This window comes from Dromiciops gliroides, chromosome 1, assembly GCF_019393635.1.
Source record: "Dromiciops gliroides isolate mDroGli1 chromosome 1, mDroGli1.pri, whole genome shotgun sequence".
NCBI classification, from domain to species: domain Eukaryota; kingdom Metazoa; phylum Chordata; class Mammalia; order Microbiotheria; family Microbiotheriidae; genus Dromiciops; species Dromiciops gliroides.
In genome coordinates this window covers 400,997,109-401,141,287 of record NC_057861.1, presented here as the reverse complement: position 1 = coordinate 401,141,287, position 144,179 = coordinate 400,997,109, and the positions used below count along the sequence as shown (strand labels likewise).

General features: G+C 40.1%; 3 protein-coding genes across 4 annotated transcripts; 2 read left to right on the top strand and 1 right to left on the bottom strand.

The window, feature by feature from the left end:
• The first annotated feature begins 59,353 nt into the window (after positions 1-59,353).
• Positions 59,354-72,261, top strand: GZMA (granzyme A). Its single transcript, XM_043976281.1, has 5 exons — positions 59,354-59,459; positions 62,480-62,621; positions 65,763-65,904; positions 68,082-68,354; positions 70,646-72,261. The coding sequence occupies exons 1-5, from the start codon at positions 59,372-59,374 to the stop codon at positions 70,826-70,828; spliced, it is 828 nt and encodes a 275-aa protein (XP_043832216.1). The 5' UTR covers positions 59,354-59,371; the 3' UTR covers positions 70,829-72,261.
• A 3,663-nt stretch (positions 72,262-75,924) lies between these two features.
• CDC20B (cell division cycle 20B) lies at positions 75,925-142,733 on the bottom strand. Its single transcript, XM_043976048.1, is given in 16 exon segments — positions 75,925-76,025; positions 79,645-79,762; positions 80,274-80,398; position 82,011; positions 86,202-86,349; positions 86,351-86,416; positions 88,210-88,229; positions 88,231-88,305; positions 89,107-89,303; positions 92,788-92,907; positions 98,093-98,192; positions 105,037-105,170; positions 111,791-111,965; positions 112,038-112,091; positions 142,327-142,398; positions 142,671-142,733. Coding segments are annotated over 16 exon segments (1,569 nt in total).
• On the top strand, positions 124,293-131,302 carry GPX8 (glutathione peroxidase 8 (putative)). 2 transcript variants are annotated; one of them, XM_043976049.1, is made up of 3 exons: positions 124,293-124,774; positions 125,443-125,704; positions 131,028-131,302. In XM_043976049.1, the coding sequence occupies exons 1-3, from the start codon at positions 124,571-124,573 to the stop codon at positions 131,189-131,191; spliced, it is 630 nt and encodes a 209-aa protein (XP_043831984.1). In that variant the 5' UTR covers positions 124,293-124,570; the 3' UTR covers positions 131,192-131,302. The 2 variants fall into 2 exon arrangements, with proteins under 2 accessions (XP_043831984.1, XP_043831985.1); XM_043976050.1 differs by lacking the exon at positions 125,443-125,704.
• Positions 142,734-144,179: the final 1,446 nt, after the last annotated feature.

Here is a 144,179-nt window from a genome sequence, read left to right as displayed (position 1 = left end):
TTCACTCACTTCCATTTTGGAAAATTGGGACAGCAGTCATTGACAGTGGCTCAGTATTCATTGACCAGTTTTTTTTCAGTACCCTGGATTGTAGTTCATCTAAGCCTGGTGACTTGAAATCATCAAGGGCAGCAACATGCTGTCTTATTTTCTTTTTAGTTATCCTGAGTCTCACCTCCACATTAGCTATTTTCTGTCCTTTTCTGTCCAGAGATGGGTTTCTTTGGATTCATCAGTTTCAGGTGTAGGTTCTACCTCTTCTTTTGATCCTCTTTTTAAAAAGCAATATAGTTCTCTTTCAATCTGTCTTTGTTGATGTTCTCATTTAGCTTGTGTCATCAGATTCACATTCGGTGCCCATCTGCCCCCCACCCCCACCCCAGCCCCCTGATCTGTTAGCTACTTACCCTTAGGATAGTTGAACTCACTGTTGCATTTGGCCAGATCGAAAGGCAAAACAATTGATCTGTGAAAGACTAGTTGAGTCAAGTCCCTTGAGGAGGGAATTCTATCAGTCAAGGAATCTAAAAACCAAAAATAAAATTATAAGGAGGAGGTCTCCTCTGTCATTGGAGGTAGTCCTGTAAATATGGGAATAATCCTGGCTGAAATCAAACCTATGAAAGGCTTGGACCTGCAGATGCTTTGAGAGTCTGCAAAAACTAGGTTAAGAGCCCCTGCCACAGAACCTTTTGCCAGGTAGAGTAAAAATAACCTGTGTTCATTCAACCTACATTTTTAAGGTCTCAATTTTCCTTTATTTAAGTCTCTCAAAAGACCATGTGCTTCAATGTTTTAGGTCCTCGCTAGCTTAAAGAATGATATCTCTAAGCAAACTTTTGAGATTAAAAAATGAATACCTAGTTGAATTGCATTATGCTTATTGAGTTCTCATTTCCCAATGGGCACCTAATTCTGGTCTTAATTTGTTAACCCATTTTATTTATACCTTTCCTTTGCTTGAGATGATTATTGGCCATGCCATAAGGGTCAATTTCACCCAACTTTCTGCCTAGGAAAAAATAAAAATGGATGTTGATAGAAATAGGGGAGAAAAATCTTCCAGCAGGACAAAGTATAATTTAGTAGAATCCCATTTGCTGAATTCTATCCCTATATAATTCAAATGTGCTAAAGAAAAAATAATTGTGGGTGTCTAAAATAACAGAGCCAAACAAGTAAATTTAGGGGGCCAAGAGTGAGTTACAGCCTAGTCTAGACCATCCCCAAGGGACCCATCCAACAGGAAGGAGCCCAGCCCTTGAAGGCTATGACCTGTGGAAGCTATTCACAGAAAGTCATCCAATCCAGGGAACAGTCCAATCTGCCAAGCCTGGGCAGAAATCCCTCCTCTAGTGAGCTTTAGCCTCTGGAATGGGGAAACTACATTGGGAAGGGAGAAGGGAGAGCCCGGGCAAAGTGTCAGCTGTAAGCTACCACCAAAGTAGAATGATGGAGAGGCAGGCAACCTTAGGACTGAGGGACCACACATACAACATGGATTCAATAGAAGCATATTGCCCCGGGATGAATAGTCTCTTGTTCTCTTTCTCATCCATTAGTTTCATGTGACTGGAACATGTCACTAGACAAGTGTATCCAGCCACATTTTAAGGAACCAAGTACCAGGTTATTGGCTGGCGAATCAGGGGAATTGTATCAATCCCCTTGACAGATTACAAGAAGTCACTGTCAATGTCAGTTGAAAACATTCAATCATAAAAATTATTATGGCGGTGATCCTACAACAAAAATCACAGTGTGTGCAGGAGATGTGAAAGATCATACAGACTCCTGCAAGATGAGGCATTAAAGGCACTATGGAAAATGTTGCCCTCTCCCACCGCACCTCTACCTATTAAATTTCTACTCATATTTAAAAATTCTTCAGAGTTCAACTCAAATGCTATTCCCTGGTCCCCATCATTAATTAATTTTCTCACTTTTAGACATTAAAAATTCTTCTTTAATGAATTTATTTGCATTATTTTCTTGCTCTATTTGTGCACATTCCCTATCACTCTCATTAGATTGTGAGCTCCTTGAGGGCAGAGACTAACTATCCTTTGTCTTATTCCTCAGGACTAAGCACGGTGCCCAGTACATGGTCAGCACTTAAATGCTTATTGACCAATTGACTGCTACTCTGTCAGGAACCATGTATGATCTACCTTTCATATCTCTCCTCAGCAGGAGTACACCCAGCAGGTCCTCAATGAATGTCTGTTGAATTGAAAATGAATTGAATTAAAATCATTATTGGCATGATTAGAGAAGGTGGTCCGAGAACATTTTCAAATGTTTCATTATTATATGTGCTGTTCACAAATTAGATTCTTCCAAGAATTAGACTACAGTAAGATGCCTTCCACATAAAACAAACCAAACATGATTTCGATGATTCCAAAACTGCTTCAGATATCATAGGATCATAGGGTCATCATTCTGAACATTAATTAATTCAAACATAAAGCATTTATGTGATACCTAGGGCCCCCTCACATGTGGGTCCCAGATTAAAGACTCTCATGTGGGAGTCTATGAGTCACAGTTCTGAGTGGATGCTGGCTGACCCATAGAGTGTGTACTTTTACTCAGCAAACTAGAAAGGACACATTAGTTTAAAAAAATATATATATCATTCGAACAGCACAGCAAAATTTTTGACAGGAAAAGAATCCCTTAGCCACAGAAGGGTATGCATTCACTGAGGATACCACACCACGACTGGACACAGCAAACACATGCAAGACACATGTGGTCAGACAGACATCTGTATCAGGAACATATGCCAAGACAAGCACACAGAAGAACACACAATTGTCCATAGCAACTCACAGTTCTGTGGCTACAGAAGAACCAATGTCCTTTGCTAGTGTGACTGTGATTCTTTCTACTAAGCTTTGGTCCTTCATGATCCATCCATTGGGCGTCTTCTTTGGTTCTGTGTTCTGTACAGTACAAAAATTCTGGTCTCACTATGCTTATTAAATACCTAATATGTGCAGAGCACACAGAGGGAAGGCTTAGTTAAGGCACGCTCTCATGAAGCCTAAAGTCAAATGAGGGGATGAAGTGAAAAGTCGGATGGTGATGATGAAGAGGGACAACACTTCAAAGATCTATGATTTTGGAGGGAGGTTATTTCCGTCACCGACGTAGGTCACGACCACTTTGTGACTTTCTACATGATCTCTAAGAGTTTATATGATGGGAAAAAAATGCATCTCCCTATGAAAAACTTAGCTGAGTTGGTCCATGGATGACAGGCATGGTCCATTCATGAGCCCCTATTCAAAGTTTTACAACTAAGCAGAATTTTACATAGTTTATTTACTTCTGATATAGCCATCAAAAAACCTCTGGTCTCCTCTGTATCTCAAAGAGACAACAGAGAAAACTTTAGTGGAGAGCAGCACACACTTTTTTTTTTTTTTTTTTTGCAGGGCAATGGGGTTTAAGTGACTTGCCCAGGGTCACACAGCTAGTAAGTGTCTGAGGCTGGGTTTGAACTCAGGTCCTCCTGAATCCAAGGCTAGTGCCTTATCCATTGCGCCACCTAGCTGCCCCCCAGCACACACTTTTAAATGACAAGTGAATTAGGGAGGGGGCAGCTAGGTGGCTCAGTGGACAAAGCACCGGCCTTGGGTTTAGGAGGACCTGAGTTCAAATCCAGCCTCCGACACTTGACACTAGCTGTGTGACCCTGGGCAAGTCACTTAACCCTCATTGCCCTGCAAAAACAAAACAAAAAAAAATAAAACAAGTGGATTAGGGATCTTTAAAACAAAGCCATGTATAAGGTCTGAGGAGGGCAGCTAGGTGGCACAGTGGATAAAGTGCTAGACCTGGAGTCAGGAAGACTCATATTCCCCGAGTTCAAATATGTCCTCAAAGACTTACTAGCTGTGTGACCCTGGGCAAATCACTTAAACCTGTTTGCCTCAGTTTCTTCATCTGTAAAATGAGCTGGCAAAAATGGCAAACCCCTCCAGTATCTTTGCCAAGAAAACCCCAAATTGGGTCACAAAGAGTCAGACCTGACTGAACAACAAGAAAAGAAAGTCATGCATAAGGTCTGAGATGGGGAAAAGTCATCAACAAAGAAGCTAGACTAGACAATCTCCCAGGTCCCTTCCAGATCTAGATATATGATCCTCATGAAGTTCCAAGCAAAAGGTACTCTATCACTTTATTTTAAAATGTATTGGACCATTCTGATTCACTGAAGATATACTCACCATAAAACAAAACAAATTTTAAAAGCCTGTATTCAGAAAGAGCTCCAAGAAAGGAGAAGAGGAGAAAACAAGCATTTATTAAATACTACTGCATGCCAGACAATGGCTTTACAGATATTATTTCATTTGATTCTCACAACAACCCTGGGAGGTAGGTGCTATTAAAAGGAGGAAGCGCCAGAGTCACTCTGGCCTCCTGGGGTAGGGGTTAGGAAGGTACCAGATCTGAATCCAAAGATCTTCAATTACCATAAGCCCACCTAAATTTTTACATATTTTTACCATGCCAGAAGGGGCTTTTCCAGTTTTCCACAGACTCTGGTTAACTCACATCTTGGCAAAATGTCCCCAGAAGCTGATGGCTGAATTTTCGTTTTAGGCCTCCCTCTGTTAGCAGATTTTAGTGGTAGCAGATCTAGTTACCAAAAAGGAAGCTTCTTTCAGCAGCTGTTGCAGACCCAGCAACTCTGAGAAAGAGTTTACTTTAACAAACAGTTGATGATGGAGTCCCTAATGGAAATGCCTCAGCCCCAGGAGTTGGCATCTTGGGCCTGTTCTCAGGAGCTCACCAGTGATGGTCTCCAAGTGCTTAGAAACCAAGCTCACAAGAAATGAGCCTTCCGACTCTGTCTATAGATGCCAAGAGAAGTTTCCAATTCATTTTTGATAGTCTTAATTATCTTGATATTTATAAGCAAAATTGATTTTAAAGGGGGAGTCTGAATTATCCAAACAGCTATCTTCATTCCCCACACATCAACATTGAACTCTTGCTTGCATTACAAAGATGGAGGAATTCCTGCTTCCTTTCATCTCTCTAGATGGGATGGACATGTGAAACAGCAAGCCCAAATATGCAACTGTGTGATAAATGAATTGGGTGGAGGAATGTGGAGGAGTTTTCTGCTTGTCTTGGAATCCAAAGCACATTAAATTTTGAACTCCTTGATAACAGAGATCAAGTCTGCTCTATCTTTGTATTCTCCCTGGCGTCCAACACAGTACATTTTGAACATATTGGGCACTTCACAAATAGTTGCTGACTGAATGAATTAATGAATGAACTTGAAAAAGGTTAAAAAAACTTCTGAGGGGATAGTTTGGTTAAGGGAAAACAGTCAATAATACAAACCATTGAAAACCAGGTAGCAGAAATTACTAATCTGTCCCCCTTCTCATTAAGATCCTGTGAATGTTATAATAGTTTGAATGGAGCAAATAACAAATAATTCAAATAAGAACAGGAGCTGAGGAATAGATGTATAGCCCATGATAGAATGTAAGCTTCTTGGAGACAGACACTGCTTGTCTTTTTTTTTTTAATACTCACAATTTTTGTCTTTTTATACTCACACTTAGCACAATGCTTGCTACATGGTAAATGCTTAATAAATGTTTATTGTATCTATATCTATATCTATATGTATAGAGATATATAGATATAACCTATATCAGATTACCTGCTGTCTAGGGGAGGGGGAGGGAGGGGAGGGAGGGAGAAAAATCTGAAATTGTAAAGCTTAAACAAAAGTTGAGAACTATCTTTACATGTAACGGAAAAAATAAAATACCTTATACATTAAAAAAAATGTTTATTGGTTGATCATAGTTCTAGAATTGAAAGGGGGCAGCTAAGTGGCTCAGTGGATAGAGCACCATCCCTGGAGTCAGGAGGACCTGAGTTCAAATCCAACCTCAGACACTTGACACTTACTAGCTGTGTGACCCTGGGCAAGTCACTTAACCCCAATTGCCTCACCCAGAAAAAAAAAAAAGAATTGAAAGGGATTGTAGAGGTCATCTAATCCAACCCCCTCATTTTACAGAGGAAGAAGCCCTGATGAGATAAGTGACTTGCCCAATGTCACACAAATAGTAAGTGGCAGAACCAGAATTTGAACTCAAGTCTGACCCCATATCTAGAACTTTTCTCATCATACCACAATGGCCTTTGGTAGCACAGCATTGTGGGAAATCACTGGATTTAGAGAATCAGAAGACCTGGAGTCAAGCCCAGGCTCTGCTGCCACTTAGCTACATGGCAAAAGGTCCATTGCTTACATCTTTTCCCAACCTCGGTTCTTTTTCTGTAAAATAGAGGTTAGCCCAGGCGACTGCTCAAGTTCCTCCTCCCTGCTCTAAATCCCGTGATCTGTAAAAAAATCGGCATAATAATACTTTCACTACCTCCTTCGTGGGGTTGTTGTAATTGTCCCCTCCTGTCTGCCCTCTTCTGCACTTCTCTATCATAGCCCCAGGAACCTCATGACCCTATGTGATCACACCTGGTACTCACATCTCATCAGGGTTCTCTGCCCCTGGGGCTCCTCCAACCAAAGACAGAACCTCCATTTACGGAGGGCACCCAGGCCATCCATCTCTTATTTCCAATTCAGCTTCCCTCCTTTGAACTTCTCTGCCATGTCTATGTGGCAAGTACCTCCCCCGCTCCCCCTCCCCACTCCCTTTCAGGTTCCTTTGGTGTATTGTCTTTCCCCATCAGATTATAAACTCCGTAAGGACAGAGATCATTTCTTATTTGTATTTCCAGCTCTTAGCACAGTGCCTGGTAACTAGTATCTGCTTAAAATAAATGTTTATTGGGATCCAAGACAGCTCCAAAGGACTCATGATGGAAAATGTTCTCCACATCCAGAAAAAAGATCGGTGGAATCTAGATGCAGATTGAACCATACTGTTTCTACTTTTTCTGTGTGTGTGGTTTTTTTGAAGTTTTTCCCTTTTGTTCTGATTCTTCTCTCACAACATGACTAATACAGAAATATGTTTAATGTGATTGTACATATATAACTTATATCAGATTGCTTTCTGTCTTGGGGAGAGGGGAGAGAAGGGAGGGAGGAAAATTTGGAACTCAAAATCTTATGAAAATAAATGTTGAAAACTATCTTAACATGTAACTGGAAAATAATAAAAATACTTTTATGACTAAAAATCCAAAATAAGTGAGTGAGTGGATTAATGAACGAATAAATAGATATGAATGAATGAATGAATAAATAAATAGATGGATAAATAAATAAACAAATAAATAAATGTTTGTTGGTTGACTGACAAAGTACTTTGTAAAGCACTATATAAATGTAAGCCTATGCATCCCATCACCTCTGAATCCTCAGAGGCTTGAGTTTAAATCAAAAGTAATTTTAATGGTAATTTACCTATCTCTGGCTCACTTGTTCCCACCCCAGTTCAAAATCTAGGAACTTCTGAAGTTGTTAGGCCTAATAATCCAGTTTTTGTTTTTGTTTTGTTTTATTGCCATCCTAATAGATTCAGCTAAGCAACACCATTGCAACAGTAAGATATTTAATTAGAACACAGATTATTTTTAAAAAACCCATTCTTGGCTACATTCTTCAATGAGCTAATTCCCTATTGCCTCAAAGTAGTTTGGTAAAGAGCTCCTCTAAAAGATTCTCTCTCTCTCTCTCTCTCTCTCTCTCTCTCTCTCTCTCTCTCTCTCTCTCTCTCTCTCTCTCTCTCTCTCTCTCTATCCTTCTCTCTCTCCCTCACTCTCTCTGTCTCCTTCTCTCACTCTGTCTCTCTATCTGGCTCTGGCTCCCTGTCTCTGTCTCTCCCTCTGTCTGTCTCTGTGCCTCTGTGTCTGTCTGTCTCTCTGTCTCTGTCCCTTTCTGTCTCTGTCTCTGGCTCTCTCTGTTTCTGTCTCTGGCTCTCTCTGTCTCTGGCTCTCTGGCTCTGACTCTGGCTCTGTCTCTCTGTCTCTCTGTCTGGCTCTCTCTGGCTCTGGCTCTCTCTCTGGCTCTGGCTCTCTGACTCTGACTCTGTCTCTCTGTCTCTCTCTCCATCTCTGTCTCTGTGGGGTGATGGGACATTGAATATTTCAGTGTGGACAGCTTTGGAGTTACTTTTGGAAACTGCTACTGCCATTCGTCGTGTGTTGTCCATGAGCTGTTGTTTCCCGGGACACTTCTATTTTCCTATGAAGCAACTGCTTTCCTTGGGCAATAGTCATTGCTTCTAGTCAAAGTCTTTTCCATAATTTGTCCAAGCTCTTCTCTTCCTCTATATAGTTACAAATTCTGGCTGAGGCAACCATTAAACCTCCAAATGGAAAATCTTCCCACAAGTTATATTAAAGGTACGGGTCCTCATGGGAAATGGAATTTTTATTCTTATCCACTGAGAATCTGTGCTCTGGGCTCTTGCATACTATAGGAAAGCCATGCCCATCTGACCATTTCTTTTTTTACCTATTATTATTACTTCTGCATCCCATACAAAAGATACTTAAAGAGCAACATTGTGCTTTTTTTTTTTTTTTTGGTTTTTTGTTTTTTGTTTTTGCAGGCAATGGGGGTTAAGTGACTTGCCCAGGGTCACACAGCTAGTAAGTGTCAAGTGTCTGAGGCCAGATTTGAACTCAGGTACTCCTGAATTCAGGGCCGGTGCTTTAACCACTGCGCCATCTAGCTGCCCCAACATTGTGCTTTAATGGAAAGACTATAGGCTTTAATATCAGGAGACAGGAGTTCCAGGACCAGCTTGGCCCCTGACAGCTGGGTGACCTCAGGCAGATACAACCCCGCTCTAGAGCTCAGTTTTCTCATCCTTAAAATAATGTTACTGGACCACATGATTTCTAAAAACCCATCTAACTCTAACATTTTATGGGATTGTGACCAGTACAAAACCTAAATTGATTAACAAAGTTTTTATTGGGCACCTAATATATGCTAAGTACTGTGAGAAATACAGAGAAATAGAAGAGATGGTCCCTGCCCTTGGGAAGCTTTACATTCTCATAACTATACATATATGAAAAATTCCAAGTAACAATAGCAGATTGTGTATGATTCAGTGTCCAATATAGAAATCAGAAATGTGTTAACAAGTATCTTGTGAATGAGCTAGTCCAGTGGGAAAGTTGATTCATCTATACTTTGGCTAGTTCAGTCCTGCCTCTCAATTTTCACAACCCTTTGTTGTCATTGTTTAATCATTTCAGTTGTGTCCTACTCCTTGTGACCCCATTTGGGGTTTTCTTGGCAGAGTTACTGGAGCGGTTTACCATTTCCTTCTCCAGCTCACTTTACAGATGAGGCAACTAAGGCAAACAGAGTTAAGTGACTTGCCCAGGGTCGCACAGCTAGTGTCTGAGGCTGGATTTAAACTCAGGAGGATGAGTCTTCCTGACTCCAGGTCCGGTACTCCATCCAGTGCACCACCTAGCTGCCCCTTTCACAACCCTCCTTCTGTTCTATTCTATTGGAGTGTGTCCAGTTTACACAGGTTCACTTTTCTGACTTTTAGCAGGAGCAGTCAACTCTGTACTCTACCCACTCTCCTTTTCACCCCTTATACTACACCAAGGACAGCTTCCTTATTAGCTTTCTGTCTTCAACCATAAAGATCAAGAGTCACAGTCTAGGTCTCTCCACTGTTCAACACAACTAGGATCACACAGCCATTCTAAGGAGCAGCAAATAGTCTTTCAAATGCCTCATTTTTCTCATTCAAGACTCCATGATAGCAGGTTCTGTTGCATGCATCAAATATATATCTCCTTAGGCCTGAGGCCCTTCCAAATCCCAAAAGATTTTTTGCTTCCTCTCCTTGTATTAGGTTTTTAAATTTTTTTTTAATTTAAAGCTATGAGCAAAAAGTAACTTCTCCTCCATTCAATAAGAATTTAAATGCTTATTCTACTTCCTTCCTTCCAGAGGTTAGCACAGTGCCTGGCACATCAGTAGGTATTTAATACATTTTGATTGATTAGTTGATTGGTTGTGCTAGGCAGTATATAAGACACTGGTGATGCAAAGACTAAAACAAAACAGTCCCTGACCTCAAAAGAGTTAGCATTGTACCAGGGGAAATAACACATACCCAGATAAGTAAATAATAATGACAACAAAAATAGCCAATATTTATCTAAGAACTGGGATGGGGAAAGCCTAGTCTAGGAGGTGCTGCTTAACCTGAGCCTTGAAAGGTAGAGATTGAAGTGAGGCAGAGCTGCACAAAGTCATCAGTCTCACTCTCTCTCCCTGAGTCATCAAAATCCAGTGGCAGGAAAAAAGACCAGATGACTGGCAATGGTCTGGGATGTAGTAGATGACCTTGGTATCTTCGGTATCTGACCAAGCTCTAAACGTTCCACAGCACCTGCTTCAGCTGCCATCATGGACGTTGGAACAAATTGTTCTCATCTGCCCATTCCTCCAGGGGAAGTCTTCACATGCTTGAAGTAGCCATCCCCTTAACTCATTGACAGGGTTGAGGCCTGTTGGCTACCCTCAACCTGCTTTAGTCCATTTGTGGGACAGTTTAAGCAGGGTATAGCTACAGAGCCTGCCACAGATTCTTGGAGTTACAGGTGAGAATTGGATAAGAAGTGAACACCAAATGTGGATGAGCAGCCCAGAAAAGGATCTGGCAAGCCTTCACACCAGAGGTAGTGGTCCTCCCTAGACACCTCATACACTCCAAGTGCTAGGTGGCACAGGGGATAAAGTGACAGGCCTGGGGTCAGGATAGACCTAAGTGCAAATCTGACTTCAGACACTTACTAGCTGTGTGACCCTGGACTAGTTACTTCACCCTGTTTGCCTCAGTTTCCTCATCTGTAAAATGAACTGGAGAAGGAAATGGTAAACCACTCCAATATTTTTGCCAAGAAAACCCTATATGGAAGCACAAAGAGTCAAACACGACTGAAACAAATGAATAATAAGTATTAGAACATAGGAAAATACAATCATTATAAACTTAAATATACTTATATGTATGTATGTAGATAGATGATAGAGAAATATAGATGATAGATAGATAGATAGATAGATAGATAGATAGATAGATAGATAGATAGATAGATAGATAGATAGATGATAGAGTTGCCTCTACCCACACAGAAGGCCTTCCCTGTAGAGGCCTAAGCAGCATTATTATTATAGGAAGAAATCATGTCATACAACTCTTTTATTTTATTTTACCAACAATGAGTTAATTTAGGGCAGCTAGGTGGCGCAGTGGATAGAGCACTGGCTCTGGAGTCAGGAGGACCTGAGTTCAAATCTGACCTCAGACACTTAACACTTACTAGCTGTGTGACCCTGGGCAAGTCACTTAACCCCAGTTGCCTCACCAAAAAAAAAAATTAATAATAATGAGTTAATTTTTTCCCATAAAGAACCATAATGTGTCTTTCCTTTAGGGTAAATTGGGGTCTTCACTGGTCTTCAGTGCTGTATAGATCTTTCCTTGCAAAGATGGGTTCTGTCACTATCTTGACATCCTAGCTTGCTTATAAGCTCTTAGCCAGCAGGCGCTATTGTCTTTGTATCTCTAGGTCACTTCCTTGGGTAAGAACCCAAGTCTTTGAACCAAGTGAGAACTTTCAGAGACTAGGAAAGAGGTTGGCATGGCACCTATGGACTTCTTGTAAGAACTTAGACCTGCTAGATAAATCCTCCCCAGAGTTTGTCTCTTCAGTGACCTCTTTTCCCTTAGGCCCCCAAAACAAATAAGAGAATAGGTGAAGCATAGATGAAGATCTGACTCCCTAGAGGCATCTTCTTGTCCTGTGTGTTCTGAAACTGGCATTTCTTTTCTTTTTTTAAAAATTTTTATTAATTTAGTATTTTATTTTTTGTACAATTACATGTAAAAAACGAGCCTATAATTTCTAAGCCTCCTGGACACTCTTTGGGTAGTTGAACCACAGTAAATTGAATAGAGCTCATCCTTTGGTCCAGTATGAATCAGTTGTATTTATATATAGCCATGGTCTCGGTTTCCTTGTGGAAGGGAGAATGGAAAGAACACTGGATTTAGATCAGAGGACCAGGTATAGATAGACCTTATTTATCTATTCCAGTTGTTACCTAATTGACCACGGCCAAATCACTCCATCACCCAAGGCCTTCATCTCCTCATCTGTAAATTGAAAAGAATGAAGGGGTTTGGACTTCAAATTCCCCTCCAGTCCTAAATCTTACCTCCTCAGTTTTCTTAATTTCAAGATAGTAGGGACAAAACAAACATACCATTTGCTGGATCAGAGGGGTAGGAGACAAAACTAGTAAAAAAAATAAAAATAAAGTTTTCAGATGTAATAACAACAACGATAGAGGATAACTGGGCTTCATACTGTGGCATCTCCTCCTCTGGGGGCCTTTAAGAATAGGACAACACTCATCTGTCTGGGATGGATTTACTATAGTTCTCATAGGTAGGTGGGCAGGCTAATTCAGCTCTTAAGGATCCTTCCAATCCAACGATTATGGTCACTGTGCCTTGGAGGAAAAACATTATATAAACACTAAGTAGAATTATTTATTTGAAAGTCACAATGAATCTTCATTCAAACGCTGGACTTGCTTTGTAATGAAAAAAAAAAAGGTTATGAAAATAATTAGTATGCCTGGCCTGAAGGAGATAACTTTCAAAGTTACTTTTTTTGGCCACATCACTGTTTTCTAAATACCAAAGTGGCTTCATCAACTTTAGCAATAATGGGCTGTAAAACTGTAAATCATTTAATTAATTTTTAAGCAAGCTTTTATTCTTCCACAGAGATGAAAAACCGAGGGTATTTAGCCAATGCTAAATATTGGTCATCAATGCTATATAGAACTTTCCTTGCAAGGACAAGTTCCATCATTATCTCGGCATCCTAGCATGGAAGTTCTCTGCAGGTCTTTTTTTTTTTTGGTGGGAGGGGGGCAATGAGGGTTAAGTGACTTGCCCAGGGCCACACAGCTAGTAAGTATCAAGTGTCTGAAGCCAGATTTGAACTCAGGTATTCCTGAATCCAGGGCCGGTGCTTTATCCACTGTGCCACCTAGCTGCCCTCTGCAGGTCATCTTTGTATCTCTAGTGCACTTCCTGGCATACAGGAGGTACTTAATAAATTCTTGTTCTTTATATTATTTAGGTAGGAGACAGATACCAGTCCCTCCTATAAATTCCTAAATAGGGGCACAGGGAAGGAAAATTGTTGCCAATAACCACACATCTAATCAGCATATTTGAGACCCTCAGAAAAACAAGAGGGAGAGAAGATATAATCACTGAGGTGTGGGTTTGTCAGTCTATGCTCAGTGTGAATTACGGTTGCTTCCTGAGCCTCTGAAAATACAGATGGTCTAGTTGTGGTTCAGAATGTTTGCATCCAAATGCATGTTTCAGAAAATTGTTTGCATCCAAACAAGCTGCACAAAAAGCTCATTCGTATCATCTTTTTAAGAAAAATTCTTTGGGAAGGTGAGGAGACAGAGACTCCAGGGCATGGCCCCCAGGACCATAACCCACCATAGACTAGAAAGAAGCTATCCTAGAGTATAGCAGCCCAGGAAAAGAAACTAAAAAACGTTTGGCTGGAACATAGCATTCATAACAGGAAAAAACATGAAATAAGGCTGGAAAGCTTCATGGAATTCAGATTATGGAAATCCTTAAATGTCAGGCTAAGGAGTTTGCATTTTATCCTAAAGGTAATGTGGAGCCATGAAAGGTTTTTATTTTTTTTTTTAATTTTCAGTTCCAAATTATCTTCCTCCTTCCACCCCCTTATCCCCATTGAGAAGGCAAGAAATATGATACCCATTACACACATGAAATTATAAATAACATATTTCCACATTAGTGATATTGGAAAGAAAGAAAGAAAAGAAAGAAAGGGAAGGAAGGAAAGAAGGAAAAGACAGAGAAAAAGAAAGGAAAAACATGCTTCAATCTATACTCAGAATTCATTAGTTCTCTCTAAAGGTGTATAGAATTTTTTATCATAAGTTCTTTGGAATTTTTGTGGATCATTGTATTGATCAGAGTAGTTAAGTCTTTCATGGTTAATCATCATTACATTGTTGTTCAATGTTTTCCTAGTTCTACTCACTTCACTTTGCATCAGTTCATATAAGTCTTCCCAGATTTTACTAAATTTATCCCCTTTGTCATTTCTTACAACACAATAGTATTCCATCACAATCACATATCACTCGTTCCTCAACTGATGGGCATCCCCTCAATTTCCAATTCTCTGCTACCACAAAAGGATCATCTATAAATATTTTGTACCTTTGGGTGCTCTTCCTTATGCTTTGATCTCTTCAGAGCACAGACCTAGTAGCAGTATTGCTGGGTCAAAGGGTATGCCCAGTTTTATAGCACTTTGGGCCTAGTTCCAAATAGTTCATCAGAATGGTTGGAGCATTTCATCTTTCTACCAATAGTACATTAGTGTGGCTATTTTTCCACATTCCCTTCCGCCTTTATCATTTTCCTTTTCTGTCATATTATCCAATCTCATGACTATTAGTTGCTATGTCAGCATTGTTTTAATTTGCATTTCTTTAATTATTTGTGATTTAGCACACTTTTCATATGACTTGATGGCTTTGATCTCTTTTTCTGAAAACTGCCTGTTCATATCCTTTGATCACCTATCAGTTGGGGAATGGCTCTTATTTTTACAAATTTGGTTCAGTTCCTTATATATTTGAAAAATAAAAAATAGTATATTTGAGAAATATCAGAAAAACTAGATATAAAAATTTTCCCAGTTTCCTGCTTTCCTTCTGATTTTGGCTGCATTGGTTTTGTTTGTGCAAAAATATTTTACTTTAATGTAATCAAAATTATCCATTTTATCTCCTGTGACCCTCTCTATCTCTGATTTTGTCATGAAATCTTTCCCTATCCATTGATTTGACAGGTAATTTTTCCCCATGCTCCTCTAATTTGCTTATGATATCACCCTTTATGTCTAAATCATGTACCCTATTTGAACTTATCTTAGTATACAATGTGAGATGTTGGTCTATGCCTAATTTCTGCAATACTGCTTTTATGAAAGGCTTTTAAGCAGGAGCAAAATTTGATCAAACTTTGACCTTAGAATATTATTTTAAAAGCTTTGGGAGGATAGATGAGAAAATGAAGAGATTAGCTGCAAAGAGAAAAGCTAGTAGGCTTTTATAATAATACAGGTGAGAGATGATAAAAGTATGTGTGGGGCATTGGTTATATGAATGAAAAGGGGGCACAGGTGCAATAGATATGATAGAGATTAAATCTACAAGAATTGGAAACTAAAATTGTAATTTGGGGGTGAGGAAGAAATAAGAGTGAAAGATGACTGTGAAGCTACAAAATTGGGTGACTGGGAGAATGGTAGTACCCTCAAACAGGAAAGTTTTCAAGAGGGACAGGTTTAGGGAAGAAGATAAAGGGTTCCGGTTTGGGACACATTAAGTGTGAGATGCCAGTGGAACATACAAGAATAGATACGTAGCAGATAATGGGTTATAAATGCCTAGGGTTTAGGAGAGGGATTGGGATTGAATACAAGGATGTGTTAGTAAATATTTAATAACCAGCTCTCTCTCTCTCCAAAAAAAATGACATGACTTTAAGCTTTATCTGCATCATTAACATTTTTTCCATAACTGTCTTAGGTCTAGGCGTCAAGAGTAAATCAAGCCCTGATTTGTAGCAATTGGCCAATTTCCAAGGTATAAATGTTCACACTGAAAATCTAAGTATCAGCTTTCACAAGCTGGTTTGAGCTGGCTACAGCATACCCCTCTATGTATAGGTACATGTATATATACATTATATGTTGTATGATGGCTTAAAAGTCTTAGTTTAAAATATTAAGTCTTAAAATGTAATTTAAACTTTTAAGACAACCTATGTATATGTATAATTGTATGCACACATATATACATGTATTTGCTTGTGTTACAAATGTCTCTCTGTGTTTTCACACTCTATGTATATATACCTGTTTGTGTGTGTTCCTAGAGAATCACTTTTACCTCAGGTTTGGTGTACTTCCCATTAAAAGTCAACTATTAGATGCAATTACCTCTTAGCAAAGACATCTACTAAGATGTCATAGTAAAAAATTGGGGGGGGGGAGCAGCTAGATGGCACAGTGGATAAAGCACCAGCCCTGGATTCAGGAAGACCTGAGTTCAAATCTGACCTCAGACACTTGACACTTACTAGCTGTGTGACCCTGGGCAAGTAGCTTAACCCTCGTTGCCCCGTAAACAAACAAGTAAACAAAAAGATATCATAGTAAGGACAGCAGCTACAAATTGTTCTGCTTTACAAACCTGGGGCACACATATACATTGTGTTTGTGGTAAGAGTGAACACAAACTTAGAGAGCAATGGGAGTGAGGCATACATGTAGAGAATATCTTTTGTCAAAGAACCTTAGAACTCTGGTATTGCAAGGTTTCAAAATCTTTACTCATTCATTCCCCTATATAGTCTGATTCTCAATTACCAGAGCTCTATCTTGAGTCCATATCTGGCTCACTTCTCTACTGCCAGAGGTCAGGATCCTCCTTAAAGCTACTTCCAGCCTTGGGTGATGGTGTCTCTGTATGTATGTCTGGGTTTCTGCTCAACTTCTGCCTGACAGAGTATCTACTTCTGCATAAATATCTCTGCTACTGGACACCATGATGAATGGAGGAGAGGGGAAGGAGGGGCAAGAATTGCTTTCTCCCTCCATAAAAAATGAAAAATGAAGTCCTTCCCCAACTTCTGGCTCCTCTCAGAATGGCTTCAAATTAACTGAACTGTGTCTTTTTGAAGCTACTCAGGAGGCCCATTATTGTTTATACAATTAAGTTATTCCTTTTTGATTCACTTTAAGGGCTTGTGCATGTGTTTATGAATATATGCACACATATACATATATGCATGTTGGTGTTACAAACGTCTGGGTATATTCACATACATGTATGTTATATGTATATAGCTGCTGTCCTTACTAGATCTTTGTGTGTATATACACACATATATATATATGTATATGTGTATATGTAAACACAGAAGGAGATGTATATATCTATATTAATAGACATATATACATACATGTATACCCCCAGAAGGTTGCTGCTACCTCAAGTTGAGTATACTTCCCATTAATGGTGAGTCATTAAACACAATACCTCTTAGCAAAGACATCTACTGAGAAGCCATAGTTAGTACATATGTACATATTTCATAAAGAAATCACCCGGTATAGCTACATTTTTAACATTTAGTTTAATACCTCATTTATTTTCCCTTTTTCTGTAATTTTTTGGCCTTTCAATGATCAACTCCATATACATTACATATGTGTATATGCATGTGTGTGTATATATACATATATATGCATATATATATGTTTGGAAATCAATTAATTAGAGAGGAAACTTGAGCCTTAAAAATTAATGAGATCTATTAGAAAATGTATGGAGAAGAGAGGAGGGGGTCCAAAACAGAAACCTGGATCAAGCCCCCAAGAAGAGGGCAAGATATGAATGATAATCCAAACAAGGATCCTGAAAGGAAGTGGTAAGTCATCCAGGGAAGAAGAAAACTAGAGAGAGCAGTAGCATAGAAACACCAAAGAAGGTCCAGAAGGAGGTATTGATCTAAAATCAAATAAGCTCCAATGATGTCAAGGGAGATGAGGTCTAAGAAAAACCTATCAAATTTAGACATTGAGAAAGTCTTGGCATAGTGGCTAGAGTACCACCAGTCTTGGAGTCAGGAAGGCCTGTGGTCAAGTTCTATCTCTGACACATATTGCCTATGTGACACTGGACAAATCATCTAACTTCCCAGTGATCCCAGACCCTTCTTTAAGACTCAAAGAGCAGGTGGACCTCTGCTTTGGTAGAGGGAGTTTCCTCATCAGAAGTTTCTTACACCAATAACATCCCAGGTCCAGCTGAAAAAAATAGCAAGAGACAGAGTATTATTCATCTAGAGAAGGGCTGTTTGAGTGTAATGCTGAGGTCAGACCTAAGGTTCCAAGAGACTGAGAAATGAATGGGTGGTGAGGGAGTAGAGATGTTAGTTCCAGGAATTTGGCTGTGAAAAAGAGAGGTTTAGGGAATGGCAGCATCAAGTGAATGTTTTCTCAAAATTAAGTAGACTCTAAAAAAATTTTTTTTAATTTAAAAAATTTAAAAATTTAAAATGAAGTAGACCTGAACATGGCTTGTAGGAAGAGATGGAAGATTAGAATGCTAGAAGGGATGATTGGCAAGACAAGTTATTGGCGAAGTAGGAAAAGGATATGATGAGGGTTAGCTTCAACAATATCTCAACAAGGTTCCATTTTAACAGCCTAGAAGGAATATCAAAATTGCAACATTATGTTCAGAACTTGTTAAAATAGAAATAAAATACACTATTGCTATTGTAAAGTAATACATTTTAAAATTTAAAACAAATTGTTTACTAGCTGTGTGACCCTGGGCAAGTCGCTTAACCCTCATTGCCCTGAAAAAAAAAATTCAGTATGTAGAATGTGGGCAAATTAACAGTAACAACGTGGGTTGAGAAAGCTTGTACAAAAGGGAGGGATGTGTCCATTTCAAGCAGTGCCCGTGTTTATCCCTCTGCTCTGCTTGAGAGTAGAGTGTGGCATCCTTCTTAAAACATTATGTTTTTCAAAGTGTACTGATAACTCTTTGAAGTTTAATAACTTTGGAGAGGGAGCAAAGAGAAGTTCCTGGTTATTTACTGGTAGTTTAGTTGGAGGGCTGCAAAATAACAGGAAACCGGTAAGCTGCTCTATTCATTTTCAAAATCAGTAAATCATAAGGACAAACAATTACTTTGTGAAGCAAAATCTTACAGGTTTAATGTTAGCTATGTAATTCACAAATCTACCCATAACATTCACAAGTTAACTTCACACTTAAGCTGATAGAGACTTTACCATCTTGTGTGCTCAGCACAAGCAACCAAGAAGCATTTGTGCATGTGTGTGTGAGTGTGTGTGTGTGAGAAAGACAGACAGACAGACAGACCAACAGAGAGACACAGAGACAGAGACAGACAAAGACAGAAAGACAGTGAGAGAGACAGAAACATACATAGAGATGGAGACACAGAGAGAGAGAAAGAGGGAGGAAATGAAGGAGGGAGACAGACAGTGACAGAGAGAAGGAGAGAGAGAGAGAGACAGAACGAAAATGAGAGACAGGGAGAGATAGAAATAGAGACAGAGACAAAGAGAAGGAAAGAAACAGTGAAAGAGGGGGAAGAAAGACAGATAGGGACAAAAAGAAAGAAGTAGAGGGAGAGAGAGGGAGAGGGAGAGAGGGAGAGGGGAGAGAGAGAGAGAGAGAGAGAGAGAGAGAGAGAGAGAGAGAGAGAGAGAGAGAGAGAGAGGAGAGTTTGAACATCCAAAGTTAATTGATTTTTTTAAAGAACACATTTTCTTATTAAAATAAGTTACCTTGATACAACACTTTAAGGTTAACAAAGTACTCCTCATAACCCTACGTGATAAATGACATAAGTATTATTATCCTAGTGATTTTCCTAAAACACAGGACTGACCACATTTCTCCTCTGCTCCATAAGCTCCAGTGGTTTCCGATTGCATTTAGGATCAAACACAAACTCCTGTCTGGCATTAAAAACCCTTTATAACCCGGCCCCAATATACCTTTGTACTTACTATGCATTACCGCCCTCCCTGCTCTCTGAAGTCCAGCCATACTGGCTTTCTTGTGCCTCATCCAAAGCATTCCACCTCCTGTCTCCATGGCTTAACGCAGTCTAACCATATAATGATGTCCACCTCACAGGGCTGGTGTGAAGACCAAATGAGATAATATATATAAAGTACTTTGCCAGATATAAAATGCTATAGGAATGCTAGTTATCAGCATCATTATTATGCCTGGAATTCACAACTTCCTTACCTCTGCCTCTTCTTCTCCAGGTTTCTCCAAAGCTCAGTCCAGGTACCATCTTCTACATGAGACTTTGCCTGATCCCCTCCAACTGATAATACCTACCTTCTCCCCAGGCTACCTTGCATTTATGGCACCTTGTAAGATAAAAGGAAGTAATACTTATAAAGTGCTTTGTAAGCATCAAAATACTACGTAAATACTTGTTGCTGAGTCATTTTCAGTCGTGTCTGACTCTTCATGACCCCATTTAGGGTTTTCTTGGCAAAGATACTGGAGTGGTTTGCCTTTTCATTCTCTAGTTCATTTTACAGATGAGACTGAGGCAAACAATGTTAAGTGACTTGTCCAAGGTCACACAGCTATTATGTGTTGGAGGTCGGATTTGAACTCAGGTTGTCCTGACTCCAGGGCAGGCACTCTATCCACTGTGCCACCTATCTGCCCTTATATAAATACTAGCTATTATTGTTGTTGTTCATTTTGTATGTATTTATCTGTATGCATGTTATTTAATCCATTAGACTGTAAGCTCTTTGAGAACAGGAACTGTTTCATTTTTGTCTTTGTGTCCCCAGTGTCTAGCACAGCATCTGGTGGTCAGTCAGTCAATAAGCATTTATTAATCACCTACTATGCTCCAGGCACTATGCTAAGCAAACATGCTAGACACTTAAATGCTTGTTGATTGATCGATCTTTATTTTATACATAAGGACTTGAGATGGAGAAGTTAAGTGAATTGCCTGTGATCACACACAATGAGTGACTTAGGGAGCATTTGACCTAAAGCCTCCTAACTCTAAGTTCAGGGTTCTATCTCATCTACCACACTGCCTCTCAGAGGACTAATAACTTATATGCACTTACTACAAGTACTGAATTTCATATTCAAATGGAACTTTTTGTAATTGTATTAACAAAAATGATGTCATTTGCATCATTATGTAGAACTGAATGTTGTAAGGATGAAGATGGGTTTCATTGTGTGTGGCCTCACACAAAATCTCCATGGTTTGGGGCTACAATTTTATTTCTCTCCACACACATCATTCTCATCTTCTGTTTTTTTAACCCTAGTTGGTTTTCTTTCTATGAGCCTTCACAGGGGGTCACCCATGTAAGTTGCCATAGAAGCCTTTCAATTGTGGCCAAGAGCCATTCGTCTGCTGGGCAACAAATTGCTCCAGTAGCTACCTCCAGAAACTAAGCACCCATGCCTTGGGGCTGGACCAAGATCCAGAGAAAACAAGGGGGATGAGCAGGCAACGGGACTTACAGAAAGCCCATGAGTAAACACCTGGGAACATCTATTACTGAGAAGAATATTCACCCACAAAAAAATAGTAATAGGCAGGCTTGACTTGGCTTTGTTGACCATTTGGTGACCGTGTGCCTATTTTCAACTTCTTTCTCGACCCACACAGCTGTTGGTTATCACTTTGGACACACAGCTACAGTACCTGTTTAAAGCTGACAGTCATCCCTTGTATAAAAGATCAGAGTGAAACCAGAACAGAGTTTTCTGTGTTCTTCCATTCTCCAACTCATCCTGTTGCCCCATTGAGCCCTCCTTGCTCCCTTTAAGTGATCTCCCATTTCCCATGTTCCTAAAATACTCATACCCCACAGAATAAAGACCATACAGGCATGAAGACATACCCTGAACTAGCAATGTTAGGACAAAACCCTACCTTGAACCAAAAAGGGCCTAAAAGAGAGGCAATGTGGCAGTGTCACCCTAAGGAAGTCATTTAACCTTTCAATATACCAGCCAATCCTCCAAGATTACAGATGGCAGAAGAGTTGTGGGTCTGAAATTGTAGATTTTCCTCACTGGAGATTACCTAGACCCAAACATGTGCTGGCAAATATTTAACAACCCAAAAAAATGTACCTGAGACTCACTTTGAAGTTTAACCTGCATTATTCACACCTTCTCCATTACTTTTTTTTTTTGGTGAGGCAATTGGGGTTAAGTGCCTTGCCATGGGGCACACAGCTAGTAAGTGTTAAGTATCTGAGGTTGGATTTGAACTCAGGTCTTCCTGACTCCAGGGCCGGTGCTCTATCCACTGCACCACCTAACTGCCCCTCTCCATTACTTCTTAAGTCTAGTCAATCAACTAAACTATAAATCAAGCCTTCATTTGCAGCCATTGCCCATTTCCAAGGTCTAAAGGTACATATTGAAAATTTAACAATCAGCTATGGCTGATGACTTTATGTGAATCTGCCTTACTTAAATCCAATTCACACACGTGTGAAGACAGCACCCCATAATGCCATTGGTCCCCTTCAAAAACGAAGGATAAGCAACAACAACACCAACACTGGAGATGGCTCAACAAACTCTTTTTTAGACCAGTAAAATCATAGCTCTGGACAAAAGAGGAGAGAGTTCACACCCGGCAACACTACACAGGGTCAGCTTGTACTTTATAGTCTAGAATCTGGCAAGATCTAGTCCATAGTAAATCTTGGGCCTTAGATAAAAATACGACAGCTCTATACAGTCCTTCAAATGATTGATAATTTGTTTATGGAGATGTACAAAGGAAACAAAGTTGAGAGGCTGCAGTATACCAGGCAGCCAAATGAATGAATAGTTCGGAGAGCTGTGAATCAGACTTCGTGTAATTAACAGAGATGTGGGAATGTTTGAAAGGCCAAGTGGAAAGGCGAGAGGAAAGGTAGAACAAAGAACATTGAGGACAGCCCTGGCAGGGGAGCAAAAGTGTCTGTTTTTTATGAAAATGCACATTGCTGTTTTTCAAAAGTATATAAGGACCCTTGAACCTTTGCTCACTCATGGATACATCTGAGCTTACAATTACAATTACAATACAGAACCCTGGCTAATAAAAAAGACTGCAGTACAACCGTGTCTCAACTCAACAAGCAACTCAATTCAAAAAGCAAATGTCAAGTACCCAAGAATGCGCTAGGTACTTTTGATACAAAAACAAACAAACAAAAAGAAATAATCCCTGACCCTCAAAGCTTATGTGCTATCTGGGGAAAGGAAAGGAATAAAAATTTATATAGCACCTACTATGTGCCAAGTATTGTGCTATGCCCCTTTTTACAAATATCTCATTTGATCCTCATAATAACCCTGTGAGACTGATGCTATTTTTGTCCCCATTTTACCATTGAGGAAACTGAGGCAAACAGAGGTTGTGACTTACCATGAGCCATACAGCTAGGAAGTATCTGAAGTTGGATTTGAACTCATGTCTTCCTGACTCCAGGCCCAGAACTCTATCCACTGAACCACTAACTAGAAGACAGTGTGCAGAGAGATGAGTCAATAGAAAAATATATGCAAAATATATGTAAATACCAAGTACTTTGCAGAGAGACCACTAAAAACTGGAAACCTTTTAGGCCTCCTCAACTTAATTAGTACCCCTTTCTGTCATATAAGACCATTCTGAATTTTGGTGCCTTCCATTTTAAACTAAAAAAAGTACCCTTGTAAAGCCCCTTTCAAGATTGCCAATAACTACTTGTAGCCCACGATTTCCCACTCCTTTGCTCAGAGTTTCTTCCCACATTCTAACTGGTGACCACAAACTCATGGTCTATAGTATTTAATCTCCTTCTCTCCTGGATTCTTGTCATGGCTCTCCTAAGGCATTTCCTTCAGAGCTGCCATTAAGTTGTCATCAGGGAATTACCCATAACAATTAAATGTCACACCAACCATTTTTCCCCCTCCTCCCACATCTTACTATCACACGCTCGCGTGCACACACACACGCACACACCCTTACTGGAAGGACTGAAAGTTCCACATTATACTCACAAGTGGTATTCAGCCGGTTGGTGAAGTGGGTTATAGAACACTCATCCTGGGACCTCAGTGCCCTTAAAATTTCCAAAGAGAAAAAAATCATCAGAAGAGTTCAAAGGGCCATGGTTTCCATATGGCAGATACCAGCTTCCTCCACGCTCACCAACTAAATAAGGGGGCTATACTACATGATTTCTAGGGTCTCTTTCAGCTCTAACACTGTATAATCTATGATTCTATGGTTTACACAACAGTTTGGGAAGAAATTAAATCTCAAAATTAAATGTCCTGAGAAGTTACCACTGGCTATGTTGCTCTCATTTGAGTTGTATATCTAAGTTAGATTTTATCAAGGTAGGAAAGTGAGACCGGTCATGGGATCTGCTTTTTTTTTTAATTATTTTAATCTTAACTTAATAATAACTCTGTGGGGGGCAGCTAGGTGGTGCAGTGGATGGGGCACTGGCTCTGGATTCAGGAGTACCTGAGTTCAAATCTGGCCTCAGACATTTGACACTTACTGGCTGTGTGACCCTTGGCAAGTCACTTAACCCCAATTGCCTCACAAAAAAGAATAACTCTGTGACTCCAGAGTAACTCAGCTACAATAGGCATTCTCTGTCCTCATGGAAATGATGATGATTGGGAGGGTAGCATTCTTTGTATCTAAAGATTTGACCTACAATGAAATATGATTTTAACCCAAAGAATTGAGCAAACTGCTTTGCCTTTGGAAAATTGCAAAGTTCTTTCAACGACCACAAACTTCACCCTGAAACAAAAGCTCATCTTTTTAATACCCATATTGTAACATGTTGTAACGATGTGAGTCATGCAATACTACAGCCTCTGATGAACTGAAAATGAATATCACCCAGAGGGCAATGGAAATGCAGATAGTAGATTTAAGCAGGTTGACTGCAATACATAACAAACAAGGAAGCATGGTACAACTGAAAAAGCAATGACTTTAAAGTCAGAGAACCTGGGTTCATGATCTGCCTTTTACACTTACTACCTTGAGCAACTATGTGGTGTTGTGGATAGAACACTGGACTTGAAATCAGAAAGATTCATCTTCGTGAGTTCAAATCTGTCCTCAGACATTTATTAGCTCTGTGACCTTGCACAAGTCACTTAATGCTTTTTGCCTCAGTTTCCTCATATGTAAAATGAGCTAGAGAAGGAAATGGCAAACCACTCCAGTATCTTTGCCAAAAAAAGAAACCCAAATGGGGATCACAAAGAGTCACAACCAAAATCATTGAACAACAACAACAACAACAACCAGTGACCTGGACCAATCCTCTGACTTTCTGTGCCTCAGTTTCTTCATCTGTAAAATGGTGGGTGATAATGGTGGGCCATATAGCTTTTAAGGTCTTTTCTAATGAGAGATCTATGATCATATGGATTTATGGAGGAACATCAAAATTAAACAATACCATCAAAGGAATGTAACAACAACAAAAAATGAGTTGATCACATGGTGAGAGGGGTAGAGAGTCTATGTTCTCCACAGGTATCCTCTTGTCAAGAGAAAGGAAGGTAAGCATTCACCACAACAGAACTCTTTGTGGGGAACCCATTAAAGGATGCCCCTGGTAGTCACACAGTAAAAGCAGGCACGGATGGGTTGTAATCTACATCACTAGAAGGATCATAGGCCCACATGACTTGACTATTGGGTTTAAGTCAGTGTCACATTTTCTCTAAGAGTACTGGTGAATTTGTACTCAGCTGGATGTAGAAGCACGACTTAGACAGGGTTTCAGATATGGAGATGCATTGGAGTGTAGAGAGCCAGACAAGAAAAATTCATTCTGAATTAGAGAATTTGGACACTACAAGGGGCCACAGAGGTCATTTAAACCGCCTCTCTACCCATGAGGTAGCTCAGACCCAGACAAGGGAAGAGGCTTGTCCAAGGTCACATAATTTACTAGACATGTACAAGAACCTAAAGTAAAGAACCCAAGTCTCCTGGCTCCTACTCTAGGGTTCCTTCTACAATAGAAACATTGTAGCACATAATAAATACTCTATATATCCATTGCCATATCTATCGATCTGTAATCAGGAAGCGTAAAAGTTGGTGGTGGTGACATCAATATATCCTCTTGCCTAGATCAAACCATTATTTGCCTGGTACATGTTGGACACTCTGGATAACACCAAACCAACTCATCCATGTTTTTTGTTGTTGGAGTGTTTTATTTTTTGACAAAGATCATTAATAACATGGTAAGATTTTTGTTGTTGTTCAGTTATTCAGTTGTGTCCAATTCTTCATGACCACATGGACTATAACACACCATGCCCTTCTATCCTCCATCTCTCAAGGTCCATTCAAGTTCACGTTCATTGTTTCCATGATGCCATCTATCCATCTCATCTTCTGCCATGCCCTCTTCCTTTTGCCTTCATACTTTTCCAACATCGGGGCTTTTTCCAATGAGTCCTATCTTCTTATTATGTGGCCAAAGTATTTAAGCTTCAGTATTTGACCTTCCAGTGAACAACCTAAATGAATTTCTTTAAGTATTGACTGACTTAATGTCCTTCTTATCTGAGACACTCTCAAAAGTTTTCTCCCGCACCATAATTCAAAAGTGTCAATTTTGCAGCATTCAGCTTTCTTTATAGTCCAACTCTCACAGCCATGCATTGCTACTGGAAAACCCATAGCTTTGACTATATGGACCTTTGTTGGCAAGGCAATGACCATGCTTTTTAGTATGCTGTCCACATTTGCCATCGCTTTCCTTCCAAGGAGCAAGCCTCTTTTAATTTCATGGCTGCAGTCACCATCTGCAGTTCTCTTTGAGCCCAAGACCATAAAATCTGAGTCTGACTCTTCATCTCCCTCTATTTGTCAGGAAGTGATGGGAACAGTTGCCAAGATCTTGGGGTTTTTTTTACATTAAGCTTCAAGCTAGCCTTTACAGTCTCTTCCTTCATCCTTATCAAGAGGCTTCTTAATTTTAGGCTCTACCTAAAAGTTAAATTGAAAGAGAAAATCTAAACCATTAAGGATATAATTTGGGTAAGGGGGCAGGAAGCTTATCTGCTATTGAGAGGGGAAAAAAGGAATGTTCTTGGCCTGGATATCTATACTCTCTGTCTACACTGATGTGACTCACTTGACTACAACTCACTGTAGGAATTTCACATTGCCTATGTGGACACAGCCCAGGGCACTGTTCAGTACAAGAAGTCAGAATAATTCCCTTCCTGGGAAAATGAAAAGGCCTTCTTGCTTCAGATGTCAGAATATATGATTTCTAATATTCATTATTCTTTCGAGCATACATGTACGTGCACAGATAAAGCTCAACCTGACCTTTGTCCCTGCCAAGTTACCTTAGCAAGATTTGGAGATATTTCTCCTCTGTGACCAAGAGTTTTAAAAGCACACATCATCTTTCCCAGCTTCCAAGCTGTTGGCATGGCACTGTCATGCCAATCTCCCCACTTTTCAATTTCCCTTTGGGCCTTCACTTTCCCAATTCCATGGCCACTAATGGCTGCTGGGTAGCACTGTCCCAGACAGAGTGAAAGAAGCAGAGGCATAGAAAGCCAGGCAGCAACCACAAGATGCTGCTCCCTGCTGGTCTCATTTTCTCCAGTTTGGCAGGCACAGCTCAGTCCTACATTAGACAAGCATACAGAAAAAAAGCATCGCAGCAAACCATCTTTCTTCCTTTAATAATATTTAATGGCATCCATGGAGATGGGAAACAACTAATAGGATCTAAACAAAATAAGGCCAGGCCAAAATACAATCAGCCAGTGGATGTGAAGGAAATTGAACCTATCGCCTCTTCTTTCTGCTGTGTTGTGTGTGTGTGTGTGTGTGTGTGTGTGTGTGTGTGTGTGTATGTGAATGAAGTTTTCATATAGAGTTTGAAAGGAATGCTGCTAAATGTATTAACCTTTTAGTATACCAGGTGGTTGGGAGGTGGGATGAAAATTCAGAAAGAATGCTGGAATCAATTCAAATTTTGTGGTCTAGTAAAAATTTTGGAAGCACAAGGATTTCTAGTAAGGATCCTTACCATATAGTGAATCAAGAAAATTGTTCCCAATCAATGTTCTTGACCCTTTGGTATATCACAAAACCATCCTTGATTAATTGAATTGACTAGCATTTATTAAGCATCTACTGCATGTGAGACGCTGTTCTAGGCACTGGGGATACAGAGACAAAAATAAGTTAGTCTTTGTCTGAAAGGGTGAAACAAAGGGGGGAAAGAAAGAGGAAAAGAAGGGAGGGAGGGAAGAAGGAAGGAAGAGAGGAAGGGAGGGAGGAAGAAAAAGAGAAAACAAAAGAGAAAAGGAAAGAAAAGAAGAGAAAAGAGAAGAGAAAAGTCAACGTATATCTGTATATAATTGAACCTAGAATCCAAACTTATGCCAATACTGCTTGGCACTATATTTTTGTAAACACTTTTATAATTACACTATAAGGCAAAGTTATATAGTAGTAATGACGATAATTCACATTTTTATAGCATTTTAAAGTTTACTAAGCCCTCATGACAACCTTACCAAATAGGTACAAGTATGAAATAGTTATCCTGAATCTTCTAACCCAGTCCTGATTTAAATAAAATAAAATATATGCAAATGAGTCTTTGAAAAGAAATTTTCTTTTGATACTGGGGGGGTGGCATTTCTTTTGATTGTCCATTGTTTTTTCGTTTGGTTCTAATTAAATGATAATGGTTTCATATAAAATTTTACTCATTTTTTCTGTTGACAACAGAGGCAGTATGACTGATAGAAATCCAGCCTTTAGTCAGGGAAATCTGGGTTCTAGTCCAGCATCTGACATAATTCTGCATAAGTCTGAGCAACCCCTTAACCTCTCCATCAGTACCTTTAAGAAACTCTCCAAGCTAATAAATGATGGATTAACTGTCAATCCATATTTGTTGAGGCAATTTCCTCATAGGCAATGAAATCAAAGGTTTGTACCCTGAAATAAAATATAATAAGCTTATAATAAAGAGACATCATTTCATAGGGAATATTGCAGGAATTAGGAAGTCCAGGGGCAGCTAGGTGGTGCAGTGGATAGAGCACCGGCCCTGGAGTCAGGAGTACCTGAGTTCAAATCCGACCTCAGACACTTAACACTTGCTAGCTGTGTGACCCTGGGCAAGTCACTTAACCCCAATTGCCTCACTAAAACAAAACAAAACAAAACAAAAATTGACATGGTTTTAGGGGCAGCTAGATGGCGCAGTGGATAGAGCACCAGCCCTGGAGTCAGGAGTACCTGAGTTCAAATCTGGCCTCAGACACTTAACACTTACTAGCTGTGTGACCCTGGGCAAGTCACTTAACCCCAATTGCCTCACTAAAAAACAAAAAAAACCCAAGAATTAGGAAGTCCTGGGTTTTATTCATGCCACTGATGTTTACTACTTGTGTGACATTTGGCAAGCCATAGCCTCTCTGTTCATCAAATTCCTCATCTGAAAAACTGCGGAGAGGGCTCTAGGATAAATTTTCTCTAAGATCTTTTTCAGCTGTAAATCGCAGGATCCTAATAAAGAGGCTTCATAATGTAAGTGAAGAGAGTGCTGATCTGGAGTCAGGAAGACACCACAACCTCTCTGTGGCCGAGGCAGCTCCCTAGGTCTCATCTACTAAGAAAAGGATTGAAATCTTGTGGAAGGAATCTCCACACCAGGAGTTCCCCACTCTGAGAAAACCACAGGTCCCTTGGCATTTTTTTAAAGTAATATCCTTTCTCACATAATATCCTGTCTTTCAGAGAGGAAGCTCAGTGTACAATGGATAGAGAGCCAGTCTCAAACAAAGGAAGACATTCTTTTCAAGTCCCACCTCTGGAAAAAAAAATGGCCATGAGACCCTAGGCAAGTCACTTAACCTCTAAGTACTCCAGGACACTTTCTAAAACTATTGTGGTTGTTCAGTTGTATCTAATTCTTCATGATCCCATTTGGGGTTTTCTTTCTTTTTTTTTTTTTTTAGTGAGGTAATTGGGGTTAAGTGACTTGCCCAGGGTCACACAGCTAGTAAATGCTAAGTGTCTGAGGCCGGATTTGAACTCGTACTCCTGACTCTATCCACTGTGCCATCCAGCTGCCCCTGGGGTTTTCTTGACAAAGATAATGGAATGGTTTGCCATTTCCTTCTTCAGTTCATTTTACAGATGAGGAAACTGAGGCAAATGGGGTTAAGTGACTTGCCCAGGTTCACACAGCTAATAAGTTTCTGAGGCTGGATTTGGATACAGATCTCTCTGACTCCTGGCACAGTGCTCTATCTACTGTGCCACCTAGCTGTTCCTGAAAAAAAAGGGAGGGGGACTTTTTTGTAGATTAGTCATATCTGAATTTTCATGACCCCATTTGGGGCTTTCTTAGCAGAGATACTTGAGTGGTTTGCCATTTCCTTCTCCAGCTCATTTTACAGACAGGGAAACTGAGACAAACAGGCTAAGTTACTTTCCCAGGATTTCACCACTAGTATCTGACGTCAGATTTGAACTGTTTCTCCTGACTCTAGGGCCAACACTCTATCTACTGGACTACCTAGCTGCCTTCTCTAAAGTTATAAATTGCAGAAAAAAGCATGACTTTCAATTGAGGATGTTCCCTCACCCAGTAGTCTCCACATCTATGAAATCACAGGTGCATTCCCATCCCTATTCTTTCTCACACACAGTATAACCCAGTTTGGAATTTGGAACATACAGTAACTGTAGATACTGAGCAGCCTCCCTGGGAATAGCACAGAGCTGATGAACATATTTATTTTTTTGTAATGAACATTTTTATTTATAGTTTGGGGTTCCAATTTTCATCTCTCCTTCCCTCCTTCCTCTTCCCCCAACCTGAGCTGGTAAGCAATCAGATATGGGTTGTACATGTACGATTATGTAAAACGTTATCATATTTGTCATTTTGTACAAAAAACTTGAATAAAAGAAAAAATGAAAGAAAGTGAAAAATAGCATGCTTCAGTCTGTGTTCCATCAATATCAGTTCTTTCTTTAGAGGTGGTTAGTATGTTTCATCAATAGTCCTGTGGGATTGTCTTAGATCATTGTATCGTTGAGAATAGTTGTCATTCACAGTTCTTCATCAAATAATATTGCTGTCTCTGTGCACAATTGATGAACATATTTATTAAGGAAAACTCTGATTGGCTTCCAGGTAGGAATTACAGAACAGTGTGTTTTACTCCTTACAAAGTAGGATGGGCCAAAATGACTTACCATAGCTGAGTTTTTCTCCATTCTAGATGTTGTCGCCATATTCATCTGACCAACAGAATTCCTAGTCAGTCAATCATTAACTCCAAGTTCCCTTGAGATAATTCCACTGTCTTCCTCAGATGGCATCTAGGTCATGCAGTGAGTTGAATACTAGACTTGGAGTTAAGATGACCTCAGTTTAAATCCTACCAGAGACTTGCTAGCTATGTGATCCTGAGCAAATCGGCTTCAGTTCCCCATCTGCAAAATGGGAGAAATAATAGCACCCCCCTCAAAGAGTTGTTGTGAGGATGAAATAAAATAATATATGTAAATCCCTTTGCAAACCTCACTGTTTTATATAAATGCTTACTATCATCATCATCACCACCACCACCATCATTATTAAAGAGAAAAAATGGCAACTTCATTTCTCTGACCAGAGATATCTCCCTAAAAAAACAGTTGAGCAAAAAAATTAAAACAAAACAAAACAAAAAAAAACAGTCGAGCAATGTTTAAGACCTGGTGATACTATAAGATAGCAAAGTGTAGTAGCCAGATCACTGGTTTGTGAGTACAAGGACCTAGGTCCAAATTGTGGTTCTGCTACTTACTGTGTATAACCTTCAGAGACTTTTTCCACTCTCTGAAGCCTTTCTTTCTTCAGCTGGACTTTCGTGATGTCAAAGATTCTGTTCATTTAACAAGAATTTATTAAGGTCTACCTTTTGGGCAGTTAGGTGGCACAGTAGATAGAGTGTCAGGCCTGGAGCTCAGTTCAAATTTGACCCCAGATACTTACTAGGTGTGGGACCCTGGGCAAGTCACTTAACCCTGCTTGCCTTCATTTTCTCATCTGTAAAATGAGAAGAAGATTGCAAACTACTCTGATATCTCTGCCAAGAAAATTCCCAAATGTGCTCACAAAGAGTTGGACATGACTAAACAACATCATCTTTTGTAACGTATCATGATGGGTGCTTGTGGATACATAGAACAAAACAGCAGTCCCGGCCCTCAAGATTCATTCATTCTGTTGCAGGGAAGTACTAGATACACAGATGAGTCAGTACAAGGTATATACATAGAAGGCAGCTTCACAAGAAAGCTTACTAACAGCTGGGGGATTTAGGAAGGTCTCAGTGTAGGAGTTGAAACTGGAGTGGATCTTTGAAGGAAGGGCGAGATTCTGAGAGGCTGGTGAGAAGACCGTGCATTCCAGGCCTGGAGGACAGCCAGGACAGAGGTCCTGTGGGAGGTGGAATTAAGTCGACAGGGAGCAGCAAACAGGCCAGTTTGCCTGGAACATAGAGTACGTGAGGGGGAGGATGTGCAATCAGTCTGAACAGGCTGGATCCAGATCGTACTTTGTACTTTTTCATAGAAGCAAAGGGGGAGCCCTGCAGCTTCTTCTTTTTTTTTTTTTTAAGTGAGACAATTGGGGTTAAGTGACTTGCCCAGGGTCACATAGCTAGTAAGTGTTAAGTATCTGAGGCCGGATTTGAACTCAGGTCCTCCTGACTCCACAGCTGGTGCTCTATCCACTGCGCCACCTAGCTGCCCCAGCCATGCAGCTTCTTAAATAGGGCAGGAGGGGTGAATGGGATCAAGGACACCCACCACTAGAGAGACTGGCTGTCCTTAGGGAGAGGTGTCACTTCTTTGTCAGAGACTGCAGCCAAGGAGAAGAGGACATGAGATCAAGAGATTCTGAGCAGCAGAAGAAGGAGAACACTGGAAAATGGTCTCTGGTACCTCAGCAAAGTATGTCAAGTTCCTTTGCCAAGAGGAAGGGGGAAGGTCAGTACAAGAGGGTTGAGGAACGAAGAGAAGCTTTGCAACAGACTGCAGGGAGCCTGATAGTCAATTAGGGAGGAGTAAAAGTAACTTTAGACTCTAGAGGCTGCCTAAAGAGGCCATAAAGATTAAAGTAGGGGATAGAGAGGTAGTGAGAAGGAGGGAGGGCAGCTAGGTGGCACAGTGGATAAAGCACTGGCCCTGGATTCAGGAGGACCTGAGTTCAAATCCAGCCTCAGCCACTTGACACTTACTGGCTGTGTGACTCTGGGCAAGTCATTTAACCTTCATTTCCCTGCAAAAAAAAAAAAGAAAGAAAAAAAGAAAAAGAAAAAAAAGAGGAGGGAAAAATGGTTAACTCAGTTGCAAAGCAACTTACAGTGTGTCTGAATTTATGGTTTTTGGCTTGAGCAGCATGTGAGAGACTTCAGAGACAGAAAATATAATTTAGGGATGCAGTCGGCCTTCACACACTCACCAGCACTGCTGTAGGCAAATATATAGGGATATTCGGAGATGATTGGTCCCCCAGTGTGCGGTTTGTGAGGGCAGCTTGGCCCCCTCTGTCAGCACCACAGACTCCAGTTTTATTAGGTTCCAATGCCTCCCCCTCCCCCGCTTCTCACAGGGACGAGAAGCCTCAAGGTTTTCTCAGAGTCTCTGGCTGGTCTTCTGCTTGATAGTGAATGAGTCATGTTTCTAGGGGTGCAGTCATGATGCACCATGTTCAAAGTGCTAGAATTTAGGCTCTTACTTTGTGCCTGACGTCTTTCTAATGCTGCAGATACAAAGAAAGGTAAGAGGCAATCCCTACTCTCAAAGAGCTCACAGTCCTGAGAGGGAGACAACATACAAATAACTGGCCCAACAAGGTATACACAGGAGAAAGTGGAGATGATGACACTGGGAAGGTACAATCAGTAAGGGGAATAGGGAAAGTCTACTTCTTGTGGAAAGTGGGGCCTGTTGTTGTGGTGGTGGTGGCTGTTGTTGTGGCAGTGGTGGTTGTTCCTTCCATAGAAGAGGACCAAAGAAGTCACAAGGGTGATGTCCTGACATGCACATGAATTGAATTTAAGAAAGTGGTAGAAAAAAAAAAGTGGTAGAATTTTTGGTGAGGTTTAAATATCAGCTGTGCAAGACTAGTCATAAGGGATTTCTGAAAGAGTAGGAAGATGGGCTCAAGTAGATTGCTTTATCAGGTGAAAATACATCTACTGATCAGTCAAAGGCAGGTTATTTATGAACAGTTTTTAATCATTTGGGGGCAGCTAGGTGGTGCAATGGAGAGAGTACCTGGCCTGGAGTTAGGAAGACTCATCTTCCTGACAAACTAGCTGTGTGACCCTGGGCAAGTCACTTACTCCTGTTTTCCTCAGTTTCCTCATCTGTAAAATGAACTGAAGAAGGAAATGCCAAACCACTTCAGTATTTTTGCCAAGAAAACCCCAAATAGGGTCACAAAAAGTTGGATAATATTAATTGGCTAAACAACAACTAGAAACCAGTGAATCAGGACAGAGGCCAGGGAGTTTGCATTGCTTGGTAGTCAAAATTAAGCCAAAGAAGTCTAAAAAGCAGGGAGTCAGTCAAGCAATGATGCAGCAAGTGTATCTCAGGCATCAAAATGTCAGTGAACAAAATATCAGAGGTAGCTTATTCCCATAGCACCAGTGTCTCCTTACCCAGAGACACAATCTCCTTCTGGAGGCAGCTGGTGGTGCAATGGATAGGGTGCCTGGCCTGGAATCAGAAAGTCCTGAGTTTGAATCAGGCCTCAGACACTTAATAGGTTTGCCTCAGTTTCCTCAACTGTAAAATGAGCATAATGTTAGTACCTATTCCCTCCCTCCTCCCCCCCTTTTCTGCTGCTTCTACCCTATTGCCCTCTGAGGAGTCAAAGAGGACAAGTCTAATTCCTCTTCCTTATGACTGCCTATTCAACTCCTGCTCAGAGGTGCCCACCTGCTCCCTGCCTCAGTATGGCTAGCTATATCAAGAGGGATGAATTGAAGAGGTAGAAATGGCAAGTTTTGGGAACTGATTCAATATATGGGGTGAGAGAGAGTAAAGCCTAGAGATAATGCCAGGAGATTGGAGAGATGGAGAATTGCTGGCACTGGTTGCTCCAAGTATGTGTCATCCTACTTCCCTCTGCCTGTGACTCAGACCAGAAGCCACACCCCAGAGCCTGTAGGCACTGGCCACAACACTCCCCAGTGTAACCCACACCAGATTAAAATGTATTTGGAAAATATTTAACAAAATAAATAAAAATGCAATAGGACATAGAAAATGTTAATATGTAGTCTTCTAAGTCAATATGCCACAGGGATCTTCATGTACTGCTTGGGATGAGCTAAGATATCAAGCCCAGAATTTATGTGTCTTTATCTAAAGACTGTCCCTACTGGAAGTTTGAGTTGAAAGTAGGGGGGAAGCTGTGTCACATGGTCCTTACTCCTTTGCCCATTCACCAGGGAACAGGAATTTGGAACAGATTCATTTTGCATTTCCTAGAACTCCTGGCAGTGGCAGTAATAAAAAGAGACTTTGGGAGCATCATGATCCTCGATAGAACAGAATCAGAGAGGCTAGGATTATTTAAGACTATTAGATTCTTTACTTCTTGCATTTTTAAATACAATTGTTCACTGACATCACAAATGACTTGTCACATCAATGAACTATACAATGTCAGAGTAGGAAGGGACCTCAGATTTCATCTCATTCAAGTCCTTCATTCAGAGCTGGAGAAATTGAGACTGAAATGACTTGCCCAAGGTCCCAAGTTAGCGGCAGAGCCAGATCTAGAGCCAAGTCTTTCGGCTCACCCTCGTCCTCCCTTTCCAGTCTTCTTACTCCTGAAATGAACTCTTCAATCCAATGACACTGGCCTCCTGAATGTTCCAGGAACAAGACACGCCATCTCTTGGCTCCCAGCTTTCTCTCTAGTTGTCCCTCATGGCTAGAATGCTCTCCCACCTCCACTCTGACCACTGACTTACTTGGCTTCTTTTAATGCCAACTAAAATCCCTTCTACAGGAAGCCTTTGTCAACCCCTCTTTATTCTCGTACCTTCCCCCCTTTTAATTTATTTCCTATTTATCCTGTATATACCTTGCTCTGTGTCTGTATGTTTACTTGCTTGTTGTCTCCTCCATTGGTTTGTAAGCTCCTTGTGGGTAGGGACTGTCACCTCTTTTTATTTCTCCAGCTCCTGGCACAGTGGCTGGCACATAGTAGGCACTAAATGTTTATTGATTGATTGACTGATAGGGATTGGATTCATAACTTCATTGGTATGGGGAAGTTCCAAATGAGGAAACTTTCTCTACCAATGTAAGTCAGCCCTCCTCTGAGACTTATAGATTTAGAGTTACCTAGACCAACTGAGAAATAGCCAAAGGATATGAACAGGCAGTTTTCAGATGAAGAAATCAAAGCAATCTATTGCCATATGAAATAATGCTCTAAATAACCATTGATAAGAGAAATTCAAATTAAAACAACTCTGAGGTACCACCTCACACCTATCAGATTAGCTAATATGATAAAAAAGAAAAATAATAAATGTTGAAGAAACTGTGGAAAAATTGGAACACTGATGCATTGTTGGTGGAGCTGTGAACTGACCCAACCATTCTGGAGAGCAATTTGGACCTAGGTCCAAAAGCCTATAGGACTGTGCATACCCTTTGACCCAGTGATACCCCTACTAGGTCTGTATCCCAAAGATATCATAAAAAAGGGAAAAGTACCCACACGTACAAAAATATTTATAGTAGCTCTCTTTGTGGTGGCAAAGAATTGGAAATCAAGAGAATATTCATCAATTGGGGAATGCCTGAACAAGTTGTGGTATATGAATGTAATGGAATACTATTGTGCTGTAAGAAATAATGAGCAGGCAGATTTCAGAAAAACCTGGAAAGACTTTAGTGGACTCATGCTGAGTGAAGTGAGCAGAACCAGGAGATCATTGTACACAGTAATAGCAGCAACATGCGATGATCAACTGTGATAGACTTGGCTCTTCTCAGAAGTGCAATGATCCAAGACAATTCCAAAGAATTCATGATGGAAAATGTTCTCCGCATCCCAAAAAAAAGAACTGTGGATTCTGAATGCAGATTGAACCATACTGTTTCTACTTTTTGTCTTTTTTTTTCTTTTTTGAGATTTTTCCTTTGTGTTTTGATTCTTTCACAACATGACTAATGCAGAAATATGTTTAATGTGATTGTACATATGTAACCTATATCAGATTACTTTCTGTCTTGGGAAGGGACGAGGGAAGAGAGGGTAGGAGAAAAATTTGGAACTAAAAATCTTATGAAAACAAATATTGAAAACTATTTTACATGTAACTGGAAAACAATAAATTACTTCTATGATTAAAAAAATATAGTAACCTAGATCACTGAGAAGTTAAATGAATTGACCAGGGTCACACAGCCACTATATGGTTGAACTTAAACCCAACTCTTTCTGGCTTTGAGGACAGCCTTTGTTTTGCCCCTTATTTTTTCATGTCTTAGAGAAATGCAAATGTTGAGTCTCTCCCTTCTCTAAGCCATTCTCCACACACTTCCAAAACTGATTTTTTTTTAACTCAGGTCTGATCATGTCACTTCTTAAATGAACTCCTTATTACCACTAAGACAAACATAAACTTCTCTGTCTGACATTTAAATCCCTTTATAACCTAGCTCCATGCTAGCTTTCCATGTGTAAGGGCCAAATTTTAACTGGGTGGCTCACCATAATATTGGGGTTCAGAAAATAATGAGAGACCTCTATGACCCAAGTTTCCTCCCTTCCAAACTGCCTTTATTAGTTATTTCTCCCAGACAAATAAGAAAGGAGATTAACAGCCTCTTTTGTACAAACAAACCAGTTTTTATTAAAGGGAACAAAATTTACAACACAGGGGAAGTTAATAAAGCCAGGGACAATGAGGAAGAGAAAACAAATAAACTCCCTGGCTCTAGCAAAGACTGACTCAAACACCAAACTTGCTTGCTGTTCAGCTAGCTCAAAGAGCTGGCCTCACTTCCACTCACCACCTAGAGCCTGTAGTTTTTCAATGAGAGTCAGCTGTGCAGTCCCTCTCCGGTTTGCTCTGAAGCTCTCTCACCCCAGAATGAATGCCTCTTCCCTTCCTAGTTCCTCTCTCCCTCCCCTAAATGGGAGGTCCCTCAAGCTGATTGGCTGAGAGTGGTCTCTTGCTGACACCAGCAGTACACCAACACCCAGGGCTGACCAGGTGTGGCCTCCATCCAATCAACCTCAAGTAGGTACTTAGTCAGTTTCTCATTCTCACCCAATTCAAACAATACTAAATCAATCAGATGGGGCCCCTGGGCATCTGCCAAATTCCATTATTTTATCACACATGCTTTTTATACATTATTCCCAGTCGATACACTATAGTCCTGTCCAGCCAAACTGATCTTTTTGCTGTACCTCATGCACAGCACTCCATTTCCCCTCTGTCCCCCCTTTCTCTGGTTGCCCCCATGCCTGAAATAAAATTTCTCCTCTCACACACCTCTAGAATCCTTGTTTCCTTCAAGTTCAAATTGCCCCTTCTACATGAAGCCTTTCTGGATCTACCAAGCTTCTACTATCCTTGCTCTCAAAACTACCTCATATTCTCCAGACAGTTTTCATGTTGTCATATGGGTTTCTTTTATATAATTCTCCAAAAATTATTTTAGGGTCACAGTATCCACAAAAGTGGTTAAGTAGGAAACACAAAGACTTTTTAACCCTAAGTCAGATGATTGTCAAGTACCGTGGACTTTGACTTAGCCCCAAACACAGTCAAAAGAATAGACTTTTTTAAAGCCTGGGATTATATTGGCTGTCTTGTATTAGATGATGTTAGCTTGGTATGGAGGCTCATAGCCTAACCATACTAAAGAGCCTCTACTTGTCAGAGAAAGACAACTTAGTCATTGCATCTTAATAAGATCAGAGAATCAGTATTGTCCTAAAGAGATAAAGCCCAGTAGATGGCAGCAGAGAGCAGTTCAGCCTAGATAAAACAGCAGCATGAGCTATAGTTCCCAAACAATGACATGCTCAGCAGTTTGGTGATGCTACCAAAGGATTTCAGCCACATGGATTCCTAGGATGCTGCCTTTTCATGCATGGTCCTAACCCACATGTGTTCCCTATGTGTATGCCCTCCATGCATATTACCTGGCCACGTGCATCCTTTGCATGTGCATCCTCCTCCTCTGGTGATGTGGTAACTGATGATAGAAAAATGGGAGGAGTGGATCGTTTCTCATCACTTATTTATTATTCTACTTAAAGTCTCAACTAATGTGTTCTCTGGCACATAAAAGTAAACATACCACTGAAGGTTCAAGAGTCAAGCGCCACACAGCATCCCAAACATGAGTCAGCTTTCCTGGGGCCCCAATAATGAATGAGAAGAGTTTCATTGGGTGCTACATATTTCTATTTTTTTAAGTTTTTATATGTTTTTGGACTTGGAGGCCAATATGATGGAAGAAGGGGGGAGAAATAGATCAGAAGAGTAAGAGATAAGTTTATCTCCCTACCCATAGCTAATGCCATAGCTACATAATTAAGCAGAATTGACCTGAAGCACTTGGGTACCTATATGAATATAACTAATAGGACTCCACCTACTTTAAAGGTGATCTGATCTGGTAGGCAGATGGGCCCAATAAAGGATTCTACCCCTTTACTGCCACAATGATCTCCATCCAAACAGAATTTGAGAGAAAGATTTCTTAAGAATATTGACAATGTTTGAGTTTGGGGGCAGCATCAGGGAAAGGGATGCTGACTAATTGCTCTGGAATTCTTAGCACAGATTAAACTTCCTTATCTATAAAGTTTATCATTATCATCATTGTTGTTGATAATTATAATAATAGCTAGTGTTTACATAGAGCTTTAAGGTTTGCAAAGCACATTACAAATATCATCTCATTTTATCCTCAGAACAACTTTGGGAGGTAGGTGCTATCAGTTACAGAGACCGAGACAGACAGAGGTGACTTGCTTAGGGTTACACAACTAAGAATTGTGTTGGATTTCTGAGGTTGTATTTCTGACTTCAGATCCAATATTCTATCCACTGAGTAATCTAGCTGCCTAAATAATAATAATAATAAAAATAGGTAACATTTATATAGAACTTTAAAATTAGAAAAATGATTTATATAGACTATTCATTTGATCATCACAACAACCCTGTGAGATTGGTAATTATTATCCCCATTTGACAGAAGAGGAATCAGGTTGAGAATTGTGACTTGCCCAGGGTCACACAGGCAGTTAGTTTCAAGAGCAGGAATTAAACTCAGACCTTTCTGACTCCAAGTACCGCACTTTATCCACTGAGTCACCTAGCTATCTTCAAATTGGGGGTCACCTTCTTTTCCCAGGAGCCACCCCTTCAGTGACTTGGTTTTTTTCTCCCTTGCCTGTTTCTTCACTGTGCCTCGCCTATAAAATCACTAAGCACATACTTAAGTTGAGCACATGTTCTATTTAGAAATATGGGGTAAGTCTGCTATGAATATGATACTTTTGCATGGTGCTAATTAATGACTTTACAAAGATTAACCACTTGTCCTATGCCCCTCCCATTTCCCACGTAAATCCTCATTTCAAAACTTATAGTAGAGAATTTTATTCTAAACCATGTTTTCATCTCATTAGACCTCCCCAAACTGGAGCCCTTAAACAAATCAACCTACTTGACATTTGTGAAAGCCCCATTTGGGAAGAGGAGACCAAAACCAAAATGTTCCACCCACGTCAGCATGAAAGATGCCTCACCCACTGCAGACTGACATACTGCGGCTTTACAAGAGCAAGGTTTCAACTGGGTGGGATTGCACGACTTCTTAGAGATGAGGTTCATCTTGGGTGAGTGCAAGTTTAAAGGGACAGGAAGCATTTCTTTCTCTTAAATGGGGAAGAGGAAACTTCAGGCCCCTTTTTAACTCTAACAGTTCAATGCTGTAAGGCCTCGTGACCACATCTTATTTTTGTCTCTGCTCCTCAGAGTCTGTGATGGGCCCCCACTTTTCTTCTCGCACTCCCCCACATATAGCCTACTATGGGCAGCTGGATAAAGTCATAGGATCATATTAGATTTAGAACTAGAAGGGCCTTTAGAAACTGAGGCACAGGGGGCAGCTAGGTGGCTCAGTGGATAGAGCACCGGCCCTGGAGTCAGGAGGACCTGAGTTCAAATCCAGCCTCGGACAATTAACTAGCTGTGTGACCCCGGGCAAGTCACTTAACCCCAATTGCCTCACTTTAAAAAAAAAGAAACTGAGGCACAGTGACTTGCTCAAGGTCACACAAGTAATAAATGACAAAGAAAAGATTCAAATCAAGGTACAATGACTCCAAATCCAGGATAATGACATTCTCAGCCTTATGCTGTTTTTAACCTGATCAACAAAACACAAGGAATTGAAAAATTGAGAATTTTCAAAGGTAATTTTAACCATAAATGTGAAACTGAATATATGTAAAGGAGATTATATGAAGATAATATATTATATCAAATTACTCTATAATACATATTATAGAGATCTGCTAAAAAGATATCTATGTAAATATAGATAGATATAATAGAGATCTGATGTATATGTATAATGTATATATACACATACACATTGTGATAAAATAATGGAATTTGGCAGATGCTCAAGGGCCCCCACCTGATGGATTTAGTATTGTTTGAATTGGGTGAGAATGAGAAACTGACTAAGTACCTACTTAAGGATGATTGGATGGAGGCCACACCTGGCTGGCCCTGAGTGACATGCTGATGTACTACTGACTTCAACAAGAGACCACTCTCAACCAACCAGCTTGAAGGACCTCCCCTTTGGGGGACTGAGAGAGGAATGAGGAAGTGGACTATCACTCATAGAAGAATTCTCTTTTTTGGTGAGGAGGAGATGTGTGGTGGCAGAAGAACAGGAGCCCCCCTTGTTGTTTGGGATATCAGCTCAGTGGCAGAATTTCACATGGACTGGTAGGAAAGGAAAGGTTTCTGTCTCTCTGGCTATACTGAATAGATCCAAGCTTTAATAAATCTTTAAAAGTCTAAACTCTTGCTGAATTTATCAGTGATTTTAGCCAGCTTCCCCCCAAAGACTGGGGGGGTGCAGATTAGAACCCACATTTAGATTTTAAACAACACAACATACACATACACATACATATATATTGGGGCACCTAGGAGGTGCAGTAGATAAAGCATTGGGCTTATAATCAGGAAGATTCATCTTTATGAGTTCAAATCTAGCCTCAGAAATGTACTATGTGATCCTGGGCAAGTCACTTGATCCTGTTTGCCTCAGTTTCCTCACCTGTAAAATGAACTGGAGAAAGATATGACAAATCACTCTAGTATCTCTGCCAAGAAAACCCCAAAATGGGGTCATGAGTAGTTGGACACAAGTGAAACAACAACAACAGTGTGTGTGTGCACATACGCACATCTTTCAAAAGCTTGTTCATTCACTTCCTGTCTACTGGTATATTATACATTCTATGCATGGAAAATAGCGTCTCAGTTCTGTGAAAATATTTCAGCAATAGATATTCCGTTGCTTTCCAGCGTTCTGCATCCTGACCCAAAACCCAATACACACTCAAAACTCCCTTCATGCCGGAACAAAGAGAGAGTAAAATCCCAAAAAGTAACACTATCCCCCTATCCCTTTCTCCAAGACACAGTTCATTTATATTTATGTGGTTTTTGTGCTTGTGAAGAGTGTTCCAATGAAGAAGCTGGAACCCTTTAAAAAAGATTCATAAACTCAAAGAGTTTTAGCGCTGGAGAGAACAGTTGGTCCAAAACTCTTGTTTTGGGATGTGAAAACTGAGGCCCAGGAGGTTAAGTGAGCTACCAAACATTATACAGCTATTCAGTGGTACAACGATCAGAAGCCAGATCTCTTGACCCTCAGTGCAATTCTCTTTCTACTACACATTTCAAGTGACCTTCTGTTGGACAGCCCGAATATTCCATTGGTATCCACACAATGTCAAGAAACTAAAAGAAAAAATCCCTAACCCTTTGAATGCACTCTTCATAGGATTGATGATGGAATATGAGTTATTCCAAATGGATAGGCACAGATGGGTTACAATCTGCGCTATAGTCCATTACGTTAATACCATAATTTATTCTGCTATTTTCCAGCTGTTGGACATATAAGTTATTTCCAGTATTTCAATGACAAATAGAGTCACTAATAATATTTTTTTAGCACATAAGTTTTTTTCTCCCTTTTTATATCTTAAGGACAAAGTCCCTTGCACTGGGGATGGAAGGTCAAAAGAAATGACCGGTTTTGTGACTCTTGTTATACAGGCCATGTGATTGAAACACATGGCAAGTCATTCACCTCCATTCAATAGCAAGGGTTTTCCTATCACTGTAACTGTAGACCCAGGGTTCTTAACCTTTTTCTCTGTCATGTACTTCTTTGGCAGTCTGTCTGGTTGGATCCTTTCTCATCATAATGTATTTAAATAATTGGAAAAAAATAAGCTGGGTGTGGAAGCACTAGCCAGGAATGCCTACTCCTAGGGAAGGCAGAAGATGGTAGATAGCTTGAACATGACAGTTCTGAGCTGCTAAACTAATCAGATATCCTAATTCTGACATCATTATGGTGAGCACCCAGGAGCATAAGGAGGGATCACATAGTCCAGACTGGATATGGAGCTAGTTAAATCTTCTGCACCCACTGGCAGTAGGGGAAACCTGTGAGTAACAGCTTGCAGCCTGGATAAGATACATAAAGACACCCCACCTGCCCCCCACACACACATGCAAATGAAGAAATGGCCAATTGCAATTAGAAGTTAGTGAAAATGAAGATGTGATTTATTTTCCCTTTCCAAATAGATGGGCCTCCTGAAATCTATCCATAGCTCCCCCCACCAACTGTCCTTGGACCCTAGCTTAGGAGAACCTGCCCAAGTAGAATCTTCACTTCAGATTTACCCTCCACATTTTTTATTAGGGCAAGTGCAGGAGGAAGCGAAGACATTTTTATAAAGTGCCTACTATGTGTCAGGCAGTGTGCTAAGTACTTTTTACAAATATTATCTCATTTGATCCCTACAATGACCCTGGAAGGAAGGTCCTGTTATTATCCCCATTTTCCAACTCAGGAAGCTGAGGCAGAAGTTAAATGACTTTTCCAGAGTCACACAGTTAGCAAATGTTTGAGGTCACATTTGAATTCAGGTCTTCTTGACTCCAAACTCAGACTTCTATCCACTGTACTATGTAACTTCCTGGGTGCCACCTAGCTGCCCCTAATATTCTTTTTTTTTTTTTGCAGGGCAATGAGAGTTAAGTGACTTGCCCAGGGTCACACAGCTAGTAAGTGTCAAGTGTCCGAGGCCACATTTGAACTCAGGTCCTCCTGAATCCAGGGCAAGTGCTTTATCTACTGCGCCACCTAGCTGCTCCCCCCCCAATATTCTTTTTAAACAATTTCGAGTTCCAAATTTTTCTCCTTCCTTTTCTCTTTTCCCCCTTCCTATAGGTTATATATGTGCAATTGTGTAAAACATATTTTCATATTAGTCATGTTGTGAAAGAAGAAACAGACCAAAAGAGAAAAAAAACATGAAAAAAGTGAAAAATAGTATGCTTCAGTCTGCATTCAGACTCCATCAGTTCTTTCTCTGGAGGTAGATAGCATTTTCCATCATGAGTCCTTCGGGATTGTCTTGGATCATTGTATTGCTGAGAAGAGCTAAGTCATTCATAATTGATTATCACACAATGTTGCTTTTACTATAAGCAATATTCTCCTGGTTCTGCTCATTTTACTTTTCATTAGTTCATGTAAATCTTTCCAGATTTTTCTGAAATCAGCCTAGTAAAATCCTTTTGAAAGCCTAAAAAAAAGTTGTGAGTTTATCTTAGATACATCAGGGTAGAATAGAATTGGAAAAGAAATTAGAAGTCATGTAATCTAATTTTCTAGCTTTATAGATGAGAGAATTAAGGTCTACTGGGCTTAAATGGCTTGTCCAAGGTCTCACCATAGTCAAGAGCAGCAGATCAAAGATTCAAATCCCAGGAGTTTGGGATCCAAACCCAGGACTGTTTCCTCTCTGCCAGGTGCCTTAGTCTTATTTTACAGGAGAGAAGGAAGGGAGGGAGGGGGAATAGCAGAGAGAAGAATGGTAATGACAAGCCCCCTTCAGTTCTCCAAAAAAAAAATCAAGAAATAAACAACCAAAATTTTTAAATGTTCCATATCACTAGTAATAAAGGAAGGGTGGGGGACTAAAGCAAATGAAAACAAAGCTAAATTCTATCTCACATCATCAGATCATCAAAGATAAATGCATTAAAGGTATTCCCTCATACATTCTGGAGTTCCCTATATTAATGAAATAACAGCTCCATCCCCTATCTTAAATACACATGCTTATATATGTATATTTTTAAATTTATATACACAAGTACATATATAACTGTACATAGCAAAAATTCATAGTTTCTTATTTCCCTATTTTTTCTTTTTATTATTTTCCTATTCTTTGTATCTTGAAATGTTTGTATTTGTTGACAATTAAGTTCATAATAAATAAAATTTTTTTAAAAGTGAGTGGAGAGGAAGTAAAGGAAATGAAGTAAATGGAATTTTCCAAGTGTTTGCCTGTTAAAGGGACAAAAGATATAAGGGATCTTGAAGGGATGGCAGGGTCAAATGAAGGCTGTTTATTTGTTTGGTTTTTTGTTTGTTTTTTTTAAGGAAGAAGGGTACGTGTTTGTACATAAGAGGGGAGGCCTCTAGATAAAGAGAGATTAAAGATTATTGAGTGTGGGAGAATGTTCAGGGAGAAGACAGGAAGAGATCTGAAATCTGGAGAAGGCCTTTAGGGAATGGGAGGTGAAGGGATTCTTTTCCAAAGGGGTCCAGGCCTAAAGAAGGCCTCAGGAGGGGCCAATGGAGAAGAGGTAGGTATCAGGGTCTTGTCCTTCAGGATGTCAAGAAATGAGAGGGGAGCTAAGTAATAGGCACCAATGGATTTTGATTCCGTCCCACCCATCACCATGAAAGAAATAAATCAAATTTACCTTTAGAGATTTCCCTCTGGAGTAGAATAATTACAGGAGATTCCTAGTCCTGAAATAATATCTCCCCAATTGCTTGCTGGTTCCTGAAATTCATTTAACATAACTAGACATAAAAGGCTTACAATGCAAATGGCTTATTGACTAAAAACTCACCCAGGCTGAATTTTAAAAGTATAAATAGTCAAACAAACTTCAAGATTAAATGTAGGGGGCAGCTAGGTGGTGCAGTGGATAAAGCACCGGCCCTGGATTCAGGAGTTCCTGAGTTCAAATCCGGCCTCAGACACTTGACACTTACTAGCTGTGTAACCCTGGGCAAGTCACTTAACCCCCATTGCCCCACCAAAAAAAAAAAAAAAAAGAAGAAGAAGAAGATTAAATGTAAGGGGGTAGGGAGGAAGGCAGGGAGTGGGAAGGTTAAATGAGGAGTGGGCATTGGGCATATGAAGAGAGGAGTCATTTATATCACTTCCTGTAGAACAGATCTACTTAATCTGACTTTAGATGAGAGTGGTTGTTGTTGTTTTTAAAGAAGGCTGACTTTGTTATAAAGTAGATTTATCCCAAGAGGTTTTGATAAATGAAATAGGGTTCTACTGATTGAGAAGCTGCTCCGCCAAACATTGCCTTAGGAACTAGGACAAATACAAAATAGAATATGACACACTCTCTGCTTTCTTGATCAGGAGAAAATACTCACACACCCAAAACAAACAGAAAACAAGATGAGAGCATGTAATCCACCACTAAGCAATATACTAGAGTGCCACAGTGTATGGTGCCAGCCATATGGGAGGTAAGGAAGTGGAATGGGCACTCTAGCTATGCCCCATGTGATAAGCCAAGGGCCCAAAGGAGTGAATAAGTAAAGCCTATCCATAAAATTCCAGGTGATGAAAAATGATGAAAAGGGCTGGGGAAAAAAATAAATTTTAAAAAAAGGGCTGGGATATGCTCGTAGATTGGGTAATGGTGACTGGGGTCTGGGACAAGCCGTGGGCATGCCATCTACATGGTAGTTATGTAAGCATATTTGATTTTATTCCTTTTGCTTCTATGGTAATGGATAAAAGTTGTATCCAGCTAAAACTATACTTATATGGTCCAGCAATGAGATTTCCATGCTCATGAGATTAGAGTTCCTTAAAATGTTTCACAAAGAGTGGAGGGAGCCATGAGTAATTTCCCCAGAGGTTGGGATGATTAAAGAAACTAATTGTTTAACCATAATTATATAATGAGGCAGCCAGCTGGCTCTGTAGATAGAGCACTAGACCTGGAGTCAGGAAGACTCTTCCTGTGTTCAAATCTGGCCTCAGACACTTACTAGCTGTGTGACCCTGGGCAAGTCACTGAACCCTGTTTGCCTCAGTTTCCTCATCTATAAAATGAGCTGGAAAAGGAAATGGCAAATCACTCTGTTATCTTCATCAAAAAAGTCCCAAATGGGGTCACAAAGAGTCAGACATGACTGGAAAATGACTGAACAGCAACAAATTCTAAAACTAATTGTATGGGGCAGCTAGGTGGCGCAGTGGATAGAGCACTGGCCCTGGATTCAGGAGGACCTGAGTTCAAATCCAGGCTCAGACACTTGACACTTACTAGCTGTGTAACCCTGGGCAAGTCACTTAACCCCAATTGCCTCACTTAAAAAAAAAAAACTAATTGTATGACTGTATAGAATCACCCAGAAGTTATCGATGTTGACTAGAGCTCTCAGAGAAGGTTGAACCAATGAGGTGGAGCTTGAGGGGGAAGAGTAGCCAGAATACAGACAGGTAAAGATAAGAGAGAAGGGCATTTCAGACAAGCATATGACAAGAGCAGAACAACAGGGGCAAAAATGAGGATTTGGAGAGGAGATGAAGACCAACCTCCTCCCTAATTATGCCAGAGTAAAGAAAGGGTAGCTACTGAACAGATCCATTTGAGTCGTCTTGAGCTCTCAAACACTGAGATATGTACATCTGTTCATATATACTGAATATTACAAGATGTGATGCCCTGTGGGGGGTAGTTAGGAAAGTAATTTTCATTTTAAATGTATTTGACCTTTCGCTGCTGAGAAATCAAACCACAAAGAGACCTCTAGCTGTGGACTGCATCTGATTGAACAGATGATATCTCACTCAGCCATCCCCAACAGGAAAATCTGATGTGAGCCTCACAAGTTCTCATGATTCAAATGTTCCCTCTCTCCAGAGTTTGGTAGGTAAGCATAAAGCCAGTAACTTGGTATAGCAGAAAAAGCAGCGAACCTTGAAGTCGGAAGACAGACCCAAGATCAAGGTCAAACTGTCACTTACTAGCTGGCTTGGCATTGATCTCTCAAGTGACACCGAGGTTATATGTTACACTGTATTAACCCCTAGGAGTTATCAAGCATCTTAAGGCTTGCAAAATGTGTTACCTATGTTATTTCATTAGATCCTCACAACAGCCCTGTTTTCCCCATTTTATAAATCATCAGATTAGATGCTTTATTCTTGGGGAAAAAATTGTTTTACTAGTAATTTGAATCCATTTATTCATTTACCAAATCTTTATTAAATGGCTGTGGGGTGTATGGGGTGCTCAGGGAGGACACCTCTGCTGTGAGGGCTTGCTGAGAGCTTTTTAGGCTACTCACCTTTGGGGTCCACCAGCTACCCAGCTCTTACCTGTGGTTCCAAGAAGCTGTGTACCATGTACAGTGGCCACACCCCAGGAAAATGATCTTGGCAGACAAGCTAAACCAGGATGAAGGTAACCAAAAAGCCTCAAGCTTACTTTTTTAAGTTAGGAGAATGTCTTCCCCCAAGCATGTAAAAACTTTGCCTTGTGGAATGGGTGGATGAGAACAAATTGTTCTAGCACCAAGGTCACCCACTATATGTCAGGCCATCACTGCTTGTCTTGACTTTTGTCTTGCCAGTGGACTTGGATGATTTCAGAAAAGAAAGTGAGGCTGATGACTGTGTGCAACTCTGCCTCAAGTCAAGACATCATCTGTTATGCCATTGGTCCTCTTCTAAAAGGAAAGATGAACAACAACAATGTTGTTGTGCATAATTGCAATGTCAGGCATTATGGGAGCTACAATAAGTCAGTTAGTCAATAAACATTTATTAAGCACCTTTTAAGTGCTGGGGTGCTGCGGTAAGTTCTGGGGATACAAAGAAAGGCAAAAGAGAGTCCCTGCTCTCAAGGAATTCACAGTCTAATGGGGGACACAATATGCAATAACTATGTACAAACAAGATATATAAGAAATAAAGTAGATATAATCAATAGAAAAAAGGCACTAGCATTAAGGGGAACAGGGAATGACTTCTTTTTTTGTTTGTCTGAGGGTTTGGGGTGGGGGGATTGGTTGTTGTTTTTTCCTGCAGGGCAATGAGGGTTAAGTGACTTGCCTAGGGTCACACAGCTAGTAAGTGTTGAGTGTCTGAGGCCAGATTTGAAGTCAGGTCCTCCTGAATTCAGGGCCAGTGCTTTATCCACTGCACCACCTAGCTGCCCCTTGGGTTGTTTTTTGTTTGTTTGTTTTGAGGCAATCGGGGTTAAGTGACTTTCCCAGGGTCACACAGATAGTATATGAAATCAAATTTTAACTCAGGTCCTCCTGACTCCAGGGCCTGTGCTCTATCTGTTGTGCCAGCTAGCTGCCCCTAGCTTTTCTTGCAGAAAATAAGACTGGTTGAGTCTTTTAGCAAGCCAGAGAAGCCAGGAGGCATAGAGGAGGAGGCAGCGGGTGAAAATGCCCAGAGTTGGGAGGAGGTGAGGGTCACTAGGCAGCAGAGTACTTTGTCAGTACAGGTAGGCCAAAGGTGTAAAACCACTAGAAAGGTAGGAAAGGGCCGGGTTATGGAACAGTTTTAAGAGCCAAAAAGAAAACTTTATATTTAATCCTAAAAACAAAAGGAGTCACTGGAGTTCATTGAATGGGTGGGGGGCAGCAAGGCAGAGGTTAAACCTACCCTTTAGAAAGATCCTTTTGGCAGCTGAGTGGAGGATGAACTGGAGGGCGGAGAGATTTGTGGCAGGCAGACCCACCAGCAGGCTATTGCAAAGGTCTAGACATAAGGTGAAGAGAGCTCACACCAGGGTGCTTGCAGTGTCAGAGGAGAAAAGTTAGATGAGAGGTGTTAGTTTCTAAGGTGGAAATTACAGGATTACTTGGGGCAGCTAGGTGGCGTAGTGGAAAAAGCACCGGCCCTGGATTCAGGAGGACCTGAGTTCAAATCAGACCTCAGACACTTGACACTTTTACTAGTTGTGTGACCCTAGGCAAGTCACTTAACCCTCATTGCCCCTCAAAAACACAGGGGAGAAAATGGGGAGGGACAGAGTAGAGTGAGTGAGGAATCAAGGAAGAAACCTAGGTTAAGAGCCTGAGTGACTGGAGGAATAGCAGTATCCTCATGATAATAGGGAAATTAGGAAAAGGAAAACATTTCTGGGAAATGATAATAAGTTCAGTTTTGGACAAGTTGAGTTTAAGATATCTACAAGACATTCAGTTCAAAATGTCCAATAGGAAGTTAGAGATGCAAGACAGGTGGGCAGGAGATGAGTTAGGGCTGGACAAATCTGAGAATCATCATCACAGAAATGATGATTGAATCCCTGGGAAGTGATAAGATCACCAAGTGAAACAGTATGGAGGGAAAAGAAAACAGGACCCAGGACAAAGCCTTGGGGGGACTCTCATGGTTCAGGGGCATGATCTAGCAAAGGAGATGGAGAAGGCGCAGTGAAACAGGTGGGGGGAGAACCAGGATAGAGCTATATCATGAAAATCTAGAGGGAAGAGAGAGAGAGTCAAGGAGAAGATGATCAACAGTGTCAAAAGCTACAGAGAGGATAAAGCACTGGCTCTGGTTTCAGGAGGATCTGAGTTCAAATCCAGCCTCAGACACTTGACACTTACTAGCTATATGGCCCTGGGCAAGTCACTTAACCCTCATTGCCCAGAAAAAAAAAAGGTGCAGAGAGGTCAAGAAGGATGAGCATTAAGGAAAGGCCATTAGATTTTACCTTTTAGATCACCAATTACCACAATTGCCAATTAGAGGCCATCAGTAGTTGTGGAGAAAACACTTTAAGTTAAATGATGGGGTTGGAAACCAGACTGTAAACAGGAGTGAGAAGAAAGGAAGAAGAGGCATAGATTGTAGACAACCTTTGTGTTAGTTCTGTGCATATCTTAGATATCAGGCCCTTACCAGAAAACATTTGATATGAAGAGTTCTGGGGTTTTTTTCCCTAATTTACAGCTTTCCTTCTTATCCAGTAGCATTGGGGTTTTGGGGGCAAAAGTCTTAATTTTATGTACTTGAACTAACATATTTTATCTTTTGTTATTGCCTCTTATTTGGTTAAGGATTCTCCTCTCATCCATTTATTGAGTAGAGAAATGATGTGGTTTGACCTGTGCTTTAGGAAAATCCCTTCAGCAGCTGAGTGGAGAATGGAATTAGGTGGAGAGATTTGAGGCAGGCCCAGGTGTGAGGAGGTGAGGGCCTGAGCCAGGGCATTTAGTATGTGAGTGTAAAAAGGGGGGCATATGGCAGAGCTGTTGTGGGGCAGAAGCAATGAGCTCCTCATAGCTACATTTTTCCCCAGCAGTAAATGGAAACAAGGCAGACACTCATCCACTGGAGAATTATTAAATAAATGGTGGCCCATAAATGGGAGAGAATATTATTGCACCATGAGAAACAGTGAACCCAAAGAATTCAGAGAAATATGGGAAACCTAATAAACCGGTAGGGAGGGAAGTGAACAGAACCAGAAAAACAGTGTACACAAGGAGTACAATGAGGTAAATGAAAAGAACAAAAAAATTGTAATGTAATGACGATTAAGATTGGCCCCTCGGGGCAGCTGGGTGGCACAGTGGGTAAAGCACCAGCCCTGGATTCAAGAGGACCTGAGCTCAAATCCGGCCTCAGACACTTGGTGCCTACTAGCTGGGTGACCCTGAGCAAGTCACTTAACCCTCATTTCCCTGGGGGAAAAAAAAGAAGAATAAAAAAGATTGGCCTCAAAGAAGAAGAAAAAAGGTACTTCCCCCAATTCTTTGCACTAAAGGAGAATATAATTTATATGGGGAGACTTAGTTTATGCCCTGGCTAGTTTTGCTGGACTGCTTTCTGTAGTTGTTGGTTTTTTCTCTTTTATTCTTTGTTACAAAGGATGGATCTCTGGAAAGTCATTGGGAAAGTGATATATTTAGAGAGGAAGGAACTAAGAACAAAAGACATGAAACACATTTTAAGTTTTAAGAAGTATTGACCATATAATGACAGAAAGAAAATAGAAAAGTGTTCTGTAGCACTGATTTCACGGGGTTTTTTGCCTTTTCTTATAAATTTTTCATATTCTCAGCATCTGCATACATAGATAGCATTTGGGCATTAGGAAATTCTAACATAGGAGGACGTTAAAATCAGCTGATAAACAATTTCTAAAACCCACACTATTCTAGCCGAAATTGGAGGAGAAAAAATCTTTGTAAGTAGAACAAAGAAAAGAAAACCACATCCTCTGTGTGTGTGTGTGTGTGTGTGTGTGTGTGTGTGTGTTTGCACAGTGGTAAACTCGATACTCAAGTAGTCAGTCACATTGACCATAATAAGTAAATAATCCAAAACAATGGGAATTTCATTTTTCCCCTCTTCTTAGCACAATTATTTACACAATTATCTATCACAATTATCTTATCACAATTTTCTACTGCTAATTCCAAGAGATAAGAAATATTCACTTGTATATTCATTTCAGCTCATAGGAGTGGGAGATCATAAGTTTTACATTTCAAATTTATATATTTATATATATATATGTGTGTGTACATATACACATACAAATATCCACACAAATATACATACACTCACACATATACAAACACACATACATACACCATTTTTTTTTTCAGTTGTGTCCAATTCTTTGTGACCCCATTTGGGATTTTCATGGAAAAGGTACTGGAGTAGTTTGCCATTTCTTTCTCTAGCTCATTTTTCAGATAAGAAAACTGAGGTAAACAGGGTTAAATGATTTGCCCAGGGTCACACCAGTATCTGAGGCCAGATTTTAACTCAGCAAGATGAGTCTCCCTGACTCCAGGTCCTACAGTCTCTCCATCACATCACCTGGCTGACCCACACACATACTCACACATACACATACCCATCAATTACAAGACCTTTCTTATTCACAGCTTTCTTGCCATGTAATTCATTGTAGCTGTTTGGACTCTCACAGGCTCTTTGTCTCCTTTAAACACTTATAGGATCATAATTTTTGAGCTGTGATGTAGACCCTAGCCTCCTCCCCCCCCCCAACCTTCCCAGTCTTACACCTTACTCCCCACCATACATGCTTCCATCCAGTGACACTGGACCCCTGGCTGTTCCATGAACAGGACACTCCTCTCCACGTTGCACATCTTCTCTGGCTTGTAAAACTGTCCCTCCTCTTCTGTACCTACTGCCTTCCCTGGCTTTCTTTAAATCCCAACTAAAATCCCATCTACTACAGGAAGCCTTTACCACCCTTCTTAATGCTAGTGCCTTCCCTCTTTTTATTTTTATTATTTCCTACTTATCCTGTGTTTAGCTTTTTTGTACATTGTTGTTCACATGTCATCACCCCCATCAGACTATAAGCTCCTTGAAGTCAGGGACTGTCTTTTGCCTCCCTTTATATCCTCAGCACTTGGAACAGTAGTAGTCACTTAATAAACGATTGTTGACTGATTGATGGAACTGGAAGATACCTCTATGGCTGTTTATTCCAACCACCTCATATTACAGGGAAGGAATCTGAGACCCAGAGAGACCAAGTGATTTATGCCAGGTCACACAAATAGTATCAGGGCCAGGATATGAACCCAAGTCCTCCGACCCCAGTGCCATACTGCCAGGAGAGTAATTTAACAAAAAACAGACTGAGCCAATTCTCCAAGCAAGCTATTCTTTATTAACAAGGGTATGTAGCCTGGTAACACAGGGGTCTTATAGTATGCCTCCATTTGTGCCAAAGACCCAGAATTAGGGTTGATACCACCCTTAACCCTATGTGTAACTTCCTTCTGATTGGCCTGACAAGTACATCATTGGGACCTCCCCTGATTGGGGGACATTTTAATGAGGAGGTAGGCTAAGAGTTCTCAACTCCTCCCTATCACTTCATCTTTAGGAGGTTAGGAAAAGCCAGACTGTAAGAGGCATCCCCTGGGGAGGGCCTTACTGGATAGTAAGCAGATACCTTGGGGGCTAGGAGTAATCTGACCTTGATAAGGGTCTGTCAAAAAGGAGGGGAAAAAAGGGGGCAGCTAGATGGTGCAGTGGATAAAGCACTGGCCTTGGATTCAGGAGGACCTAAGTTCAAGTCCAGCCTCAACACTTGACACTAGCTGTGTGACCTTGGGCAAGTCACTTAACCCTCATTGCCCCACAAAGATTTTTTTTTAAAAAAGGAGGGAAAGGATGGATCACATAGAAATATTAGCTATTAAGTAAGAAAATACAATATTAATTCTCCTCAATACCCTTTCCACTATACCTCACTGGCACGGCTGCTACTTCTCTATTCTTTTAAAAGATTGGATAGCCATCAGCTTACCAACCTGGATGGGGCCCTTTGTTTCCCTTTCCCCATAAGCAGAAGCCAGTTTGAATGCCTTGGTGTCATTATACAAATCCTATTCCCCATTTCCCATTGCTCATTTCCTTATTCCCATTCCCCTCAATGCCTCACTCCAGGTCTACCCACCCCTTCCACTGTGTTCTCTGGAATGCCTGCTCTATAGCTAACAAAATTGCTTTCATCTAAAATCTTTCCCTTTCCCACTCCTTCCCTCTTCTGGTCCTCACTGATACCTGGTTCTCCCCTGTCAGCATCACTCTCTCCAGGACTGGTTGTTCTTTCACTCAGAGGGGTGAGAGTCAGAATACTCTGTTCCCCCTTGCAACCTCTCCTCCTCTGAGGTTGATTCAATCCATCCAAATTTATCATCCGTTCAAGATTCTGGGAGCTGTTGTCGACTAACTCAGGGCATTCTCCTTCCTTCCTCAATGCGTCCATTCCTTGGTCAGTCTTCAGCTCCACCTTAATCACTACTCTCATGTTAAGGGACTTCAATATCCATATTAATATTCCTCCAAACAATCTCTTGCAAGTTCTTCAAGCTACTCACTTCCCATTCCACTTCAGCTGCACACAGAGATTGGCATTTCCTTGATCTTCCAGTGGAAAACTGGTAAATGTTTAACAACTGGCTGGGAGGGTGGGGCAGGGAGTACACTTGACACACTTGGATTTAATCAGCATTATTAACATTTTTCCATCACTTTCTTAAGTCTAACAAACAACAAGACAATAAACCAGGCCCTGATTTGTAGCATGTGACAATTTCCAAGGTGAAAATGCACAGACTGAAAATTTCAGCTCTTAATAGGTGTTGGTTCCAATACACTCCTGCCTGCACTGTGCTGGAAATTTTTTTCTGTGAGAAGTTCAGAAGATGAATACAAATCTGCCTCAGAGAATAAGCCCCAATGAAAGTAATTAGAATCTTTTCAAATTCCTACTAGAATTCCGACTAAAGAAGGGTTCACTCAAAATAGAGATGAAGCAAACATTGTCATGAAAATGCTTTTCATATGTAGCAGGGGCCATCCCATGAAGCAGCTCAGTGTCAGCCTTCCTGGTCCCAGTCGACCATGTAGAAACTTTGGGGCCTGCTTCCAGTCATGAGGCGACCCTTGGTGTTTGGGTATGATGTGGCAAGGCCTGAGTGGTCCTCCCCCTGCTCCCTTGACAGCAGCCCTGGAATGGGCCTCTATATCAGTTATAAGAGATGAAGGCCTCTTGCTTCCTGCATGGCAGGTAGTGTGCCTTGTATCTAGACTCCCTCTGAAAGAGGCTAGAGGAAGGAACAGAATTCTTTCTTCCCACCCAGGTACCACTCCCACCTTCTTTCCAGTAGAAAATTAATTCAACTAGGTAAACCTTCACCTAGATCCCTGGCTGTCTTCTCTACCCTGTGTCTCCTCACCTGAGTATATGATCAAACATCATTTGGGGGATAGGTGTGGGTAGGCTTGGGGGAACACAATGGAAAGAGCACCCAGTCTGAAATCAAGAAGACCTGAGTCCAAATCTGACCTCAGACACTAGTGGTGTGACCCTGGGCTAGTCACTTAACATTGTTTTCCTCAGTTACCTTATCTGTAAAATGAGCTGGAGAAGGAAATAGCAAACTGGTCCAGTATCTTTGCCAAGAAAACCCCAAATGAAGTCACAAAGAGTCAGACACAACTAAAAATGACTAAACAACAACAACAAAATGTGTAGGCTTAGAGGTGACCTTATAAATAGAGAGGTCTCAATGTCCTGGGTCCAAGTAAGTTTGAGCTGGCCAGTGGGAGAGGAAACTTCTATGCTGGAGAGGACTGCCCCTAACGAGAGCTGCTTTCTAGCCTCCACCTCTTTCTAGAACTAAAGATCTGCCCCCCAAACCCCTGAGCTCTGATTGGTGGGAAATGTCATGGTGGCATGAGACTGGGCAGTGCTCACCAATCACTCATGGTACACTCATGTACCAGGAGCACCTTCGCTAAGGTGAAATGTTAATGCCCAATGAGAAGTTACAAGATCCACTTCATGTTCTGATGAGGTTTAAGCCTCATCTTCCCATCAGTTGTAACAGTCATTATAAATTAAATTACTGAATCCTGTTTTAAGTTTATTCCTTTCCAATGTGGACTTGTGAGTGTCCTGTGGAATAGAGCCTAGCCCCCTCTCATTAAAGGACAGGTTCCCTAGGACTGAACCCTGTCTAAACCACATGTCTGTGTACAGAACAGGGAGCGAGTACAGTTACTCACTCCTTGTGAGCCCAGCAGTAGTTTCATTTTTTAGAAATTTATCATAAAACCAGCCATGGCAATCACAATAATAGAGAAGCAGAAGAGTCAACACTTCCTTTGAGGGTTTTTCAGTCACCGTAAGTCAACCAGTCTTATTTTTTATTGATTGAGTCTCCATCAAAGTTACCCACCAGGCTCCCCACAGAAACCAGCAACAAAGGGCTCTACTTCTGAAACCTGTGACATATGTCTAAGTTGTGGGAAAAGCAGAAAGGAGGAGCTCAGACTGGTCACCCTCGAAGATTTCAATCATGATTTATAAGAAATAGCTATCGAGTTTGTGGTCAACAGTGTGTTAATGGTGGGCCTTATGAATCCATCATCACACAGCTTCATCAGTCACAGAAGTGTCCGTTTGTTATCCTAGTTCATCCCACCTCCCTATCTGTCAGGTGTAAAAACTACATTTGTTTCTAAAAGACTAGAAGCTAACTAATGTTTCCTCAAAAGCTGAAGCCAGTAATTCTTAGAAAAACCTTTTCCTCAATTTGGACAGAAGTGGCAAAATCTGGCTTCCTCTTTCTAGTAAAACATTCCTTCCTTAGCACATGTGTTCTTTAGAGAGAGAAAAATTCCCTGAGATACTTAAGTTTTGCAACAGTCAGAGAAATTTTTGAAGCCTCAGAAACATTAATTTTTTAAAAACACAGACTCAAAGGGCTTCAAGAATCTATATTGTCCAGAGGTTTTTTATTTTGTTTTGGTGAGGCAATTGGGGTTAAGTGACTTGCCCAGGGTCACATAGTTGGTAAGTATCAAGTGTCTGAGGTCGGATTTGAACTCAGGTCCTCCTGAATGCAGGGCCAGTGCTTAATCCACTGTACCACCTAGCTGCCCCCAGAGGTTCTTAATCAAAAAACTTTAGGAACTTGTCTTTTGATACTTTGATGATTTTATATCAATATAATTTGTTTCCTTAAAAAAAATCCTATGTATTTTATTTTATCCACTTAAAAACATTGTTCTCATGCAGGGTACGTGTTTAAGATGTGTTTATGTAACAGGGGGTTGTCGAAACATATCTTTTAGGGAGTTTTATATCTAAATATAGATGATATAGATGTAGATGTAGATCTATAAATAGGAAATCTTGCCCACTCCTCTCCAAGGGAGACTTTGATTCCTGCCTGGAAGGAAGCAAGAGAAGGGACTATGAGGTTGGCTGAGAGGGGGGTTACTGGAATAAAATAATAATTATCTCGCTGATTTAAAGGCATAATTGTTTTTAAACATCCAAGCCACTTTTCTGGACATTATCTTTTAAAGAGATTACTTATACTAATCTTACTCATCTTAATTCCTTCCCACCAAATATTATTTACATGAAAGACTATCATTAATAGTGAATAACTAGGGGCAGCTAGGTGGCACAGTGGATAGAGCACCGGCTCTGGATTCAGGAGGACCTGAGTTCAAATCTGGCCTCAGACACTTAACACTTACTAGCTGTGTGACCCTGGGCAAGTCACTTAACCCCAATTGCCCCGCAAAAAAAAAAATAGTGAATAACTAGAAAATTCATTTATCCAAATTGATAGAAAACAGAAATCAGAAATATTGTATAGATTAGAATATACTGGAAAATATACAGCATGAAAGAACTAAATAGCTCAGTGAACAGATGGGGCCTGATATTGCCCACAGAGAAATTCCCCAAAATCTCGCTGGAAATCAGGGTCATGTTGAGACACTGCCTATTTTTTATATGTCTGCCACTTCCCAAAGTCTTTTTTTTCTTCACCTCCCCAAAATAGGTCCCAAACAGAGTCTGGAACCATATATATCCTTTCTTGAAACAGGACCTGATGAACATCTCTTCTTTCCAAAGCTCTCACAGGCACTCAGCATTGGGTTATGGTTCTTTCCACCTATCTGAATCATGTCTAAGCAGCAACACAAAACACCTCAGGCTTGAAGCCTGGGTTACACTGAGTTTGGGTCCTAAGGCTTCACCAGAATGCCAAAAGGGTCTATAACAAAAAAGCAGTTCCAGAACCCCTGTTCTTCCCCAGCATCTCCAGATAAGAGTACAACTAACTCATTCTCCAGAAAAGGGAGCTGACAAATCATTCTATCTTTGCATTCCCCAGAGGTGGCCAATAAGAGATATGGTTGAATTTACTGGATGTCAAAATATCTTCTTTTCCCAATTAAAATCATACTCTTTGAAGTATCATCCAAGACACTCTTGATATCTTTTTACCTTAAAAAAAAAAAGTCACAGCAACGCTAAGAAATAACTTGTAGCATTCTAACTCAGAGGGGATCCTCTCCCTTCCCCCCATCCTAAGTCTACATGTCATCACTCATTACTGGTAAGCTGATGCAGGGCTGGAGAAACATTTGACAGCTGCTAACATTGGTCATCCGTTCTTGTCACTTGGTGGTCACCGATGCTTTGTTTCCTAACATCAATCTTCGAGAGGGGAAAAAGTTAGTGGGGGAAGAGGTGTGAAAGAAAACCACATCCTCCTTTTATTTTTTCACTATATATTAGAGAGTATCAGTGCTCAAAAAGACTCCTAGGAGTATGTGGGTGCAAGCAAAAATGGACACGCCTCTGATTTCCTTTGTCTCTTTGCTGTCTGGTGTCACATTCCTATTGCTAATTCCTGGAGGTAAGACTGTTTCTGCCTATTTCCATTCCAATCCCTAAATGTGCAGGAGGATAATTTGATGTTATTTCTGCCAGAAACAGAGGAGAAGTTACGATAACTTGTAGAACTTATACATTTTTAGCATTCTTTTCTGACAACTAAATGTACGTTTCTATTTTAGAAAGAAAATTTTTCTTTCATCATCCTATCTGAAAAAAAAAACTGCTGAAGCCATTGGCATTATCTACTCCTAAGGGTAGTCAGATAAGCAAGAGAAATACAAAGGGGCAGCACTGCAAGCTTTAAGTTTTAAATTTGCTAGTAAGGACAATGTTGAAAACTAGTCAAGCTCTAAGTGTTCTAGGCAATGTCCTAAGACTTTTAAGTTGTAGAGAAGATGCCCATTTGCAGTGGTAAAAAATCCCTATATTCATTCATCAGTTCAGTCTGGATCTACGTTACATGGACCATGATATCATATGACCTATAAAATGCATGGTATTTTATTTGAGGGACAGAGGAGGTATAATTTATTAACCATAAAACTCTGATAAGTATTATCCAGCAGGCATGAAGAAATATTTTGGAGAGTTGGCAATAGTTTTCTAATGGTCTCTGAAACTGAACAACCAAAGTTACAGGGTTAATTACATATACCTGTAAAGAGAGTTCAGTATACAGAAGTGTGCTGATAAATGTTTTCCTAATATTGAACCAGCCCTGCATTCCTGGTATAAATCCCACCTGGTCATAGTCTATGATCCTTGTGATGTATTGCTGTAATCTTTTTTGCTAGTATTTTATTTAAAATTTTTGCATCAATATTCATAAGGAAGATTGATCTATAATTTTTATTCTGTTTTGGCTCTTCCTGGTTTGGCTATCAGCACCTTATTTGTCTCATAAAAGGAATTTGGTATTTTCTCAAATAATTTATATAGTATTAAGATTAATTGTTCTTTAAATGTTTGGTAGAATTCACTTGTGAATCCATCTGGTCCTAGGGATTTTTTCTTAGGAAGTTCACCGAGGCTTGTTCAATTTCTTGTTCTAAAATTGGATTATTTAAGCATTTTCTTTCTTCCTCTGTTAACCCGAGTAACATATTTTTGTAGATATTCATTCATTTCATTTAGATTGTCAAATTTATTGGCATATAATTGGGCAAAATAGCTGGTAAATATTTGACAAGCTCTCCCCACCCACCCACCCCCAAAATGGATGCACAGCATACTTTTAAGTTTAGTGTGAATTATCAACATTCTCTCCATTACTTCCGTAAGTCTAAACTATCAACCAAAAGATAAATCAAGCCTTGATTGGTAGCCTTTGCAGATTTCCAAGGTATAAAATCTCACACTAAACATTTAACAAGTTGGCCTTAGTTAGTTCAAGCTGACTCTAGTATACCCTTGTCTGTGTGTATCATCTTCTCCATGTTCCTAGTCAAGCATCTTCACACAATTCCAGACTATTATCCACACATGGTATTGTACAAAAGCAGAAGACTATTTGTGTAGCATTCTATCCCCTCCCCAAGGAGGTGAGAGCTGTGGTCCTCTGCCATGGCTGAATCAAGGCTTTTCCACTCTGGATTGGAATTGAAAAGTCCCAAAATAATCCTATGTCACTTCTACTGTCCCCACAACTGGAAGGACAAGACCAGAAAGAACACAATGATGGGAAGAGAGGAAGAGCTGCTAACAGCCCTTAGATGTGCAGAAATCTTTCTTCCACTCTAAGACTGCTTAGAAAGTTGATAAAAATAGAAAGATCCAGAAACTCTGGGGTGGTTTTTATTATAAGTTGGAATATTTTAGAGCAATTGCAGAGCTATTTTTCTTAGAAAGATCTAGGCAAGATCTCATCAGCCCAGAGCAACTGGGCTATAGGGGTGTATGAGTGTTCAGGGGCTCTCCTGGCTTGACTGCTTTTCAACTCTGTTTTGTGCACCCTTGGGGAATGTTTGTATCTCATGTTGTGCTGTGCTATGAGGTTTGATGGGGTTGGGACAAAGGGCTTAAATAATGATTTCTCTAGGGCAGCTAGGTGGAGCAGTAGATAAGAGTGCCCAGCCTAGATTCAGGAAGACTCATCTTCCTGAGTTCAAATCCAGCCTCAGACATTTATTAGCTGTGTGTTCCTGGGCAAGTCACTTCACCCTGTCTGTCTCAGTTTCCTCATCCGTAAAATGAACTTGAAAAGGAGGCCACTCTAGTATCTTTGCCAAGAAAACCCCAAATGGGGTCACAAAAAGTCAGACATGACTGAAATTACAGAACAACAATGATTTTTCCATATCATGTAAATATGTGCAGGTATAAAAACTAGAATGTAGGCTTTCTTAAGAGTAGGGATTATTTCATTCTGTGTATTTATAACCCTGACACCTAGCACAGTTCCTGGCATATAAATGTTTAAGTGATTAGTATAGTGGATAGAACATTGGACTTGGAATCAGGAAACCCTTGGTTCATATCCCATCTCTGACATATTAATTGTATAGGGCAAGTCACTTAACCTCTGATTGCCTGACAAAATGGATCCACTGGATCCACTGGAGAAAGAAATGGCAAACCACTCCAGTATCTTTGCCAAGAAAACCTCAAATGGGGTCACGGAGAGTTGGGCACAACTGAAACAACTGAACAATAACAACAAAAATGAGAAATCGCAAAATGCACAACACTAAAGACTTGAAGGTAAAGTTGTGTCTAAAGGGCTGCTTGTGTCCATTGCATTAAGGGACTTTTCCAGGGCCTGTGGGCAGGAAGAAGCTCTGCTCCCTCGAAGCCAGGCCATACTCCAGGATCGTACCCAGGGATCCTCTGAGGGCCACTGCTCCATACAAATAATATTCATGCTTCCAAAAATGACTGCAGACTTGTTTAGGCCCATTCTTATCTATTTGTCCTCTGGTTCTCCAGATATTACTAGATCAGTGATTTGTCACAACTCCAAAGCAAACCCTACTCCACCATACCATTCCCTCCCACAAAGACACAGCTGATTATTTGAATGAGTTCTTTTTTTTTAAACAGATTCCTGTGTAGATATCATTGGAGGCAATGAAGTATCTCCTCATTCAAGACCCTACATGGCCTTAATCACTTCAGGAAAACAAATCTGTGGAGGAGCTCTGATCAAAAAAGATTGGGTGATAACTGCAGCTCACTGTTCTATGTAAGCACTTTGCCTCCTTCAAGATTGTTTTTAAATTAATTTTGCTGAACTACCCTCATTCTCCATGCAGATTAATATGGAAGTAAAACAATGGGTAGAATGAGCAGAGAGACAGGCTTTGACTAAGAGAGGTAAAAACTTAATATAACAAATAAGTGAACCCAAAGTTGAATAAGTTGCTATTATAGCTCTTATTAATTGGTTCAGAATGTGAACTGAGACTTTTGAGAAGATAGTATTAGGTAAAATAGACGTGTGTCTTTAGTATGTTGTGACTTTTCTATCTGAATAATTGAGTGGGTTTTTTTTGTTGGGGGGAGTTGAAGGGAAAGGGTGGGAGAGAGACTGGCTCTCCAAAAAAAATAAAGAATTCCAGGTACAGGTATATCTGTGTGTGTATACATATGTGTGTATATATATATATATATTTTTTCTTGGTTGTTTTCCAGTCCCACAATCTCATTATCTAACTTCCATGTACAAGAATACCTGGTTTTCTCCTAGCCCCCAACATTTTCCATATACTTATTCATTGTGTCTACTTGGTTTTGCTAGCAAAGCTGGGGCCTTGAGTTCCCCAACTAGACCTGCTTTCTTTGCTATCAGAAAACACTCACCAGCCTGTGAATGAACAACAAACCTGCCTTACACAAGGGCATAAAGGAGCAGGCCTAGGGTTCTTATGGGAATATAACCCTCTCCTTAAAGCCCATTTGCTGAAGACTCCTCTGATGGAGACCAATAACTCCAATGTTTCATGCCTGCATGCCAGGTGAAATTGGCAAGAGCTTGAGAGAAGAGAGATCCAGAAGACCAGGACAAGTATCAGCTTCTTCTCAGTCTTTCTTCCCCTTCAGGGAATTGAAGAAAGTCTGGTACTGGGCATCTTCTTTCTGGAAGATGGAAATCAGAATAGCAAAATCCCTCTTTGCCCAAGCTCTTATGGGCTCTCTTTCCAATCCTCCATGAAGGCATGGAGCATTGAAGTAATTAATCTCTGTCAAGGGGGAGTTGTATTCAAATGGGCTTTGAAGCTAGAGTTAGACAATCTCTGCAAAATGTGGAGTCATCTGAGGTATCTGTCTCAGCAAGTGGGATGAACCATTACAAGACCACTAATAAGGAGCAGAAAATGCTACAAAGCTCAATAGCAGGGTAGCCATTTATTCCTTTCTGTTACAGCAACTAGGTGGTGCAGTGGTTAGAGCTCTGAGCCTGAAGTCAGGAAGACCTGGGTTCAAGACATTTACTATGAGACCCTGGGCAAGTCACTCAACCCAGTTTGCTTGGTTTCTTCATCTGGAGAGGGAAATGGGAAATCACTCGAGTATCTCTGCCAAGAAAACCCCAAAGGGGTCAGCAAGAGTCAGACACAACTAAAACAATAAACAACACTCTCTACCAAGAGAGACAGGTGGTGAAGTGGATAGCTGCTGGACTGCGAATCAGGAAGAGCAGAAAATTCTGACACTTCCTTTTCTGTGTGACCCTGCGCAAGTCACTAAACATCTCTCAGCCTGTTTCTTCATCTGCAAAATGGGGGTAATAATAGCACCTACCTCACAGAATTTTTGTGAGGATCAAATGAGAGAACACCCGTAAGGTGCTTGGCAAACCTTCAGCACTCTAAGTAGCAACTATCTTTAAGCAATGCACTCTATGGGACTATTGTTGTGTGTCCTTCATCCTCCAAGAGGACCATGACATTGGGAGGTGATGTCACAACTTGCAGTGAATTGGATTTAAGTGAGGCAGGGCTGTGCAAAGTCACCTGGCTCACTCTCTCCTCCAGAATCATTCAGAGTCCAATGGCAAGATATAGATCAGGATGACTGGAGATGGCCCTGGATAACCTGGATGTTTGAGGCAATCCAGGTTAAGTGACTTGCCCAAGGTCACACAGCTAGTAAGGGTCAAGTGTCTGAGCCCAGATTTGAACTCAGGTCCTCCTGACTCCAGGGTCAGTGCTCTATCCACTGTATCAACTAGCTGCCCATTCTGTGGGGCAGTGTTCACTCTCTAAACACAGTGATGAGTATAATGCTTACTTAAATCCTTACTCTTCCACACTTTACCAAAAATTTAATGGGTTCTCATAGCCAAAAATATTCCTCAAAGGGCAGCATTCCTGGATAGAGTATCCCCAAACTTAGCCTACCTGAATTCTGTCTCCAGATGATAGATCCAGCCCATCACATTCTAGCCTGGTAGAACCAACTAGGGATTATTCTACTAGCATAAGCTCTGAGAACCCAGGGTCACCTCTATACCATGATGATATAGTGGGATAGGATATCAGAGGAGAGGAGATAATAGACTGTATTGCTGTTGTTGTCGTTGTTTAGTCATGTCTGACCCTTTGCAACCCCTTTGGGGTTTTTATGGCAAAGATACTGCAGTAGTTTGCCATTTCCTTCACCAGTTCATTTTATAGAGGAGGAAACCAATGCAAAGAGGGTTAAGTGACTTGTCTAGGGTCACACAGCTAGTAAATGTCTGAGGTTGGATTTGAACTCAGGAAGATGAGTTTTCCTGATTCCAGGCTGGCACTCTAGCCACTATGCCACCTAGCTGCCCCTGATAAATTGTACTAGCCAGATACATACTACTATTACTACTACTAAGATGATGAATTTGGGGGCAGCTAGCTGGTACAGTGGATAAAGCACCAGCCCTGGATTCAGGAGTACCTGAGTTCAAATCCAGCCTCAGACACTTGACACTTACTAGCTGTGTGACCCTGGGCAAGTGACTTAACCCCCATTGCCCCGCAAAAACAACAACAAAAAAAAAAACCCAAAACAAAAAGATGAATTTGTATACCAATACCTTTATTTTAGTCACTTGTGCAATAGTCCAGAGAACATTAAATATTACATTTTGCTTATCTTAGGACAACGTCTATCTCAACTCTATTCACCCCCAAAAAAGATGAAAGTGAGATGAATAATCATAATGCCTTAGATATATAGAGCATTTTAGAATTTTCCCAAGTACTTTCGCATCCCAATGATCTACAGAAGATATAAGGTTTCAACAATATGCATCTTTACACACAGAAGACATGGCTAGATCAATAAAACGGCATAGGCAGCAACTAATTGGAATTACCTGATACTAACTGCATCATATCTTGTTCAGAGAAAGAAAAACTCAGGTTGTTCTTGGAGCTCACTCGAAAAGCAAGAAAGAACCAGAAAAACAGACGAGAAGCGTTAAGAAAGAGTTTCCCTATCAATGCTATGACAAAGAAACACATGAAGGTGATCTTAAACTTCTTCAGGTATGTAATTTCTAATTTCTTCTTCTTTTAAATATAGAGCTGCTATGAATTAATCAACACAATTAATCCCAGTTGGCTTTATAACTAGAGGGAGCTGATCAAGGATATTTCCTGCTTAGCATGATGAATGTACAAGGTGATGCACATTTAGGGAGGATTTTTGAAAAATCTCCTGATTGAAGAGGTCATCAGATAGATTTCACAGGGTCTGTGAACTTGGATGGGAAAAATCGGGATCTTTCCTTCCATATTATTGGTTTTCTGTGTAATTCTGTATGTTGTATTTTGTGCAGTGAAGAATATGAAACAGAAGAGGGGTTGATAAGTTTTAGCAGACTGCCAAAGGGATCCATGACACAAAAAAGGGTTAAGAACCCCTGCTATAAAGTACCCATTGACGCCATGTTGAGAGGACAAAAGACCTCTCCTAATTATGTCTCAGGGACTGGAGCTGTCCTCAAGATGAATTGATTGGTTTGGAGCTACCCTTTGGCACCTCCTGGTACACAGGTTCCATGGATAGGGGCTGCCCCAAGATGAATCAATTGGCTCCCAGAGTTGTGGGACAAACTTTTCAGAAACTCCACCACATTAGAGAGGAGATAATATGCCAGTGTGTAAAAAAAGAGCTTTCATCAAGAACTTGGGTCCTTTTCCTTTTTCTACTAGAGACATCTTATGAGCAGCAGGTGTTGGGGGTAAGGAAAGTGGGGAGGAGGAAGAGTCCTTCCCCAGGGGCATAAAAATGGTTGCCTCGGGCAAAGCACCGTAGACATGCCCACAGAGGTAGCAAAGTGGCCATTGGAGAGAATGCTGGGCCTGCAGGAAGACCCAAGTTCAAATATGACCTCAGACACTAGCTGTGTGACTCTAGACAAGTCGATTAACCTCCCAGGATTGTTTTGAGCATCCAATGAAATAACATGTGTAAAAGTGTTTACCACAGTGTCTGGCACTTGATGGACACTTAATAAATGCTTATTGTTCCTTCTTTCCAGGAAGGGTAATTAAAAGATCTCCTTGATAAATTCCCTAGATAAAAGAGCATCACAGATTTAAAGCCAGAACGATTCTTGGAGATTCATAGATTTACAGTTGGGAAGGACCTTGGAAGTTCAACTTGTTTATTTTATAGTTGAGGAGATGGTCACTCAGAGGTTAAGTGGCGAGGCAGCTAGGTGGCGAAGTGGATAGAGCACCGGCCCTGGAGTCAGGAGGACCTGAGTTCAAATCCAGCCTCAGACACTTAACACTTACTAGCTGTGTGACCCTGGGCAAGTCACTTAGCCCCAATTGCCTCACTTAAAAAACAAAACAAAACAAAAAAAAAAGAGGTTAAGTGGCATGTAGCTTATACATGTCAGAGGTGAGATTGGAACCCAGATCTTGACTTCAGACCCAGAGCCCTATTTACTGTGTCATGCCGCCACACACCACCCTTTTATTAGTTTCATGGATTTTCATTAAAGTCAGCAGATCTACCAACTCTAGAAGCTGTCTTAGGGGTTTTTTAGGGTTTTTTTAAAGGACAACTTTTATTTCACCCTTCTAAGAATCCAGAAAATAAAAAGGATTTCCAGGAGTCTATTACAATTAAATCACTGCTCCTACTTTCTACCCTTGGGACCCATACCAACCTTTAGTCTTATAGTAATACCCTAAGGGTTTGGACTTGGTGAATACATCATCAGAACCCTTGACCTATGGAGGCTATAATCATGTAGGGAAAAGGCCAAGTTTTGCTCCCCCACTTCAGGATTCAGGGTCTCCCATCCTCCCAGTTTCAGGTCTCACCCTTGATCCTGGAACTCATGATACTCCAGAAATCTGGGGTTGAAGGACACTCTCCCACCCCAACATTGGCCAGGTTACTCCTCTCTCTGGCTGCTATCTCTCAGACCATAGACTTCTGCAATTGTTTTTCACGGCTGCCATATCTAGGGTGGAAAGAGACACTTTGGGTTGGGGGGTGATGTTGGGTGGCATTGTTGGGAAGGATATGAAAATGAAGGTTTCACATATACACACAGAGATGCATTCTTGGGTTTCTGGTCTCTCATGTGCACTCAGCCTTCTCTGTATTTCTCTAATTTGCATATATTTTATTGGCAACAAAGATGGGTATTATTTACTATCCTATCCTGATAATATAACTGTTTATATTTGTTATCCAATAGCTGAATGAGGAAGTGAAGATTACGAAGGCTGTAGATGTACTGGCTCTGCCCAAAAGTGGAAAAGACGTCAAACAGGGGACTGATTGCCAAGTTGCAGGATGGGGGAAAACAGATGTTAAATCCAAAAAGCCTTCAGACACTCTGAGAGAAGTCAATGTCACTGTGATTGACAGAAAAACCTGCAATGATAAAGATCACTACAATCTTAAACCTTTTATTGGACCAAACATGATTTGTGCTGGAAATACAAAGGGTGGGAAAGACTCATGTAATGTAAGTAAAAGAACAAGTTGGAATCAGTAGTTTCTCTGTTAGGTAAACAGAGTCATGGATAGAATCAATGGCTAGCCTTTCTAAATGAAGGAGATTCTTGTGGGTGAAGCCTAGAAGCAAGAATCTAGGGAGGAGAAACAGAAGCAGAGAGATCAATGTGGGTGCCCGGCCACTAGAGACAGCCGTGTCCAGACTGTGAAATAGATGGAGCTGGTCAATACCATCCTACTTCCTTTTCTCAGTCCCCAGCCACATCCTTTAGCATTCTATTCTTCATGGGTCCAAGTCATATAGTGACACCCTGAGGGGGTAGGACCTCACCCTCTATTCCCCAAAACCTCCTCAATTCTCTCTGCCAACTCATCAAAGTATCTATCTCCTGTGTCCTAGCTCTTAAGCCTGTTCTTTTCAGAAACATATGGCAACGAGTGCATAGAATCATAGACCTGGAAGGAACCTCACACATCATCTAGCCCAGCCCCCTCATTTTACTGATAAGAAAATTAAAACTAAAGAGAGGGAGGGTATAAGTTGCCCACTGTCACACAGGTGGTTAAACATCAGAGACAGGCTTATTTATTCACTCATTTGTGTATCTATCTATTCATTCATTCATTCATCCATTTATTCATTTATTTATTTGTTTGCTTGCTTGTTTTTTATTTGTTTTTGTGAGGCAATGAGGGTTAAGTGACTTGCCCAGGGTCACACAGCCAGTAAGTGTCAAGTGTCTGAGGCAGGATTTGAATTCAGGTCCTTCTGAATCCAGGGCTGGTGCTTTATCCACAGCACCACCTAGCAGCACACACCCCCCCACCCCCCAGAGACAGGCTTTTAAACCAGCTCTTCCCACTATACCACACTGCCTCCTTAACCTTTAATGAATAAAAGCTATTGCTGTGAATTTTCTGCACCGTCAAGCCTGCAAAGGAGACATGCTTGATTGTACCTCTTAGATCAGCCCATATTGGCAGTTTTCCTATTCCACCTTCTTGAATGGCTCACTAGCCCTGTGTAACCATGCCTGAAAGTGGCCAGATGGTTTGCATAAATGGTGACTGACTTCTGCAGGAGCACTACAGCTAGGCCTTTGAGGATCACACAGGCTCCTGCCCATCGACCGCCAGATTCTTCTGGAGGCAGTCAGATTGTGTCTCCAATTCAGACTGATACTAATAGATAGGGTTTATTCTGTGCCAGATGTTGTAATAACAGTAGATGATGCTGATGATAATGGCTGGTATGTGTGTAACATCTATGTGCTGGCCACTGTGCGAAGTGTTTTACCAATATAACTTCATTTGATCCTCACAACAATCCTAGAGGGGAGGTGTTATTATGCCCATTTTACAATTGAGGAAACTGAGGCAAGCAGAGATGAAATGACTTGACATGGCCAGAGATGAGATTTGAACTGAGGCCCTTTGACTCTAGAGCACATCTTAGCATGTCACTGGTTGCTTAGTTTTTTCTAATCCAAATGAAACCTAAGAAGACATATCTGTTCTGAGGTTTTGATTTGGCCATTATTGGGTCTGAGGTTGGTCCCTGGTGTAGTTTGGCTTTGGTTTTGGCTTTGGGGGATTTTGTGGTTTGGTTTGGTTTGGTTTTAGGAGCAGCTAGGTGACCCATTAGAGTTCCATGCCTGAAGTCAGGAAGATCTGAGTTCAAATCCAGTCTCATACTCTTACTGGTTGTGTGACCCTGAGCAAGTCACTTCACCCTGTCTGCCTCAGTTTCATAATCTGTATAATGAGCTGGAGAAGGAAATGGTAAACCACTCCAGTATCTTGCCAATAAAACCCCAAATGGAGTCAGGAAGAGTCAAGACTAAAATGACTGAACAATCCATAAAAAACTTAAACTAACAAAACATCTTTTCTTGGACTTCAGTCTCAATGGCTCGACTATAATTGACTAATCTGCCCTTTGATGTAAAAAGATTGCTTTTAATTCAATGATTAAATTCACCATTTCCAGAAATTATCTCTTTACACAAAAAAAAGATTCTAATTAATTTCAGACGATGAGAGAAAAAAGATTTAGCTTCTGCTGTTAGCTAGGATTTTATTTTAACTCCTACTTTCATTGATTCAGAAAAAAACTAAATAATAAAATTTAGGATTTTTCAAATATTACCTAACATAATGGTATTTATTAAGTGTTAACTCTCACTTGATCTAAGTATAAACTGAAAACAATTTTTTTTAATCTCTTAAACCTTTTTTCTACTTCAACTAAGATTTAATGTTGATTTCCCTCCCATCCCATATCTCCTTTTTTCCCCCCAGGGAGATTCTGGCGGCCCTCTGATATGCCAAGGCAGTTTTACAGGAATCACTTCCTTTGGTTCGCCTGGAAAATGTGGTGATCCCCAAAAACCTGGTGTCTACACTTTTCTTTCAGCGAAATACATCAACTGGATAAAGAATACCATCAAGGGAGCTTACCCCACTTTGTCTCAGTCCCTGTGATTCCTTAATGCTATCCTCAACAATTGGGACCTTAGAGAAAATTGTTTCTTTTCCTGAAGAACAAGTAAATTTAAGCCAAGACTCCACTGGCAAAGTGAAGCTAAGAACTGAGAGTAATTTAGATAAATCAGATTTTTTAAAAAACAGATGTTAAGTGAAAAGTGGGATTTTGCCTTATTAATATCAGATAACTGTCTGTTATAATAACTGTCATCATTGATGGTGATCTGCCCCTTCCATGTGAGAAACAGAAAAGGCATGGACAGCTCTGATATCCTGCTTGTGCAGCATTAGAACAATTCACCTTTCCTTAGGTAGTATTAAGTAGTAGGAAGGTTGTATTTGCTAGCAAAGGACAATTTGGGGTATCATTTAAACTAAGAGGCTGATCGTTCACACGAAGACATTCAATCATCAAACTATTTATATTTACTTTAGCAAAGCTGTCTCTATACCCCAACCCCCAAATTCATTATCCTGATTCTCCACAGCTTTTCTAGACCAAGTTTAGAAGAAGGGAACAAGCATTTATATAGCACCTACTATGTACCAGGCACTTGATTGCCATAAAAACATTGGAAATGTGGGTGTTATTATTGACTTTTTCCAGTTGAGGAAAGAGAGGTAAATAGAGATTAAATGACTTGCCCAGGATCACGGAGGTAATAAGTGCCAAAGGCTAGATTTGCACTCAAATATTCCTGATTCCAGGCCCAGTGCTTTATCTACTGTGCTATCTAGCTCCCTCACAGCCTTGTAAATATGGAACTCAGATTTAGAAACACCAGTGATAGCATTTTTGTGGCATCAAACTAGTATCTATTAAACTGAGTTGCCCATATATCATTTTTCTCAGTCTAATTCACCTGATTCTAGTGCTTAACTTTAATATCAGCCTTGTTAGTCTCAAAACCAGACTAGAATACAGAATATATGGCCACGGCAAGAGGCAGCATGTTAAAATGAAAAAGTGTTGGACCTAGCTTCCTGGTCACCTAAAACAACCAGAAGTTTAGCCCCTAACCTCCTGAACCTCCCTCAAGTTTCTGAACACAGACCAACAGCATAACCAGCACCAGCACAAGAGAACTGAATCAAGGCTCTACTCAGGAGTGTGCCAGTGACAACTGGCTCTCCAGGGAGGAAAAATGTATGCAAGACACACCTTTAAATTTAATCTATATTACTAACATTGTATCCACCACTTTCTTAAGACTAGACAATCGATAAAATAATAAATCAAAACCTGATTTGTAGTTTGTGGTTTTCCAATGTGTAAATATTTATGGCTCTCATGGGGAGAAGGAGTGGGGAGGAATGAGCTGGGTCCAGTACACACCATTGGCTATGTCCTTAAAAAATGTATTTTCCCTTCTCTGAATATCCTTCCTTTGCTATGATTAACTAAATAAACCTCATTTTGCTCATTGTTAGATGGACTGCAAGTGTCTCACTCCATTCAAACTTTGACCATGATATATTTACTATCCTGATCTATTACATTTTGTTTTATAAAAATTCATAATTTACAACTAGTCCATAGACCATTTTATCTCCATTACATGGTATATTCCTCCTGCTCATGTCATGTTACATTTCAAATTTCATAAACGTTTAACTACAACAAAAGTTTATTTTTTACAAATCACTTAGACTTTGATTCAAGTTACCAAATGTTTTATTAGATGCCTATCATATACAAGACACTGGGGAAACAATGACCAAACTGAAATAGTACTTACCCTCAACGATCTCACATCCTACTGGGAAGGTAAAATATGAACACAAATAATACAGAAACAAATAAAACTGAGAAGGGAAAGAGCGGTACAAAGTCGGGGATTCGGTATTGTTTCAGACCTCCTAACAGAGGGGATTGCACCTGATCTGAACCACGGAAAGAGAAAAGGTGGAGCTGATGAGGGGGCAGGAATGGAGTCCTAAGTTTGGGGAATCACTAACATCCCAATTTGGCTTAAACATACTATGTCAGGGGATATAGAATGAAGTCAGGCTAGGAAAGTAAAGTGGGAACCAGATTGGGAAGGGCCTCAAAATGCTAAGCTGAGAAGGTTGTGATTTATCCCAGAAGCAAGAGAGAACCACTGAGGTTTTTAAGAGAGTGGCAGGATCAAATCTTTGCCTAAGAAAGATTTGGGTGTTGGAAGTGGGTTCCACCTTATGGAAACTGGACTAGAATGAGAGAGCTCAGAGGCTATTGTAGAAGCAAGTAAATAAATAAATATATAGACAAATAAATGAATGAATGAATGAATGGGTGGATGAATGAATGAAAAAATAAATGAGCAGATAGATAAATGAATAAATAAATGAATGGATAAAAGGACAATAGATGATAGATAAATGAATGAATGAATGAATGAATGAATGAATAAACAAATAGATAAGTGGATAGATAGTAAGTAGATGGATGAATGAATGAATGAATGAATAAATAAATAAATGAAATTTTAGAAAAAAGAAGTCCAAGGTAGGGATCTTCAAAGTGAGGTACACAAATCCCAAGGGTACACAAGATGATTCATTAGGTTGTGGAGAAAGAAATTAGAACCTCTAGTTATATTATTATATATAAAAATGTATATGTGAAATAAAACACTACTTATACATAAATACTACTTATATAAAAATTAAAATTAAGCTGTATAAGTTTTTAATTGACTAGTGCATATACTCGGTATGTATGTCAGACAGTCATATGTCTTATATGCTTTCTGCTTCCTTAAAGGAAGAGCAGGAGTTCCAAATCATGGAAGGGCTGAAAGTGGTGCCTTCACCTGTTTTTTGGTATTACCACATTGTAACATATTGCAGTCTACATGCACCAGGTTAAGTAGATTTAGGGACTATATTATCTAGCTTTAACTCATTTTCACAAAAATGAACAAGTGGCTTTTAAAAATTCCTACAAAAAAAACACAAGGTGAATATGAAAACAATAATGCAAGCATAAATGAACAATAAAAGGGGAGTTCTATACCTACTAGGAATTTTCTATCAGCAGACTGATTATCTAATCAGATCTGCCCAAAATTGACCCTAAAAAATAAAAAATATCAAGAAGATTATTTTAAATGCAGATGTACACCTATTATCATTAATGATGACCCTGACCTTAACTACATTTTACCCTGAAATATTAGCTAATGATAGTGTGAAGCCATCACAATTGGGAAGAATTGGGGCGGCTAGGTGGCGCAGTGGATAAAGCACCAGCCCTGGAGTCAGGAGTACGTGAGTTCAAATCCGGCCTCAGACACTTAACACTTACTAGCTGTGTGACCCTGGGCAAGTCACTTAACCCCAACTGCTTCACTAAAAAAAAAAACAATTGGGAAGAATTTTTAAAACTAAACCTTTGAGGGGCAGCTAAGTAGCACAGTGGATAAAGCACCAGTCCTGGATTCAGGAGGACCTGAGTTCAAATCCTGCATCAGACACTTGACACTTACTAGCTGTGTGACCCTGGGCAAGTCACTTAACCCTCATTGCCCCACCCAAAAAAAAAAAAAGTTCATGGAGCTTACTCTGCCAGTGTAAAACCGCATGAGGTCCAGTGGCTTTGAAGAACTGTAGGGACAAAAGGAATCTGAAACCCATGCAAATGTAAGCAATGTACTCAACTTCTTTAAGGCCCTATAAAATGAGAATAACACTTGTAGTACTGGCCTCACAAGACTGTTAGATTAGATAAGCCAATATGAATATTGAATGACTACTCAACTTCTTTCCTTCAAAGATCCATGATTTCCTCATTCTGAAGACATCCATGCTGATCACAGTGTTTTACATCTTAGTAGGTATTATTCATGAGTTGCCATAGCTTTAAAAAAAATCACGTGGTGACCAATCTCAATGTAAATATTAAATAAGCCAATGTTTTTCACAACATGGATGAATGAATGAATGAATGTGAAAAAGTTCTCATTGATCTCTATGTGCCAATGTCTACGACACCTTTTGGGAACACAAATATAAAACTGAGGCAGTCCATACCCTCAAGGTGTTTGCCATACAGGGGGCATACAAGAGGAGTGGGACCCCCAAGAAGGAAATCTGGAGAGTCACAGGAACGCTGAGTGGAGCCACAGGGCAGTTGGTTGACATGCCTACTCAGAAGCAGTGGTAGTAGGGATTACCATATCCAGAGAAGGAAGTAGAAAGTGAAAGCCTGGGTGGACAGATGAATGTGATATGAAGAATGGTCTTGTCTGAGACCAGCTAAATATGTGGGTTAGGGGAGTTTTTACCCACACACACAGTCAATACAGCTCAATCCCAGGTCAGAAGTTCTAAATCCAAATGGATAACTTCCCAGGTACTAGAGACATTATTTCTAATTTAGGTGGGGAGAAATAGGGCTACAGAGGAGCGGATGGCAAGATGTCAGCTATTGTTAATATCACTGAAGAAGTGTATGAAAAACAGGGTTGAGGACTGAACTTCAGGGCTCATGAGCATTCAGAGGACAAGGAGAAGAAGGAGAAGAACCAAAGAAAGAGAGATCTGAGAGAGATCTGCTTATAATGGACAAAAGCACTGGTGGGCTATATGTAGGGTGACATCCAAAGCTAATCATCTGACTTTCTGAAAATGTTCTCCTAGCAAAGAGTTCTCCTAAAAGCTTTTCAAAAACTAGGACACAGCTGGTGCTCAATCGTCACTGCTTAGGGGGTGAGTGTACCATGCAGTCCAGGGTATGCCCTTCAGGGTGAGAGCTGCTTGCAGGTCACATGACAGGGGACTCAGTTGCAGAAGGCCAACATCATTTTATGGAAAAATGGGCATAGTTTCAAGTGCTTTCAAAAACAAGAGAGAGAGATGACCTGTGGAAATGATTGCGTATATAAGGAAGTAGGGTGGGTTTCCCTTAACATGGTTTTTTTTCTTTCTGGAGATGCAAGAGAAAACTGGGGCATCAGTAAAGGCAACTCATCTGTGACATAAAGTATGATGCCAGGCTGGGCTGTTGCTACTCCTCTGAATCCAACAGAACTGAGGTTTATCTGCCCCAGGCAGCCCTAACAGAGTCCCTGAGGCACAGGCTCCATCGACCCCTCTCTCCTTCAACCAGATTAACAGCATTTCCATACATAGGCTGTTCTATCAGTGGCAACCGAAAAAATTTTGCTCTGATCCAGACTCAAGGCCAGGTGCAATACTCTGCCTCTGTGGCCTGTAGAAGAAAAGACATAAATCCATGTTGTAAATACCAAGGGGTAAAAATAAGATTAAAAGTAAGTTGACACATGGGCTAATCATACAGGTTTATTCATCTTGACCCAAGATAGAATGCCCTGGTAAATGGTCTCATCCCTAACCCAGACCTCATCCTCCAGCTGAACTTTTGTCCAAACTCTACTAAAATGCAAGAAATCAGGACTGGTAAGGGGCAGAATTAAGAGGTAAGTGAAGCTTGTGTCCCTCAACGTCCTCCCTTACAGCCTGCCCCATTGTTTTTAGGCCTCATGCCCTCCCTGAGACCCTGAGATTATCATTGTAAGGATGTTTTCCATTCCCATAGAAATTCATCTTTTCCATATCACATTTCCTCAGGACCCAATACCATTAATTAACTAATTAATCTTATAGATGACTCCTAAGTACAGAAGATGAAAGAATTCTACAAGAAAATAAGTTCATTTTAACTGGTTCTTCTTAAACAAAGTCGCCAATCTTTGTTGTCTAACCCATTAATGGCTACTAAGTGGGTACCACCTATTTCTACAAACCAGGTAGAAAGGGAAGGTGGTACTATGGAAGGCTGGTTGGAAAAGGGAGGCCAGCTGAAGATACTGAGGCCTTGTGGTAGCAGCAATATCTACCAGGGTCCCAGCCATGTTGGTTGGGCTAGCTTTTCCTAAAATCCCTCAAAACCTAATTGGCCCAGGGGTCAAAGGCTTGAACCATTGACACAGCTTCTTGGTGGTCCAAGTGCAAAAACCCAAAATGCAAGAATTCAGGAGCCATTCCCTTGATACTAACATGGCACCATGACAAACACAGTAACAGGAAAGCTGTGCCCAGCTGAATTGAAGCTATATGCTTGTCAAATAGCCTTTCCATGCAAAGGCTGAGTGAATTTCCTCTTGACAATTGCTAGGTGGTCTATGAGTGTCTCATTGCATCACAATCATAAACCAGAACCAGCACCAAACCACTCCAATTGAAGACTAGCCAGAGAAGAGGAATGATGTGGCTAAAGTCATATGGCTAGTCAGTGGCATACCTAACAACTAGAATGGAGGCATCCTGACTCCTAGTCCAGTGCTGTCTCCAGTGTGATGATACCTTTAACCAGAGATGGAGGAGCCTAGGTAGCACCATAGTGCACAGAGTGTTGGGCCTACAGTCAAGAAGACCAGAGTTCAAATGCAGCCTTAGACACTTATTAGCTGTATGACCCTGGGCAAGTCACTTAATCTCTGTTGACCTCAATTCCTCAACTGTAAAATTGGAATAATAGCACCTACTTCCCAGGGCTATTGTGAAGATCAAATTAAATAACTTGTGAAGCACTAAACACAGTTCCTGGCTTATAGTCTGCATTTAATAAATACTTGTCCGCCCCCCCCCCTCTTATTTTTAGGGCCACTTCATCCTAGGAGGGTCAAGCAAAGGTCAGTTCTGACCAAAAGATGGTTCCCTACACCTCCTTGAGAGCTCGGTAATAAAGCAACATTGAAGAATTCATTTTCAGTTTCTTCTTTGTGGCTAATTTTAGCTGTGAAGTAGATCCCTTTCACGTGGAGGAGCTCCCCAGTCTTGTGGTTACTAATATGAACAGTCTATTCCCTTGAAATTAAAAAAAATAACAGTGCTAACAGAAGCTGAGGAAAGATATGCAGCTAATGCAAAGAGCTTAACTGCAGATGGCTGGTGTGGTAGGGTGTGGGAGATGTGCAGACATCATTCTTGGTGACACATTGGAAACCTGAGAAAATTAAACATGTATGCAACCCTGAGGAAAACAACTGTCACACAAAATTCAAATTATGTATCACCCATTAGGCAATGGGGAGGCATGCAGTGGGCATGAGCCGACTGCAAAACATCAAAAACAAAGACATGTAGAGAGTATAAGATAACTGTAGGCATGATAAAGAAGGTAGGCTGCAAGATGAGAGGGATAAACTGATGGACAGCCTGTGTGCACCATTGGTTTCCTCACATCAGAAGAACTTAAGGGAGGTCCCCTAGCTAGTTGGTGAAGACACCCCAGAGGTGAACGAACTTATCGGAAGAGGGGGAGAAGAGTCTCACAGGATGGGCAGGCATGAATAGGTTGTTGTCTGTTTCATTCTAAGGAATATCTATATCCTTCAGTGTGCTGGTAAATGTTTAACAGCCGGCTTTGGGGAAGGGGAAAGAAGGCATAAAGGACACGCTGTTAAGTTTGATAGACATTTTCAACATTTTTTCTATCACCTTCTTAAATTTAAGAAATCAACAAAACAGTAATCAAGCTTCAATTTGTAGCATGTGCCAGTTGCCAAGGTGTAAATGCTCACAGTGAAAATTTAACAATCAGCTCTGCCAGTTTGCTTCAAGGCAGGACATCTTGCCTATGAGATCAGAGATCCATTTGAGTATTCTGAGCAGGTAGTCTTACATTTTGAGGATCATAGGGCTAACACTAAGGTTCTGTGTGTCTAATAATAATAATAGTATTAAGGCTTCTGCAAACAGAGTAATTTTTAGAATAAGAAACATGTTGGTATTCTCTGGAGTGCCACCTCATGCTAGGAGAACAAAAGAGATAATCTACATTAACCTTATATATGAAAGTAAATAGAGTTACTAAATACTATGAATACTCATTCAGCAGACCATAGGATCATAAATGTAGAACTTTGCAAATGAGGAAACTGAGGCCCAAACAGGGGAAGGGGCACGCCCAAAGTTACACAACTAATAAATCTCTGCAGCAGAATTTGAACCCAGGTCTTCCTGACTTTAAATCCAGTGCTTTATCCATCATACCTCACTGTCTTAATAGATAACATCAGAGAATAATTTTTAAAAACCACCATGGATCTTTTACAAATTTGTTTATGTTTAGTGAGCAATTATTAAGCACTTAGTCTATGCTCACGTGCACATTTAATGTTGATGATGTCTAATTCATAGAGCATAGACTCTGAGCTAAAAAGGATCTTAAGGATCTAGCCCCATTCCCTCATGTTGCAGATAAGGAGAATGAAGGTCAGAGAGACAAAGGTCACAGTGCAGTCAGGATGGGCTGTCTACACCAGGTGTGCTCCTCTCATCCCACCAGGCTGCCTCCCTAGGCGAGCTCTGCTCTCTCCAGCTCCCCGGGGGCCCTCTCAGGGAAGAGCTATGGTTTCTATTCTTCCACCTAAGACTAAGAACCTCCTCTTAGGTGCTCTGATTGCAACTGTCAGTAAACAAGAAGCAGTGTTGAGCAAACAGGAAGGATGAGGGTTTTGAGTGACCACATCACATCTAGCATTGATGAACCACAGTTTTACATCTAGACATTTAGCCCTTTCATGGTACCTCACCTCCCACCCTTCCAGTTTTCATGTCAATTAAAAACGAGCAATTGGTTTCACCTCGTCCCCCTTCTTGCCCCCACCCCTGCTTTTCAGCTTCCTTTTATCTGTTGTCTTTGCCCACCAAACTGTAAGTTATTTGAAGGCAGGAACTATCTTTCTTCTTCATATTTGTATCTCTGGCGATTAGCACATAGTAGGGCACATCTGGCACATAACAGGTGCTTAGGAAATACTAATATTGACTTGTAGGACCACACATTTGATTCACCTACTTACCAAAAAATCCACCAGGCTGGGTCAGAAGGGGATAGCTCCATAGAGTCACCTCATTTTTAGGAATACCATGCCCAGTTGCAATCTCTTTTGTCTTAGGTAACCAGATCAGGGAACAAATCTGATGAAGATGCAAATAAATTATAGAAGTGTGACCATTTTTGTTTCAGTCTTAAATGCAGTCTGAAATACAGTCTAGATAAATGTGTACTTTTTCTATAGGAAAGAAAGTCTGTTCTGGTCCTACTCATTCCAAACTACTGCAGAACAAGGATGCCACCCATACCCTTGAGTATAGTGTGAGAGGCACTGGGCTGGAATTGGCCTTTTATCAAACTTCCCTGGCAAAACAATGGTGAGAATTGAGGAGGAGATGAATGAAAAGAGATGTTAAATAATGAAAATATCATTACTAGATGAAAGAGCTATACAGGAAAGAAATACTGGCAAATTGTAACATTTGACTAACAGGAAAGAAATACTGGCAAATTGTAACATTTTCACATAATCAATAAGTAAGGTAAGGTGTAACTTGGACCCTGTCCTTGACCACAGAAAGTTATTTAAACACAGGAAGAACCAAAATCAACTGAATTCAGAAGGAGAAATTCATATCTATTTCATGAGTTTACCTGTGATTTTGTACATGGAGTCTGGATGCTGCTCTCACTGTTTACATCCCAGACATGTAAATGTCCATCTTTCATGCCTCCTCCAACAGCAAGGATTTCAGACTGCCAAGGACACCAGTTCATGGCTTTAAAGAATAGATAAGTTTTCATTCAAAAAATTTGTACAATTAAAAAGAAATCCTTCTCCTCTACAAGAACTAAGGACCCTATGAAATGATATATGCATCAATTAGCTCAGCAAGTCAGTGTTAATTGGGCCAGCGTCCAAAGATCATTCTCTATTTGAGCTAATTATCAATCAATCAACAAGTATTTATTGAGCAATTACTATGTACCAGACATTATGCTATGCAAATAAAGAAAAGCAAAACCATGGTCCCTGCCCTGAAGAAGCTCATATAAGCAATGTAAGTGGTAGGGGGTGATCTCAGAAAGGAGCTAGAAGTAAGGAGAGAACATCACATACTGAGCCCAACACATGCACACCCCAACTGCTCCCCAGTTCTCCCATCACTCTCTGGCTCCAGGACAAATTCTCCACTGCTGCTAATCCAAACTTGTCTCTCCTCCAGACCCCAGCTCCAGCTCCATCATCTTTTCTCATCACAATCTTGCCTGCTACTTTCCTGAGAAGACCAAAGCCATCTATCATGAGCTTCATCTTCTCTTCTCTTCTTCCACTCCTCCAAATCTATATCCTCACCCTTCCTATCTCTCTTCCCTTTGGCCTCAAAGAATAAGGTGGTCTGCCTCCTTGCCAAAGCTAACCACTCCTATTAGGCCTTTGGGAAGTTACTCCATCAATTATTGTCTCTTGTCTTCAATCTCTCTCTCTCTCTCTCTCTCTCTCTCTCTCTCTCTCTCTCTCTCTCTCTCTCTCTCTCTCTCTCTCTCTCTCTCTCTCTCTCCCAGATCTTTCTCTGCCTTCTATAAACATATTCAAGTGTTCCCTATCCTAAAACAAATAAAAACCCTCGAGGTTACCCCTGCTTCACTGTTAATAGTGCAGAAAGAGTAGTCTGTGATTCTTGTTTCTGCTTTCTCACCTCTCATTCATTCCTCAGCCCCAACCACTCTACTTTCTCTAATTCCATGTTTTTAATCTTCCTTAGAGATGGCACAGTGTGTAGAGAGCCAGTCTTGGAGCTGGGAAGACTTGGGTGCAGAGGATCCCATATTCACAGCTAATAGAAACCCTAGATGCCATCTCATCCAACCTCCTGACTTTACAGTTGAGGAAGGCTGAAAGAGATTAAGGGATTGTTCATGGTCATACAATGAGTAAATTTCTTTTTTAAAAAAATAATAAACACTTTTATTTTTAGTTTGGGGTCCCAATTGTTATCCCTCTTTCCCCTCCCTGAGGGGGCAAACAATTAGATATAGGTTATACATGTATGATTATGCAAAACATTACAATATTTATCATTTTGAACAAGAAAACTTGATTAAAAGAAAAAAATTACAAATGAATATAAATAAATAAATGAAAATGAAATAAAGTGAAAATAGCATGCTTCAGTCTGTTCCATCAATATCAGTTCTTTCTTTGGAGGTGGATAATATGCTTCATCAATAGTCCTTTGGGATTGTCTTGTACCATTGTATTATTGAGAATAGTCAAGTCATTCACAACAACTGGTAAATTTCAAAAGCAGAATTTGAACCCAGGGCTTCCCGACTCAGATAGCACTCTACCATTTCACACTGCCTCATCAAGTCCAGCCTCTGAAAAACCCTGGCTGAGTGATCCTAGGCATGTCATTTAATTTTTCTGTGCCCCAGGCAATTCTCTAAAACCATAATTGGAGAAGCAGGTTCTGAGCCTTAGTGGTACGGGGAGTTTTGTCATCAGGAGTTCCGAATACCAATGAAATCACAGATCCAGTCCAAAAAGACTCTTCCTTGAGCTTTCTGCATTTGATACTGCCGACCACCTCCTCCTTTACTTATATTCTCTCCTTGCTGGTTTCTAAGACATTGTCTCCTCTTGGTTCTCCTCATCCCTATATAACCACTCCTAACCACTGGGTAGACTGTGGAGTCATTGTCCTCTTCCCACTCCCTAAAGGTAGTATCCACACAGGCTCTGGCCTCATGCCTCCTCCCTGGTCTCCTTGACAAACTCATGCACTACCATGGCTCCAATGATTACTTCTACACAAATAACTATAAAATCTATATGTCAGACTCTTTTCTCTGACCTGAGCAGTAGCCTTCTCTCTCCATCTGTCTGGTAGACATCTCCACCTGAATGTCCAGCCAGTTCTTCAAATTAAAGTTTCATAAAAGAACCCACCACCTTCTCATCCTTTCAAATCCACCCCTTCTCCTACCTTCCCTATCTCTGCTGATGGTGCTGCCATGATCCCAGTCACCTAAGCTCCAAACCTTGGTCATTTTTCATTCTTTCTCTCTCACCTTCCAAATCCAATCAGCTACTATTGTGAATGCCATGTCCACAATTTCTCTTCCACCTGTCCTATCTTCTCTACATATGCAGCAAACACCTTAATTTCAGGCCTATATCATCTCTTATTTGAGTTATTTTTTTTTTGGCAGGGCAATGAGGGTTAAGTGACTTGCCCAGGGTCACGCATCTAGTTAAGTGTCAAGTGTCTGAGGTTGGATTTGAACTCTGGTCCTCCCGAATCCAAGGCCAGTGCTTTATCCACTGCGCCACCTAACTGCCCCTTATTTGAGTTATTTTAATAACCTTCTAAATAGTCTCTCTGCCCCTAGTCTCTCCAGTCACCAATCTATCCTTTTTCACACAGCTCACAAACATAATCTTCCTAATGTCATTCTTTATCAGCATCAGTATGAAGATGAGAAATGAAAGATACCTCCCCAGAATCCACTAGCATTGATGTTGTAATATGGGGATTTCTGTGCCTTTCACAGAGATTTCTGGGGGAAAGATGCCAGAAGAGAAACCAGCCAAGTCAGAATTGGGGAGTTTGTCCTCCATCTTGGCACCACGTGGAATTTTTCCTGAAGAAAAAAAAACACAAAAAGCACTACTTAGCTGGTCTCCTCCTTTTTGCTCCTCTGATATTTCATACAAGACCTCTTAATCGAAGTTAACAATGCAGTTGCTACTGGGTCCAGAAAGATTGTGTGTATGATGATGACAGATGTGGTGATGGCAGGACTAGGTTTGGTGAGATGACCACAAATCCCGTTTAGAGATGAAAACTCTCTGACAAGACTTAAAGTAGGAAAAGGAAGCAGCAACGTTTAATGACTCCACTCCTGAAGAGTTTTGCCTCAATTCTTCCTGAGAGAAAGGAATTAAAGGGGAAAATAGGCTCTTGCTACAGGTTAGCAATGCCCAGCACTTACTGTGTTTCTCTACAGAATATCCCTTTCACTTTCTTATTCTTTCTTTGCTGCCATTTATTCCCACTGTCATATAAAGGAAATAGTGACCACTAAATGTGTTTTGTTTTTAATATGAGTGATTAATATTTTGTGTTATATCTTTTTCATTGTATGTTACATGTGGAGGCTACCTCTCCACAGAGATTTCCTTAGACAAAAGAGACTTTTAGTTCCTTCCATGAGTTTCCTTACATGTGAGGGGCATTCCATCCCCACTGCCTTATGCTAATACAGAGCTCTAAAAATATCAGTCTGGTCACACGAACCACATTCAGGAACTTTCAATGTTACTCCCTATAATCTTTAGGATATAATGCTATCTCTTATATCTAATCTCTTTTTTGATCAGGTAGGCTAATAATATTCAAATTATCTCTCCTGGATCTATTTTCCAAGTCAGTTGTTTTTCCAATGAGATATTTCACATTGCCTTATATTTTTTGCATTCTTTTGGTTTTGCTCCACCGTTTCCTGATTTATCATAAAGTCATTAGCTTCCATTTGCTCAATCCTAATTTTTAAGGAGTTATTTTCTTCAGACAGCTTTTGTACCTCCTTTTCCATTTGGCCAATTTGGCTTTTCAAGGCATTCTTTTCCTCACTGGCTTTTTGTACCTTTTTTATCATTTGTCCTAGTCTGTTTTTTAAGCTGTTATTTTCTTCAGTATTTTTTGTGTCTCCTTTATCATGCTGTTGACTTTTTTTTCATGATTTTCTTGCACCACTCTCATTTCTCTTTCCATTTTTTCCTCTTCCTCTCTTACTTTATTTTCAAAGTCCTTTTTGAGCCCTTCTTTGGCCTGAGACCAATTCATATTTTTCTTGGAAGCTTTGGATGCAGGAACTTTGACTTTGTTTTCTTCTGAGGGTATATTTTGACCTTCCTTGTCACCATAGAAACTTTCTATGGTCAGAATTTTTTCTGTTTGCTAATTTTCCCCACCTATTTCTTGACTTTTAACTGTTTATTAAAGTGGAGCACTGCTTCCAGGGTAGAGGGTGCACTGTCCCAAGCTTCAGGGTTTTTTGCAGCTATTTTCAGAGATTCTTCTAGGAATTTGTAAGTTTTTAGTCCTTCCACGGTGGTATGATTTAAGAAGAGGTATGTTTACTACTTTCCTGGCCTGTGCTCCGGTCTGAAAGCAACCACAGTCCTGCTCTTCTGCCCTGGAACTATGAACCAAGTCTGCTCCACTGTGACTGCAAGCTCTGGTGTGCTTGTGCTCCTCCCCCACCTGGGACCACCACCCAAGACTGTGACCTGGATCCTAGAACTGAGTATGGGCAAAACTACAGAGTTCTGCCTCAGGGCTAGCAAAGAGATCCCTGTAATCTCCTTCTGGCCAATTGTCCGACCCCCTTATCATCTGTAGTCTGAGTTCCAGAAGCGGTTGCTGCTGCTGCTGCTGCTGCTGCTGCTGCTGATTCAGAGGCTGTTGAGATACTTTCATCTTTCATCTCTTCAAGACTTATCACAGGAGTCACTTCCTCAATATCTGCCTCACCAAAAGTTCTCTCTCCCTTCCCATAAACACACAACACAGGGCCAGGTATGGCCCAACACTCCCCAGGGCTACAATACTGCCCAGTGGTTTGAACCAGATTAAAATGAAATAGGGAAATAGTTAACAAAATAAACAGAAAGACAATAAAGCATAGATTATGTTAATGTGTGGTTTCTAACTCAATATACACCTGTGGAAAACCTTATATATGGTTTAGTGCTCTCTCCCCTTCCCATCCCCCATTTCTCCTTAAGTTTGAAACCACTATCTTTCCCTATCACATACTAAAGTATTATACTTTGGGGAAATATGATGTAGAAAAATGGGGGAAAATTCTGGACTTGAAGTCAAAAGAAATGGGGGCTCAAATCATTCTTTTGCCATTTATTGACTATGTGACCATGGGCAAGTCATGTGACTTCCCTGAACTTATACTTCCTCACTTATAACATAAACCTAATAATACCTGTAGGACTGACCTCACTGGACTATAGGGAGAATGAGTTAATCATATGTAAAGCACTTTGTAAGTCTTGAATTGCTATGTAAATGTCAGCTATTATTATCTATAAACAAATTGGGGGACAGGGAGCATGAAGGACAATGAAAATAAGCTCCTTAAGGCCAGGGGTTATTTGTTTTCTCTTTTTTATCATATATTTTTGTATCCTCCGTATCTGATATAAGTACTTAATAAACATTAATCAAAATTTATTTATTGAAGCTGTTGTTTAGTCATTTTTCAGTCATGTCTTACTCTTCATGACCCCTTGTCAGTGGGAGATTCTTGGAAAAGATGCTGAAGTGCTTTTTCCATTTTCTTCCCCAGATCATTTTACAAATGAGGAAACTGAAGCAAACAGGATTAAGTGACTTGCCCAGGGTCACATAGCTAATAAGTGCCTGAAGTCAAATTCAAATTCACAAAGATGAGTATTCCTGACTCCAGGACTGGCACTCTATCCACTACACCATTTAGTGGCCCCAATTTGTTTGAACTAAACCTTCTTTAACCAAAAAGAGCTTTTGAATTTCTTACCTTAACTGCTGTAGAGTGATGTAGGACTTTTAGTGGTTGACAGGATCTGACTACACCAGGATCATAGGGCCATATTTTCAATAGCCCATCAGTACAACCACTGGAAAGCAGCCTACCACTTGGTGACCACTTCAGGGCAAATATGGCAAAGTGTTCCAATGTGATGCTGAGCTACCCAAACATCATAATGATGAATATGGCCCAGTCTTGAACCACTGTATAGGAAGAAAAGAAGCATGGTTGGTTGGCCATTGCCTCCCAGGTTTCATTCAACTACATACACTGTGCAAGAATTCTGGGATCACCTGGAAAATGCAGAGAAAGGTTTCCAGTAAATCAATGATAAAATTATCCAAAGATCCCTAGAATTATCTTTAAGCAAGAATAGATGCTATATATCCTTATGGCACCAAAAAAAAAACAGTCAGAAAATTGCTTAAAAAACTATGGCACTTGAATATTTTCAAGGGTTTTTAATTTATTAATTTTCTATTATTTTTAGTTGTGTTCCAAATTCACTGATTTGTTTTTTCCCTTTTTGTTAATTAAAGTTCCCCCCCTAAGAACTACTTTGGCTGTATCCCCCAAATTTTGGAACATTTTCTCATTATTGTCATTATCTTGAATGAAACTTTCTATTGCTTCTATGATTTCTTCATTGACCCAATAATTCTTATGGATTGTTATTTAGTCTCTCATTGATTCTTAATAGTTCTCTTCAATATGATTTTGTTGCATTGTAACCAGTAAATGATGTGTATAATATTTTTGCTTTTCTGTATTTCTGAGATTTTTATGTCCTAAGACATGATTAATTTTTGTAAAGATGCCTCCACAGCTGAGAATACGCGTACTCCTATTTCCATTCATTAATTGCTAAAAGTCAATCATATCTAATTTTTCCAGAATTCTATTCATGTCATTAACTTTCTTCTTGTTCATTTTTTTGTTTAGATTTATCTAGGGCTGATAGAAGTAAATTGTGGTATCCTATTATGATAGTCTTATTGTTGTGTACATATATATAAAGATTTTTAAATCATACTAGAATAAAGGATATAATTAAATATTGCATAGCAAAAAATATGACTGAAAAATTGAGAGAAATATGGTAAGATCTGTATGAATGAATGCAGAGAAAATAAAGAGAAACTAGAGAACAATATACACAGTGAGTAAAACAATATAAATTTTTAAAATCACTAAAAGGAACTCTGAGTTGAAATCTGAATAATAGAAAAAAATGAAGATCCCAAAGAAAACAATAATGAAGCATACCTTCTCCCTCTTAGCAGAGAGGTAAGGGACTACTAGGACAAAATTTTGCAAACATTGTCAAATATAGAATATGTAACAGATGCCCTTATAAAAAGAAAGGGTTCAATCTGGAAGAACAGTGGGAAATGAATGTCATATAAAGATTGTAGATATTCATAATAAAACATTATTTTTTAAATAATAGATGCTATTGGTCATTTCTGACCCATTTGGAAATCCTTTGAATAACTAAGAATGAAACTTCTGCCTGAAATTTCCTTTTCAGAGATAAATTGATTTATATTTCAGAACTAAAAATTTTAGATTAAGAAATAGAACAATGTTCCATAAAACTTAATCTAATCCAAAAGTAATGGAAATCATAAAAAATAATAATCACATGATTTCCAGAATTACCACCAACTAGTGTATATGGGAGAAAAGCCCTACTAAAGAAAGCTTTTATTTGGAGTTTTACATTTAAACAATATAATCCTGAATACTGAGCCCAGAAGTTTGAGAGTAACATCTGCAGAAAGCACATGAGGTGATCGGACCATTTGACACCTGAATACCTGAAGATATAAAAATACAATGATTTTTGACTCATCAATCTTTTTAAAAATTGATTAGTTTTGCTAACCCAGCCCCACTGCTCATTACAATTAAAGCATCACACACACACACACACACACACACACACACCTGCAAGACATTTAAACATCATTGGTTCCATCAGTGTATTTCTCACCTGCTGAGGACACAATGATTTCCAGCTCAAAGCCCCAACTACTGAAATATGACCAAGCATATTTCTCAGTCTCTTTTTAGTCGCCACATCCCATAACTTGAGGTAAAAAAGAAAAATAGAATTATAACCACATCAGTGTTTTACTGCTGCTTTTACAATCCTAATACAATCTGTACAGGGATGGCTATTATCAGGTCCATTAACTTTGAAGAGGCAGATAGTCAAGACCAGGGTTTCTTAAACATTATTCACTTGCGACCCCTTTTTGCCAGAGAAATTTTTAAGTGACTCTAGATATATAGGTATATGAAAGAGGTATACATAACCTTTTACTGTTGCCAAGTTTTTCGTGGCCCCCACATTCAATTACACAACCCCATAAGGGGTCAGGGCCAACAGTTTAAGAAGCTTCGGTCAAGACAACATCATTAACCCTGGCCACACCCCCTCTCTGGGTATTATTAAAGGAGTCAGCAAACTTGGAGCTCCAGCTGCAGTTTGCCTACAAGCAAATTGTAAAAGTCAATTGGCCATATTCCCCACAGGAAACTGAGTATTTGTGTCTTTTACAGCTAAGGATCCCCTATCCAGCAATGTTGCCAGTATTCTGATCTATATGATGAATGAAACTTTCAATGTTGTACAATTCTTCTTTGAGCCACATCAAGGGAAGGAAAGAAGAAAAAGAAAGTGAAGCAAGTATGAGAGGGATACTTTAAATCTCCCAGGAAAGAATTTTAACACCACCTCCCCTTAATCCACAGAAACTTCAAGTCCTTCTCCCATTCACGAGTTTACATTCCATATTAACCTACCAATTAAAAGGAGCTTTGAAAGGTCTAAAAACTGATGGCACAATGTGACCAAAAGAGTATATAAGAACAAAACATCCGGTACTTGTACTTCTCCCTCACTGGTGCCAATAGCCAGGCAGGCTCCCTCCTTTATCCAGGAAACTGAAGAGATATAGTTAGACCAGGGACTCAAGTCTATGCTTCCCATCCCATGGTGGCTTTCACCATTCCAGATGTGAACAGCAGACCCAAGGGCAAGAGCAAGAAGACCTTCAGAATTCCAGTCCAGGATGTTTAGATCTGGAAGGAAGGAAGGAAGGAAGGAAGGAAGGAAGGAAGGAAGGAAGGAAGGAAGGAAGGAAGGAAGGAAGGAAGGAAGGAAGGAAGGAAGGAAGGAAGGAAGGAAGGAAGGAAGGAAGGAAGGATGGAAGGATGGAGGGAGGGGGGGAGGGAGGAGGGAGGAAGGGAGGGAGGAAGGAAAGTAGGAAGGAAGGAGGGAAGGAAGGAAGAAAGGAAGGAAGGAGGGAGGGGGAGGGAGGAGGGAGGGAGGAAGGAAGGAAGGAGGGAGAGAGGGAGGGAAAGAAGGAAGGAAGGAAGGAAGGAAGGAAGGAAGGAAGGAAGGAAGGAAGGAAGGAAGGAAGGAAGGAAGGAAGGAAGGAAGGGAGGGAGGGAGGGAGGGAGGGAGGGAGGGAGGGAGGGAGGGAGGAAGGAAGGAAGGAAGGAAGGAAGGAAGGAAGGAAGGAAGGAAGGAAGGAAGGAAGGAAGGAAGGAAGGAAAGAGGGAGGGAGGGAGGGAGGGAGGAGGGAGGGAGGGAGGAAGGAAGGAAAGTAGGAAGGAAGGAGGGAGGGAGGGAGGGAGGAGGGAGGGAAGGAAAGAGAGAAAGAGCTATAATAAATCATTTTCTCTAGCAATAACAGAATCCTAAAATGAACACCTCTTAGACTTATATAAGTGCTACTGACATCTGATTTTCTCAATGCATTTAATCTTTTAGAGCATTTTTGGGGGGTGAGGCAATTGGGGTTAAGTGACTTGCCCAGGGTCACACAGCTAGTAAGTGTTAAGTGTCTGAGGCCGGATTTGAACTCAGGTCCTCCTGACTCCAGGGCCAGTGCTCTATCCACTGCACCACCTAGCTGCCCTCAATGCATAATGCTTTGAGGCTCAAGAGAGCAGGCATTATTATTCCCATTTTTATAAATGTGGATTTGCCAAGTGAGTGAGGGGAGAAGAGAATAGAACCTAAATATACACAAATTGCCGTCCAGAAAGCAATTCCATTTTCTGGTTAGGCCAAGGGCATCTGATAAGGGGGTATCTTAAGGAGCAGGACACTTTCCTTTATTACTTTATTAGCACATAAACAACATCCCACACAGTTCCCTGCAATGACAAACATGCTGCTCTTATAAAATACCATATAATGTATTTGGGAGGAGACATCACCTCGAGCCCCATCTCCACCTGATGAATGCTGACTGTCAAGGGGAAAGAATTATTCGATTATTTTGTTTTGGGTTGGGTTTTGTTTTTGTGTTTTTTGGAGACAATTGTGGTTAAGTGCTTTGCCCAAGGTGACCCGCTAGTAAGTATCTGAGGCTATATTTGAATTCCTGTCCTTCTGGTTCCAAGGCCAGTGCTCAATTCATTGCACCACCTAGCTGCCTACTATTCAATTATATGAGAAGGTTTTCAGCATTCCTTTCTAGTTTATGCTACTAGAAATCTCTTCCTACTGAAATAAATTATAAATGATTCCTTATTAAAATGTACCCATCTAAATTCTAACCTAAGGGACAAGCTGCTGTCTTGATTTCTACCTCATGATAATCACAAAAAATAGCCAACTCTCCATTATTCACACCTAGGGCAGCTAGGTGGTACACTGGACAGAGCACTAGGTCTGGAGTCAGGAAGACCTGAATTCAAATCTGTCAGATACTAGTTGTGCAGCCCTGGGCAAGTCACTTCACTGCAGTTTTCTCAATTAGAAAAATGAAAGCACCCATAGCAGAGGTGTGCTGTAAGGATCAATTAAGATGATGATTGTAATGCGTTTAGCACAGTACCTGGCACTTAGTAGGTGCTACATAGATGCTTAGTCCCTACTATGTTTGCCCACTGCAGATTTTCCTCTCAATACTTCTGTCACTACTATCTCTGTTCTGTAGCTTCATTCAGACATAGAAAGATCCTCCTCTCTCTTCCAACGAGCTATTTAACTTCCTCCCCTTTCCCCCTGCAGAAAGTTGATGTGAACTAGACAGCTGCCTTGGTCTTTGAGAGTCTGGGATGTGGGTAATAAGTCTGTGTGGTCCAGACTCAAAATCGGGTCAAGAATGGCAATCTAAAGAGAAAGTTTGTTGGCACAGTGGATGGGACGCCAGACCACCTTAGAAAATTACTCACTCCGTGATCCCAAACAAGTCACTTAACATCTGTCTGCCTAAGATTCTTAATCCTATAATTGTTTTCAGATAAACATTGCATGTGTGCGGTTTATTTTATTTTTCATCTATTATTATAGCTAACACTTATACAGTGATTTAAGGTTTGCAAAGCACCTTACATATGTTATTTCATTTTATCCTCACAAAAACTTTGGGAGCTAGATGCTATTATTGTGTCCATTTTACAGATAAAGAAACTGAGGCCATTTAACTGCCTATAGCTATGACAACAGGAACTTTTCTAAAATGACAGTATCTAAAACATCCCTACATAAAAGATAAATGGGCACTCTCTACCTCATTAAAAGAAGATATCAAAATTGTTAAAATCTGTTGCTATGAATAGTAAAAATATGTCTTCATTCACAAATATTCAGTGCATGGATTGTCTCATTTCTTTGTGTTTAACCTGAATGCATCCTGCCCCATTAATTTTTTTTCATTAGATTGCTTGACCTTGACCCAATTTAGAATCTAGACAACACAGACTCATGGCCTGGGTCCCAACCTCCCAAAGACCCCACAATCACCACGTCACCATATACTCTGGATCCCCAGTGGACCAGCTGCTAGCACACTATTTGATCTTTCACTGTTTTGCCAGATCTGGCCAATTCAAAAGCAAAGTTATCTGTTTTCAAAAGGAAGTCACAGGGGGCAGCTAGGTGGCGCAGTGGATAGAACACCAGCCCTGGAGTCAGGAGGACCTGAGTTCAAATATGGCCTCAGACACTTAACATTTACTAGCTGTGTGACCCTGGGCAAGTCACTTAACCCCAATTGCCTCACTTTAAAAAAAAAAAAAAAAGGAAGTCACAGAGAAAGAGACAACTAGGCTAGAACATACTTTGTTTACTATTTTCTTTAAATCCGTAAATACACATTGATATTTGCAATATGAATTTGCAATATTCACCTGGGAGAGTGAAGCCCTACTTTGAGAATGCTTTTCATAAAATACTAAATAAACATTAGCTGATTGGTTGATTTGAGAAACAGACAGAGAAAGAAACACACAAACAGGCAAAGAGACAGAGACACAAACAGAGACAGAGACGGGGAGATAAAATACTAGTCCTATCCCCCAATATAAGCATTTAGAAACAAGACTACTATATTAATCATTTTTAAATGATGTGCCATTTTGGAAATTGGTGTGCAAAAGACAAAATTACTTTTCCAGACTCAAAGGATGAGTTAGTGCCAGAGGGCAGGAGAAAATGCAGGACTCCAGATTCTACAATCAATGACCCCAAGTGTCCACACCCAGAATTTCACTGCTCACTTCTAACCTCTCAATTTATCTGCTAGGATAAGAAAGAGAAAAATCTCACAGTAGTCATCCCGTAGGCCAATAAGATGAATCTTCACCTCTGGCTGGAATACCAGATCTTTCATGTCACTGCAGCTTTGATGATGCACAGACTCCTCTCCATGAATTCCACTTCTGCAACCTTCAAGGAACAAATCAAAGATGAGCACATCCCGCCCTCCACTGCGGTCCTGGGAACATGTTCAAATATTTCCTCATGTGTACAAAGAGGTGCCAGAGATGCAGGAAAAGTGAACATCATGCTACATTCTAAAATAGAGAAAGGGGAAAAGGGAGGTAGTGGTAGTAACTGAAATCAGAGGTATTGTTATTATTATTACCAATAAAAAGACATTTTCTAATTTAAAGGATACACATGTACATCAGTGCACATTATTAGATGGTGTTCTCCTCGAAGGCAGGGACTCTCTTTTGCCTTTCTTTATATCCCCAAACATTAGTACAGGTCCCAGCACACAGTAGGCAATAAATAATTAACTGCCTGCCTGACTGACACATGCAGACTATAACTCATCTATAATTTAGTAGAAAAGCCTTAGGGAGTTGCCTGAGGAACAGAAAGGTCAATTGTCCATGTGTTGTCCACAGAGGTAGTGTCAGAGGCAAGATTTGAACCCAGGTCTTTTTGAGTCCACATCCAATATTTTATTCATGCTGCCTCAAAACAAACATACATATAACCATAAGCAATATGACTTGTTTTGACTGTTTACTATTTTATTTGAATCCGTAAATCCAGATTGACATTTTCTTTATCACGTAAAACATTATCAGGGGCAGCTAGGTGGTGCAGTGGATAAAGCACTGGCCCTGGATTCAGAAGGACCTGAGTTCAGATCCGGCCTCAGACACTTGACACTTACTAGCTGTGTGACCCTGGGCAAGTCACTTAACCCTCATTGCCCCACCAAAAAACATCATATTCGTCCTTTTGTACAAGAAAACTTGATTAAAAGAAAAATTGAAAGAAAGTGGAAAATAGCATGCTTCAGCCTGTTCCATCAATATCAGGTTTTTGTTTTTATTTTTTTTGGAGGTGGGTAGTATGTTTCATCAATAGTCCTTTAGGATTGTTTTGGATCATTGTATTGTTGAGAATAGTCAAGTCATTCACAGTTCTTCAAACAATATTGCTGTCTCTGTGTACAATGTTCTCTTGGTTCTGCTCACTTCACAATACATCATTTCATACATGTCTTTCCAGGCCCTTCTGAAGTCATCCTGCTTGTCATTTCCTACAGCACAATAATATTCCATCACCATCATATACCACAGTTTGTTTAGTCATTCCCCAGTTGATGGGTATTCCTTTGATTTCCGGTTCTTAGTTACCACAAAAAGAACTGCTAGAAATATTTTTGTACAAATATGTCTTTTTCTCTTTTCCACATTGACATCTGCATACCAATATAAGCAGAGTGCCAAAATTCACCTGGGAAAGTGAAGCCCTAGTTGGTGAACACTTTTCACAAAACATTCAATAAATATTGGTTGACTGATTAATACATTTCTATACTTCATTATCTCTGCATCAAGGCATCTAGAGATACTGTTTCCAGTTCATTTTACCTATGAGAGTCAGCAAATAAAATACTAATTCTTTCTACTTTCAAGATAGTCATTAAAGTCATTTGCTTTGGGAACGAAGTGACACTTCTTGGCTTCCACTTCTCTAGTATTCTGCACATGATGAGCAAAGTATCGAGCGCTACAGTCCTGTGATGGAGTGGTTAATGAGACAGTTAAGTGGTACCACAAGGAAGCCCCGACTACTCCTCCTCCTCCTACTTCTTCTTCTTCTTCTTCTTCTTCTTCTTCTTCTTCTTCTTCTTCTTCTTGGTGGGGCAATTGGGGTTAAGTGACTTGCCCAGGGTCACACAGCTAGTAAGTATCAAGTGTCTGAGGTCAGATTTGAACTCAGGCCCTCCTGAATCCAGGGCTGGTGCTCTATCCACTGCGCCACCTAGCTGCCCCCGCCCCTGACTTCTATACCAAGAAACTTCCTTGCCACATGTAAGAAGCTATCTCTGTCTGCTGAGGAAATCTGCAGTCATGTACAGAACAGTGTGGGACAGCTGGAAACACCCCTGTTCTACTCATGGGCCTTTTACAAAAAAGACCAAAGGTAGTTATTAGCAACATTCCTGGCAAGCCTTCTCTGACCTCAGCCATCTCTACTGCAAATCATGCAAATTCCTTTTCTTTGGTTAAACGGGAAACTCAAACCTAGATTCAGGTTTCCGGATTTCCAAAGTGTGGGACTGGTTGATTAGAACCAGGGTTCTCAGCTTTTTTGTCTCATGGAGCGCTTGGCAATCTGGTGAAGCCAGGAATTCTTCAGAATAATCTTTCTGAATAATTGAAGGCTAACTTCCAGCTTGAGGCTAGTGAAAATAAAGATGTCATTTTTTCCCATCCAAGTTCATGAACCCCCCAAAATCTGGGAGTTTAAGCCCCAAATTAAGAAACTCCTGTACTAAAACCCGGAAAGATGGATTGCCAGCAGGACTTTTTCACTTATTTGGAAGAAAAGAAGCCACCTTTTTTTTTTTTCAAATGTTGGATTTTTGCTCAGTTGATTGCAGACTCTGAAGCCAAGGGACCAGGATAGGGTTAATAGGCTCTTTATGAGGTAATCAAATGTGGGCCCCAGCTGCAGTCTTAGACAGTCTCAAGCCAGATGTGTCTTTGTGCCAAAAATCCCCTAGAACATCAAAATGCAGACACAGGAGAGAGCCCTCTTTGCCTCAACCTGCTACATAATTTTTGGAACAAAATCAAGTATTTAAACTCTTACTAAAACACAAGCTCGTTGCTGGTCACATCAAAAGAAGAGATAGAGAAGACATTTCCCATCTCCTTTTTACCCGCTCATTTCCCCAAAGCCTCCAATCCTTGTGTTTGATTGTAAAGAGTCGTTCTGAAAGTAGAGATCTCAAAGGGCCATCCTTAGGTTTCCCCATTTTCCCACATTTAAACTCCTGCACATCTCAAAGAATAGAGAAAATGTCTGAAGCTTGTGTCTCCATTCCCAGTATAGCTGCCTATATTCTTGTCCCCATCTGGCACCTGGAAAAAAGTGAGGAAGGGAGAATGAATAATCACATAGAAGTCTATAGAAAGAGGCTGGGAAGTGGAATTACAAGTGAGGATTCAGGGTTTCTGACTTCCAATCCATCCTGAGCATATTGAACAGTGTCCCTCCCAAAGCAACCTAGACTCTTATTCCAGAAGCAAATGTATCTGGCGGTTTTCCTAGACATTCATGAAAGGCACAGCTAGTTCTCCCAAGGATTTTCCACCAAGGGGCTAGGTTGCTTACCAACCATCTTCCAGATATGACTCCCACCTATGAAATCTCTGGTGGAACCCAATGTGGCCTGAGGGGACAGTTTTGATATGGCAAGAGCTTCCAGACTTCCTGGTTACATCTTTAGGTACATTTGATGAGGGATAGAATTTGGGGTCAAATTGATCGTGAGTCATCCCAAAAGAAATCAAGACTCAGCGACTCAGTTTCCCAAGTTGTATTGCAATACTGTGGGTGACCACAGGGAGAGAACCAGAAGAGTGGAAAGGTATCTCTCAAATAGTGAAAGGAAAGACAGTTATATTTATAGTACAGATAAATTGATTATCAGTCTCATTATAATAATCTCCACCTTAGGGGGGTGCAGGGGAGGGCTTATCCTACTCATTATAATATTCTCCACCTTGGGGTGTTACAGGAGAGAGTTTATCCTAATTTAGAGTTCCTGGGGTCCTAAGCCAACCCCTGAGGCGGGTACCTTTTTCAGTGGAGGTGTGTTTGGGGGGTTTACACATCATTAGGTGAATCTGGGGACAAATTTGGCCTTTTCTGCACATGCCTCTTTCTGTTTCCCATGGCTAGTTTCACATTTTTCATTAGAATTTCTATATCCTTGTCTTGTGTCTTATTGTTATATGACCTGACCCGTTATGGTCCCATTAGCGGTACTGATCACTGTGGGCGTGACAACGCAGCATCCTGACTTGTAAGTTATCCATTAGCTGGGGCCTAACTCCCTTTTGGAGCTAATATCTGAATTAAAGCTTGGGTCTTAGGTTTTTCTATTAACCCCCTTTTTTTTTTTGCCTCCTTCATCACATTCAGGCAGGCTCTTTGGGCTCAAAGGGACAAACTAAAAGTCGCAAGAACCCTCGGGGTCTCCAAGGCTCAGCTGATTCAACAGAGAATATCATCCACACCCTTCCTCCACCAAGGAGGCACCACAAAACCTTTCTGTGCATCATCTCTAGGTCATACTAGGAGCAGCTGCTGAGGGCTCAGCTACTCAGTCAGTTGAAGAGCCATTACTAGAAGCCAATGGGTCATGTGGAGAAAGGGCAAAAGTCAGTCAAGTCAATCCAAGGGGGAAACCCCATGGCAACAGCCAGCCTTTTCCTTTTCCTGTAGGTATAACCACTAAGAACTAGCCCCAGTTCTAAAGAAAGACTTGAAGATTTCTTTATTTTGCAGCTAAGGAGAGGGACTTCATCGGAAAATTTTGCTTAAGGCTCAAAGTTTCTACTTATGCCCCAGCCCCTTTGTCATGCCTATGCCATGTCAAGAATGTTTAGGGGTAGATGTGGCCCCCACTCGATGCATATGCACTCACAAAAATTCTTCTCTATACACTTAAGAAAGGTGCCAGGGGCAGCTAGGTGGCACAGTGGATAGAACACCAGCCCTGGATTCAGGAGGACCTGAGTTCAAATCTGGCCTCAGACACTTAACATTTATTAGCTGTGTGACCCTGGGCAAGTCACTTAACCCCAATTGCCTCACCAAAAAAAGAACAAAAAAGGTGCCTTAGTCCTCAGAAATCCTGGAGGAAAGTTATCATTAAAGAATATGTTTCTCTCTCCGATCTTGGTACCTCCACTCCACTAGAGACACCCTTCCTCCCAAAAGGAAAAAAGCCTGGACCAACTAGTCAGGAGTGAGAATAATACTAAGTAAATAGACAAAAGAAAAAGAAAAATGAAGGAAGGGGGCATTAGGATCATAGATCTAGAGCTGGAAGGGACCTCAAAGGTCATCCCATCCAGCCTCTTTTTACAGATGAGAAAACTGAGGCCCACGATATTAAGAGACTTGCCCAAGCTTCAGAGGTGGGATTCAAATCCAGGTTCTCTGACTCTGGAGCCCCTTCCATTTTACCTCAGAAGAAAAGTTTGTCCACAGCTTGACAAAAAGAAAGAAAACGGACTAAAGAAAATACTTTTCTCTGAGTTTCTCTAGGTACTACCCATATCTTTTCTCATATCTTTCCAACACACACCTTCCCAAAGGCACTTGGGTGTCTCACAGATCTGCATTCTCCCACTGACATTCCAGGGCTCCTTCAGGTCTGAAGGCAGCAGCAGCAAGGTTAGACACTTCTGGAAGTAAACAAAAGTAAAGGAAGGGCTAGACAAGGTTCAAACATGATAAAAAATGTGGGGCTACTATGTATAATTCTCTAAACAGTTCAAATTCAGATAGGAGAAACTGTCTTTGAACTAGAAGCTAACATAGCTCCCAAATATGCAAATATCATATTGAGGATCAATCAATAAGCATTTATTAAGCACCTACTATGTACCAGGTACTGGGCTAATCTCCAAGGATGCAAAGAAAGGCAAAAGAAAAGTCCTGCGCTTGAGGGCAGCTAGGTGACACAGTGGATAAAGCACCGGCCCTAGATTCAGGAGGACCTGAGTTCAAATTCTACCTCAGACACTCACTAGCTGTGTGAGCTTAGGCAAATCACTTAACCCTGATTGACAAAGAAAGAAAGAAAGAAAGAAAGAAAGAAAGAAAGAAAGGAAGGAAGGAAGGAAGGAAGGAAGGAAGGAAGGAAGGAAGGAAGGAAGGAAGGAAGGAAGGAAGGAAGGAAGGAAGGAAGGAAGGAAGGAAAGAAGAAAGATCCTGTCCTCAAGGAGCTTACAATCTAATGGGGAAGCAACATGAAAACATCTGTGTAAAAACAAGATTTGGACAGGATAAATTGGAGATAATCAATAGAGGGAAAGCACTAGCATTAACAGGGAACAGAAAAGGCTTTTCTCAGAAGGTGGGGCTATTTTTTTTTTTTTAGTGAGGCAGTTGGGGTTAAGTGACTTGCCCAGGGTCACACAGCTAGTAAGTGTTAAGTGTCTGAGGCTGGATTTGAACTCAGGTACTCCTGACTCCAGGGCCGGTGCTCTATCCACTGTGCCACCTAGCTGCCCCATTTTTTTTATTTTAATTTTTTTTTCCACTAGCTTACTTTTTTTTCTTTTTTGGTTTTTGGTGAGGCAATTGGGGTTAAGTGACTTGCCTAGGCTCACACAGCTAGTAAGTGTTAAGTGTCTGAGGCCAGATTTGAACTCAGGTCCTCCTGACTCCAGGGCCTGTGCTCTATCCACTGCACCACCTAGCTGCCCCCGCAGTGGGGCTATTATTGAGAAGCTGGGAGGTGGAGAAGAGAAGGGAGAACATTCCAGAACAGCCAGTGAAAATGCACGGCCAGGGGCAGCTACATGGCACAGTGGATAGAGCACTGGCCCTGGAGTAAGGAGGACCTGAGTTCAAATCTGGCCTCAGACACTTAACACTTACTAGCTGTGTGACCCTGGGCAAGTCACTTAACCCCAATTGCCTCACTTAAAAAAAAAAAAGAAAAGAAAAGAAAGAAAATGCATGGCCAAGAGGAGGGTCATGTATAAGGAACAGCAAGGAGACCAGTGTCATTGGATTTCAGAGTAAGCGGTGAGGAAGTAAGAGGGGGAGTTAGATATAAGAAAACTGAAAAGATAGGAGAGGGGCAGGTTATTAAGGGCTTTAAAATGCAAACAAAGGATTTTGTTATTTGATCCTGAAAGTAAGAAGGAGCCACTGAAGTTTGTTGAATGGGGAGGGTCATGCTTACACTTGTAGTTTTGGAAGATCATATTGACAGATGAGTAGAGGATGGGCTGGAGTGGGGAAAGACTTGAGGCAGTACCAGCAAGCTATTGCAATTTATTGTTGTTGAGTCATTTTAGCTGTGTTTGGCTCTTCTTGACCCCATTTGGGGTTTTCTTGACAAAGATAGTGGAGTGGTTTGCTCATTTTATAAAAGAGGAAACTAAGGCAAACAGGGTTAAGTGACTTGCCTAAGGTCACACAGTTAGAAAGTGTCTGAGGTTGAATTTGAACTCACCAAAATGAGTCTTCCTGACTCCAGGCTGGGTACTCTATCACTGTACCACCTAGCTGCCTCAATAGTCCACATATAAAATGATAAGGGACTGTTCCAAGGTGGTGGCCATATCGGAGAAGAATGTCATGATATTTCGATTCTAAAAACATTTGGCAAGCTCCTACCCTGCAAAACGTACAGTGCTAGGGACACAAAGGGTAAAATGAAACATGTGCTGCTTACACTCTATTGGGGGGCACTCAATATGTATGCCAGCAAACAGACACAAAGTAATTTCAAGAGAGATTGTGTGTATATACTGAATCACACAGGAGATGGTACTTGAACTGGGACTGGAAGGAAGCATTCCAAGAGGCAGAAGGGAGAACAGAGAAGAGAGTATTTTCCAGACTTGAAGGACCCCTTTTGCAAGGTCTGGAGGCAGGAGATAATGCGGGGCAATGAAGGTGAAGTGACTTGCCCAGGGTCACACAGCTAGTGAGTATCAAGTGTCTGAGGCTAGATTTGAACTCAGGTCCTCCTGAATCCAGGGTTGGTGCTCTATCCACTGCGCCACCTAGCTGACCCCATATGAATATAATGGAATACTATTGTGCTGAAAGAAATGATGAGCACGCAGATTTATGAAAAACTTGGAAAGACTTAAGTAGACTGATGCTGAGTGAAGTGAGCAGAACCAGGAGATCATTGCACACAGTAACAGCAACATTGTGTAATGATCAACTGTGATAGACTTGGCTCTTCTCATCTGTGCAATGATCCAAGACAATTCCAAAGAACTCATGATGGAAAATGTTCTCCACATCCAGAAAAAAGAACTGTGGATTCTGAATGCAGATTGAATCATACTGTTTCTACTTTTTTGGTTGTTATTTTTTTTCTTTTTTGAGGTTTTTCCCTTTTGTTCTGATTCTTCTTTCACAACATGACTAATGCAGAAATATGTTTAATGTGATTGTACCTATATCAGATTGCTTTCTGTTTTGGGGAGGGAAGGGAGGGAGGGAGAAAAATTTGGAACTAAAAATCTTATGAAAATAAATGTTGAAAACTATCTTTACAAGTAACTGGAAAATAGTAAAGTACTTTTATGATAAAAAATTCTTCCCATTTCTTTTTTTGTTTGCTTGTTTTTTAGCATTGAACCAGGAAACCCTTTAATGGGAACAGAAATGACTAGTAAAGCAACAGAAAACAATCTTGACCATGTTTCCAAACAGAAAAGTAGCTCTGGGGCAAGTAGCAGTGGAGTGGGGTGGAAGGGAAGAATGGGACTATCATCTCAGCTGAGGTACAACTGTAAACAAGAAGATGGATGCCCAAGGATACCATGAGGTTCTGAAACTGCTGAAAAGAAATCCTTTCTATTTCTAAGACTCTATGAATGGGGAAGCTGAGGCTTCTAAAAATGTTTTCATGGGCAAGAGACCCTAGCCAAGCTTAGTTTTTCCTCTAGCTAGATGGCTTGGGGCAGCTAGGTGGCACACAATGGATAGAGTTCTAGGTTTGGAGTCAGGAAGATCTGAGTTCACATCTAGCCTGAGACATGTGCTAAGTGAGTGACCTCAGGCAAGTCATTTAACCTCTGTTGCCTAGAAGGCAGCTAGGTGGCTAGGTAGCACTGGGCCTGGAGTCAGGAAGGTCTGAATTCAAATCCAGCCTAGACACTTACGAGCTGACCCTGAGCAAGTCATTTGACCTCAGTTTGACTTAATCCATTGGAGAAGGAAATGGCAAACCACTCCAGAATCTTTGCCAACAAAACCCCATTGACAGTATGGTCCACAGGGTCACAAAGAGTCAGATATGACTGAATGGACTGAACAAGTTTTTGTCTCCCTGGCTATACTAGAATACATGGATACTTTTGTATTCACTTGTAGATGTTAAGGGCTAAAATTCTAGCTAAACTGTCTAAAATATCTAATGAGTGGTCGCCAATAAATTATAAGCTTTAGCAAGAGTTAGACTTTTAAGAATTTATTAAGGAGAATAAGAATTTGGTAAAGAGAGAGAGAAAGGCCTAGATTTCTATCTATAAAAGGGAGAGCACATTTCTAGCTCCGCTCTCCACCAGAGTCCAAAGGAAAGAGAGCCCGAGACCGAGCGCCAGTCTCTTCCTTCCTCCTCCCACTCGCCCGCGTCACTTCCTGACTCCAAAGAAAAGACTCCTGGTCTTGCCCTCAAAAACCTTCACTTCATGGGTGGAACTCTTCTACAGTAGGTCTCCAGCAGGTGGCGTCATTCCAATCGTTACATAGACTGGGTTGGAAGTAAATAGATTAACAAAAAGTGGTAGATAAAACAATTTGCCGGTGTTTTTATGACCCTGGGAAAAAAACGTTTTTTAGTTATTTATGTCAGAAAAGACCTAGTCAGAAAGATGCCCCTCATATGCACATCCTGCCAGATTGCTATGTTATTTGCTGCGCTGTGTCATGGAAAACAATTAGCGATTCAACAGATGTTTTTTCTTTGGGCATTCAAGGTTATCCCAATATATCTATAAATCCCTAACGTTCATGAAGATTACTCTTGGCCAGCCATTCAGAGTTGCTCTTACCCATGATCTACTTCACAATCCTGTTTCTTCCAACTCCCAGGAGAACCACAAAAGTGTCTAAGCTACTGCTGAATAAAAAGTATTTCTTCTTTCCATGTCCCAGGGGCTGCTCTCTCCTAGACATTTATTCCTGGCTTAAGTGAGCTTAAAGGGAGTAATTTGCAGAGAGCTAATCAGATTACTAGAATTTTCACCGACTCCAAAGTAGGCACGGACACTTATGTGGAAAATCAACTAGGAGACACCAGGAAACTTCCTTTTAGGACCAGAGAAAGACCACACATGTGTAAACAGGAATCTAGAAGAGACGTTTTCTGGATCTTCACCATTCTTTCCTGCTATATAGACTCCACATTTCCAAGCTCAGCACTTCCAAAAAAAACTATTCAGGTTAACATGATAAATACCATCAGTAACTTCACGTCCTTTTAACCAGAAGAATGGAAGCTACCCCAGGGTTAAGGTTGTTTTTAACTTGTATCCCCAACCTCTCACATCATACCTTGCACAAAGTAGGCATTTAATGCTTTTTGAATTGAATTATCATGCAGAGGATCCATTAGTGGTGCGGGAATAAGAGCAAAAGGGGTTGAGTAATGGCTCTAGGTGCTATGATAACCACAAATGTGGCTGCCAAGACTGCTCACTTTGCTTTTACCATTATCTCTGTTCTGCTGTGGTGGCGTTAAGGAGGAAGCCAAGACCAGTAGGACAGTGAAAGATCCATTCATTTGCAGAGAGGAGGATATGAACAGGGATTTGGTACTACCATAAGGACACCATGGCTCTCGAGGAGAGAGTGAGGCTGGTGACCTTGCCCAGCCCTCCCTTACTTAAATCCAATTCAGTATAAATTGTGACATCCCTCTGATGTCATGATCCTCTTTGAGAATGAAGGACAAACAATAACAACAAGAACTCATGCACAAGGTCAGCAGCAACCCCCTTTGGCAGCATGTAATACAAGCATTGAAATAAGAGTTAAAAGGGGGAAGCTAGGTGGCGCAATGGATAAAGCATCCGCCCTGGATTCAGGAGGACCTGAGTTCAAATCCAGCCTCAGACACTTGACACTTACTAGCTGTGTGACCCTGGGCAAGTCACTTAACCCTCATTGCCCCACCAAAAAAAAAATAAAAAAGAGTTAAGAAAGCCAGAAAATAATAAATATTTATTAAATACCTACTATGTGCAAAGCACCATACTAGAAACTGGAGAAATGAAGTTTGTTTGTTTGTTTGTTTTTAATGACATATTCCTAACCTTACCTTCCACTGGGGTATACAAGATGGGGAGTGGTAGAAATCTAAACAAAGTACTCTAAGAAAATTTAGAAAGGAAGAATGCCTTCAGCTAGGGGAACCAGGGATGGCTTCAAGGAGGAGGTGGTACTTGAGCTGAGCCTGAGGAAAGACAAAGATTTCTGAAAGTCAAAGAAAGATAAAAAGGAGAACATTCTAGGCACAGAGGGAGGGGGCAGTGCACACTCTGGGCCAAAGCACAGATGTGGGAGACAATATAACCTGCCTGAGTCTAAGCTCCATCACTAATGAGCTGTGTGATCTCAGGCCTCAGTTTCTTCACCTACAAAATAAGAACATGGAACTAAATTATCTTTAAAGGCTCCTTCCAATACTAAATCCTCTATTTTTCTGACCACTACAAAAAAACTGTATGGATGAAGCTTACAACATAGGAATCAATTTAAGATTTTGATGTTTTCTTGAGTGGGTTCAAACTAGTTAAATCTATTTTCAGATGATTTGTTTTGTTTTGTTGTTGGTTTTTTGCAGGGCAATGGGGGTCAAGTGACTTGCCCAGGGTCACACAGCTGGTAAGTGTCAAGTGAAGCTGGATTTGAACTCAGGTACTCCTGAATCCAAGGCCGGTGCTTCATCCACTGCACCACCCAGCTGCCCCTATTTTTCAGATGATTTTAATGTTCCTTTCACAAGAAATGTTTATCCCAAAGTAAGAATGGAAAGAAGCCCCTCTGACTCTAACCCAAAATTTATTTCTAAATACAGGGTTTTACCTAAATTAAGAATTTTTATTTGCCCAACTTTTTTCCTGTTTTGGTTCCTGTTTTGAAAATGAAACATCAAGGGTTGTCATTTAATTCATATTAAGATCAGTCTGAAAACATACCCAGTTTTGATGCTTCAATGCAATGTATCAACAGCTCCCTGTAAGAGGTCCCCAAGGTGTAAAATCTGGTGATGAGATACATCCTGACAGGAACCTAATGATACCAGATCCTGCCCACAGCATGTCTTATTTTCATTATTTAATACCTCACATTTGTAAAATGCTTTGAAATCAGCAATGACAATCCTCAGAAATTGGAGCCAAATCTTTGTAGTGTAGACACTGCAGAACCTAGGAAGACCTCCATTAATTTCCCACAGTCAAATAGTAGAGGTCACTTCTTCTAGCCTCTCCTGCCCTTAATCTACTGAACGTCAATATCAATAATGCAGTTTCTTGTCTTACCTACCTGACTTTTCAAAGCAACATTTTTCTGCCAATTTCTCCATTGGGTATTCGATGCCTCCCAACACCTTAGAGCAGCATCATTTCTTCCTAAGTTCACTGCCACACAGGTCTTCCGAGCCTGATCACTGGGGGATCCTGAAAACAAGATTTCATTTTTATTTGTAAACCAGAAAAGAGGCCCCACCCCTGCCACTGCAAACCTCAAGAAAGAAATTGTCCTCATTCAGGGAGCCAAGTCCAAATGGGAGTCTGTCCTGAAGGCATCGCTATACAACAAGGAACACAACCTGGTTAGGAAAACCTGCTAAGTCCCAGTCCAGCAAGTGCAAGGTCACTATATTCTAAAGAGCCAGGAGAGTTAATTTCTTAAAACAGCGAATTGTCACTTTATGTCAGTTACTGCAGCCACAGGATTCTTTAACCTGTGTCACAACACCTGGTCTAAGCACAGGAGCAGCAGAAACAAAACTGCTGTAACTCCACAATGAAAGTCCAAAATTCAACATCCAATGTTTAGGGGGAAAAACACTGTCAACCCATACTTTTGACTACAATAATAATAAAAACTGACATTTATAAACTGCTTTAAAGTTTACAAAGTTATATATGTACATTATCTCTTCTGAGCAAAACAACAATCTTGGGAGGTAGATACTATTAGCTCCATTTTACAGATGAAGAAATTAAGGCCCAAGGATGAGGGACAAAATACACTATGTGTCAGCAATAGTATTCAATATTGTTTTAGACCATTTATAATAACTAGAGGGGCAGCTAGAGCACTGGCCCTGGAATCAGGAGGACCGGAGTTCAAATCTGGCCTCAGACACTTGACACTTACTAGCTATGTGACCCTAGGTAAGTCACTTAACCCCAATTGCCTCAACAAAAAACAAATAACTAGAGAACATAAAATATCTGAGCATATAACTATCAAACCAGATACGGGAACTATATGAACATAAACATAAAACACTTTTTATACAAATAAACTGATCCAAATAATTGAAGAAATATTTATTGTTCATGGGTAAGTAAAGCCAATATAATTTTAAATAACAGTTTTACCGAACTAATCTATTTATTTAATGTCATCCCAATTAAATTACTTTTTTGTGGAGCACTGAGGGTTAAGTGACTTGCCCAGAGTCACACAGCCAGTAAGTGTCAAGTGTCTGAGGTTGGATTCGAACTCAGGTCCTCCTGAATCCAGGGCCGGTGCTTTATCCACTGAGCCCCCTAGCTGCCCCCATCCCAATTAAATTACAAAAAATTATTTTACTGATTTGAAAAAAATAATAAAGTTCATCTGGAGCTTTCCACCTTCAGAGAAACAGATGACAAGTGGAAATAAACATAGTTCAGGCTTACATTTTTGTATATGTGTATATGTGTATGTTTCTAGACATTTGTGTGTGTATATACATATATGTGTGTATGTATACATGTATGTGTGTAAATGTATGTTTCACTATAACCTTCTTCAGGGCAGGGGAGGGGTGGGGAATAAAGTGAGAAGTGCACAGCAAAGAGTAAGAGAAAACCTAGAAGGAAGCAAAGAAAAGCTGGGCAGCTTTGAAATCAATGTGGAATATTTCCTATCTAAGTTTTCTTGAAAAGGAAATTTACAGTTTTATATTGAATCCTCTCTTATGTTCTGCTGTGTACATAGCAATGGACTAAGCCTTTGTTTTTAGTGCCCTACAGGCTATGACACAGCAGCTAAAGAAGCAAATGTGATCCATCGCACAAGAGAAGTACTATGTCCAAATTCAACTATGATGTGACAGTTGGGCCACATCTGGAAGATTGCAATGTGCTTTAGGGAGCAGTAGAAATCTAAAGAAAGTATGCTAGGAAAATTTGGAAAAGAAGAATGCCTTCAGCTAGGGGAACCAGGGGTGGCTTCAGGGAGGAGGTAGTACCTGAGCTGACCCTGAGGAAAGAGAAAGATTTCTGAAAGGCAAAGTAAGAAGATGGACTCAAGTAGATTGCTTTATCAGGTGAGAATACATCTACTGAAATGATCAATCAAAGGCAGGTTATTTCTGAACAGTTCTTAATCATTTGGAGGCAGCTAGGTGGTGCAATGGATAGAGTGCCTGGCCTGGAGTCAGGAAGATTCATCTTCCTGATTTAAACTAGCTGTGTGACCCTAGACAAGTCGCTTAATTCTGTTTGCCTCAGTTTCCTCATCTGTAAAATGAACTAGAGAAGGAAATGGAGAAGAAAAGTTTCTTGGCCAAGAAAACCCCAAATGGGGCCACGAAGAGTCTGACATGACTGACCAACAGCATAAAAGTACTAAGAGCAGATTTTAGTTTGATCTAACAAGACTTCGTAACAGAACTCTTCAAAAGTGGAAATGAGTTGCTTCAGTAAGTAGTGAGTTCAAAGATTGTGAAAGTTAGAAAGGACCTCAGTGGCCATCTAACCCAACCCCTACACAATAGACTGAAGACCTCCAAGGAAGAAGAACCTAGCACCCCATAAAGCAGCTCATCCTGCTGTTGGATAGCTCCAATGGTTGGGAGGCTTCCCTAACAGCAAGTGCCTCATTGCAACTTCCCCCCATTGCTCCTGCTTGGAGAGGGGCTAGCAGGGTGGGATGCAGCTAATCCCTCCTCCATAATAGCCCTCCAGATTTTCTAGACAGCTGTCCAATGCTCCTTCCTCCCAGCCCCACCCCCATTCTCCTATGTCCTATGCCCGGTTCCTTTAGCCCATCTCCCTATGTCATGGAGTCAAAACCCTTCCCATTTTGGTTGTCCTCCTCTGGACACTTTCCAGTTTATCGTTATCTTTCTTAAATCATGGACCCCAGAACTAAGTCCAGTTCTAATGATGAGGTCTGATGAGGGCAGAACATAGTGCATTATCCTCTCCCTGTTCCTATGATACAGTGGCTGGGTACATGGCAAAACTATTGATGTCCTTTATGCATCTCTGCCCCTCTTAATGCAGCCTTCTGGGAACTTTAGTCCTAAGATAAATACTGTAATGGAGGATATGAGCATGCTAATTACCATTAAAGCATGAAACCAAAAGGAAATATACTATTCAAGAGTCCAAAAGGTATTGCCAGTGTGGAATCTATTCCCATTATGTGTAAAAATATTAACAGTTCCTCCCTCCTCCTCGATGAACTTTTCAAAATTTATATTCTCATTTTCTCAAAATTGGCCAATAATTTTAGAGATCTACACCAATGTGCATGAAGGAGCTGGGGTAATGTGTGTAAAAGCTATTGTCTTATATTTGGGGAAAAAATGTAAAAATCCAGAGAACAAATAAGTGTGTGTTGCTTAAAATTCTTAAAGCTTGCCCAGGGTCATGTGACCAGTCTTCTCTCAAAGGAATAACTTGAATACAGCTCTTCAGCTTCAATGCCAGCTCTCTGTCCATTATAACACTCTGCCTCTAAGTAGATAAAAGGAGGCAGTGTGGATTCATGGATATGTTTTTATTAAAAGAATTGTTGGGGGCAGCTAGGTGTCGTCAGTGGATAAAGCACTCCACCCTCAGACACTTGACACTTACTAGCTGTGTGACCCTGGGCAAGTCACTTAACCTTCATTGCCCTGCAAAAAAAAAAATAACACCAAACAAACAAAAAAATTGTTTATCTGAAAAAAATAAAATAAAATAAAAGCAATATAAATAATGGGAGGGTGTTGAGGAATAGGATCATTCCCAGCTACATGTACAAAAAAATAGATACATTCCTATGTCTCTCAAGGGGTAGAGTAAAACCCTCAAAGGGAAAATGTATAAGGGGAGGAGGGGGGAATGTCAATCATTCCCCCAGTTCCTCTCAGCGTGTTCTTAGCACAGAAATCTGCCAACATCCCAAGGTAGGCTGCAATCTGATAAAATCTCTCAGCTTGTACCTGTGGTCATCAATATTCTGCTTTATATAGAAGCACTTCCCTTCAATCTCTCTGCTCTGACCACAGCCCACACCTTGTATTTCTCCCATTCCATCCTCAGGACCTCACAAACACTACAGAATTGTTCTTGCCATGCTCACTACCCTTTTTTAACTCCATCTCTTTCCCCAAAAAAAAAAATTAAATAAAAAGCTTTCTCTTTTCTTCCTTTTCTAAATCCACAGTATCTGACAAAACTCCCAGTCCAGGCTCAAAATCCCACAGGAGTCTCATGTCCTGGAGCTTTCTCTACTGAATATCAGCTACCTTGTTCCAGGGGGAGCTGTCCCTATTACATAAGCAAAGAACTATTTAGGGACATCATAAATCTTTCAAAAGCACCATGGAGATTATCTCTTTGATCACTCTTGCTGTCCTGTCTGTAGCTACACAGACCATCCTTTTCACCATTTAACTATTTAGAGTTATCTTTGTTCTTAATATTCATTCCCTGTAGAGCATCATTCATTCCCCTGTAGAAAGTCTTCTCTCTGCTCTCCATGAGCTCCATAATAGTGGGTGCTTTGACTTACTGCATTACAGTAGCTAATTGGTTTAAAACCTTGCATAGAGACCCAAATTCAGGTTACTGAGATCTAAAAAGAGGCCAAGGAGGATTCTGGGCAATAAGAAAACAAGTTTCCCAAATCAATGTACAACCACTATAGCAGGAACAGACTTAAGGAAAGGAGGAAATTTTTCTTGTTGGAAAAGAGCAGCCTGAATAGACTAACTCTAGGGATAGACCCTCCTCCCACCACAACAGTAATGATACTGACAGCATTGGTAACATTTCCTTCTATTAGCATTAATACACCAAAGGTATGCCAGTGAGGTCATCAGCTCTCAAGAATGTGATCGTCAGCCTTAGATGCCTAAGTGAGAGGCTAAGAGTGAAGGGGCACCACAAATGAAGCCTAGAGGTTAAGACAAGAGCCATAACAAGCTAAGGGCAACCTGGGCTTTGACCCAGGGTGCTTATTTCCAGTAGGGGCATATTTCCTGTAAATATTGGTCCTTCACACCTGCAGCCCCATCCCTTGCTCCCTTGCCACTGCTCCCTCCCCATATCCTAGGCTACCATACCAAAGAATACCATTATGGTCACACCCTTCTCCTGGTGCCCACCTTCTTCTACTGCCATGCCACCATTACTATAACTAATCAGAACAAATTGTCCATACCCATACTGCCAGGCCCCTGTCATGTGGTATGCCAGGGACCAGCATCAAGATCAGAAGTGTTAGAAGCATGTGCTATCTTTCCCTCCAGCAGAGTTGGTTTTCTGTCTCCTCTCCCCACTCAACTCAGTTTTCCCCAGATGCCAGAATTCCTAATTATATCTGTTTAGACCTAAAGGTCACCAAGCCTTGTAAACAATGGTTGGAGCCTATGTACTGGATGAACATAGTAACACCTGCTTCAAGCAGAAGGAGAAAAGAAAAACAATTGTCAAAATGAATTAAAATCTGAGATTCACGTGTATTTAAACACCTGGATAGAAAAAAATTGAAGGGGTTTTTAGAAAGTCTTCAAAGCATTGTTCTAGAGGAAGCTCATGCTTTTAAGATCCAATAGGTTGAAGCCACAATTCATGCTTGTCAAAATCCGGGACAGCCCCCTTAAGAAATGCCCTTTTCCAAGCCCTGCCCAATGTAAGGTCATGAGCTTCTTTCTTCCCCTTTTCATCTTTCTCTGCTCTGTTTTCTTTCTTTCCTCTCTTCTTACCTCTCTTTTTCTCTAGCTTCATCATATCTCCTTTCCTCTTCTTTCTCAGAATCATCTTCATTTGCCTCCCTCCTCTTTCTCCCCCCTTTCTTTTTTCCTCTTCCCTAGATTGCAGGATGCCCCTCCAAAAAAATGTGCTCCTTTCCACTCTCCTGACTGCTTCCAATCTTTTAAGGAGGAATGATGGGCCTGGGGGACCTGACTGAGCACTCCAGGCTCATGGTCTGTCTTCTTTCCATGTGTGGGGCACATAATGAAAGCTTAGATCAGGGGCAGAGGCAACTTGAATTAGAATTCAGCTATGATATATAGAACCTTCCAATTACCTTCTTCCTTTACCCCTCCCTAATAAATTATAAGTAAACTAAAAATTACACCACCTGGTTATCCCAATATCAATGATTTTCCTTAGCCAAGGACCAGCAAATGAACCTCTCACCAGAATAATAAAATCAATTTTCAAAACAAGTCGAAAGCATCTCTTTAAAAGGTTATGGTGGGGGTGGCTAGATAGCACAGTGGATAATGCACTGGCCCTGGATTCAGAGTGCCTGAGTTCAAATCTAGCCTCAGACACTTGACACTTACTAGCTGTGTGACCCTGGGCAAGTCACTTAACCCCCATTGCCCCACAAAAAACAAAACAACAACAACAAAAAAAGGTCATGGTGATTTATAAAAAGTAATATATCAAAGTAATTCTAAGAGAAGTTTTCAAGTCAAACTATATTCTATTTGCACACTAGGCTGATGTCTTTATTCTTTGTAAATTTCTAATTCTTTGGAAAGGAAAGGGAAATTCAGCTGGATAGGAAATAGCATTAAATGGGAGGTAGCGAGACACTTTGGAATTTAGAATGTAACAAGAAAATAATTTAATTTTTTAAAAAGAACTATCATCAAATTCGGAATGACAAGACATGGTTTAATAGGATCACAGATCTGGAACTAGAAGGGACCTTAGAGGTCCAATATCCTGCATTTTACAGATGAGAAAACTTGGACTCAACTAAGTTAAGAGACTTGGAACAACAACACATGGTCACACAAGGTAGTAACAGAACCATTCAGAAATGGCCCACAGTATTATAATCTTACCAAGAATCACGGTCACTTCCTCCTGTGTTCTCTCCAACTCTGATCCAGAAGCATCCATCAAATCATCAAGAGAATGGTCTTCCCCAAAAGAATGGGCGGCACAATTTCCAGTGGAAACCTGCTGCCCTCTCGTGGCCATTGGGCTACTAGCAACAGGCATCTCAGATGTCTGTCTCTTCACAATATTGGGTTTTTTGTTTTTGTTTTGGGGTTGTTTTTTTTTGCGGGGCAATGGAGGTTAAGTGACTTGCACAATATTGTTTTTAAAGTTAGAATATGGAGTATCCACTGCATTCAATGCCTGTTTATTGAACAACACAACAACAAAGAGCTGTAGCCAAATGCTCATCAAAAATAGGTAAAAATAAAATGTTTCTAAAAAGAAAGCTCAGTTTGTCTGACACAACATGGATTAATTGGTCCTAAATTACCAGAGTTCAAAAAAACCTCATAGCACTATATTATTCTAGGAACCTAAGTTTAAAATGTAGGAACCTCAGTAAAATTTTTCGGGTGTCCCCCTTTAGCCAACCACTCCCCCAAACACTTTTACCATACATCCTTAAGAGATTCCTCCCATGACGCCTTGCAAGGGATACAAAGTATTCAAGGAGCAGCTTTTGGTGGCAAATTAAACCCAACACATATTACTATTTTAAATTTATTGAGAATAGCCTGTTGTACTGAAAACACAGAGTCTTTAACAGTAATGATATGCACCAACTCTTTTTCAAAAACTGCATTGTGCCGATGTAGAAATTACTGCATTATTATGATGTTCTATAAATAATCACTTGGGTCCCAGAAATTATACTGATATCATGGCAAAGAATAGAAAATAAGGAGGTTTCCATTTTTTAAGTGAGGGAAAAATCAGAAGGCCCACAGGTGTTACACATTGCTCTTGTTTTGGGACTTTTTCAATGTGTCAATCAGTGGTGCTGACTTTTTTTTTCTTTTCTAAAGAAATACTACTTGTCATATTTTTATTTGTCCTTCATTCTTTAAAAGGGCTTGACATCGAGTGATGTCATAATTTTCACTGAATCAGATTTAAGTGAGGAAGGGCTGTGCAAGGTCGCCAGCCTCACTCTCTCCTCTAAAGTCATCTGGGTCCAGTGGGAAGATATATATCAGGACAACCAGAGATGGCAGCAGATGTTTAAGGCAATTGGGGTTAAGCGCCTTGCCCAGGATCACAGACCTATTAAGCGTCTGGGTGAGATTTGAACTCAGGTCCTCCCAACTTCAGGGTCAGTACTCTACCCACTTTGCCAGCTAGCTGCCCACTTGTCAGATAGGATAGCTCTCTGAGAGGGATGTGGCATTTAAAAAAAGGTTTAAGAGACATAATTTCTGGGTAATTTAATCATGTTATTAATAATACCAGCATTTTAGGGGCAGCTAGGTGGCGCAGTGGATAGAGCACTGGCCCTGGAGTCAGGAGTACCTGAGTTCAAATCCGGCCTCAGACACTTAACACACTCTTACTAGCTGTGTGACCCTGGAAAAGTCACTTAACCCCAATTGCCTCACTAAAAAAAAAAAAAAAATACCAGCATTTTAATAAAAGGATGGTCATTTGACCAGCTCTCTCTTAGACCAAAGACAATCATGGCAGCAAGCTCACAGTTTTTATGCCATTCAAGAGTAGCTGTTCCCCAGGGTGGCAATCAACTCTGATTGGTTAACAATTAATGAGAGGATAAATATTATAATGAAAGGCTGGACTTGAACTTTGTATCATTTACTTCTTTTTTTAAAAATTAATAAACATTTTTATTTATAGTTTTGAGTTCCAAAATTTATCCCTCCCTTCCCTCCCTTCTCTCTGAGATGGTAAGCAATCAGATAAGTGTCTTTTACTTCTTAGGTAAACCCCAGCCCTGGGCAATCTATTCAAAGAATTTATTCCCACCCAAACTTGAGCAAAACACAATGACTGCACCACTTGGGTAGGGTCTGGATAGAGGAGGTTAATTCAACCTTGAGAGACTGAGGATAATGAAAGAAATGAGGATAAAAGTAAAAGGGGGGAATCTGAATCTCCCCAAATCATTAGTTACTAATAATCACTTCTCTGTCGGAGAGAGGAAAAGATGCATGGGTTAACTACAGAAGAAACAGAAAATATCAGTAAGTAGCACAATGGATAGAGTGCTGGAGCTGGAGTCAGGAAGACTGATCTTCATGAATTCAAATCCAGCCTCAGACATTTACTATCTGTGTGACCCTGGGCAAGTCACTTCACCCTGTTTGCTTTAGTTCCTCATCTGTAAAATGAACTGAAGAAGGAAATGGCAACCCACTCTAGTATCTCTGCCAAGAAAACCCTAAATGGGGTCAACAGACAGACATGACTGAAATGTCAACAACAACAACAAAAGGAGGAAAAGGAGTCTACAGGACTACAGTGTTGTTTTTTTTTAATGCTGTCAATGAATTTCATGGTAAGTACCATACACCCTTTGAAACAAAATTCAGGCTCCATACCCTAATTCTGCTGTCACTGCCTCTATGTGTTGCCCTAATGGTGATTGATGAAGTTAAAAGATCAATCAATAAAAAAAAGACTAAGAAGAGTCAAGGAAATTTCTTCCTCTTTTGTTTCCATCTTGACCACCAAGGAGAATGATGTTAAAATTAGAAAGGATTTTTTTAAATCGAGAAATAAATGAAGCCCAAAATAATATAGAAAATAATTGGAAACAACTATCCTCTTCAAGTGAATTTAAGTGCCAGGCCTGTCCCAAAATACTTTGCAAGGGAGATAGCTAACTAGTCATCTCTAAGTATAGATTCCCCATGCTACCTCAAAACAACAAAATAATAACAATACCAAACAAAAATAAAGCTCCCAAAAAATGAAGAGAAAAAGAAAACCTCTCAAACAAAAATCAACAAGAAGAAAGCATCAGAGAGAGACTAAAGAAATATGTGATTAAACAACCAAAAAAATCTTATCATATTGAAAGAAATATTAAGGAATAAAAGATTATGAGAAGAAATCTCCAGAAGGGAATAATATTGTCCTAATTACAACCAGCCCCCATAAGTTAGATTCAAACTGTAAGAACTGAAGTGATTGAGAAGTTTAATAAAAGAATTAAAAGAAAAGATAAGGGACAAAATCAGAGTCCTTAAATAAAATTTTTTTAAAACAACAAGATAACTAGTAGTTCAGAACAGATAGTGGAAAACAGTAGAAAAACCACTGGATCCTGAAAATGAGAATGGCAAAGACAGAATACAAAAATACAGAGATACAACAAGAAATATTAAAGCAACTTCATTAGACAGAAAAATCAGAAGAAAACTTACCCAAAGTAATTGATCTTGAAGATAGAAATTAACAAGAAAAATGATAAAACAAGGAACCTGGATGTCATAGTTCAGGAAACATATAAGAAAAAAGTCTTTTTAGTATAGAATTGGAGAACAAAGTGGAAATCAACAAAATCCACAGGATGCAGAAAGAAGGGAGTCAAATTAACTCACCCAGGAATGTAATTACAAAGGTTTAGAGTAAAGGAAAGGGTTTTGCAAGTTTCCAAGAGAAAAATGTCCATTTATCAGGGAACAGCAGTTCAAATAATTAGAGAGTAGTCTTTGATGAAGGGCAGTTAAGTGGTACAGTGGATAGAGTACTCACCTGGCCTGAAGTCAGAAAGACTCCTCTTCCTGAGTTCAAATCTGACCTGAGGCACTTACTAACTGTGTAACCCTAGGCAAATCACTTCACCCTATTTGCCTCAATTTCCTCATCTGTAAAATGAGCTTAAGGAGGAAATAGCAAAACAACGCAGTATCTTTGCCAAGAAATCCCCAAATGGGGTCACTAAAAGGTAGACACAACTGAAAAACCACACTCTTTGATAAAAAGAAATAAAAGTAGATTATTGTTGTATTCCAAAAAGGAAAAGAAAATGTCTACATCCTAGGATAACTTTTCCTTTGGACATGAGCATATGGGAAAGAAAATGGACCTTTGGCAAAAATGGCTTACTTTCACCTTCTTCTTGAGAAAGCCAGAGTGGAGCAGAGTTTTTGACAACAGACAAAGGAAGCTTAAAGATAAACACTTCCACATAGAATGAAAAGGCCAGGTGGCCTTAGTGTCATTGTTTACGTGATGCAAAAAGGAGATAGTCTATTGGGAGTAGTTAGAAGTCCTGCTTTATCTACATCTACGTGAGGGAACAAGGAGAGAATAGGCTCTGGTGATCAGACAAAAGCACCCTAGAGAAAGGAGAGGGAGATGAATTGGTTAGTATTTCTTTAAATCAAGGTGTCATTGGTGTAGTTCATTAAAGCAATGAGGGGAGGGGTTGAGGGAAAAGGAGTGTCAAGAAAAACACAAAAGATAAAGATTTGTTGTTTTTTTCTTTTTTGGGGGGGAAGGGTGAGACAATTGAGGTTAAGTGACTTGCCGAGGGTCACACAGCTAGTGTCAAGTGTCTGAGGCTGGATTTGAACTCAGGTCCTCCTGAATCCAGGGCCAGCTCTCTATCCACTGCGCCACCTAGCAGCCCCTAAAGATTTGTTTTTAAAAATATGTCAGGCTGGGCATGGTGGCCCCTACCCCTGCTCCTGGGAAAGGTTGATTGAGTTCCCAAGATCTGAGCTGCAGTAGGGCTGGAGCTGATTAGGTGTCCTGGATAAGTCTGGTACCATTGTGGTGAGACTCCAGTAATGGAGCACCATCAGGTTCTGACTTAGGAGGTGCAAATGGGCTCAGGTCAGAAACATAGCAAGTCAAAGCTCCCATGCCAATCAGCAGTTGGATAGGGTCTGTGAGAAACTGCTGCACTTCCAGCCTGGGAAAGAAAATAGGGAGACTGAGTTCACATGGGAAAAAAACAAAAAGTTAACCTGATCTTAAGCTATATTAGGAGGAATAACATGAGACGAGTTCTAGAACCACTGCACACTACTGGAGTGAGATCATATCTGAAGCATCGCATTCAATTCTGGTGCCCCATTTTAAGAACATTGGCCAGCGTTTCTAGAAGGGAGGCAGCCAGAATATGAGGACTTCTGAGACCATGTTCTGAGGATCAGATGAAGAAAATGGAGGCGTCTAGCCTGAAGAAGGGAAAGTCTGTGAAGAAGTGGTCATGATGGCTGTTCTCAAGTATTTTATGAGCCATAATGTAGAAAATAGAATGGTTCTGTTTTGTCAGCCCCAAAGGACAGAGTCGGGATGACTGGATGAAAGTTGCAGTCCCAGCTTGATAGAAGGAAAAATATCCTATCAAAAGTTCAGTGGACTGCCTCAGGATAATCAAGATTTCCCTTCCCTGCAGGAGTTCAAGCTGAATGACCAGTTGTTGGGGATGTCATAGAAAAGATTCCTGCTTAGGGTCAGGTTGGTTTAAGAAGAGCATTAGAGTTAGAAGGGACCTTGGAGTCCAAAGCCCAAAGAGGAAAGTGACTTGCCCAGGGCCACATAAGTAGTAAGCAGTGGAGTCCAATTCTGTGGCTCTGTGATGGGCTGTCTTGCAAAGTAATGCACTCTGTCACTGAGGTTTAAGCAGAGACTGCCTTATTCACAACCTAATTTTGCAACCTGTAATGTTTAGTCTGGGTTGCATTTGACATCTGTCTTATTTAACTGTGTAAAGAGAGCCTAGGTGAGGGTCAGAATTGCTTGGATTAATAGCTCCAATGTATTCAAAAAGGCTGCTCAGCTTCCCACTTCACTGGGTACATTGTGAGAAGGCCTCGAGGGATACTCCTTCCCACTAGATTATTCCATTTCTTTCCACAGTGTTTTTACACTTTGGATCCAGGATCTCCCTTGGAGGAAATGCCTATCGCATAGTTTGGAATGACTCAAGTATTTATTAATAGAGAGGAAGAGGAAGATGAGAAAAACAAGACAAAGAAGGGAAAAAGGATGGATTGCTTGATACCCTAAGCAAATCTGCTTGGCTTGTTTACCTTTAAAGTTCACATTACATTGACACTAAATCGGGAGGAATTTGGAGCACACTGGCCAAAAAATAAATAGAAAGGAACCTAGAGAGAGGGTAAAAATAAGGTCAGGAAATAACAAAATGAAACAACTGGGAAAATAGAAACAAATATATCTGATGATAAATAATCTGGCACACATATCCAGTGGGTGGGGGAAAAACCTGGAAATGCCAGGAAAGATTAAGGAGTGATGCTAAAGTCTTTCTAGAAGCACTAAAGTATACTGCAGAGATAAAATTAACAAAGATGACCCAATACACTCTCAACCATCACCTCCCAGTTGGCCTACCATCCAAAAATTGTGAATATACCCGGAAGGGAATGTTTATGATTCACTATACTGGAATTCATCAGGTGCATTGTTCATAAAAAATAGTTAATAACCATCATTACAACTAATTCTCTCTTTCTCTTTCTCTCTTTCGGTAACACAATTAGGTAAATGTTTGAATAAAAGGCAATAAATCAGCTCCATAGATGGTAAGGAGACTAAATAGTCTATTGGCAAGAGTATGGTTAGGTCTCTGAACTGTCCCTTGGTTCCTCTCACTACAAGAAATTTCAAACTTATCTCAATATAATTTTAAATTCAGATGAGAAGACTGAAGTATCTCAATAACATTTTAAACTAAAATATGAAGGCTGAAATGAGTGGTACCAGCATATAGTTTTTTCCTCCTCAGCAAGAAACTTCAGGTTCATTTACAAGTTGTTGTTGACTTTGCTGTGTGAGTGTGTGTGTGTGTGTGTGTGTCTATGTAGATATCATTAAATGCCAAATAATACTATTTTTGCCTTTACATCATCGCCAAAATTTATCCTCTCCCTCTATGCCTAAACTTCTACTCTATTAGTATCCAAGTTGAGTTGATGCCATTGTTGTTTCTCTGTCCTCCATCCCTTTGGCTGGTCACCTTAAGGGTCTTACCAATGATTTCCCATAACACCTGCCACATATCCTCCTACTGCCCTTTCCATTCCTCTAAGGAAAATGGGCCTAACAATAAAATTTACCAATTCCTTATAAACCAACATATATTGATTGCCTTCTCCTCATCCTCTTCCCTCTCCTTTGCTCTCTTATTGGTCCATTCCTGTTCTGTCACCCAATTGTTGACAACTTATTCAAAGGCTATATCCAAGTCTGTCTTCTCTTTTCTCTCTGAACTTTCTTTCTTGGCAATCGCATCTACTCCCAAGGTTTTAATTATCACTACTAAGTGGATGATTCCCAAATATTTACCTCTGCCCAGACCTCACTTCTCAGCTTTGGACCAGAAAATCCAATTATCAATTCGATGGACATCTCCACTTACATGTCCTGCTGATACATTAAGCTCAAGAGGATAAAAAAATTAACTCTTTAAGTTTCATTATTGCATTATTGATATAGAATTGGAAGAAATTTCAGAGGCTATCTGGTCTAGTTCTCTCTTTCTGCAAATAAGGATACTGAGGCCTATCATTCTCCCAATCCATCAGCTCAAAACATGAGTTATATTAGACTCTTCCCTCTCCTCCACCATTCGCATCCCATGAATTTCTCAGAACTGTTTATTCTATTTCTGAAATTATCTATCATTCTAATCATTAGGTTTTTGACTGACATATTGTACTATTGCCTCTTTTTTTGCAATTCATTAAAGTCCCAAGATTTTTTTAATGCAAACTGTCATCCATCCATGAGTACTCAGACATAGACTTCTACAATGTTGTTTTTTAACCCAAATATGGTACTTCACACTTATTACATTAATCCATTTTATAGGCTTTGGCCCAGCTGTCAAAATTCTGATTTTGCCATGCCCTCAATAAATTTGACAAGCATAATATCTATTCTTTCCTCCAGATCACTGAATGAAAGTCATAGATGACGGAATCCATTGATGAAAGCATACTATTCCAGACCATCCTCCAAAATGACACTAATTTGTTAATTATTATTGAGTACGGTCATTCAAACAGTTCCAAATACAACTAAATTTACTATCATTTAGGATATCTGTATCTCTATCACTATATCTTGTCTACTTGGAAAGAAAAGGAGACTGTTGAATGCTTTGCTCAAACCAAAGTATATGGAATTTCACTGTCTACCAATCTAATGATCCTGACAAAAAGCTGAAATTATATTTGACATATTCCTGATAAAGTCATGCCAACTCTTTATCATTGATTCCCCTTCTAAGCACTCATAACCATCTCTTTAACATTTCATTCTAGAGTTTTGCCCAGAATCAAAACTAAATTGACATGTCTACAAGTATGAATAAGCTGCCTCTCTTGTTATCATAGTGTAGAATGCGCGCGCGCACACACACACACACACACACACACACGATTTTTCCAGCACCCTATCATGTTGTGTATCCAAGCCTAATGACTTTTATTCACTGAGGGCATCTAGGTACTCCCCTAATACCTTCTTACTTATTTGAAATTTCAACTCCCTGCTAACAATCATCTTTATTCTATCCTTCCCAAGCAAATAAGTTGTTCTCTTTGGTAGAGAAAACAGAAGCAAAATAAGATCTTGGTAGTTTAGTCTCGTTGGAATCATTTGTGTTCATATCATCCCAGTTCCACCCTTGAGATTGTTCCATTATTACTCTTGGACCTTGTAGAATTTTTGACCATGGGATCCTACCTATGTACTATCTGAATTCTTTAAAATATACTACCCCTGAATCTAGGGTAGGCAGCTAGGTGGCACAGTGGATAAAGTGCCAATCCTGGAGTCAAGAAAACTCATCTTCCTGAGTTCAAATCTGGCCTCAGATACTTACTAGTTGTTTGATCTTGGGAACATCCTTAACCCTGTTTGCCTCAGTTTCATCATCTGTAAAATGGACTGGAAAAGGAAATGGCAAACCACTCCAGTATCTTGTGACCCCAAATGGGGTCACAAAGAATCAGACGTGACTAAAATGACTTAATGACAATGATGAAGCCTAAAGTGGGCATCATACTGTGCCCAGTTTTCCCCTTCTTGTCTATCACACATCACTTCCTGACAAAATTCCTGAGGTGGGGTGGGGAGGGTGTGGTCTGATTCAGTTCAGTCTGATGGTTCAGGCTCAGGATCGGAACAAAATAGCCCATCTGACACTTAACAGCAAAGAATACTCAGCAAGGATACAGCACTGCTTTAGATAGATGCAACCCTCTTCATCTCCACCAATAATTAAATTATTTAAGCAAGTCAAGAATATATCTTTACTTTTAGCATAGACAAGATTATAGCAGTCATCCAGAGAGTTGAAGCTATCCAGTACCATTGTGTTGTGATGCCACATGACAAATTTATTAACTATTTCCCAAATTCATCATCCATGTCTTCCTTCAGGCCCGGTGTATTACTTTTGCCACACCATCCTATTTTTATCTATATTTACCCTCAACTAATTGCTTTTCATAATGCTTCTTCTCTCTAGTTCTCAGATTTCTTCATATAAACATAACTTCTTAATATATTCATCCAATCTGTTACTTTTGAATAGTCAAAAGTCACATTTTATTGTGATTTATTATTAATGATACCTATTAGGTCAGAATTACCTCCTTACATGAATATTTATATTTTTCCTTATCACCAATACTCTGTACATATCACAATACTCTGTATATATCACAATATTATATACATTCATGTATAGACAGCTAATAGTAGTACATGAATATGACATGTAACTGAAACATAAAACAATAGAAATCAAGTGTTCAGAGTATAAAAAGATGTATATGAATTGATTCAGTGTAAAGTAAGCACCTCCAGGAAAAACAATATATACAGTGACTACAACAGAACAAGAAAAAATTAATTATAATGACCAAGTATGGCTCCAAAGAAAAGAAAAGAAAATGAATCCCTCCTATTTTTGCAAATATGGGTAGCAATAGATATGGAACATGAAATATACTGCCAGACAGTTTATATGTCATTAGTTTTGCTGGACTACTTTTCTCTTTTTCATTCTTTGTTACAAGAGATGACTTACTGGGTAGAATAGCTGGGAAGAATATATTCAGAAATTAAGGTGTTATTAAGAACAAGATACATAAAAAACATGAGATATCAGTGAAAATTTTAAATAAAAAAATAAGGAAAATATAATTTGTTCCCACTTGGATTATAAGAATAATGGTTATTGGGCTCTCCATCATATCTCAGATGTATTTCCTAAGAAGACCCTCTTCATATCTGGTGATTATTTAGCTAGTTTGGTATCCCTCAGTGAGAATCACCAACCCTAACAAATTCTCTCTTCTTCCTCTGAACAATATTGGATGACCTTTCTCCTAGTGACATTATTGAATTCTCAGCATCCCTATACAGAGCTCTCCATACCTCCATCAGACTCTCACTACCATTTCTGCCTATTGAACTTCTTCTCCATCTCCAAGATGCAACCCAGGTGTTACTTCTTCTGTGATGTCTTCCTCAATTTTTGTGTCTAAAAGTAATCCCTTCTTCTTTTACTCTCTGAACACTCTGAGCTCTCCTATCTATTTAACTATTTTCTAACTTGCATTAAACTTATCCATATACTTTTCATATCCCCTTACAAGATTGTAAGTAATTGGAGGGCAAAGACCATTGTTTTTCATTTTTGTAATCAGAACCCAGCACAGCACTTTGAACATAATTGGTGCTAAATAAATTTTCATTGAGTTAAATGTAATGGGGACCTGTGTATACAAAAAAAATAGTGTAGATGTGGATTATAAATACTGATGCTTTGAGAAGCTCAGATAAAGAGCTAAAGCAACTTATCAGACCAGAAATGACATAGTACACACACAGTTTGTATTTAGATGTTTTTCTTTTTGTTCTTTCCTCTAGTTTGTGTTATTTTATTTATCTCCATGTTTGAAAAAAGTGAATTAACTAAGATTTGTTATTAAATTTTGGCTTCAGGGCAGCTAGGTGGCACAGTGGATAGAGCACCGGCCCTGGATTCAGGAGTACCTGGGTTCAAATCCGGACTCAGACACTTGATACTTACTAGCTGTGTGACCCTGGGCAAGTCACTTAACCCTCATTGCCCTGCAAAAAAAAAAAATTATATATATATATATATTTAACAAGACACAGAAAAATACAATGTAACATAGGCAATGTTAATTTTTAAGTCTTTTTTTCAGAGAAATCAAAAATTTTCAAGAAATCAAAAATGAAAGCCACATGACAAAAGAGTAAATCGTCCCTGCTTTTTGAAGAGGAGAAGGAAAAGAAGGAGAAAAAAGAAGCACCTTGTATTCTTGCCCTTTAATCTTGCCTCTGGACTCTGGAAGAGAGAGACTGAAAACTTTGTATAGCTCTATCCCACTGAAGTCCAATTCACCAAAAAGTCAAGACATCATCATCATGACGTCATTGGTCCTCTTCAAAAACAAAGAACAACAAAAATGTTAATATTTAGTTTTCTTAAGTCAATATGCAGCTGCAAAGATACTAAAACCCCATTTCTCTTTGAGCTTGGCACTACTGATCTAGAGCATGGAATGCTCCCCACAAAAGGCAGGCACAAGCAAAGTGGCCCCTGGAACAAGAAAATTACATATTAGTGGATAATACTCTCTACATTAGCATCTTGAAGTGAGGGGGTGGGGTAGGCAGAGACTGCAGTGAAATAGACAATAAATACAGGATGGGATGGTACAATTCTCTAATCTCAAGGATTATTTAGACTGTAAGTAGTAGCTACTCAGTAAATACTTGCCTCATTACTCATTTACATGCATAAGGGTGGTCCTCCCCTGCTCAGCTCTAATTTCGCCCTGACCCACAGTAAAATATCCATGCACTGTATGCAGCCTGTTACTTTACTAGGCAGATCAGGAGTAAATTATGGATTTGAAGATGTCATAAAGTCTTTGGTTGTCCTGAGCCCTAATTATCTCCCCAGCCCACCCTATAGAAACGGCAAACTCTTTCCTATAAACCTAAGTAAGGAGAAGCATAGAACTGAAGCGGCACAAAGCTTTCCCCCAAAAGATCTACTTATCACCTCTATTCCTGATGAACTGATGATCACATCAGTCTCTTTTAGGGTAAGCATAGACTAAGAATATCCTAGTCATTTTTCCTCTTTAATTACAATTTTATATTTTTCCAATTTCCTACAAAAACAATTTTAATATTTGTTTGTAAATTTTTCTAGCTCCTAATTCTCTCCCCCCCGCCCCCAAGGCAAATGATTTGTTATACAAGTCTTTTTTATCCAGTTATTTCTTCACACGAAGGTCTAGAAAATGTTGGGGTTTGGGTTTTTTGGTTCGGTTTTTTGCATCAGCGTCCTGACTTCCCCATCTTAAATTCCGAGGATCCTATTCAATCTATACAACACCCCTGGGTACACCCAACAAATCCCTTCGCTTCTTGGGACGTCATTTTCTCACCCCCAAATACATGTTTCAGTTCCACATCCTACAGTCCTTCATCAAAAGTGCCAGCGACCTTTGTAGCGCTCTCTTTCGAGCTGCTGCAGCGCCATCTACCGGCCCCATGTTTTCTGACTTTTTTAAGGGCAAGAGGGACAATTAAAAGAGAGAGAATTGCTCATTCAAGAATTTTAATCCTGTCACCCCTGAAGCCCGCGACCCTTTGCAGCCCCCAGCCCATTCAGCAGCCTCCTTCCGTGCCCTTGGGACCGAGAGAAGCTCCAGCAAGCCTGGGCTCCGTCTTGATGAAACCAGGCGCGGGCCCTCCTTGGCCTCGGCGGAGGCTGCAGCCGGTTTAGGGTTTCAGCTCCTCCTCCAGGTCCCGGCCTGCCGACTCTGCCCCGGGAACCCTCCAAAATGGAGCCTCTCGCAGGGAATCCATTAAAATGCTCCATCCCCAAGGCCAGGGTGATTGCCGTTCTGTTGTCGATGGTCCTGTGCTCAGTAACCTTGTTCCTGCTGCAGCTGAGATACCTAAAGCCTAAAATCAAAGACTTTTATTCTTTTGAAGTGAAGGACTCGAGAGGAAGAACCGTTTCTTTGGAAAAGTACAGGGGCAAAGTAAGTTGCATGTTCTAATTTTCATTTATATGCCTTTCCGTATACTCTATGTCCTCTTTGCAGAATCAGCTTGTTCACTTTATATCCCGTAATCTCATCTCTGGGTTAGGAGGGATTCATGATGGATTTGGTTACTACTATCCCCTCGCCTAGGTCTTAAGGCGTTACCCCAGGGGGAACTGTTAGTCCACGTCGGTTAACCCCTGAGGAATGCAATATTTGAAATCTCACAAGCCAAATTAAGTTTGGTTTCTCTTTTTTCATTTTTTAAAAACTAAAAGAAGCCTTTTGGATCATCTAGAAACTAACGGGGGGGGGGATATAAGGATGGGGATGGGAATGCAGATGGGGGTGGGGGTGGAGGTGGAAATATGAATTGCTAATAATGTTATTTAATGAAAATGAAGATACAACAAAAAGAACATTTTTACTTATATCACTCAAACTTTAAAGTGTCTCCTTTGGGTAAAAACACACCCAATATTTAATGTCAGTGATAAAGTGCCATAAACTGTTATCTTTTTATAAATATTTACTAAGAAATGTAAAAAAAAAGAACTGCTTTGTCCGATGCTGTAGTCCCCGAAATTGTTTTTATTCTTTGAACTTGCAGTTCTTATAAAAATATATGCTTCACTCTTTGGTTGGATTTTCTCTTTTTCCCGGAGGCATCACTGATTGTAAACGTGGCCAGTAACTGCCAGCACACAGACAGAAATTACTTAGCGCTGCAGGAACTGCACAGAGAGTTTGGATCCTTCCACTTCAACGTCTTGGCTTTCCCGTGCAATCAGTTTGGAGAATCTGAGCCCCGCCCCAGTCACGAAATAGAAGCTTTTGTCAAATCAAACTATGGAGTAACCTTCCCCATTTTCCACAAGATTAAGATTCTAGGATCTGAAGGAGAACCTGCATTTAGATTCCTTATTGGTAAATATCATCCTCACTTGTTTTGTTTTCTAATTGTCTTTCATTTTTGAGATCAAACCCCTCCACTCCCACACCTGAATTCTCTGTTTTTCATTTCAGAAATGTTTTATTAACAGTCTTACAAAACAATCATCTCATCCTATGTGCTTTGCAAACCGTAAAAGCACTTTGTAAACAGTAAAAGCCCTATGCAAATGTGAGTTTATGTTATTATACTTAAATATTTTAAGGATCGTTGACTTCATTAACTCAGTTGACAAACATAAATGCGTCCACACATCAGTAGGTCGTATTCATCAGTTGCCATGGTCTCTTAAATTCACCACTTGATGGCCAAGAAAATAACCTCAAACTTAGCTCTGCTGGTCCTCGGACAAACTAAAACACAGTTCATCCTGAACTTGGTAGTACCTTGACAATTTATAGCTATTGGCAAAGCTTCTTTTATGAAGTACATTTATTTCAAGAAAGATTTCACCTTGCAGATTCTTATTAGCATAATTTCACAAAATGTTTATTCAGCCCAGGGTTACCTCCATGCCATGGTAAGGCACTGAAGAAAAGACTTTAGTGGAGGATTGTTATTATTACTAACAACAATTCTTAGTAAATTGTGTTTCCCCAAAATTAGTGCTTCATTTTCTTTGGTAGGACAAGATCTGATGTACTGGAAATTATCATTTAATTCAGTAGCATTGCTATAGCTATGCAAGATATTTCATGAAAGATTTCATCTTGCAAATTCTTATTTGCATAACTTCATAAAGCATACTAGGAAAATACCTCATTGTTCCATTTGCATATGTCTAAAGAATGGTCTCCATTGAGACCATTTCTTTCTCCAACTTGAGACCATTCTTTCTCCAATGAGAAAGAAATCTCATTGATAGTTTTCCTGCCAGGCACAAAAGCCTATTTCAAGTCTAATTTCAGCTTGGCTCTCTTCAAAAGCTTGATAGATCCAAAGTAAAGTAGCTCTCATGTTTGAATTACCCAATCCTATATTGTAACATTTTTCAATATGGCTCCTTGTGAGCCATATTTAAGCACCCACTGATCCATGTTATAAGGGAAGCACCAGTTCTATACATTCTTCCATGGCAGTGTAAGACCTGACATCCTAAAAAGCAAACATAATGACTATCTAGCAGTGTAGACAAAAGAGCCAGGGTGAGCACTGTTATTATTCAATTATTGGTTGTAGCCCTCAAAATATATGTGAACAATGTCAACTCAATAATCAATTTTTTTCTGCCAGCCCCTACTATGTGTTACACTACACTGTGCTAACTGCTGAGGATGCACTGACATAAAGAAAGTCTCCATCCTCCAAGAGCACCATCTTCTGGAAAAGACCAATTAGGAGGCTACTACAATAGTCTGCATGCCTCTATAAATTTAACATTTATTGAATTTTTATTCTATGCAAAGCAGCATTAGGCGCTTTAGGAACTATAAAGATGAACCACAAATTGTCCTTGCTGACAAACCACTGACTGCCATCTCTTTGACACTATCTTCTATTAACACAGTGTTTCCATTCTTCTCATTCTAGTCCTCTAATCATTTCTTCCATGTCTCTTTTACGGGCTCCTCTTCCTCCTTCTATTCCCAAAACTTGGACCTCCACTGATGATCTCATGCACTCCCTAGGCTTGTTATCAGCTCCCTATGGATGGTTCCCAAGTCTATAATTTTCCACTTACTCCTAGACATCTCCCATCTGGACATGCTACCAGCACCTCAAACTCCACAATTGTAAAACTAAATACTCGTCCCTTTGCCCCCAAAATCTACAACTCCTTGTCACTTCTTTACAATGTCAGACCCTAACTCTTTTTTTTGCAGGGCAGTAGGGGTTAAGTGACTTGCCCGGGGTCATAAGTGTCAAGTGTCTGAGGCCAGATTTGAACTAAGATCCTCCTGAATCCAGGGCCAGTGCTTTATCCACTGCACCACCTAGCTGCCCCTTCTTGCTTCTTTAAATTGGTGACACTACTACTTTTCTAGTTATCACCTCTCAACTGAAAAATTGTAAGTGACATCCTAACTGACCTAATTCTAGCATCTTCCTGTTTCCTATCACTATACCTTCCCTGATGCCTCACGCTGTTTGTCATTCTCCTGACCCCTTAACCTGGCATTCAGAGCTCTCCACAGCCTGACTCCGGTCTCCTTTAACACAAAGTCATCTTCACATACTATGTTCCAACCAGACTGCCTTCCTCATTTCCCCTCTTCTTGTCCTACTCTCTCCCCTCTGCCACCTGGAATGGACTCCTCTCCCTAACCTTTGCCTATTAAAATCATTCAGGCCCAGCTTAAACACTACTACTACGGGACGTTTTCCCAAATTCCCCCTGCAGGAAGTGATTGCTCCCTCTTCACATTTCTCATTGCATCTTCTTGGACCTCTCCTTTGTACTCACTATATATTCTGTTTGGGATTATAATTATTTACCCATGATTTCTATCCCTATACCAGGAGCTCTTGATGCTCATTGACTGTGTGATGTCTAATTTCATGTTGGTATCACCAGTGCCAACATGTTCATTAAATTGAAATTGAATTGAATATAATAGAAAGCTAAAGGTGTTAAGTACTAAAAGGTTTATGGGAAGTATTATGGAAAATTTTAAAATTACATCTGACTTGGGGGTCAGGACAGGCTTCGTCAAGGTGGTAGTATTTGAACTAGACCTTTAATAGCAGATGGAATGCCAATAACTAACTATTCTAGATCAAGTAAAGTTGGTAAACAAAGACCAAGAGTTAAATATAGGCTATATATAAGGAATGATGGAATAGTTCAGTTTTGCTGAACATTGGGTGAATGAGGGAAAGTTGAGAGTTGGAACAGTAGGTTGGGGCTAAATCACAGTGAGCCAGAATGGATTTTATTCCCTAGGTAATGGGGAACCATTGAAATTAGGGAAGTATGTCCCAGAAAGATTAATCTGACCTCAGTTTGTAGGCTATATTCAATGAAGGAGAAACAAGTAATAAGTGGAAATAGTGATGGAAAGAAGGAAATAGATGCAAGAGATCTTCAATTATCAGCCAGCGCTGGTTTTATTGATAATTTCCAGTTTTGTTGTTTTTACTATATCCATGTAACACTCAAAGGCCAATATTCAGTTTTATCATATTAGATCAACAACCTCCATTTACAATCCAAATCTTTGAATTAATCCTAATTTTCATGTCAGAATTATACTAATATCCTTTCCCGTTATTATTCAAGTACTTTCTGAAATCCCATTGCTCTAGAAGTCTTTCCCTCAAAGAATTAAAAAAGTTATGCTGATAAAGATAAAATCTACTTCAGCATCCCCTTTTTTCTAAAGAAGTATAGTTGTGGGGCAGCTAGGTGGTGCAGTGGATAGAGCACTGGCCCTAGAGTCAGGAGGACCTGAGTTCAAATCCGGTCTCAGACACTTACTAGCTGTGTGACCCCAATTTCCTCACTTTAAAAAAAAAAAAAGAAGTATAGTTGTGCCAATGCCCCTCATAGTAGCACACAAGATTCTTTAAAAGTGCCAATGTAGTGGAAATTATTTGGTAATACTTGTATATTCTACAATCCTGATTTAAGACAATTTAAACATTAACCTATTTTAAAACATACTATATAAGATGCTGTTTTTGTAAACCTTGTCATTTGAAATGCATATATTGTTGTGAGTGTGGGGTGGGGAAGAAGGGATGGCCCTAGTGCCAGCTAACTAGCCACATGGGTGCCTGTGGATTCCAGCTAGGTGAGATAGCAGGAGTTTGCTCTGACGTCAGGCCCAGACTCCTTATTCCAAAAATACCTGATGGGAATTAATTTTCATATCTTTCTCCTGAAATAAATTCTGTTTCAAATTGGAATAAATTTTGTTCCTAAAAAAAAAAAAAAAGTGATGTTGATTCAAGGTTTGCTTTGAAGTCAAGCAAAGTTCTGGGAGCAAACAAGTTATAAAACTTCAAATGCAAGTAAGAATTGAATCTTTTAAAGTTTTGAGCAGGATGGACCTAATAAAGCAGCATCTTAATTCTGAGATCCTTGTATAATGAAAAGATTTTTGCCACAAACTGTTATTTTATGCTTTGAAACCTTTTCCATCATGGACATTTTTCCATTCTGCAAGCTAATTTTAAACTAGGTTAACCGCAATAATGGATTCTTCTATGCCAATTTTTATTTGGTCCTTGCATTAAGAAATGTTTCTTTATATGTTGTAGCTTCCCTAAGTTAGCCAATTAGGTGGACCCAAATGATATTCATCCATAAATATAAATACCAAATTACTTTAAATAAATGGCATTAAGAGGCAAAAATTCCTTTCCTACTTTAAAAAAGAGCCTGACTTTTGAAGTTTTAATTACATGCTTGTAATTGTTTTCATAGCTACTATATTCTTTAATATTCCAAGCAACTTTATATTGAATATACAAATCAATCCACAAATTATTAATTACCTAGTTAACAGAATCATTTATCAATTAAAAATGAAATAACTGAGCGAGAATAAAAAATTTTCTATTTAAATGTATTCTTTCAAAATGAACTATTTCATTTCACCCCCTAACAGATCTATCAAAAATCAATAGTATACTGGGCAAGTCACTTAACCCCAATTGCCTCACCAAAAAAAAAGGGGGGGCAGCTAGGTGGCGCAATGGTTAGAGCACTAGCCCTGGAGATTCAGAAGTACCTGAGTTCAAATCCAGCCTCAGATAATTGACACTTACTAGCTGTGTGACCCTGGGCAAGTCATTTAACCCCAATTCACTCACACACACACACACACAAAATCAATAGTATAGGGACAGCTAGGTGGCACAGTGGCTAGAGCACTGGCCCTAGATTCAGGAGGACCTGAGTTCAAATCTGGCCTCAGACACTTAACACTTACTATCTGTGTGACCCTGGGCAAGTCACTTAACCCCACTTGCCTCACAAAAAAGAAAAATCAATAGTATATCAAGATCTGGACAATTCAACTCTTTCCTAAAAGAGTTTGACTAACATTATTACAGACTCAGAGCCTGATTTCTAAGTCCTCAATAAGGCAATATTTAGTTGTTAGGGCTCTATGCCTCTTTTAATTATCCTATATTTGCTTGTCTTACAAACCTCTGAAAAATGTAAATTCTTTGGGGGCAGGACTGTTTTTCATTTTTTGTCTTTATATTCACAGTACCTACTAGCACAGTGTCTTACCTTAGGTTTGTTGAGTTGAAATTAATTCAGTGGAGATTGTGCCCAAAATTAAGCTGAAGATGTTGGCTTACACTGAAATTACATTAAATTATCTACTGATTTTTTTGTTTTAGATTCATCAAAGAAGGAGCCAAGGTGGAATTTTTGGAAATATCTTGTCAATCCTGAGGGTAAAGTTGTGAAATTCTGGAGACCTGAGGAATCCTTGGAGGCCATCAGACCAGACGTGGCAGCTTTGGTTAGACAAATCATCATTAAAAAGAAAGAAGACCTTTGAAAATGTCCTTAAGCATGTGAATCTAATGCAGCAATGAGAGTATCAAAATGTCTAAATGTCTAAAAATCATTCCAACAGTTCTGGAATCCAACTAAATGTAGTCCAAAAGGATGATGTCTCTTAAATACGTGCCAAGTATATATTGTTGATTTCCTCCCCCTTCCCCTCCCTACCAAAAAAACAAAAACAAAAAAGATTATTCAGGCTGGGCATAAAGTCAAAAGTAAATATAGCCAAAGATCCATCAGAAAACAGTAAAAATTCTTCATCACCAAAGCTCACTACTGTCCATTGAACAAACATGAAACTTTTTGATGGCTTGTAATTGATGGATTAAATACTGACTACCCCAGAGCACTATGTAAGGACAATTAAATTTGAACAACATATAACTAAAATGTTTTATTGTCAGTATTAGCAGAAAAGGGGCTCTGGAGGTATTGTGGGGTATAAGATAAATGTGCCATCTTATGCATATTCAGATTTGTAAATAAAATTTTTATAAATAGAACTCCTCTGACATCTTTTGTTCAGTCATGTTCAACTCTTCATAACCACATTGGCAAAGACACTGGAGTAGTTTGCCATTTCCTTCTCCATTTCATGGATGAGGAAACTGAGGCAAACAGGATTAAGTGACTTGCCCAGGGTCGCAAAGCTAGTAAGTGTCAGAGGCCAGATTTGAATTCAGGAAGATGAGTCTTCCTGACTTTAGGTCCAGCACTATCAACTGAGCCATCCAGCTACCCCTCTGACATCCTAGTATATTTTATTATATTGACAAAGTTGTCTTTACAATTTTTATATCATGCTATTTAGGAACTTTATAAATTTTAATAAATTATTAGTCATTTCCCCAAATTTTCCTAAAGTTCATCTAATTCCACAAATGGTGCTTATGTCTAGCCCACACCTAGGATTTGGTGAAAGTATATAATGACTGAAAATTATGTCCAAATGTATATATAATTATTCAAACCAACTAATTGCAGATTGATTATTTCTGTTCTTAAGGGTAAGATGGGCACTTGGCATGTAATATTTGTTGCTTGATGCTAGGCCATTTTGATGGTAGGGAGTGGGAGAGTAGGTGGGGGAGCAGCTCAATCCCCAAATGGTTCAAATGGTGGCAGAATAATGTCAGGAATTCTAATTATTACAGAAGCCTTAATGTGGCAGTGCAAAAGTCTGAATGGAATGATTTCTCTTCCCAAATCAAAATTTATAAATTTTGTCAGACACGTCATAGTCATGTTCTAACCAAGTAATCTACCCCTAAACAGTAACACAGCCATTCTAAGTATGCCTTCCTAGTACATCAAGGGAGTGGCAAAGTGGGGACTAATGGCCAAGAAAATCACTAAAATTTGGCTAAGATGGAGGGGACGGCATCCCTTTTTCTGGCCTGGCTTCATTTTGCTCTCTCTATTCTAAGGCATGTCCTCACTTATGAAAGTGAGGATTCTGGGTAAAAATGGAGCCAGTCTTGCCACCCTGCCATTAAGCTGCCGGCTCTGGATTCAGTACAGGCACAAGAGATTCCAGGAGTGGTCCTACACTATTTTGAAATGAAAGTTCTTTCAGGCTATTTGTAGAAGCATGCCAGCATATGTTTAACTTCATAGACTTGCAAAATAAAGATTTTTCTAAAATAATTTCCATTTAAAGGTCAAGACTTTAAGATCTCTTTTAAAAGAAAAACTCAGAAATGGCAGCATGTTATGATAGAAACTGCACTCTAAATTACTGGTTTCTGAAGGACAGAGACTTTGTTTGTACTTGACCTTGTCGTCTAAAAAGAGTTCAGGCTCTACCTTTATTTAGTTATGTGATTCTGGGCAAATCATTTACACCCTTCTGGGTCTCAGTTTCCTCATTTCTAAATGAGGAGTTTTTGAACAAACAATCTCTAAAGCCCCTCCTCAGATTAGTTGGATGAATTTTGACTATAATGATATTTGAAGCATGATAATACGATTCAAATGTTTCATATGGAATTCTTTCCTTTTTTTTCTCTTTAATATTTATTTTTCCAATTACACATAAAAACAATTCTTATCCTTTGTTTTTTTACAATTTTGCGTTCCAAATTATCTCCCACCCTCCCTCCCCTCTCCTTTTATTGAGAAAGCAAGCAATTCAGTAAAGGTTATACATGTGCATGCAAAACATATTTCCATTTTAGTCATTGTGAAGGAGAACACACACAAAACAAGAAAAATATATTTTAAAAAGTATGCTTCCATCTGCATTCAGATTGATGCAACTCTTTCAAAAAAGCATAGGGCATTTATAGATCTACCCAACACATTGAAGTTTATCCCTACATTAAGACTCTATCTGCAGTGGGTAGAGGATATGGATAGGAACTGGATCAAAGCTTTCACTAGTTAAGGGAACTCCTGGATGAGAAAACTACCTCCACCAATACAGATTGGCACCTTCTCTGAAACCTACGGTCTTAGAGAAGTGCCTAGAGGCCCAAGAGGTTGTGACTTGCCCAGGGTCATGTAGCCAGTATGTTTCAGTGATTGAATTTGAACCTTCTTGGCATCAAGGCTAGCTTGCTATCTGACTTCACAACAGAGCCACTCAATTTTATCTGCAGTGAAATACATTTAAATTCCAGGCTTCTAAAAAAAATTGTGAGCTCTCTTCCAGTCACTAAGCCCAAAACGGTCCTATCTTATACTTAATTCCAATTTCCCTTCTATGGAAAAACACACACACACCCCACTGTCCTCCTTCTGACCATTACCCTTACTCTCACTGATTTCTTTCCATTCTAGTCTGAACCCAATAGTTAACCAATTCAGTACCACACCCTTCTCTACCTTCGAATTTCCCCCTTCCTTCTGTACACCCCTTGCCAAATCTCAGTCCTTCCTTAGTCCCACCATCTTGCCTCCCCCACTCCTATTCACTTCCTGCTGAACAAAACAGAAGGAAGGCACACAACAGTACTGAGCACATTATGAATTCATGTTATCCAACTTTAAATAGGCCCTCTGTGTTGCAAAACTAACCTATTCCTCCCTAATTGGTTCCCCGCCTTTCTCACTTCAGAAGCTATTCCAAACCTTCTCTCCTCACATCTCTTACAATTCCTCTTCTCTTTCCAGCTAAGGATCTTGCCTCTTAGTGTGCTGAAAAAAATGAGACCATTAGACATGAGCTCTGTCTGTTCCCCTTCTCAACTTTAAACACTTTAACATCATCCTTCATTCTCTCCTTTACTCTACATTCCCTAACAATGAGGTGGCCCTTTCCCTTGCCAGTACTAATCCCTCCATATTTGCCCTTGATCCAAACCCCTCCCATCACCTCCAGGAGATTATAATCTCAATCATCCCTGCCTCTCTATCCTTCAACTTCTTCCTGTCTAGTGGTTTTTCCCCTATGGCTTTCAAATATGCCCTATGTCATAATCCCCTCTCCTGGAAAAAAAAATCTTCACTAAATCATACCATCCACTCAAGCTATCTGCCATCTCTCTTCCCTTTCTCAGCCAAACTCCCAGAAAAAAAGATATCTATGGGCAGCTAGGTGGTGCAGTGGATAGAGTACGGACCCTGGATTCAGGAGGACCTGAGTTCAAATCTGGCTTCAGACAACTTGACACTTACTAGCTGTGTGACCCTGGGCAAGTCACTTAACCCTCATTGCCCCCCCAAAAAAACAAACAGACAAACAAAAAAGCTATCTACAATTATGCTGGTCACAGCAATGTGGCTCTCTTACAACTGTACTGTAAGACAGAAAAGGTTACATCCCTCTAAAACTAAGCATAACAAAACATTTCTCCTGTCTCAACACTCAGGAAACAAGAAAACTGGCTGTCTCAGTGTTCTCCATTGCTGCCTAAATGGAGGTGAGAACACCAGGGTACTCAGGAGAAACCATATAAAGGATTTTATCTCCTTTCTTTATGCAAAAAATACTACACAAAGCTACAATTCTCTTGTGATGAAAGATGAACAAAGTAACGGCCAAAGTAACTTTAATCAGGGTTAAGAAAAAGTATTTCTTCATTAAGCCTGATATAAATATCTTAAAAGGAATTTCAAAAGAAATACCAAGAAATGTCACATCATAAGTGCTGTAAACGATTTGCTTAAAACTGCCCTGATGAAAGAACATGTGGAAATGTGGAAGTGTATGCAGTTGCTGGAATTATGAAAACAGCTAACTAACAATACACTGCCCAATCACCACACACATATACTACAACCAGACTTTGTCAACTAGCTTTTCACCAGATCAAACAAAGAATGATCTTGTCAGGAGAGAGAGAGAGAGAGAGAGAGAGAGAGAGAGAGAGAGAGAGAGAGAGAGAGAGAGAGAGAGAGAGAGGAAGGAAGGAAGAAAGGAAAGGAAAGGAAAGGAAAGGAAAGGAAAGGAAAGGAAAGGAAAGGAAAGGAAAGGAAAGGAAAGGAAAGGAAAGGAAAGGAAAGGAAAGGAAAGGAAAGGAAAGGAAAGGAAAGGAAAGGAAAGGAAAGGAAGGAAGGAAGGAAGAAAGAGAAAGAAAGAAAATGAAGAACATGTAGACCAAATACAAGTATAAACTGTTCTAAAAGAAATCCAAACTCATTTTATTATATTCAAATGAATTCATTCATTATAATAGAGATAATGCTTCACATTCATGGGATCATGGTTGTTTTTTTTTAAGTGAGATTTGATTCAAGGAAAAAAATGAAAAGAAGAAGCCATTAGCCCAGAACAAGGCTTCTTAAACTTTTTCCACTTGAGGCCTCATTTTGCCTGAGAAATTGTTATGCAACCCCAAGGTATATAGGGTAAATAGAATAGGCATATATAACTCTTTACTACTGCCAAATTTTTGAAGACCCTCACCCCATATTCAGTTAAGCAGGTTGAGACCCACAATTTAAGAAGCTAGGACCTAGGGTATACAAGGGAAGCTGTAAACAGGGGGCCAGATTCAACCCTCTGCTTAATTTCATCTTGATTTTGGAGTAGTGTCATTGGCAACAGAACTGCTACAATCCAGAAAATGGTCTTTCATGCTCTCCATCCCACTTCTCCATGTGTGGGAGCTCATCCTGATGTAAAGTCTCTAAGTCTTACAAATAAAGAGTAAAGAGCTATGAACAACAATAACTAGATGCTAAGCCTCCCTCCCTCTCTATAGACATGTCTCTCCCTTTACTTTTTTCTTTTCATGGCTGTTTTTCTCACCCCCATTCCTCTTCTGCTTATCTCACTTTCTCTCCTTCTCCATCCCCCTTTTTTCTCTCTCTTTCTCCATCTTTTTTCCTTAACCTTCTTCCCTTCTTGTGACTGTCAGAATTAAAAGATATTTTAAAGTGTTGAATAAAAGTATTTCCTGTAATTAATTTTAAATATGTAAAATTCACATGTATATGCTTCTTTCATCTGATACATTTAGACAATCTTGGTTGAAATTTTCTAGAAATATTTTAGCCTTTCTATTCAAATATCATTATTTCCTAAATTTTTAAGTACTAGCAAATAATTTATTTCATCCTTTAGACAACTTCAAAAATACTAGTTAGAAACAAAAAATAATTAAAATAGTTCCTCAGCAACTATCAAGTCATTCATTAAGTTATAATTGTTGGAATTAATTGTTCAGTGATAATAAAGGGGACAGGTGAAGTACATACAGCACTGATCCTGGAACCAGGAAGACCTGAGTTCAAATCTAGTCTCAGACTATATGTAGCTGTATGACCCTCCAAAAGAAAAAAAATAAATGATAATAAAGACCGAAATAGTAAATCACAGCACCACCATTTTCCTATGTCACCTTGATAACAAAAAACTAAAAGCATGGACATTTTATTTGTCTATGTCATGGCAGATGCAATAGGACAGCAGTTGCATGTTAGCTGGTGCATTCAGATATTCAACCAGCTAACAATACACTGCCATCCCATCACAACCAGATAACCAATGCTTTTCAAAGTCTTCTTGTTGATTTCAATGAAAAAGATGAACTAGTCCAGGAGCAAGTGGCAGTGTAGTCGTGACTGCTAAATTGAACCCAAGCAGCCAGCTTACAGCACACTGCCTACTTGACCCAGGGAATGGGGGCAGCACACCAGGGCAAAAAGTACACTTACTAGGGGCAGCTAGGTGGTGCAGTGAATAAAGCACTGGCCCTGGATTCAGGAGTACCTGAGTTCAAATCTGGCCTCAGACACTTGACACGTACTAGCTGTGTGACCTTGGGCAACTCACTTAACCCTCACTGCCCTGCCAAAAAAAACAAACAAAAAAAAGTACACTTACTTGCCTTAGAGCCAAAGGACCTTGGTTCCAGTCCCGACTCTGCTATTTCCTATCTGTGTGACTGTGGGTAAGTTTGTTCCCCATTCTGGGACTCTGTTTCTCATCCATAAAATGGGGGTAATTATCTTTGTGCTACGTATTTATAAAGCTATCATTTATTTTGCAAATAAATAGGAACAATTACCACCATAGATGGTGGATAGTTGTTTTGGGTAACATTCCAGTATGAAACGATAGAAATTTACTAACAACTCAACAGCTTTGTTACAAAATGGAGAGAAGAAACTTGCCCCACCCACCCCCACCAAAAAAAAAATACTAATTGTATTTGAACATTGTGAGATTGCTCAAAAATAACTTCATCTGGACAGTAGAAAATGTCCAGAACAAGTCATCAAAGTACTTACCATTAGCTTCTCAGAACCAAAAATGTTGATAATGGGAATTGGATTTTATATAACTGATGTTTTTAAAGTCACCTCAATATATTTCAGTTTCATAAATTACTTCTACTGACTATCCAATACGTGTTTCAGCTATATTTGTCAGGGAAAAATCCATGGATCATGGTGATTACAAGTTGAAAATGATGCAACAATGTGTTAGGGGGTGTTTTTTACTGACATAAAATGAATATTTAATTTCCTTTAAATATTAAACATTACTAATATTACATGTAACCAATGGCCCAGCACTCCAATTTTGGGCCAACTAAATTTAAGTCAGAGGTTGGGATGATAGGCCAAGCCTTTATGTATAACTGAAGAGATATTTCCAGCCTTAGTTTTCACTTGGAAAGGGAGTATGGTATAGTAGAAAGAACACTGGGCTACAAAGATAAACTAGGCAGCTTCTCAAAGTTTTCAGCCTATACCAAATATATTTCAGCTTTCATTCGGAGTCCATAAGATAGAATCATCTCCATGTTGTTCATTTAGTACATGCTGTAAAAGTTTTTCTCACATTATACATGATATTGGCTAAATATTTCATAAAGTATGGTGGACATTTCACAACTAGAGATAGAGGAATACTGAGAAAAGAGATACAAACATATAAGCAACATAATTAAAGGGCAAGAAACTTGAGTCTAGGAGGAACAGTTAAACAATCAGACTTGAGCTGGACATTGCAACTCCATGAGAGTCGAGATTTGCTATTTAAGATCAAATATTTTGGGACTGTAAATTGGTAAATGTTTTGAGTTTTGAATTCAGGTATAGTTGTCTGGTTAAGACTATTAATTGTTTTGTATCCTCTAGGAAAGCACTGGAAGAATTTTGGAACTAAAGGTAAATTATTTGGTAAATTATTGTATGGGAAAAGACACGGGGGGGGGGGGGGGGGAAACAGACTTGAGCTGGAAGGCATGCAAGAGATCATGTACTCCAATTCCATTTAACCTTAAACTAACATGAAAGAAAATTTGTGACTGAATGGCTTACTCACACTGGTAACCAAGGATCCCCATGACTGTTCAAAGAAATAAGAAAGGGAAATCAGTTAACTTCTAAACCCTTGATTCTACAACTTCTCCCAGAAGCCCACAAGATGGCGGTATATCCACTCTTTTTTTAAAATCTGATGATGGTGACTGAAATAGGCACTGCACTGAGCATTAGAGATAGGGAAAAAATGGTTTAAAAACAAACAACAACAACAACAAAAAACATGATCCCGGCACTCAAGAAGCTAACATTCTAATGAGGGAGACAACATGCAAATATGTGTGTGTGTGTGTGTGTGTGTGTGTGTGTGTGTGTGTGTGTGTATAAAAACAAGATATGTTCATAAATGGAAGGTAATCTCTGAGGGAAGGCAAGAGAACTAGAAGGGACCGGGAAAGGCCTCTTGCAGAAGGAAGGATTTGAGCTGTGGAAATGAGGAGGGAGAACATTCCAGCCATGAGTAACAGCCAGCGGAAAGACAGGGAGATACTTGAGGTGACAAGATATGGAGTGTCACATTGGAAGGGGAATAAAATGTAAGAATACTGGAAAGGTAGAAAAGGACCAAGTAGTGAAGGGCTATACAGAGGATTTTATATTTGATCCTTGAGGTGATAAGAAAATACTGGAATCTGCTGAGGCGGGGAGGGGAGTAGGGGTTGGGAGTGGGGGTAACATGGTCAGACCCTCACTTTAGGAAGATCACTTTGGCAGTTTGTTATAGTCCATGACAGAGCCTTTAAGGGCCCCCAATAACTGGGCATAGCCTGAAGAAAGATGTAGCAAAGGGAGGGGCAGCTAGGTGGTACAGTGGATAGAGCACTGGCCCTGGAGTCAGGAGGACCTGAGTTCAAATCCAGCCTCAGACACTTGACACTTACTAGCTGTGTGACCCTGGGCAAGTCACTTAACCCCAATTGCCTCACTAAAAAAAAAAAAAAAAAAAGATGTAGCAAAGGAGACTGAAAAATCGGTCAGGCAGACAGAACAGAACCAGAAGAAAGAAGCATCACAAAAACTTAAGCGAGGATGAGAGAGCAACCAAAAGCATTAACAAGAAGAATTAGAGCATAAGAGTAGAAAAGGATAAGTAAAGGTGTTGAATATTGCATGGCTTTAAGGAGAGAAGGAGCTCCAGATGGAGAGGTCCTATTTCTCAATAAAGTAGGAAGTGAGGTTTTCTGCTAAAATAGTGAGGAAGGAAGCTAAGAAGATGGGTTTGTAGAAGCCACACCAGAGAAATATATGACAGAATGTGAGTCAGCTGGCAGTGCAATGCATGATTGACACACTCTTGCTTTTCCTTTCATAACTGATAGATATGGTGTCCAACAATTGCAGTTTTACCTCTCCAAAAGGCCCAATTCAACACAAACCACCTGCCTCAACAGGGAAAACAATACAGTCCACTCATTGGTTATTGTATTATTTTTAAAGGTTTATTGGTGTAGATGTTAAAAATTTGCAAAAATATAATTTCCTTTTCTTAATTTCTCCAAATTTACAAATATATTTTAGAAAGAAATCTGAGTTTTCATTTTTCTTCTTAACTATCATACTCTCCTGGGTGGCAATTGCAAACCTCTCTGCCCTCAAAACTAATCCTACCAACCTCTCTTTCAGCAGAGAACCTCACTTCTGGCTTTCCTACAAGGTTATCCTCCCTCTCTCTACTTCATACCTCAAAGCCTTGCAGTATTTATCTTAACTCACCCTCTTTCAATTAGTTCTAATCTCAGAGATTTGAAAGTCCTTCTTTCTAGGGCTAATTCATCTACTTTTATCCTTGACCTCATCCCTTCCCATGTCCTTGGGGTGTTTACCCCATCAATTATTCATGAATTTATCTACTGGATCCTTCTCTATTCTTCACAAACAAGCTCAGATTTCCCCTATGCTTAAAAAAAACTTTCCCTTGACCTCAAGTTTTTACAGCTAAACTCCTAGAGTGGTATACACCCACTGCCTCCATTTACTCCTCAATCCTTTCCAGTTTGTTTTGACCCCAGTACTCTACTAAAAGTACTCTCAGAGGTGGTCAATTATCTCTTCACTGCTAAATCCAATGGTTTTTTAGTCCTTGTCCTCTTTGATCTTTCAATAATATTTATCTTTCTTTTCTTAGAGATATGTCTTCCCTTGATTTTTCTGGCACTGTTCTTCCCTAGTTCTCTCTCTGCCTGACTGCTTTTTCTCAGTCCAATTTGCTGAATTATGTCCTATCCCTTAAGTGTGGGCATCCCCAAGATTCTGACCCACATCTCTCTTTTTATACTCTGTCCTTTGGTTATTTCATCTACTTTCATGAGTTGAGTGATTACTTCTATGCGATGATTCACAGATCTATATATCCTGCCCTCGTCTCTCTGTAGACCTCTACTTCTACATCTGCCTGTTGTACATCTGTACCTGTGTCCTGACAGCATCTCAAACTCAGGTTGGCCAAAACTGAACTTAAGATCTTCCCTACTAGATCTGTGGCAGCCACTCCAAGCTTCTCTATTTTTATTGATGACATTTACCATCCTCACAATCACACAAGTTCAAAATCATAGTCACATTTGACTTTACTTTCCCTGAACCTCCCCCTCCACATCCAATCGTTGCTAAATCCTATCAATTCTACCACTAGCAGCATCTTTAAACCCATTCCTTCTATCTACTCATCTGCTAATATCCTAATTCTAAATCTTACTATCACTTGCCTGAATTATTTTATTAGCTTCTAATGGGTCTTTCCTGCCTCTAATTCTAATCCTGTTTCTCTGTCTCTGCTGATCTCTGTCTCTCTGTCTCTCTTAAGGCTGCCTTTGACAACCAAATGAAATCAATTTATGTGACAGTACTTAGAAAATGTCAAAGACCATGATTGTTTGTCTCAAAGGGTTGAGAGACTATATAATCACGAATAATGGGGGGGGAGGTTTGCATTTGTACCCCCGAAAAAGCACTTTTACTCCTAAGAGCCTGTAAAGTAGATAATTCAAGTATTATTCCCTCCATAAAATGATTTGTCCAGTCATACATATCCTCATTTTACAGATAAGAAAACAGGCTCTGAAAAGTCAAATGGCTTTTTCATGATAGTAAATAATAATAGACAAGGATTCAAAGCTGTGTCCAGACACCAAGTCCAGCTCTCTATCCAGTATATTTTATAGCCTAAAATGAACGCAAGGGATTTTTAAAAATAGAACACACAATTTCTACAACACGTTTTAATTTTAATCTTTAAAAACCTTATTTGGTATAAAGGCAAGTGATAAAGATAGAAAATTCAGGACACTGTATTGTGTTTTCATCTTAGCCTAGATTTCCTGCGTTTCCTAGAATGCCATCCCTTGCCAGATTACACTACGCATGAACTCTATTTTCCTGAACCACAGTAAACCAGCACTGGAAACTTACCTTGCTAATCTTCTGTAAGCTTTGATTTCCGTTCAGTTTAATACCTTTTGCAAGCTTCTTCATGACATTCTCCTTTGAAAATATAAAACATAATGAGAGGAAAGTTATTTAGGATTATAATCACGTTCGGTTTTGGTTATCTCAAAATCTGAGACCGTGCCGAAAAAACCATTAATTTAAAAATAACCTCCAATAAAGCACAAGAAACAATGTAGAAAGCCCAAACCAAAACTAGAAGCCAGTTTAGCATTTTGCATTTATCCCAGTCCCCAGAGTAATAATCCTCTGGCTACAACCCCCTCTGGAAGCCAAGGTAAGGAATGGAAGGAACATACATCACTCACCCACAAAATCTCTTCTTCAGTTCGGACCCTCCGAGAGGCGAATCGCTCCAGTTTCCACTCCATCACCGTACAGGCTCAGAGCCCACCTTGGAGGCTTTCCAGCCCAACCTGCTGCTAATACCTTTGACCCCTTTCTGGGCTACCTATTCTCCCTCCTTCCCCAGACAAGCTCGCGATCCTGCTCCACTTGCTTCTCTCAAAGTGCCTCCTAGTGAGCCTTGCCCGAGGCTGTTGAAGCTCGGGTTTAAAGAGACAGAGCGAGCGGCAGCCAGAGCGGGAATTCCCCTCTCCGAGTCCTCATTGGGTGATTATACAGTGACGCGTGAGCACAGGAGGGATTCCCCCTTCGCCTAGAAGCGCGGCAGGCAGACGCGGGACCGCGGTTGCGGGGAGACCCTGGAGCTCGCTTTGCCCGCCGCAGCCACCGCCTTCTCATTGTCTAGGGGCGGAGGCGCGGCCAGGGGCGCCAAGGCTGGCCGGGCGGGGTGGCGGGTTTCGGGGCCCACAGGGCGCAAAGAAGTTCTTAACAGCTGCAAGAAGCGAGAAGTTTGGCGGGCGAAGAAGCGGGTCCTGAGGTTTCACATCACTTCAGTTTAAAGAAACATAAACACTATCGCCCGACCCCCGCACCTCGGGGACTCTTGTCGCCCGCTATAGTTCTAGGGGATCTGACTGCTTCGGAGAACTCTTGTCGATTTTATATTAAAAATCATATTTCTCTAACTATTGTTTTGAAAATTGATGTATACTCTGTTTTTGCACTTTTTAAATCATTTAATGCAAACTCAATTTAAGACAATAGTCTTCCTTTCTTTACTTCTCATTTCATGATGCCTACCCACCAGAAGGGGATCTCTAACTCCCTACCCCCAACAAAACCCATAATCACCCAAGGTGGAATGGGATTCCCATACTGTTGGAGAATAGTATAATGGAAGCATCTTTCCTTCTTTTGACCATTGAAGAAGCGATCATTTTCTCTCCAAAACTCTGTTCATCTAGCTATAGTCGATCCAACCACTGTTCAGAGATAAAAAGTGATGGAGGGCCGGATACTGGGGAGCTTATGACAAATAGGAAAGGACAGGTGAAGAAAAGTAGCAGATACAATTATAATAGGATACATGTGTGTATGCACACACACATACATACATACATACGTAATCTTGGGAGTTTAAGGGAGGAGATATCAGGAAAGCAGATGAAAATGGCAGCCAAAAAAGACTGTGTAAAGGAAAAGGATCTTAATCTAGGAAGAAAAGAGATGTATCTAGTGGTTGGAGTATTACAGGATGTCTATGAAAGCCTTCTAAAAACAATCCTATTCGTTCCCATTCAGCCCCATTTTAATGAACGCTGATTTAAGGTCCAGTAAGCAGAGGAAATCCTTGGCCCAATTCGCTACTGTAAAGATTAAGCCATAATAGAGATGGGCTATCCTAAACGTCAAAGGAGTTTTATGTGTGTGTGTGTGTGTGTGTGTGTGTGTGTGTGTGTGTGTGTGGTCAA

Coding starts and splice junctions, on each gene's coding strand:
- GZMA (XM_043976281.1), top strand. CDS start 59,372: ATGTGGGTGCAAGCAAAAATGGACACGCCTCTGATTTCCTTTGTCTCT. Junction 62,622..65,762: donor ACTGCAGCTCACTGTTCTAT/GTAAGCACTTTG, acceptor TATCTTGTTCAG/AGAAAGAAAAACTCAGGTTG. Junction 68,355..70,645: donor GTGGGAAAGACTCATGTAAT/GTAAGTAAAAGA, acceptor TTTTCCCCCCAG/GGAGATTCTGGCGGCCCTCT.
- GPX8 (XM_043976049.1), top strand. CDS start 124,571: ATGGAGCCTCTCGCAGGGAATCCATTAAAATGCTCCATCCCCAAGGCC. Junction 124,775..125,442: donor TGGAAAAGTACAGGGGCAAA/GTAAGTTGCATG, acceptor TTTTTCCCGGAG/GCATCACTGATTGTAAACGT. Junction 125,705..131,027: donor TGCATTTAGATTCCTTATTG/GTAAATATCATC, acceptor TTTTTGTTTTAG/ATTCATCAAAGAAGGAGCCA.